Source organism: Staurois parvus, unplaced genomic scaffold (genome assembly GCF_062004578.1).
Source record: "Staurois parvus isolate SC_StPar_1 unplaced genomic scaffold, SC_StPar_1.0 ptg000264l, whole genome shotgun sequence".
NCBI lineage: Eukaryota > Metazoa > Chordata > Amphibia > Anura > Ranidae > Staurois > Staurois parvus.
The window spans coordinates 9,457,462-9,601,640 of NW_028318060.1; the positions used below are offsets into that span (position 1 = coordinate 9,457,462).

Consider the following 144,179-nt stretch of genomic DNA (forward strand, 5'->3'; position numbering starts at 1 on the left):
TTGTACCCTTAGTGGGGAAAAATGTTGGCCGTTTTTCTTAATTTTAAGAGATTTTAAAAATCATCCAAGGTGGAAAATCCTGGGACGATTTATTAGATCGGCCAATTTTCGCGGTAATTTATGGTCAAATCGGCCGTTCTTCTGGCCAATTTGACAATAAATTGACTATGAAGAAAAGAAGAAATAGAAGAAATAGATTTTGCAGGAGAAGAAGGAATAGAATATCAAGAAGAAGAATAGAAAAAAAAGAGAAGATGAAATAGATTTTGCAGAAGAAGACGGAGAAGAAAAAAAGTTGCAACATTGTATCTATTTGTATGCGTTTCGGATACAGATGTTTCTATTCAAGTACAAATAGATACAATGTTGTTTCTCTTCTTCTTCTGCATAATCTATTTCTTCTGTCAAATATAATAGCGGGTCTCTATGCAGGGACACTGCTATTATATTAATTGAAGGCCATAGATGGGACTAAAATCGCCAACTTTTTTTTTTTAATTAGTGGCAACGTCCGCCGTCTGAACGACCGATTTACGACTTTTAAAAAAACAAAACGGCCGATTGTCCCCATGTCTATGGCCTGCTTAAGGCTAGGTTCACACTTGTAGCCTTTTCCATATTACAAGCTCCTTGCATAGGTGTGAACAGGCACCATGCACAATACCTGAGCTCCTTTTGTCATGCAATGACCAAAGAATGACAAGTCACACAGGTGTGAATGGGGATGAAATCATTTGACAGTCACTTCCATTCAATAAAGACAAAGAAACATTGCTCTACTGCTTTTAACCCTAAATGCTTTTTTTCACTGAAACATGGTCACAGGAAAAAGGTATTCTAATTTCTGATATTTTTAACCTGTGTATCTGCGACTTTATTTAGCTAATTATGTACTGCAGTAAATAAGTAAGGAATCCAAATGACCCCTTTTGCTATTTCAGAAAAGAAGTCCCTGCAAATCACCCCCTCCACATTATTTATATGCACCATCATCTCCTGGACAGCGTAGTACAAAGAAGCCTAGCATCCACATGCAGCAAGCTGGTGGTCTCTGAAGGGGGCTCTATTTTCAGGTTCTTTTTAGAGCACCCATTCTCCACTGAAGGGCATACTGTGCAGTAGTACTATTGTAACAGGGACAAATATTACCTACATTTATAGGTAACGTTGATCCAGGGAATATCCGATTGCCTCTCGGGGGATCCGGAAGGATTTTTTTCCCCTGCAGGAACAAATTGGAACATGCTTTCCTGGGTTTTTTTGCTTCCCCTGGATCAACTGTGGGTATAGGATTATAACTTATTTTTTTTAATTGTTGAACTGGATAGACTGTTGTCTTTTTTCAGCCAGACTAACTATGTGACTATATATGCTCATAGCCATAGGGATCCATCTCCAGAGCATGGTGTGCTGGGCTGGTATCTTAAGTGGTGGTTGTATTTTCACATTTAATTTTTTTTTTAATCTTCATCATAAAAAGGCTGCTGTATATTTTGCAAGCAGTTTACATGAAAATATTGCTCAACTGAGATAAGAATTTAAATGTAAAGCATGAATTTTCAGTTTACAGCGCATTACTGTAAACCCTTGTTCACCAAAACCCAAACTACATGCTAAATAGTTTCACTGTTAGATGTACACTAGGCAGCAAACTCTTGTACATCCACTACTCTTTTTAACTACATGTAGAACTATACACACACTGGTCTAAGAAACCCAGGAGCCCAGTGGAATGTCATCAGGTTAATGGTGCACTGTGCATACACCATTACACACAAAACACTGCAGTCACTGTACTCTGCATAGGGCAACAGGATGTAAGTCTACACTGCTTTAGCCCAGGTTTACACAGTAAAACATTTTTTCCACAAGATACGGTCTAGGTGATTTCTGTGTTATCAGGTATCTCTGCAGATTTTAATGAGCATATGTAATGCAATCAATGACAACAGAGAAGTTTGGTACAATGTCATTTGTTCAATTGTCAGCTCAGAGATAGGATGCTGGAAAACATTCTTCAATCAGTGGCTGCCACACTGATCATTTTGTTCTGACAGCGGAGTCTCTCCCAAGGGGATTCCTGTATCCACCTTACTTGTTTGGATACAGGAATCTGTTGGTCTTCTTGTTTTCAGCCAGCAGGCTAAACGGAAAAAAAAACGAACTAACCGTGTGTACCCAGCTTTAGGCTTCTTTCACATTAGCAGTACTGCTTACTGCCTGCAGAAATGCATTACTGTACCTCCTGAACACCTGTTTTTTTTTTTTTTTTTTTAATTGTTAACCACTTGCCCTCCTGAGGATTTACCCCTCTTCCTGACCAGGCCATTTTTTGTGATAAGGCACTGCATTACTTTAACTGACAATTGTGTGGTCATGCAACACTGCACCCAAATTAAATTTAGGTCCTTTTTTTCCCCCCACAAATAGAGCTTTCTTTCAGTGGTATTTGGTTGCCTGTGTGTTTTTTATTTTTTGTGCTATAAACAAAAACGACTGACAATTTTGAAAAAAAAAAAACCCCTATATTTTTTACTTTTTGCTATTAAACATATCGAGTAAAAAAAATTAAAATTATAGCGTTTACAAATGGCGGTATATATATTTTTAATTTTTACTAGTAATGGCAGCAATTGGCGACTTATAGAAGGACTGCGGCGGGGATCCTGACCCTGGGGGGAACTGACTTGGTGTCACTGACATCCTCAGTTACACCAATACAGTGATCAGTGCTAATAAAAAGCACTGACACTGTACTAATGGCACTGGGCAGGAAGGGGTTAATGTGGGGTGATCAAAGGGTTAACTGTGCTGTATTACAGTGTACTGTGTGTGTGCTTTACACTGTAAGCACACTGCTTTGTATGGCTCTGCAGAGCCATACAAAGCAGTGTGCAGGAGCTGACAGGGGAGAGATCTGTGTTGTTTATACACAGGTCTGTCCCCATTGGTAATAATTGGTGACCGCTGGGTGCTGGCGAGGAATCACCGGCTGGGACCTGGTGATTGACAGCCGAGGCCGTGAATGGCGGTGTGTGTGTGTGTGTGTATATATATATATAATGTGCTTTTGCGCACCCGTGCTGTCCTGTAGCAGTATTTCTGCTATGGCACGGAAGAGGTTAAACAGCAATTTTACATTGCAGGACCACACTGCAACTACGAGCCGAACCCTCGGTTCACAGTAGCGTTGCACCTTTAAATGCAAAAGGCAAGTTTGACAGGTGGCTTCTCTCTGTAGCCAAAGCATTTTTAACTCAAAGTGCAAAGAAAATTTTTGATATCATTAATGCATTAAGATTAGTTATTGACACATTAAATTATAAACATAAAAATAAATATTGACACACATGAACACTCACCTTGTAAAACAATCAGTTTTACTACTTCAATACTGGGCACTTTCATCCCCTTTATGCCCAGGCCACTTTGAATGACAGTTGCCCAGTCATGCAATGCTGTACCCATATGACATTTATTATCATTTTGTTGTAGACAGAACTTTCTTTTGGTGGTATTTAACCACCACTGGGTTTTCTAGTTTTTGCTAAACAAATGAGAAAACACAGAACATTTTGAAAAAACAAAACAAAAATGTTTTTCTAGGTTTTGTTATAAAATGTTGCAAATAAGTAATTTTTACATAAACAGGAGTGTTGACAGGCTTCATGAGGCTTTAAAAATGGACATGAAATGTTTGTTCTCGGGACAGGTGTAAATGTAGCCTTAGAGACACTTGGACTTTTTACATGCTGCTATAGAAAAAGAGCCATCTAGAAAGGCTCACTGCTGCTGATCACACTGGTCCATGTACTGCGAAAGAGCAACCTTCATTCATTGGTCTGTACTTTGTTGCACGGAGCAAATAAAGTATAAGCAAAGACAATTGCTAAAATCTCATAACATGTTCATGTAATTTCAAGCAGTTTTCATTATTTTTAAGTCCCTTTCATTATATCACTTTATTATATTACTTGGTAATCCTGCCATGAAGGTCCTTGTGCAGACATTTCCTAATATAGGGTGACAACATTCTTGCCTCTGTCTCTGAACTGTGCTCCTACATTGTCACCCTCTCACATGCGTTTCTGATGGAGACTGAAAAATGGCTGTTTCAACATACAACTATTATTTAAATTCATCCCACAAACTACTGTAGGTACCAAATTTCTCCCATTGAATGTAGTACAGTAGTAGGTACCATTTGGTACCTACTACTGTAGGTACCAAATTTCTCCCATTGAATTTGAAACTACTGATGCTAGTACAGTGAATAATAGTAGCTCACTCGCTCTCCACCTTCCTCCATTTACAACATGTTTTATTTTCTTTTTAAAATGTGTTGTTTTAATTGATGAGGAGAGAGGAGGGACAGATGAACACCACAATCTCTCTTAGTCCATTCACAGAACACCTTGTACTCTATTTGCCATTTACAGTCAGGTCTGGGATGAAGAATGAAACCAAGAGGTTTTTTTTTCACCAACAGGTTGCACCTCAGACTGTCCAAAAGCTCAGTGATGCCCTGGTCCAGATCTGGGAGGAAATACTCCAAGACACCATCCGTTGTCTCATTAGGAGCATGCCCCAATGTTGTCAGGCATGCATACAAGCACATGTGGGCCATACAGACTAATGAGTATCATTCTGAGTTGCTGCAATGAAATTTCAGCAAAATGGACTAGCCTGCTGCATCATTTTTTCACTTTGATTTTCAGGGTACCTTTGAATTCAGTCCTCTGTAGGTTGATAATTTTAATTTCCATCAAACGATGGGGCATCCTTATGTTCCTAACACATTACCCAGTCCATATCAGTACAGATATCCAGTATGGTATTTTCCCTATTGAGATCTGATGTGTTTTCAAAGTGTTCTTTTTTTTATTGAGCAGTGTACTTCAGAGCAAAGTGTAGGTGCGTGTCTGATCAGTGTTATTTTGAACATGCTCCTTTGCACATTTAATGCCCGAGAAAGGGGCCATGCAACATTCCCTTAACTCATTCACACCGCATCCCAGCAGCCATTTAAGTAGGCTTTATCAGTCACATGACTGGGAGCCTGTGTTGCTGGCACCTGATCAGAAGCTGTGACTGAAAGCCCTATATATAGGGCATATATACAATTGTGTTCAAAATAATAGCAGTGTGTTGAAAAAAGTGAATAAAGCTCAAAATCCTTCTAATAGCTTTTATTTCCATACACACAAATGCATTGGGAACACTACACATTCTATTCCAAATCAAAACATGAAGAAAAATATCAAATTTGTGTTGTTCCTCTAAAAGAATTGAAGAAAAGTGAATATTAGACTGTTCAAAAAAAAATAGCAGCGTTTGTATTCTTCTTTACAAACTCAAACATTCACTATATAAACTGAAAAATGTTTGAAGATTTTGCTTTCCTTTGAATCACTTAATGAATATTTAGTTGTATAAGCACTGTTTCTGAGAACTGCTGTACATCTGTGTTGCATGGAGTCAACCAACTTCTAGCACCTGTGAACAGGTATTCCAGCCCAGGATAATTGGACTACATTCCACAGTTCTTCTCTATTTCTTGGTTTTGCCTCAGAAACTGCATTTTTGATGTCACCCCACAAGTTTTCTATTGGATTAGGATCTGGAGATTGGGCTGGCCACTCCATAACGTCAATTTTGTTGGTCTGGAACCAAGATGTTGCACGTTTCCTGGTGTGTTTGGGGTCGTTGTCTTGTTGGAACACCCATTTCAAGGGCATTTCCTCTTCAGCATAAGGCAGCATGACCTCTTCAAGTATTCTGATGTATTCAAACTGATCCATGATCCCTGGTATGAGATAAATAGGCCCAACACCGTAGTATGAGAAACATCCCCATATCATGATGCTTGCACAACCATGCTTCACTGTCTTCACATTGTACTGTGGCTTGAATTCAGTGTTTGGGGGTCGTCTGACAAACTGTCTCTGGCCACTAGACCCAAAAAGAACAATCTTACTTTCATCAGTCCACAAAATGTTGCGCCATTTCTCTTTAGGCCAGTCAATGTGCTCTTTGGCAAATTGTAACCTCTTCAGCACATGTCTTTTTTTCAACAGTGGGACTTTGCGGGGGCTTCTTGCAGATAGCTTGGCTTCACATAGGCATCTTCTAATTGTAACAGTACTCACAGGTAATTTTAGACCTTCTTTGATCTTCCTGGAGCTGATTGTTGGCTGAGTCCTTGCCATTTTGGCTATTCTTCCATCCATTCGAATGGTAGTTTTTTGCTTTCTTCCACCTCTTTCAGGTTTTGGTTGCCATTTTAAAGCATTTGCGATCATTTTAGCTGAGCAGCCTATCATTTTCTACAATTCTTTATATGTTTTCCCCTCTCCAATCAACTTTTTAATCAAGGTACGCTGTTCTTCTGAACAATGTCTGGAACGACCCATGTAACCAGCATGTGCAACATTTGCTGCCTTCCTTCCTTAAATAAGGGCAATAATTGCCACCTGTTTTTCAAAGAATGAATGACCTCACTAATAGAACTCCACACTGCTATTATTTTGAACATGCCCCTTTCAATTAGTGATCCAATTACACAGAATCAGCAGCATGCATGTCTTGACTGTTGGGTCTGCTGGATTTCTATTATTCTACTACACCTGCTAGTAAATTATTTGCCATGTAGAAATATCATTTCTACCAAAAACAGTGATTGATCAGGTTAGTGATGTCCGACTGCTATTATTTTGAACACAACTGTATATCTATATATATATATATATATATATATATATATATATATATATATATATATATATATATATATATATATATATAAACTCCAGGACCTCATGGTGGCTAAATATGTGACACCTAAGTATTTAGTCATGTGAACTTATGTGCTGAAGGTGAGGTCAGAGTTCAGATTGGCTAATACTCTCTTGCACAAGTGATTAAATGACCTAAGGATTTTTTTTTTTTTCTAGACAGGGGATTCCTTTGGTTTATTTGGTATATCTAAGGCAGTGTGGAAACTGGACTTTTATTTTCTCTAGGTCAAATTTTAAAACCATGGTCATTGCATAATTTAGGCAGACTGATAGCATTTAGGTAACTAAATGATTTACCACTAGTATCTTAACTGGATAAGAGATTTCACTACTTGTTGAAAATGATGCAATAAATGATGTGATTATAACAGGTTTGAATCTTACAACCAAATTATACAGATTACTTTCACATGCATGAGCAACATGAATAAAAATTAGCTGTGACTGCGGATTTTCTCATTTGTCATCCAGTAATCTATTGCTAGATAGCTGCCATGTGACATTCAGTGATACGTATGGAATTTATTGAGGCTGACAAAGTTGAGAATCTTCATCTAATCTTCCGGTTTTTACTTTATATACCTAATCGAGTGCAAATGAAATAAATAAAGCAGGAACTTGCTTTACACATGACTAAATATTTGAATCACTGGTAGGCAGTTGGCTATCCTCACAGCTTATGGCCTATTCTATAACCAAACTTTTTTAGTTTTGGATACAGTGGGAAAGTGTTAAAACCTGGCATGTTTTGACAGGGAGGGGCCGGAACATGATGCTGGGCGGATGTTAGGTAGGGGAGCTCCCAATGCCTCCAGCTGAACTTTGGCAGGTGAAGGGAGAAAGGAGGGGAAAGGCCCTTTCTTTCCACTCTTCACTGTTTATTGTTTTCATCTATGAGGGGCATTGGGAGACTTAAATAAGAGATGGGTTAGTTATAGCTTTGAAATACCGGTATAGCTGGCTGTCACGGATCCGAGTCCCACCCTGAATAGGAATCAAAAGTGAAATTAGTCACAACAGATTCTCAAGCTAGAATAAGGGCCAAGGGGTTAAGGGAGGGAGGGCGTAGAGGAAAAGGGTATGGGGGGGGAGAAGAGAGGGGGAGTGGGAAGGTAAAGGTCACCTAGAAGAAAATCTTTCCTGTTCTAATTTGTATATACTTGCTTCTTCTCTGTGTTATGGGTCTCTAGGGAGATCAGTTGAGGAAAGGTGATGAATGTATGTAACTTTATAACATAAATTGTTAAAGGATTGAACACCAGGACTAAAAGATATAAGATCCTTAACTTGGCGCCGGCCGCATGCAAATGTGTGGGCTCTTGGTGTCTGGGCCTTGATGCCAAGCTGCTGCACAGTTGCATGCAATTAAGAAAAACATATGTGATGAGAGCGTGCGCCCTGCACACTCCCAGCACACATGTCCGGTACTCATGGAAAGGTCCCGATCTCCTCTTTTCGCTCAGGACCTTTCTTGATCATGTGACAGCGAATCACGGCAGTCACATGACCCTAAAACCCTGCCCCGCCTCCTGGCTTCTGAAACCCTTGAAGGGCCTGGAGGTGCCGGCGCCAAGGGGTTAAGGAAATTCATCAATACTCGGCAGACATGGTGTTCCTACAGGAAACACATTTATCCCAAGATACAAAGACCCATCTATTTTCTAAATACTATCCTACATGGACATGCAGACATTAAACGAGCAAAAGGGGTGGCAATTGGGATAGCAAAAAATTTCAGTTTTATGGTAGATGATAGAATGGTTGACCCAGAAGGTCGGTATTTGTTTCTGAAAGGGAAATTGCAGGGAGTTGAATGCATTCTTGCCAATATCTATTGTCCTAATAGAAATCTGATGGCCTATTTGGAGGAATTAATGAGAAGGCTTATGGGTTTTAATAGGGTCAATTGATTGTGGCAGATTTAAATTTCTGTATGGATCCGTGGCTGGATACATATTCGTGTGCATGGGAGGGACAGAGGCAATAGTCTAAAATCAATCAAAAAAGGTTGTATTGGTGTCAATTAATGGATACATGTCAAATTAAACATCCAAGGGACAGAGACTATACCTTCTTTTCCCTGGCACATGGGATGTACTCAAGGTTGTATTATATAATATATAATATATAATGATAGAACAGATACTTGGAATCCCTGGTAAATTCTAAGATCGAAATAATGTCGTTATCAGATCATGCACCTGTTATAGTGAAATTAAAATGGAGAAAGAAAGAAAATAGAAGTAATGCGTGGAAATTAAATGAAACACGAATTCAAGACCCAGAGGTGGAGATAAGATTAGGGAGATAGAGCAATTCTTTAAGGTGAACGAAACGGAAGGGATATCTCTACCGACAATCTGGAAAGCTCATAAGGTGTATATCAGTGGCATTTTGATCTTGACAGGAGCTCAAAAAAGAAAGAAAGGGAGAAGAAAATAAAATTGTTCTAAATCATATAATTCTTTAGTTTGCAACTACATAAAAAGAAAATAGATGTAGGGCCGCAACAGAAGATAATTTTGAAGAGAGAGGAAATGAAAGACATCATGAAACAAGATACTAGAAGAGTTTTCAATAGAGTGGGTCAAGAAAGGTATCAGTGGGGAAATAAACCAGGAAAATATCTAATGAGAAGAGTAAGAGAGAGGAAATAAAGGATAGAGAAAATAAAAGATAAATGGTTTATTCAACCACTCATATAGCTAAAACGTTCCAAAAATATTATAGTAAATTATATGATTTAAAACCCAGTAACCCGAAAGAATCAGAGGGGGAAAGAGAAAGAAAGAGGCAATATTTAAAAGAAGCGGGATTTCCCAGGATAGAGGAAGAGAGATTGTTAGCATTAGAAAAATTAATCTCCCATGAAGAAATAAGTAAGGTATTGAGAAGTACAGCAACAGGAAAAAGCTCGGGACCAGATGGTTTTATGCTGAGATATTACTTGAAGTTTCAAAAACAGCTTATGTCCAAATTATGTAGATATATGAATGCATTGGGAGAAGGGATGGATATGAGGGAGGAGTCTCTGCAGGCAAAAATCACAGTTATACCGAAGGAGGGAAAGGACCCCTCCCAATGATCTAGTTATAGGCCAATATCACTCTTAAATATAGATACAAAACAATTTGCAAAGGTTTTAGCAAACAGGATGAAGGATCTGATGGCGGATTGGATACATATGGATCAAGTAGGATTTGTACCAGGGAGGGAGGGAGGGAATTAGATCATTGGATTTAGATCATTGCTCCTTTTGCAAAAAAGTAAGAAAGAGAGGGGTGTGGTGTTGATCGATCCGGAAAAAGCCTTTGCCAGGGTAGATTGGGGGTTCATGATGAGCACACAAGAAGCATTGGGTATTGGATATAAGATGATGCAGTGGATAAATAAATTGTATAACTTTTCTTCAGCCGCAGTGAAGGTTAATGGTTCATTATCACAATTCTTCAAAATGTATAAAGGGGACTAGGCAGGGTTGCCCTTGGTCACCACTACTTTTTGTTATCTCACTGGAACCACTTCTGGTGACCATTCAAAAGTCTTTAGATAAAAAGGAGTTATGATTGGGAAGGAAGAACATAAGGTTGTGGCTTAAGCACATGACATGTTATTCTATGTCAGGAACCTTAGAGTAACGTTACCCAATCTAATGAAAATTTTAAAATACTATGGCGAACTGTCACATTTGAAGATCAATCCCTCAAAATCAGAGATATTGAATATTTCAGTCTCAAAGTTAGAAACACAGAACTTGCAGGAAGCCTGTTTAGAGAGAAAAGAGAAATACATTATTTAGGAGTAAAGCTCACTCCCTCTTGGAAAAAATCTCTACCAAATAAACTATGTCTCACTTGTAAATGAAGTTAAGGAAGAATTGAGGAAACTGACTGTATGGGTACTCTCATGGTTGGGCCGCATAAATATTATAAAAATTAGAGATGAGCGAATTATTCAAAAATTCGATTCGACTGATTCGGCGAATTTGTGAAAAAATTTCGATTCGAGTCGAATATATTCGCTGCGAATTTAACTTATAAAAGGGTGTTTCTAAGCTTCAGAGAGCCTTTATATTAGTGCAGAACACTGTACCTTTAATTTAAATGCCCTTGGAGTCTGCTGGGGAAGAGAAATAATACTGTCAGTCAGTATGACATGCAGATGAGTGCCGTCGATCTTAGAATCACCGCACACTTCACTCATTTGGGCAGTCACGGGGCCAAAACCAGAGTGTGGAGCCACAGTGTGGCGGTGGAGGCAGCAGCAATGGGAGGCCATACAGCACCCTATGACAAAATGGAACCCACCAGCAGTGTGAGGAGACCTGAAAGTGGCACATGGCAGAGTGTGGCGATGGAGACAGCAGCAATGGGAGGCCGTACAGGGACCCATGACACACTGTGGACCTGGCAGCAGCATGAGGAGGCGGTACAGGGGCCCATGACAGATTACGGGCCTGGCAGCAGCATGAGGAGTCGGTACGGGGGCCCATGGCAGATTACGGGCCTGGCAGCAGCAATGGGAGGCCGTACAGGGACCCATGACACACTCTGGACCTGGCAGCAGCATGAGGAGGCGGTAGAGGGGCCCATGACAGATTATGGGCCTGGCAGCAGCATGAGGAGTCGGTACGGGGGCCCATGACACACTCTGGACCTGGCAGCAGCATGAGGAGGCGGTACAGGGGCGCATGACAGATTACGGGCCTGGCAGCAGCATGAGGAGTCGGTACGGGGGCCCATGGCAGATTACGGGCCTGGCAGCAGCAATGGGAGGCCGTACAGCACCCTATGACAAAATGGAACCCACCAGCAGTGTGAGGAGACCTGAAAGTGGCACATGGCAGAGTGTGGCGATGGAGACAGCAGCAATGGGAGGCCGTACAGGGACCCATGACACACTGTGGACCTGGCAGCAGCATGAGGAGGCGGTACAGGGGCCCATGACAGATTACGGGCCTGGCAGCAGCATGAGGAGTTGGTACGGGGGACCATGGCAGATTACGGGCCTGGGAACAGCAATGGGAGGCCGTACAGGGACCCATGACACACTGTGGACCTGGCAGCAGCATGAGGAGGCGGTACAGGGGCCCATGACAGATTACGGGCCTGGCAGCAGCATGAGGAGTCGGTATGGGGGCCCATGACACACTCTGGACCTGGCAGCAGCATGAGGAGGCGGTACAGGGGCGCATGACAGATTACGAGCCTGGCAGCAGCAACTTGGACAGGAGGATGTTCAGCTTCTGCACCGTCGGGTGTGTGCTCGCAAACTGTTGTCTCTTGGAAACGGATTCCAAGAAAGACTGCTGACGGAATCCGTGAAGAGGAGTAGCAGGAGAAGGAGCATCTGAACGAGCGGAATATGCCAACAAGCGACAACAGGGGCCCATGACAGATTACGGGCCTGGCAGCAGCATGAGGAGTCGGTACGGGGGCCCATGGCAGATTACGGGCCTGGCAGCAGCAATGGGAGGCCATACAGCACCCTATGACAAAATGGAACCCAGCAGCAGTGTGAGGAGACCTGAAAGTGGCACATGGCAGAGTGTGGCGATGGAGACAGCAGCAATGGGAGGCCGTACAGGGACCCATGAGACACTGTGGACCTGGCAGCAGCATGAGGAGGCGGTACAGGGGCCCATGGCAGATTAGGGGCCTGGCAGCAGCAATGGGAGGCCCGTAATCTGCCAGCACTCTATGACAAAATGGAACACACCAGCAGTGTGAGGAGACCTGAAAGTGGCACATGGCATGACACACTGTGGACCTGGCAGCAGCATGAGGAGGCGGTACAGGGGCCCATGGCAGATTAGGGGCCTGGCAGCAGCTATGGGAGGCTCGTAATCTGCCAGCATCCTATGACAAAATGGAACCCAGCAGCAGTGTGAGGAGACCTGAAAGTGGCACATGGCAGAGTGTGGCGATGGAGACAGCAGCAATGGGAGGCGGTACAGGGACCCATGAGACACTGTGGACCTGGCAGCAGCATGAGGAGGCGGTACGGGGGCCCATGGCAGATTAGGGGCCTGGCAGCAGCAATGGGAGACGCCCGTAATCTGCCAGCATCCTATGACAAAATGGAACCCAGCAGGAGTGTGAGGAGACCTGAAAGTGGCACATGGCAGAGTGTGGCGATGGAGACAGCAGCAATGGGAGGCCGTACAGGGACCCATGAGACACTGTGGACCTGGCAGCAGCATGAGGAGGCGGTACGGGGGCCCATGGCAGATTACGGGCCTGGCAGCAGCAATGGGAGGCCATACAGCACCCTATGACAAAATGGAACCCAGCAGGAGTGTGAGGAGACCTGAAAGTGGCACATGGCAGAGTGTGGCGATGGAGACAGCAGCAATGGGAGGCGGTACAGGGACCCATGAGACACTGTGGACCTGGCAGAAGCATGAGGAGGCGGTACGGGGGCCCATGGCAGATTAGGGGCCTGGCAGCAGCAATGGGAGACGCCCGTAATCTGCCAGCAACCTATGACAAAATGGAACCCAGCAGGAGTGTGAGGAGACCTGAAAGTGGCACATGGCAGAGTGTGGCGATGGAGACAGCAGCAATGGGAGGCCGTACAGGGACCCATGAGACACTGTGGACCTGGCAGCAGCATGAGGAGGCAGTACAGGGGCCCATGGCAGATTAGGGGCCTGGCAGCAGCTATGGGAGGCCTGTAATCTGCCAGCATCCTATGACAAAATGGAACCCAGCAGGAGTGTGAGGAGACCTGAAAGTGGCACATGGCAGAGTGTGGCGATGGAGACAGCAGCAATGGGAGGCGGTACAGGGACCCATGAGACACTGTGGACCTGGCAGCAGCATGAGGAGGCGGTACGGGGGCCCATGGCAGATAAGGGGCCTGGCAGCAGCTATGGGAGACGCCCGTAATCTGCCAGCAACCTATGACAAAATGGAACCCAGCAGGAGTGTGAGGAGACCTGAAAGTGGCACATGGCAGAGTGTGGCGATGGAGACAGCAGCAATGGGAGGCCGTACAGGGACCCATGAGACACTGTGGACCTGGCAGCAGCATGAGGAGGCGGTACAGGGGCCCATGGCAGAGTAGGGGCCTGGCAGCAGCTATGGGAGGCCCGTAATCTGCCAGCAACCTATGACAAAATGGAACCCAGCAGGAGTGTGAGGAGACCAGAAAGTGGCACATGGCAGAGTGTGGCGATGGAGACAGCAGCAATGGGAGACGGTACAGGGACCCATGAGACACTGTGGACCTGGCAGCAGCATGAGGAGGCGGTACGGGGGCCCATGGCAGATTAGGGGCCTGGCAGCAGCAATGGGAGACGCCCGTAATCTGCCAGCAACCTATGACAAAATGGAACCCAGCAGGAGTGTGAGGAGACCTGAAAGTGGCACATGGCAGAGTGTGGCGATGGAGACAGCAGCAATGGGAGGCCGTACAGGGACCCATGAGACACTGTGGACCTGGCAGCAGCATGAGGAGGCGGTACAGGGGCCCATGGCAGATTAGGGGCCTGGCAGCAGCAATGGGAGACGCCCGTAATCTGCCAGCAACCTATGACAAAATGGAACCCAGCAGGAGTGTGAGGAGACCTGAAAGTGGCACATGGCAGAGTGTGGCGATGGAGACAGCAGCAATGGGAGGCGGTACAGGGACCCATGAGACACTGTGGACCTGGCAGCAGCATGAGGAGGCGGTACGGGGTCCCATGGCAGATTAGGGGCCTGGCAGCAGCTATGGGAGGCCCGTAATCTGCCAGCATCCTATGACAAAATGGAACCCAGCAGGAGTGTGAGGAGACCTGAAAGTGGCACATGGCAGAGTGTGGCGATGGAGACAGCAGCAATGGGAGGCCGTACAGGGACCCATGAGACACTGTGGACCTGGCAGCAGCATGAGGAGGCGGTACAGGGGCCCATGGCAGATTATGGGCCTGGCAGCAGCTATGGGAGGCCCGTAATCTGCCAGCATCCTATGACAAAATGGAACCCAGCAGGAGTGTGAGGAGACCTGAAAGTGGCACATGGCAGAGTGTGGCGATGGAGACAGCAGCAATGGGAGGCCGTACAGGGACCCATGAGACACTGTGGACCTGGCAGCAGCATGAGGAGGCGGTACGGGGGCCCATGGCAGATTACAGGCCTGGCAGCAGCAATGGGAGACGCCCGTAATCTGCCAGCAACCTATGACAAAATGGAACCCAGAAGCAGTGTGAGGAGACCTGAAAGTGGCACATGGCAGAGTGTGGCGATGGAGACAGCAGCAATGGGAGGCGGTACAGGGACCCATGAGACACTGTGGACCTGGCAGCAGCATGAGGAGGCGGTACAGGGGCCCATGGCAGATTAGGGGCCTGGCAGCAGCTATGGGAGGCCCGTAATCTGCCAGCATCCTATGACAAAATGGAACCCAGCAGGAGTGTGAGGAGACCTTAAAGTGGCACATGGCAGAGTGTGGGGATGGAGACAGCAGCAATGGGAGGCCGTACAGGGACCCATGAGACACTGTGGACCTGGCAGCAGCATGAGGAGGCGGTACGGGGGCCCATGGCAGATTAGGGGCCTGGCAGCAGCAATGGGAGACGCCCGTAATCTGCCAGCAACCTATGACAAAATGGATCCCAGCAGGAGTGTGAGGAGACCTGAAAGTGGCACATGGCAGAGTGTGGCGATGGAGACAGCAGCAATGGGAGGCGGTACAGGGACCCATGAGACACTGGACCTGGCAGCAGCATGAGGAGGCGGTACAGGGGCCCATGGCAGATTAGGGGCCTGGCAGCAGCTATGGGAGACGCCCGTAATCTGCCAGCAATCTATGACAAAATGGAACCCAGCAGGAGTGTGAGAAGACCTGAAAGTGGCACATGGCAGAGTGTGGCGATGGAGACAGCAGCAATGGGAGGCCGTACAGGGACCCATGAGACACTGTGGACCTGGCAGCAGCATGAGGAGGCGGTACAGGGGCCCATGGCAGATTAGGGGCCTGGCAGCAGCTATGGGAGGCCCGTAATCTGCCAGCATCCTATGACAAAATGGAACCCAGCAGGAGTATGAGGAGACCTGAAAGTGGCACATGGCAGAGTGTGGCGATGGAGACAGCAGCAATGGGAGGCCGTACAGGGACCCATGAGACACTGTGGACCTGGCAGCAGCATGAGGATGCGGTACAGGGGCCCATGGCAGATTAGGGGCCTGGCAGCAGCTATGGGAGGCCCGTCATCTGCCAGCATCCTATGACAAAATGGAACCCAGCAGGAGTGTGAGGAGACCTGAAAGTGGCACATGGCAGAGTGTGGCGATGGAGACAGCAGCAATGGGAGGCCGTACAGGGACCCATGAGACACTGTGGACCTGGCAGCAGCATGAGGAGGCAGTACGGGGGCCCATGGCAGATTACAGGCCTGGCAGCAGCAATGGGAGGCCCGTAATCTGCCAGCACCCTATGACAAAATGGAACCCAGCAGCAGTGTGAGGAGACCTGAAAGTGGCACATGGCAGGGGCATGATTCATGGCGGATTTAGTCAGTTGTGTCAGGAACTGGTGGTTTGAAATCCAGACTAATCCACGCCTGATTCATTTTCACAAACGTGAGTCTCTCCACACTTTGGGTGGACAGTCGTGTCCTCCGCGGAGTTACAATACCTCCTGCCGCACTAAACACGCGCTCCGATGCCACGCTACTGGCCGGGCATGACAGCCTTTCAAGGGCAAATTCAGCTAGTTGGGGCCAAAGGTCAAGTTTCGTTGCCCAGTAGTCAAGGGGATTGTCTACCTCGGTTGGCAGGGTGCTGTCCAAGTAGGCCCAAGCCTGTTGTTTGAGCTCCTGCTCCAGGTCCACCTGATGCTGCTGCTGCGGCTGGTTAGTAGTTTCCTCACTGCGCTGGTGAAGAAAGCTACTCATCATCGACTGCAGACTGAGGCAGCCGCTGCTGGTGGAGCTGCCACTGCTCCTACCACCCCACCCCTCCCCTGCTGCCATGGCAGCGGAACGCGAGCGCACAGGGCCCACAGTGTCTGAGGATGGACGTTGGCGCAGAAAGGCAAAGACCAACTGACTACATAGGTGGTTTTTATAGTACGTAATTTTGGCCTCCCTCTCAGCAGGTGTGAAAAAGGCCACCATTTTGGAACGGTAGCGAGGGTCCAACAAGGTGGACAGCCAAAAGTCATCCCTCTGTCTGATGGTTATTATTCGGCTGTCGCTACGCAAGCAACCGAGCATGCTATGGGCCATTTGTGCCAAGGAATGCGAGGGACTCCCTGCCTCCATCTCCACAGCATACTGCCACGGTGCGTCTGGGTCCTCTGTCTCCTCCTCCTCTACCAGATGCTCCTGCTCCTCCACTCCTGTCCGCTGAGTGGAAAAACCACCCATTTCACTCAATAATTCCTGAGCACCAATGTCCTCCTCTACCTCCTCCTCTTCTTCCTGTCCTGCCCCCACAGGGGTCATGTGGCGTTGAGATCTGTGCGCCACGTCTACCGCACCCTGACCAGCCATTGTTAACAGCATTTGTTCCAGGACGTGCAACAGAGGAATGACGTCGTTCATCCCATAATCCTGCCGACTCACGAATAGCGTGGCCTCCTCAAAGGGCCTGAGCAAGCGGCAGGTGTCACACATGAGCTGCCAATGGCTGACATCGAAGTTACACAGGGAAGTACCTTTATCCGCTTGTAACATCAGGAAATCGGTGATGGCCTTTCGCTGCTCGTAAAGGCGGTCTAACATGTGTAGGGTTGAATTCCACCTTGTTGCAACGTCGCAGATCAGGCGATGCTGTGGAATTCCGTTCTGCCGCTGCAGCTCAAGGAGGGTGTGCTTTGCGGTGTAGGAATGGCTGAAATGCATGCAAAGTTTACGTGACATTTTAAGGATGTCTTGCAGTGGGATGGTGGATTTTAGGAACCGCTTGACAACCAGATTGAACACGTGAGCCATGCATGGCACAACCTTCCTTGACGCAGAGCAGACACCATGTTCTTTCCGTTGTCGGTCAACATGGTTCCGATTTTCAGTTTGCGCGGAGACAGCCATCTGTCGATTTCTCTGTTCATTACACTCAGAAGTTCCTCCCCTGTGTGACTACGTTCGCCAAGGCATACCAGGTGCAGCACAGCGTGACACCGTTGCGCCCTGCACATGTGATATGCCGGTCGGGTAATGGGACTCTGCACGGGGGTGGCGGCTGAGGACACGGCGGAAGAAGAGGTGGTAGAGGCGGACATGTTTGCTGGACCAAGGACGTGCAAACGTGGAGGCAAAAGCGTCGTGACCTGTCCAAGTTGCTGGTGCGGCTGTGCCGGCACCACGTTCACCCAGTGGGCCGTAAATGACATGTACTGTCCCTGACTGTAGTTACAGCTCCACACGTCGGCGCTGCCGTGCACTTTGGCAGAGACCGACATGCTCAAAGACTGGCCCACCATCTCTTCTACATGTGAATGCAGGGCTGGCACTGCCTTTTTGGCGAAGAAATGCCGGCTTAGCACTCTCCACCGCGGCGCGGCACAAGCCATCATTTCTCGGAAAGGTGCTGAGTCCACCAGTTGGAAAGGGAGGGACTGCAGCACCAGCAACTTGGACAGGAGGACGTTCAGCTTTTGCACCGTCGGGTGCGTGCTCGCAAACTGTTGTCTCTTGGAAACGGATTCCAAGAAAGACTGCTGACGGAATCCGTGAAGAGGAGTAGCAGGAGAAGGAGCATCTGAACGAGCGGAAGATGCCAACGAGCGACAACTCCCCACAGCAGAGGTGTTGGAGCCTTGACTGGCTGATAGAGGGCGATTGACGTCGGGTGACGGAGCAAGTAACGGAGCGGGTGATGGAGCGGGGGCTGGGGCAGGCAGAACCGCCGTATCTTTATAACGGTTTTTCCAGGCCACCAAATGGCGACGCTGCATATGCTGACGCAACGCTGTAGTCCCAACATGGGCCCCCTGGCCACGCTTGACTTTCTGGCCACATAGTCGACATACGGCTACGTTTACTTCCTCGGGCGGCTTGAGGAAAAATTGCCACACCGCCGAGTAGGAAACTTTGCCCCCGCTACTCCTCACTGGCTGACTGCTACTTCCTCCGTGCACACCGGCACCACTACTGGCCGTGGTGGTAGGCTGCAGTGGATCTGGTGCTCTACTCCGTGGCCGTTTGCCTCTACTGACACTGCTGCGACCCTGCTGCCTCCTGGCCAACCCACCGACTGTTTTGCTCGCTGCCAAGCTGGCACCCTCTTCTCCTGATGATGCGGAAGAAATTGCCTGATGATGACGAGGCTGCCAAGTGCGATCAGCCTCCTCATCATCAATTAGGGTCTCCGCCTCACTACTAGCTCCCTCGGCTGCGTGTGGGTCAGGAGACAGACCCGTCTCTAGACCGGCTACCGAGCCACTCTCCTCGCCAGTACTTCTTCGCCTGGCTGCTGAAGAGGCGGATGTCTCCCCCCGTTCCTGACCGCCCTCTGTTAGCTCTTCCTCACTGTACAGTGGGGCTGAGCCCACAGCATGCGATACTTCACTTCGTGAGGGAACACCAAAGGACAGGGGCAGGTAGAGGACACGTGATTTCAGTGGGCTTGCTCCCGGGCCATGCCAACTAACGGTTGTGTCTGACGTACCCACCGACCGTTGGCTGTAGGTGTCAGAGGTGACCTGGGAAGAGGAAGACGACCGAGCCAACCAATCGATGACGGCAGGGTTGTCGGTGGAGACACGACCGCTGGATGACACCGGGAGCAATGGCCTCTGGCTGCGACTAGTGCTGCCTCGACCCCTTCCTCTGCTGCCACGTCTGCTCGCTCCTAAAACATTGCCTCCTCTGCCACTCCTCTGCATGTTGTCTGACATACTCTTTAATTCAACGATTATGTGTCCCTGAGTAACAATTCTGTGTCCCTGAGTAACAATTCTGTGTCTGTCCCTGAGTAACAATTCTGTGTCCCTGAGTAACACTTCTGTGTCCCTGAGTAACACTTCTGTGTCCCTCAGTAACAATTCTGTGTCCCTCAGTAACAATTCTGTGTCTGTCCCTGAGTAACAATTCTGTGTCTGTCCCTGAGTAACAATTCTGTGTCCCTCAGTAACAATTCTGTGTCTGTCCCTGAGTAACGATTCTGTGTCCCTCAGTAACGATTCTGTGTCCCTGAGTAACAATTCTGTGTCCCTCAGTAACAATTCTGTGTCCCTCAGTAACAATTCTGTGTCTGTCCCTGAGTAACAATTCTGTGTCCCTGAGTAACAATTCTGTGTCCCTCAGTAACAATTCTGTGTCCCTCAGTAACAATTCTGTGTCCCTCAGTAACAATTCTGTGTCCCTCAGTAACAATTCTGTGTCCCTCAGTAACAATTCTGTGTCTGTCCCTGAGTAACAATTCTGTGTCTGTCCCTGAGTGACAATTCTGTGTCCCTGAGTGACAATTCTGTGTCCCTCAGTAACAATTATGTGTCCCTCAGTAACAATTCTGTGTCCCTCAGTAACAATTCTGTGTCCCTGAGTAACAATTCTGTGTCCCTCAGTAACAATTATGTGTCTGTCCCTGAGTAACAATTCTGTGTCCCTCAGTAACAATTCTGTGTCCCTCAGTAACAATTATGTGTCTGTCCCTCAGTAACAATTATGTGTCTGTCCCTCAGTAACAATTCTGTGTCCCTCAGTAACAATTCTGTGTCCCTCAGTAACAATTCTGTGTCTGTCCCTCAGTAACAATTCTGTGTCTGTCCCTCAGTAACAATTCTGTGTCCCTCAGTAACAATTCTGTGTCTGTCCCTGAGTAACAGTTCTGTGTCCCTGAGTAACAGTTCTGTGTCCCTGAGTAACAATTCTGTGTCTCTCAGTAACAATTCTGTGTCCCTCAGTAACAATTCTGTGTCTGTCCCTGAGTAACAATTCTGTGTCTGTCCCTGAGTAACAATTATGTGTCCCTCAGTAACAATTCTGTGTCCCTCAGTAACAATTCTGTGTCCCTCAGTAACAATTCTGTGTCCCTCAGTAACAATTCTGTGTCCCTCAGTAACAATTCTGTGTCTGTCCCTGAGTAACAATTCTGTGTCTATCCCTCAGTAACAATTCTGTGTCCCTCAGTAACAATTCTGTGTCTGTCCCTGAGTAACAATTCTGTGTCCCTGAGTAACAATTGTGTCCCTGAGTAACAATTCTGTGTCCATGAGTAACAATTCTGTGTCCATGAGTAACAATTCTGTGTCCCTCAGTAACAATTCTGTGTCCCTCAGTAACAATTCTGTGTCCCTCAGTAACAATTCTGTCTGTCCCTGAGTAACAATTCTGTGTCCCTGAGTAACAATTCTGTGTCCCTCAGTAACAATTCTGTGTCCCTCAGTAACAATTCTGTGTCCCTCAGTAACAATTCTGTGTCTGTCCCTGAGTAACAATTCTGTGTCTGTCCCTCAGTAACAATTCTGTGTCCCTCAGTAACAATTCTGTGTCTGTCCCTGAGTAACAATTCTGTGTCCCTCAGTAACAATTCTGTGTCTGTCCCTGAGTAACAATTCTGTGTCCCTCAGTAACAATTCTGTGTCCCTCAGTAACAATTCTGTGTCTGTCCCTGAGTAACAGTTCTGTGTCCCTGAGTAAGAATTCTGTGTCCCTCAGTAACAATTCTGTGTCCCTCAGTAACAATTCTGTGTCCCTCAGTAACAATTATGTGTCTGTCCCTGAGTAACAATTCTGTGTCCCTCAGTAACAATTCTGTGTCCCTCAGTAACAATTCTGTGTCTGTCCCTGAGTAACAATTCTGTGTCTGTCCCTGAGTAACAATTCTGTGTCCCTCAGTAACAGTTCTGTGTCCCTCAGTAACAATTCTGTGTCTGTCCCTGAGTAACAATTCTGTGTCCCTCAGTAACAATTCTGTGTCCCTCAGTAACAATTCTGTGTCTGTCCCTGAGTAACAGTTCTGTGTCCCTGAGTAACAATTCTGTGTCCCTCAGTAACAATTCTGTGTCCCTGAGTAACAATTCTGTGTCCCTCAGTAACAATTCTGTGTCCCTCAGTAACAATTCTGTGTCTGTCCCTGAGTAACAATTCTGTGTCCCTGAGTAACAATTCTGTGTCCCTGAGTAACAATTCTGTGTCTGTCCCTGAGTAACAATTCTGTGTCTGTCCCTGAGTAACAATTCTGTGTCCCTCAGTAACAATTCTGTGTCTGTCCCTGAGTAACAATTCTGTGTCTGTCCCTGAGTAACAATTCTGTGTCTGTCCCTGAGTAACAATTCTGTGTCTGTCCCTGAGTAACAATTCTGTGTCTGTCCCTGAGTAACAATTCTGTGTCCCTCAGTAACAATTCTGTGTCTGTCCCTGAGTAACAATTCTGTGTCTCTCCCTGAGTAACAATTCTGTGTCCCTGAGTAACAATTCTGTGTCCCTGAGTAACAATTCTGTGTCTGTCCCTGAGTAACAATTCTGTGTCTGTCCCTCAGTAACAATTCTGTGTCCCTCAGTAACAATTCTGTGTCTGTCCCTGAGTAACAATTCAGTGTCTGTCCCTGAGTAACGTTTCTGTGTCCCTAAGTAACGTTTCTGTGGCCCTAAGTAACGTTTCTGTGGCCCTAACTCTCTCCCTCAATACAGCCAGGTCTGCCTCTCTTGAATGACTGGAGGCAAATGGAGAATTCTAAAATGGCCGCCATTTATAGCTCGACCATTACACAGTGCTGGCTGGCTGCTGATTGGCTAATGCGATCACATGTCATGAATGAATGCATTATGGGTCAGCGTGCCTTGTCTGCGCGCCTTCCCAGACATCCCCGCTCCGTCGCCGCACATGTCGCCGCCATTTTAGGATAAATTTTGATTTGCGCATCCGAAGTATGCTAATTTTTCTAATATTTTTCTAATATTCAAAACGAATTCCACTTCGCCTACTTCGATTCGCTCATCTCTAATAAAAATGGTTATAGTTCCAAAAATCCTGTATAGGTTTCATATGCTTCCAATATATTTACCAGAGTCCTTTTTTAAGACCATAAGAAAAATAAGTAAATTAATTTGGTCAAATAAAAAAACCAAGGGTTAGTTTTGAAGTATTATGTAGAGATAAGGTTAATGGTGGTTTAGGCATGCAGGATTTTAAGAGGTGTTATCTCGCTGTACTGCTTTCACAAATGATTGAGTGGATTTACAATACACCAGAGAAGATATGGGTAAAAATAGAAAATACACTAAGTGGGTCACAGTTAGATAAGATAATATGGCTTCCACAACAATACCAAACTTTTTCGGAAAACATAACTATTTTAACATGGAATGTTTTAAGAGAATGGGATGGGAATATAATTCGCTATTAATTCCACTGGAGGGAACACATCTTTTTCCCGCGAGGGAAGGAAGATGTTGCAGGTAACTGGATAAAAAAATAAAAATGCATGTTTAAAGGATATCACGGAAAAGGGGGAGTTGCTTTCTTTTTTAGAATTAAAAGATAAGAGGGATTTGTTTTTTAGGTTAGATGTGTGGCGGTACCACCAATGGAGGCATTTTGTATCAGCTCTTCTGCAACCATTAAAGGACTGTGGACAGTATGTATCCTCTGGAACGATTGTTTAGTCAGGAGATGAAATGTAAACATATAACCTTGTATTTATAAGATTCTTACTAATATTGCAGGAGCTGTCTGTCTGCTGTACCTTGAGAAATGGGAAAAACAGCGTGGAGCAAAACTAGAGGAGCATATGATAAGAAAATATTTAGATTGGCCCACAGTGCTATAAATCTGAATATAGTAAAGATGAACTACAAGGCTAGGTTCACATCTGTGTGGGTGGTGCCGCTGCGGATCCGCACGAAAATCCGTGCTGCCGCACCACCTGCAGAGAAATGCGGACCTGTAGGAGGGTGCCATTAATTCTAATGGCACGCCGCCCGCACTGGAAAACTCAACCGTAATGGGAACAGAGGTTCCCGTGCGGGCTGCATTTTTTAGAAGTTCAGGGACTTCTTGTCTGCATGTCACGGGAGTGCATTCAAACGAAAGGGCTCTTGTGCCCACGCAAAACGTGGCCCGCACGGCTGCATATATGTGAACCAGGGATAAATGTCTAGTAAGATGGTACTGTACACTGAATGTAGCACAAACAATGATCACAAAATTCACTGCTATGTTGGAGGGGATGTGGGTTTGAAGGAACCATGGCACATATATGGTGAGATTGCCCTAATAGCCAAGAGTTTTGGAAAGGAATAATTCAACAAATTCAGGTGATAACAGGAACAAGAATACCAAATAACCATTGGATGTGTATATTTCATAAAGGAGACTTCATGGTGAAACAATATAAGAATACATTAATATTTCACTTAATAAATGCAGCTAAAGGGTTGATTCCAAAATTTTGGCATATTTTGGCAATTTTGAGTAGGGAAACCCCTAAAATAAAAGATTGGTTTAGCAGAGTGAAATATGTGTATAGGATGGAGGAACTTTATCATATTGGAGAAGATAAAACCAAAGAATTTAGAAAAACGTGGGAGGAATGGAAAATTTATAAAACTAAGAATTATGCAGAACTGAAAGGAATGTGAATGAAAGAGAAAGGAGAAGGGGAAGAAGTTAGATGAAAGAGAAGAGGAAGTCTGCGGTAAAGGAAGGAATGAGGTTAATTGAGGGTTGTGGTGGTTGTATTGTTGCTGTATTGTTGAATAATGTATGTTAATTAAAACTAATAAAAGCTATAACAATAAAAAAAGAAACCTGGCATGTTTTACTGATCCTACTGTTTAGCTAGCTGGCCATACATGGCTCAGTTTTTGTTTGTTCAGCCAGCTATTGAACCGATGCCCCCACCCACACATTCAATGCTGTGACACTGTATTCTGACAGTTGGGGGAGGATTCCACCTCTGTCAGAATACATAGTTCAATGTTTTTTCAACAGGTCCATTCAACAGAAGTCGATCGATTGTCTGTTGAATGGCAGTGGCCACACATGGATCGAAATTCATCACGTCCCTGTTCAACAGGCCAAATTTTGATCCAAATATGGTCATCTTTAGAGAGATTTTTTTCTATCTGTTCTGGGGCAGCGATAAAAATGGTGACGGGGTTCTAGCAGTCCCTCTACTTAAATAAAAATAAAAGCAGCCTGTTATGATCCGCCAGGTGGTGCCTCTGACAGCCCACTGGACAGACCTACCCAAAGCGTGGAATCTAAGTCCCGGTCTGTGCTTTCACCATGGCCCCTGATGGGTGGGATGGACTTGTAACAGACCAGGGCCAGGTCACGACCTCCGAGCAGGCCTACCAGTGGCAGAGGCAACCTCCGGGGATATATAGGTACCGGGAGAGCCAGATGTGAGGACGACGGCGGGACCTAGCAGGATGGGTCACGAGCAGAGGTCCCGTGGGGTAAGCGAGGTACAGAATCGGCAAGCAAGAGTAGTCAGGTCACACGCAGGGTCAGCAGGATAAGTCAGTCCGCAGATAGGTCAAACAAGCAGAGGATCAGGAGAGGAGAAGGCAGAGTAGTCAGGGCAATCCAAGTCAATTGCAGGAGAAGGCAGCGTAGTCAGGACAATCCGGGTCAAAGCACAGGAGAAGGCAGCGTAGTCAGGGTCAATCAGGGTCAAAATGCAGGTACAGGAACTCAGGATCACAGATAGACCTTGCGGCAATTAGTGACAGTGCAGGGCATCTTTAAATATTGCGCCCTGCACTGTCATTGGCCGTCCAGGACGGGCCCCTGGGCTGTCATTGGCCGCCCGAGGTGCGCCTGCGGCTCCTACTGCGCATGCGCGGCGTCCTGTCATCCGCGGCCCGCCGGGACCTGGTGCTTGTGTCCCGGCGTGAGCCGTCGCCAGTGCGCGTGCGCCGGACGAGGAGGCGCCACGATCCCTGACACAGCCCTTTACTTTGTCTGGTAAAAAGTTTGCCCTCGGGACAGGAAAGGAGCGGAAATCTATCCAATGGAGTCCCGAAAAGCAGTAAAACTTGACAGTTCTACCCTACTCTAACCAAAGCTAAGAAAATAAATTATAAAAATTAAAAAGAAATGTTGGCTATACTTGAAAACCCATCTTCAGGATTCAAATAAAAAAAAAAAAATACCCTCTCAGTGGGACCTCCTACACTAGAGGGGTTAATTCAGTGATCTCCTTTGCTCTGGCTTGCAGATGGGCCCCTCAGTGTAAGATGCAGGGCTACTGATATCATTGTGGTCCAGAGAGCTTTATAGAAAAGATGGAGGGAGTCTAACAGGGTGGGCAGTAAGGTAAGTATTACATTTTCTTCATCATCTCTCAGCGGTTTAGGCCTAAAGCTGGGTACACATGATTGAAAATTGGATGGTTCAGCATGGACTGGCTGATTTTCAATCTGTGTGTAGCTCTCCTGTTTTGAACAAAGCTGATCATTTAGACTGGCTTCTGCCGAATGGTCCTGCTGGAAAAAATTTCTTTGATCAGTGGCTTGATGCCAATCAGCTGCAGAGCTGATCAGTGTATTGATTTTGGGGAGTGCCCACTGTCAGAATACAATAGCACAGTGGGGAGGATTCCTGCATCCGCCTCACTTATGTAGATGAAGGAATCTGTGGAGTTTTTTTTTTTTTTCTTTTAGCCTGATAGTTGAACCAAAAGTAAAAAAAAAAAAACCACAAATTCTGTGTGTACCAGACATTACTGCTACAAGAAACCTGCTATGTAGTCCAGGGTGATATGTACAAACACTACACTATACATTATTATTAAATCACTGTCTTGTTTTGCCAGGTTTTTTTTTTCCAATTAAATTAAAATTCTTCCGAACACCATGAAAAATGAATCCACCATTTATCTTAGAGATTTTTATTATATTTTGGTATCATTCTGCATCTTTCTGAAAACATTCAAGCAAAAATAATTTGCAACTGTACAAATGAATGTGGAGATTTTTAATGAACAAAATGACACCATTACAGAGCAGAACAGAAAGGTACACTATAATGTACTGTAGGATTACACTGCCACCTCGTGGTACAATTGCAGACCAAGGCTTGGTTAGAAAAGAATTCAGAACTTGCTCTTATTACTCAATTAGACAAGGAGCAAGTTCACAATAAGCATTTAGTATTAGTTTAGTCAGAAAAGTATTCTGCAGATAAATGTCATTCGACACACAGCAAAATACACACTTTGGTTCACTCATACAATGACAATAGTATGTGATAACCTTATTGTGATTTTAAATATAAATTGAACAAAATGCTCTTTATTAATATTTTACTAGTGCATTGTGTTTGTTCCATGTTATGGTATTAGTGTATGTTAGTAAAGAAGGTATTTATATGATTGTTTGCTAAGTCAACAAATATGAAGAAATTCTTTGGAATTCTGACGTGCCTCCACAAAACAAATGTCAGTATGTGCCCCAGATTCATGTACCGGTCTACAGGTACATGAATATGTCACTTGCACTATGTGTGGAGGTGCATAGAGACTGGAGTGTCCATACAGGGACTCCGGCCTCTGCACAGACAGCACAGCAGCAGGGAGTTTTGTATTTAAGGTTGGAATGGGGATTCAGAGACACTAGTTCCTTAGAAGGTCTGCTCCCCCTGTGATTGACATCAATCCTTAGTGAATAGACAGCCTGCTATTGGCTAGATAATCCTCCCACTGCCTGCTTTCAATTACAAGAAAAGAAGGGATCAGATGGGGAACTATTGTCTCAGCTTCCCCATCAGGCTCTATCCACTGCAGCATTGCTGGCTGCTAGAAGGCTGTCAGCTGTGAAGCTGACAGTTTCCTTAACAACCAGTAACAGACTGGCTAGCAATGGCAAACATAATGTGTACAGGGACAGGCACTCTGCCAGTCTCTGAACGCCAACTTAGAGCAAGTCTTAACTACCTCCACTTTTGTCATCTACAAAACGAATTAATTATTATTGAATTTGGTGCATTAATAGTACCACTTTGTAAAAGTGAGGCGATTAGGAACTACCTATATTTGTCACGTCGGTAAAGTCACTGAAAGGGTTTTTTTTCCTTGATTTGGTGCAGGCCATTTTAAAAAGGGCCATTGAACCAGAAAATTGTTAAGATTTACTGAATTTCCCTGAATTTCTGGTTACTGCTAGCCCCCTACCTCCTAAATAAACAAAAACACACTTTGAAAAAAAACCTCACCTAGGCAGGGGTGAGGTCATTAGGTCTTTTTCTAGAAAGGATGAGAATCCCACATTTGCAATAAAGCTGCCATTTTGTCATCAAATAAAGCTGCCATGTTCACCAAGACTGCACACAACTTGGCCCAGCTAGGGTATCTATTATGTTAGAGACACTCCACCTGCTTACAAGGTATTTTCCCATAGCCTTCATTGTCTGTTAAAATTAAACGTATGTTTCAAGTTATGTATATAGGCTGTATATCTGGTATTATTCAACCTCCTGAAAGAAATATATATAATATTTGCATACAAATTTGCTTATATGGATGTAAACCAAAGTGTGCATTTCTTTCTTACTATGTCCCATAACGTTTAGCCACACACAATTGTTTGACATGGCTGGTTTTATGGACACACAACCGTGTGTGGATTATAAATAAAGTTTCAATACATGAATAACTTATGAGATCAGGTTGCTTTTTATATATGGTTATGGACTTTAACTGCATAACTAACAACAGATAACATTCCCTTTTACACCACATAATAATGAATCATTCAACAAGTCTGTCATACTGGATGGATTGCACATGAAATACGTCTAAGGCACTTAAGATATAAGCAAGGATGGCACACTTGGAGTTGCTGTGCTTTGTAACAGAAAACTGAACCTTCCTGTACACATAAATAAATCTGAAAATGCTGAGACACACAAAGACTAGAGTGGAATGCTGAAGTCCAGCAGAAATGCTGACATAACACATGTTCACGTTACGTAAATGTTTCCACACCTTTCATTGAAACCATGTCTTCCTGAGATAGTTGCATTGCACAAAGGATTATTAAAAGGGAATGTATAGCAATTTCAAGGCTTTTCTAGAGAAACATGTAGATTCTGATTATCATTAACTGGTAATTATGAATCAATACATGTTAATGTTTATTTTCCTTACTCTCTCCATATATATATATATATATATATATATATATATATATACACACACACATACATACATGTATACATGAGGCAGCCATATTTGCTTATGACATACAAAGGCCCTGCTTCACAGTGTAATATAATGGCTTTGTTTTACTGTTCGTTTTGTAAATGTCAGATCTCTACATGTAATACAGCAACATGAATATAAAAAAGAAAAACAATGTCATAGGAAAAACTACTCTAAAGTGACACTAAACAATATAGTGTCACTTTAAGGTAAACCATATGCTTACCGAAAATACACTATACCTTCCCTTTAACGTCATAAGGCTGCATCCTGAATTTCAAATGTAATACAAATATTGAGTATAAAGTACTAATGTCCATATGAATGACATTTCAAGGCATCTTGTGTATGTAAAGTGTCAGTGCTGGTTTTCAGCTTCCCTGGGCTTTATTAGTCCTCACAGCCCAGTCTTGTATTGTCCCACTAGCAAATGTTGCGAAGAACAATGCTCCAAATAGGTTAATGGCAGCAGCAATGTAGAAGACGATCTGCCACTGTTCCACAGTGTTCTATAGATGAAAAGGAAAAATGACAAGTGATTACAATCATAGAACAATACTAATGCTGAGAATACATACACCAGTTTACAGGCATTTTCAAGCAGCTTTCAATCAAAAAAACCAAATGGGTCAAGGCAGTCTACAACATTTTCAGTGTGTTGATAGACTTTTAGTAGTAGGTTGATTTTGGTCAGTTGTATAGAGTAGATCGGGAAATATAAGCCACTACACTATATTTTTTGGCTTCTTTCCTGTTCTGGATCTTGTTTGCAGAAGGGGTGATGCTACACTGCATGTTACCTCCTACATAATGCATGGAGAAATGCTGGAACTACATTTCCCAGCACCCTTTCCTCCTGCCTTATGTGTTTTTTGCATAAAAGGGCATGTATGCAGGACAGCATTGCTGTGTATTGCTGTGGTCAGTGCAGGCATGAAAAATGGAACGGTAATACTATCACTATTCCCAGAGGGAGGTGATCATCTTCATTCAAATAAAGGATGTAACAGGACTGACTGGTCTAGCAGGATCACCAGGAATTCTGAAAGCTTTGCAGGAAGAAAAAAAAAAAAAAACCCCAAAAAAACAAAACATGGACAGAAATATTTTACTTTTGATGCTGCAGTTCATATTGACAGATTTTTCTAGTCTATAGATCTGCTTCTATGAATAAATGTGAATGAGCTGAATATCTGATCTTACTATACAACCTAGAGATATTTACATTTGAAGTTTAATCTGCTTATATTCTGCATTCACTGGTTCCATTTTCATTACATATCTGTGCTTCTCTATACAAAACAGGCTGATCATGGATGGTGGATGTCAGTGTGTGGTCATTAACGGGTAAACTGCATTCAAATACAGCCTTGTCTAGGTAATGCCCACATATGATACGGAGTCTCCATTAATGAGAGAACTGAAATTCACTGAATGAATGAATGCATGAAAGGATGGAACAAGGAGGCTGGGGAGGAAAGCGATAGATGATACTGGATGTCCTCTGTACAGCATGCAATGACATCATAGTAAGTAATTTCATTACAGAAGAGGAACCTGTACAGCTGAGCAAGACAGAAGGTAAGACTGGAGTTTAGCTTTAAATGATCATTGTCCAGTCCAGCTGAAAGCATCTGGATAAGATGCATAGGATGTCTATGACCTCCGCATGCTCTTCAGAGAACATTGAGGCTGGAGTCAGTAAGTAGTTAACACACATTATATGTACTTGTTTTTCATTTCCTTTTTATAAGCAGTACCAGTCTAATGTTTAAGCTTACAATTTAGCAAACAGATACATGCAGTCTGATAATGTTCAGAACTGTGATGATAGAGGGTCTACAGCTGGAATTGTCCTTGAGGGAGGCTTCCTTTCCCATTTCATCCCTCCTCAAAATGTGTTAAACCTTTTTTTTTTCTCCATTTAACATATGCAGTAAAAAAAAAAAAAAAAAAAAAAAGGGTAAATATCGATTTATAATCACTGTTCAGTTATTGTAGAAAAAGTATAATATGGAGGATAGCCTTGAGCCCAGGGGTAGGCAACCTCTGAGAGGTGGAGATCTATCTCTCTACCACTACTGATTACTCACCATGTTCATTCAGAAAGGGAAGGGGCCAGCAAATTACTTATTTACCAGCCACTTCCCCTGCTCCCCATCCTGAAATGATCCCCCACAGCAGCCAGCGGGAGAGGAGGGGAAGCCAGCAGAACTGCGAGGGGGGCATTAGGGGCCCGGGCAGTAGAAGGAAAGGGAACCTAGAGAGGATGAGTGGCACTGGAAGCAGGTCGATCCTCCTGCAGCAGCTGAAATCCAAGGGAAGGGAGAGAAGGAGAAGCCAGCTTTCAGCTGTTGCAAGAGGAAAACACTGGGGATCAATTCCAGTAAATGCTACCCCTCCTGTGCAGGTTTCGGGAATCGCTATAGCCTACATATAAAAAGTCCCTTTATCCATTTCCCCAGCCCAGATTAATCACTTGCCCCAAATGGACGTCCTCTGGTTTAAGTGGTTCTAGGTTCTATTAGAGCAGCTGCAGTCATAGCCCTGGTATCTTTTTTTCAGCAGGGGATTCTCTGTAACGTAAAAGTGATCTAAGCAGCTATATAGCCTCTGGATCACTCTTACATGTGGTGGTTAGTTGTCCCCCTTCCCCAGTTCCACAAGGGAGCCTGGGATTGCAGCTGGCGGTTCCACTGGCTGACCATAAATATGAGGAATGAACGAAAGTTCCACAATCATTTCTATGGTCTATAAAGCCAAAAGCAATGAGTATTTTGTCACTACTGGTTTCGGTTTGTTGTTTACAGGCCGCTACCAGCTTGTGAACGCATCTGATAAAACCTCTCTCGATTTAATCTGATAATTTTGAGGGCAAAGGAGAGATATGGGGTCTAAGTGACCCCAGATCTGTTGGTAAAGAGGACCTGTCACTGCGCCAGCTATTACATGGGATTTTGTTCATGTGATAGCAATAAAGTTGATAAAAAAAATAGACACAGTATAAACAAACTAACAAAACATTGGTCCCGCACAGATATGTAAGCGGCGATTGCACACCACATGTGAGGTATCGCCGTGAATGTCAGAGTGAGTGCAATAATTCTAGCACCAGACCTCATGTGCAACTCTAAACTGGTAAACTGTGCTGACTTTTCAAGTGTCACCTATGGAGATTTTAAGGTACCTTAGTTGATAGCCATTCCATGGGTGTGTGCAATTTTAAAACGAGTGACAGGTTAGGTATCAAACTGCTTAGTGTAACGTCATCTTTTATATTTTACCAAACAATAGGGTATTAAATTGTCTTTGTTTGCACTAAAATTCATTAAAGCGTAAATTTTTCCAAATGTTTTGCCTTTCAAAAACCACTGCACCAATATCGCATGACATTTTATTCTCTAGGGCCTCTGCATAAAAAAAAAAATTAAATAAATAAAAAAATATAAGGTTTGGGGGTGTATGTGAAGGTTTTATTTGCTGTTGGCTGAATTTTTTTATTTTTCTTAACCCTCACATCAAACAAAATTAAGACAGATGACACAGTAACATTAGAACATCTCACAAATGTGCTCTGGGCAAAGGCTTTGAAGTATCTCTACTGCCAATAGCAGAGATATCTGTTCAAATATTGTAATGTACTGTCTAACATACACTGATGTGTCAGCAGCCTGTATTTAATCACCAGGCTTCTCCAGGCACACCTGAATGAAGACACCCTTTGATATAAGCTCCTAAATATGTGTCATGTCATTATTATAATGACAACTAAAGCTAGAATGAGCCATTTGCTGTTTGCTTCATATGGGGAGCTAATTTTCACTTTTACAGACCAAGAAATAAGAGAAAGGATAAGCAAAATTCCTCACTCATACAGAGCTATTTGGCATCTCTTAAAGTGATGCCAAAGTGGTATTAAAGACTTTTTTTTTTTTTTATAACCATGTCATACTTACCTGTTCTGTGCAGTGGTTTTGCACAGAGCAGCCCCTATCGTCCTCTTCTCGGGTCCCCTGCAGGCACTTCTGGCTCCTCCCCCATGAGCAGAGCCCCCACAGCAAGCCATTTGCTACGGGGGCACTAGTGCGTGCTCGTCCCGAACCCTGCTCTCCGAGTTCATAAGGCTAGGTTCACATATGTGCGGGTAGTGCCGCTGTGGATCCGCACAAAAATCTGAGCAGCTGCACCACCCACACAGAAGAATGCAGACCCGCAGGCGGTTGCCATTAAACTTAATGGCATGCTGCCCGCACTGGAAATCGCAACTGTACTGGGAACCGAGGTTCCCGTGCGGGCTGCGGTTTCAGAAGCGCAGGGACTTCTTCCTTGTGTGTCCCAGGGCACGGGAGTCCATTCAAATGAATGGGCTCTTGTGCCCGCACAAAACTCAGCCCACAGGAACACAGATATGTGAACCAGGGATAAGACACAGCAGAGAGACTTAGCCACACCCCTGCTCTGTCCTCACAGGATGTGATTGACAGCAACGGGAGCCAATGGCTCCCACTGCTGTGTCTCAGCCAATGAAGGAGGGGAGACCCAAGAAAGCCATTGCTGGACTGAGATTGGGCTCAGGTGAGTATTAGGGGGACTTGAAGGGCCACTGCACACAGGTGTGTTTTTTTTTTTTACCTTAAGCCTTTACAATCACTTTAAAGTGGTTCTAAATGCCAAAAGATTTTTTTTACCTTTATGTATTACCTGCATTAAAGGTAAAAAAAAAAAAAAAAAAACCCTTCTCACCCCCTCCCTAAATACTTGCCTAAGTCTTGTATCAATCCAGTGCTGCGCACATCAGCAGAGCTGATTCGCTCTCCCCCTTCTCCTAGGAGACTGCAGCAGCGGAAGCCATTGGGTGCTGCTGTTAATCAAATACTGTGAAGAGGGAGTATGAGGCAGGGCTGTGAGCGTCAATGGATGCACACAGCCCAGGGCGGGAGTGAGCCTGCAAGTGCACCACTATAGGAAGCAGTTTCCTAGGGGGGTGCACAGAGAAGAGGAGTGGCGGCAGGGTACCCCAGAAGAGGAGCAGAGAGCAGTGGTAGGGTACCCCAGAAGAGAAGGCAAGGGGCAGCACTGTGCAAAACCACTGCACAAAGCAGGTAAGTAGAACATGTTTGTTATTAAAAAAATAGCCTTTAGAAAACACTTTCACATCTCTTGTAGCCCTCCTCTCCCCTAAAGTTCTTTTGCAGGAATTACCCATAAATAGCCATAGATGAATAGAAGAAATAAAACACAGTATGTAATCTGTGATGCTTGGTGCAGCCCCATCTAACCCCATTGCCCTAGGTAGTTGCTTAATGGTAAATACAGCCATGTGTCTCAGAAATGTATTCAAACCGGAAAAGTGAGAAATTTGTACATTTATTGTAGAAGGAATTGTTAGAACATGAACATTTCAGCGAATTTAAACTTTCAAGGCTCCTAACAGCAGACATCACAAAGTGTTTATTACCCAACAACCTCCTAGGTTCCTCTGTGAATTTACTTGGTTGCTGAGGGCACAGTTTTATTTATCTCCCTGTACAGCCTGCATTATGTCCAGCTAACCTAGGGGATGGCAGCTGGCCAGGATTTACTCAGAAATCAGGACGAAAAAGCCACTAGTGACATGTGAAGTTACATGAGGGGTGTACAGAGGAGGCATGTCTGGAGACCATAGATCATGGCAGGTGCTTTGGGGTGGGTAAATATATCTCATTTGCACAAACCAGGAAAAAACCAAGCTAGTATAAGGGTGCAGGAAGCTGTTGGAAGTGGTGTGTACCACATCACCTAAAGCAGATACACCTGTTTCAGGTCTATTTGCACCAGTTTCTATTTCAGCACCTAACAGAGGGAATGCTGCAGATTTCAAAAAGACGACTGCTGCAGATTCAAACCTGGTCTGTCCTGACAAATTGGAAGTCAACTGTTAGTTGAAAGCTGTCGGAACTATGCTGTGCTCACAGAATGAAACTGTAAGGCCTGAACTTTGCTCTACATAACGTAACATGGGCATGCTAAAAGCCATTTTGTTCTTTATATTCTATTTTCATGGTTTCAAAATAAAGACTTTAACATCAGACATTCTCAGTTTTTTACAGCATACTTTCCTAGGTTGTAAATTTGAGGGATATGGTTGTACCAGACAGCCACGACACAAGGACTGACCATGGTACCATTTTGCAAGATTAATTGAGGAGTCCATATCTGGGATTTAACATAGGACAAAGAACTGTTCACGATGATTTTCCCCCCCCCATCAACATTTGGAAAAGAGTTTATTATTTGACAGGATTATTTTAATCAAAAATGTCAATTGCTTTATCATTATTATATGAAGTGAATACTTGCCTAATTAAGTAATTTAGGTTTTATATTACTATGTTCAATCTCTTGAATATCTTATATAGCAATAGGTATTAATTGCTAAAACCAATTAATATAGATATCATGGATACATATCGGTGTATATTTTGGATATCATATTTTCAACATTACAAATAATTATTTTGAGTTTAATATATTACGTCTGTATGCAAACGGAAGAATTTAGATAATTAAGAAATCTCAGTACAAATGACCTCAGAGAATGTCTGTAAGATGTTTAGATAGAAATTTTTTTTCATAATCACTTAGGTAATACATTATGTAAAGTGACACTGGTCCCAGTTTCTCTAACCAGTTCTCTCAAAAGAGCAACTACGTTTTAAAATGTATAACCTTCTAACAAGCTGGATGTCAGAGGTCAACTCTTGACATGGCACAGGAGTTTGTAGGAAAAATCCAACATTATTCTTAACGCTATTCTGCCTCCTTAAGGTAATTGGGATCAATTCTTAAAGAAAATGACACCTAGTCATAATTAGGTGAGATAAGCTTTGCTTGCCTAGGTTTTTGGGTGATAAAAGTTAGGAGTTGGAGGAGAAAGAAGGACAAAGGAAAAAGAGGGACAGGGGACAACAGATGGACACACACACAGAGGCAGCGGTCCTAAAGCTGACATCACTATACCACAGAGTCTATATTGATAATGCATAACTTTCATTTTTCTGCAGGCAATTTGTGCTCGCCTTATATCTCCAGCTAAGACATTTAGTCTCATATGGTTAACACCGGAGTTGATTTGAAATGATTTTAACTGCAGTAAAAATTATCTTCATTTCAATAATTCTCGGGAGGGGGGATTCTCATTGGAATATTCCCAAAACTGACCTCAGCTTCTAGTCAATAGTTTAGCTGGTTATATATAACAGAATAGACAACTTACTGGAAATTAGTACTTACTGGACATCAGATAGATTCTAAGCTTATTGGATAGTCCTGTGCATGGTATTCTAAATTAGTTCATGCAGTGTAAACTTTGAGCTTTGAATATCTGGGTGCAGGGAAAGATCACATGGTCAATTTGCATATCCTTTGTCATATTCCGCTGAGTTACTGAGAGTTTCCTATGCTGCAATTTTTAGACAGTTCATCTTATTTCATTAATATTAGATAATATTTGCTGGTTTGAATTTGTAATCATTATTTTTGATTATATAAATGATTTGCTATTTTGATTTGATTATTATTTACCATCACCAATTATATTTTAATTACCATTTTGCACTGATTTTATTAATAAAATAAATATTTTTGCATATTATTGCTTTTTATTTCATCTTCAAATTAGCGCAAATAAAGAACTTGGGTTGTCAGTTGATTTAAGAAAATTAGTAGGAAATCTCCTAAATTCCAGATCCCTGCCTGTTTTCATAAATTATATACGGATTTTTTTTTTTTCTTTCTCCAGAGCTAAAGTTCTGACAAAGTTTACAACCCTCTCTCTGCTTGTGCAATGATTACACTACATGAGCAGAGCCTACAGGGATAACATCCCTCCTCCTCCCTCCCACAGGGAACGGATTGCTCCTAATAAAAGGATCTGATCGACTTTCCATGTTTAAGAGTGGTGCAAGCATTATGCCACCACCCTAAGTATCTACACAGTATTTCCCAATGGCACTTACATCATGTGTTAAACTCTTGGCAATGACTGGCCCAACCATGCCAGGAATTGTGGCAAAACTGTTTGTGATTCCAATTAGCAGTCCTGCAAATCTGTAACAGAGAGCATACATTAGATCAAATTGTTTCAGCTGAACAGATATCACATACTGTAACTTCACAAATACCAAATAAAAGATCATTGTAAGCCATGCAAAAGAGGCTCAGACAGCATCTATGGCTCTCCATAATCTATAGGTTACTCATACTGGGCAGCAAGTTATAGAACCAAATGATACATGCTTACAATAACATAACTTTCCTATACACATATATTACACTTACGAAGGTGCAATATCCAAATGATTTATATTGTATCCTGCAATACTCAATCCCCCAAGTGTGGTTGATAGTGTAAGGAATACCACTGCCAGAGTGTAATTACAACCAGTGTAACCAGCTGCTAATAGAAAGCCCGCAGGTCCAATCATTCCTGGAAAACAAAAACAGATATATACATATATAAAAAGGCATGCCTGTACAGTAAATATAACCAAAAAACCACTCTAGGTAAAAGCTGTAAAAAAATGTGCATAGATGAGCAGAAACCTAAGGGCTCATGCACACTGGGACTTATGTCCCAAACACAGAAAGTTCACATTCGTGGCATCCGCCCACGCAGTTGCCCTGTATTTTAGCAATCATTGATTTTATCAGATGGCTGGCAGCAGACTGTATGCCTCCCTGGTGCCCAAAAAGATTTGTATGAGACAAACTGCCAATGTGCATGAGGTCTAAACATTAAAGAGGAACTCCAGTAAGCACTTTTTAATTCAAAATGGCTACCTAACAATCTTTTTACAATTCCGGAAGAAATAAACAAAAACAAAACATTTAGTACATTTTATAGTAATATATGTCTCCTATAACCAGGAATGTTGTATATACTTGGGGTTATTTTTTCTGGGTGTGTGACCACTTTTGAACCAAGAATAAATACAATGCAATCCTTTTCTCCATGTAAGCTTACTGTCAGTCAACATGACAGGGTGCGCCTTGAGTGGAACACAGACCAAATTATCTTCCATCACATGAGACTCTCATATTTGCCAAATCCTCCACCACCACAAGATTTGAATCAAAGGCTTACCAGAGGGATGGACCCTAGAGTATAGTGGTCAGTATGGTACACTCCCTATACGGGATTCAGGAATGAACAGCAGCCATTACTTTTACCTCTGGTACTGTATCAAACCATAGATATCCGCAAAGTAGAAAAAAATTCTCATAGTGCAGATCAAGGTTGGATAATTAAAAGTGCTTCAAAAAATTTAAATTTAGGGGTCACCTGCATTACTTGTGGCGTGGGAGATGACCTCAGTGTCCAGAAGCTCCTCCCTCTGCAATTTGTCATTACAGGATGTGCGAAGATAGCCTAGCAAAATGCTAGACACAAGCACTGTGCCAGAATTGAGAGAGCAAAGTCACGGTTCCCTCTGGTTGCTGCAGACACCAGTGATTTTAGTGCCTGCTGCGATTAGGGAAAAAGCATCAAGGAAGTGCAAAGTTTTTATAAGAAAGCTGGATGTGTGAAGAGGTGCCTTTGCAAACACACTGCCACATTGGGCTGCATAAGTAAAGTGACAGTGTCTCTTTTAGGGCTTGTTTAGACTTGTGGTTGGGATGGGGGGGGCGTTAAAAATGTGCTGTTGAGCTATGTTTTTAGCACTCACCCTTAAGCTGCAAAGGCAGAAGATGGGGATGATCACATGCCGCAGTTGTGAGGCTTCGCAAAAATTATCGCTCCTGTTACGTTCAGTGGCCAGTACTACTGGTAAACATGAGCCATTCACGTAAATAGGGCTGCGTCACAAACAACCCACAACCGTGTGCAATGCAAGTAGATGCGGTACAATGGTGTGGCAATTATAGGGTTAAAACAGGAGGTAAGAAGGCTTCCTATTGCCTCCTCACCGCCTGCTGAAGTCTTCTGAACAGTAATCTGAATATGGATCATTTTTCAGAAACGCAGCAGTTTAGACGCGAGTCTAAACTTAAAGTGGAGTTCCATCTGATTTTTAAAGTTTGTCTCCATCTCTTTCTTCCTGCTGCCCCATCAATTTTTGGCACTTTTTTTTTCTTTCAACGTTTTGGGCTGAAGTACTTTACTTCATATGTACCTTACCGCAGCGAGGTATGTCATATCCGCCCACCCATTGGTTCCTGGGATATACTGTATATCTCATCAATACCAGGAATCAATGGGCAGCATGGAAGGCTGGCTTGCTTCCGTTCTGGGTTGCTGCATTGATTGACGGTTGTCATAGCAACAGGGTGGGAACTTCCTCTGGTACTGCCATTGCTATGGCAACCTTCAATACAAGGACGGCGCCACACCTTCTTCACACTGTGCAGGTGTGAGATCAGAAGGTGCATTGCTGGGTAGTCAGCAGCACCATTTCCCGGAAGAATGTCCGAGTGGGCTTCAGATGCCCACACTAAAAAGATGGAACCTTGCAGTAAGTAACTTTTTAAAAAAATAGGAACACAAACAATTACAGGTGCAGTTTATGCCAAATTGCATAGCATAAGCTGCCACTATCACAGGGTGCTTTAAAAAAAACAAAACAAAACAAAAAAAAAAAAACATCTGGAAATCCACTTTAACCAAAGGCAAAATTTGTAAATATCAGGACTGCAACAGCCATTTGCAACTGCACACACAGAATATGTTCCTGTTGTAGTTATTCATGACTTTTTAAACCACACCCACTATTCGGTGCAATGTGGGCAGCCTTTCCACTTCCAGTGTTACTAAACCCACAACTGTAAAATCAGTCTGTATATGCAGTAAAGCATACTTGTTATACTCACTGTGGAACCTAAGAGGTTAATCCTGCGCATTGTGTAAAAAGTCTGTGTGATCCTGTCTTCTCTGATCCTCCCGTTCTTCTACTGTCCCCAATCCATCTGATGATAGAACAGAGCTTTGGGAGCAAGCTGCACATGCTCAGTTTGGTGTGTATTGCTAGAGATTTTTTTTTTTTCCTTGCGATTAGCACAGGGCCAGTCAGCGCTGTTCAGACAGAGGGTCAGGGGTTATGCAGCCTCATAGGACAATCAGGGGAGAATGAGAACTCCTCCTGCAAGTTTTAATAACTTTACAACTGCAGTATAGCTGAATGACGGCTACAGCGCGGTTGTCCAGTTCTGGGAGGGCGTCATATGTTGTCCTCCCAGGATGCACCCTCTTGTCACAGCAAGAGGAAAGTACAGCCAATAACTTGCAAGTGTCACATCTGCACTGATAATCAGTACAGCCCCAAAAGTGCCCAGCAGTGGAGCCCATCAGTGCCACCCATCAGGGCCGCCAGTTGCCGTCAGTCAGTGCCTATCAGTGTTGCCTATCATAAACGATAAAAATATGCAGCGCTATAAGATTAAACATAAATGAGTAGATAACAAATACTAAAAAGTCAGATAAGATATGAAGCTTCTAGGTTAACATAACGTATTAACGTGACTTCTGTGATATATCGGCGTCTGGAAGACTGGAATGCTCGTGACTCTTGTGGTAATAAACTGAGAGTAGATTGCACTAACTGGATGCATATGCAAATGAAGCATGGAGTAATTAAGACCTACTCCTAGTACTCTGGAAGTAGGTCACTGGATAGGTAGTTGTCATCTCAAAACTTGCCACTAGGTGTCATATTCCCTTTTGAGAACGTGCACAGTGCACGAAACGCGTCAGGGAGGTGCCCCCCAGATATCTTCACTCATTGCATGGCCATTGCTGGACGGCCGTGTACATATTCTTACTTTGTAAGTGGTTTTCTACATATGTTTTCTATTATACCAATAAAACCCTGCTACACTATCAAAGCTTCTGGCCTGTGGCTCCTTTTCTTATACTGAGGGAGCCCGGGCCTTTTTTGAAGGTGGCTATATATATCCTGTCCGTCTGCTGGCTGATATCCTGGCTAATACCTGGCTGCTGCTGTTGTCTGTGGATTGCCTGCCTTTGCCTGTCCTGGGAGATGACACCTAGTGGCAAGTTTTGAGATGACAACTACCTATCCAGTGACCTACTTCCAGAGTACTAGGAGTAGGTCTTAATTACTCCATGCTTCATTTGCATATGCATCCGGTTAGTGCAATCTACTCTCCGTTTATTACCACAAGAGTCACGAGCATTCCAGTCTTCCAGACGCCAATATATCACAGAAGTCACGTTAATACGTTATGTTAACCTAGAAGCTTCGTATCTTATCTGACTTTTTAGTATTTGTTATCTACTCATTTATGTTTAATCTCATAGCGCTGCATATTTTTATCGTTTATGTACCACTTGAAGTTTTAGAGGTTTACTTCCTATGTCAGCTGCTAGCCATCCCTTCCTTCACTGACACCTAGTGCTTGGTTTATTTATCTTTCTATCCCAGTGTTGCCTATCAGTACAGCATCATCAGTGCCTCCTCATCAATGCCCACTAGTGCCACCACATCAACGCACAGCAGTGAAGGAGAAAAATGACCTGTTTGGGGAAAAAAAAAAAGCTTTTCATTGTTTCTATTATAAAATTCTCCAAATTCTTTGCGTTTTTTCATTTATAGTGCAAAAAATAAAAAAAATAGTGAAAATTAAATACCACTAAAAGAAAGCTCTACTTTTCTGAAAACAATGATAAAAATGTCATATGGGTACAGTGTTGCATGACTGCGCAATTGTCAAAGTGCAACAGTGCTGAAAGCTGAAAATTGGCCTGGGCAGGAAGGGAGTAAAAGTGCCTGGTAGGCAAGTGGTTAATCAATGCTTGGCTGAACACTGATAGAAGTCACAAGACTGCTCTAACTGCTGATGAGAAAAGTTATTTAGCAGTTTATATTTCCTTAAATAATTGCATTTCCATGTTCTGTGTACTGTGGGAGACCAGATATAGTGAATGCAGGGACTTGGGTAAAATTTTAATACTACACTAAGATGGAAATATTTAATTTTCTCCTAAGCTCCATGTAACCGTTAGTGGAGATCTTGGAGCAAAATGCAGAAAGGATTTTTTTTTTGTCTGTGTCCTTTTCTGTGGTGCTTCCCTAAATTTTGGTTCAGGGAGTGCCCTCTATACACATCAGACATTAGATATATGTGATATCATGTGTGCATAGCTATGTGGGCTGATTCCACAGAACAGAATTGCTGGTAATCAAAGCCCTTGCAGAAGGAGCTTGTCATGGTGACTATGTTGGGCCTCCAGCCGACCCTGCAAGGCAGCATAGCTACCCTAAAGGTACAATAGAACATACTGATCAATCAATGGCTCATTAATTTGAAAAGACAAAGTTACATACAAAAGGGAGACAGAAACAAGCAATGACATACAGTGTGCTGTTACAGACATTTTTTTTCACTTCAAAAGTTTTAAAGAATATGTAAACCCAACATTTCATATTTCTGATATACTTTACCATATACTTGTATGGAAAAAAGTATCCTGTTCTCTTTGCATTGCTTTGAAATCCCTGGTGTTCTGGTCAGTCCCTCTGCTTTCCTATTGAAAACCGACCACACCAGGCATGAGAGCACAGAGTGGTCAGTTCTCTAGCTGTTCTGGGAACTCAGTCTGCTCTCCTCCAATGATCAGACTAGTCCTGAATGCTCCCCTCCCCCCCACACAGCTCTTTACTGGGAAGTTCAGTGTACTGCTGTTTCTCCTACCCTAGCTCTTTGTGTTCCTTGTGTAGCTGAGAACAGAAGATATGTGATAATTTCTAAAATGTTTTGTCTTTCATTTCTATTTTAAACTGAATGGTTTGCTTTACAAAATGAGGGTTTAACCTCCTCCCGTCTTCAGTATATAGTCACATAGTTACATAGCTAGCCTGGCTGAAAAAAGACAAAAGTCCATCCAGTTCAACCATTAAAATAAATAAATAATAATCCTACACACTCAGTTGATCCAGAGGAAGGCAAAAAACCCAGCAAAGCATGATCCAATTTGCTCCTGCAGGGAAAACATTCTTTCCTGATCACCCCGAGAGGCAATCGGATATTCCCTTGATCAACTTTACCTATAAATGTTAGTATCCAGTTATATTGTGTGTGTCCAGAACCAACTCTTGAGGGAGTCTATACCGCATTTTCACAGCTCTTACTGTGAAGAAACTTTTCTGTGTTTGGAGATTAAAGATGTAAAGAGTGCCCCCACAATGTTCTTTTTGTGAATTGGTGCCCAAAACTGAACTGCATATTCCAGATGAGGTATTACTAATGATTTGTACCGGGGTAATATGATATCTCTCTCTCTGGAGTCTATACCTCTTAATACAAGAGAGGATTTTGCTCGCTTTAGAAAACTGCAGCTTGGCATTGCATGCCATTATTAAGCTTGTGATCTACCAGAACTCCCAGATCCTTCTCCAGCATTGATTCCCCCATTGTACTCCCCCTAGTATGTATGATGCATGCATATTCTTAGACCCCCAAGTGTATAACCTTACATTTATCAACATTAAACCTCATTTGCCACAAAGTTGCCCAATTAAACAGTGCATTGAGGTCGGCTTGTAAGCTGAAGACATCCTGTAAGGACTTATTCCACTACACAGCTTGGTATCATCTGCAAAGACTGAAATGGTGTATTTAATCCCAGACCCTATATCATTTATAAATATATTAGAAAGTAAGGGTCCTAACACTGAACCTTGGGGTACACCACTGACAACACTAGACCATTCAGAGTATGGATCATTAACCACTACTCTGTGAATACGATCTTTTAGCCAGTTTTCTATCCATTTATATACGGATTTTTCCCAAGCCTGTAGACTTTACCTTACACGTTGAGTGTTCCCCACACACAGCTAAATGCTTTTGCAAAATCCAAGTATACCACGTCCACTGCCACCCCTTTGTCCAAGGTTTTGCTCGCCTCCTCATAAAAAGAAATCAGATTTGTTTGACAATTTCTGTGTTTCATGAATCCATGCTGTCTGTTGCTTAAAATATTTTTTTCCAGCAAGAACACTGAATCTATGTGGTCTTTTATTAAACTCTCCAGTATCTTCCCAACTATAGAAGTTAACTAACAGGTCTATAATTACTTGGTAAAGATTTTGACCCCTTTTTAAATATTGGCACTACATTTGCCTTACGGCATTTCAGTGATACTATGCCAGTCATTAAAGAGTCCATAAAAATGAGAAACAATGGCTTTGAAATGACAGAGCTCAATTTTTTAAGGACCCGTGGGTGTATGCCATCCGGTCCAGGTGCTTTAGTCACCTTTATTCTGTCTAAATATTTTTGGATCATATCAATTGTGAGCCAATGTGGATCATCTGGAGCTGTGTCAATACCATGCCGATTATGTCTCCAGTCACCCACTCTAGATTATTTTGTAAAGGGCCTACATGCTCGGACCTGACCTTTTTACTATTAATATATTTGAAGAATTTTTTGGGGTTGGTCCTGTAATCTTTTGCAATCTGTTGTTAGTTTTCAATTTTTGCGGCCTTTATTTCTTTTTTGCATATTCTGTTATATTCTTTGCAATGTTTAAACAATGATGGTGTACCTTCATTTTTATATTTAATAAAAGCTCTTCTCTTATGATCTATAACTTTTTTTAACTTTGGCCATAAGCCTCATAAGTTTGATTTTTAGCCTTTTAAACTTGTTGCCCATGGGAATATATTACAGTAGTATAGGCAAATGACAGATGGACGTGAGTTCTTTCATTCTAGGAGGACATCGTATGACGTTCTCCCACTCTAACCGAGCATGCGCACCCCTGGAGGTTCAGCGATTGCTGGTGAAATGTGTCCCTTGGACACAGCCCATCATTGATCGAGGTAAAGAGCCATTGGCCAAAGCTCTTTACCACATGATTGGCTGTATCCAATCACAGCCAGTCACAAATGTAAACACAGAGCACTAACTCGCCGTTACCAGCTTACTCTCCTCACACATAGAAGATTCCTCTCCTCACACATACAGTAGATCTTGTGTGAAGAGAGGACGCTTCTAACAATGAGTTATCAGTTCTGTAAACATCACAGTGCACATACACAAATCACAGTGCCCGCCATCAGTGTACCTGTCGCCCATCCGTGCTCGCCAGTAGTGTACCTAGTGCCCATCAGCAGTGCACCTGTCGCACATAGTCCATCAGTGCCACCATCAGCAGTGTACCCATCACACAGCCACCATTAGCAGTGTACCCATCACACAGCCACCATCAGCAGGGTACCCGTCCTACAGCCAAAATCAGCAGTTTACCTGTCCCAGTGCCACCAGAGCCAAACATGTAAAACAAATTTACACTAGTGAGGAGGAGTTCAAAATCCTCAGTATGACAGATGAGAGCAGCAGGGAGCTCTCACTGTCCAATTCTGATTCAGTGTATGAACCCATCAAAAGTAATGGATTAGTGACTGAATCAGAGAAAGAATGGGTCTCTCCTATAAGGATATGGCACTCTGAAAACCAGGCAGCCACCAGCAGTGCCATGCACCCCAATGGTCAATTGGCAACCGGCAATGGCGCTAGACCCATGGATGAAAGGCCCAGTACCAGCACTGGAATATCCCATCAAACCCAAGAATCAGGGCCCAAACATAGCTCCCAGATACTCTTGCCAACCCAATATGGCTGCTCTCCAACTCAGGATCTGCAAGCATTCCCCTTTCACCACACATGCAGGTGTGCAGGCCAACACGGAAAATGTTTCAGAAATTGATTTTTTAAAATGTATTTTTGCCCAACAGTTTACTTCATTTTTTTGTGGACCAGAAACCTTTCTGCACAACATTTAATTTCTAACAACCCCAGTTCATCCTATGCCTGTCCATCTGAATGGAGAACTCTTACATTATAGGAATTTAACATGGGGCTTAAAAAAAAAAAAAAAAAAAAAAAAAAAAAAAAAAAAAAAAAAAGGGACATGCTTACTGATCCACGCACCCACTCCACCACATGCCCGTTTATTTTACTGTAATGCCCAGGTCACGTTATGAAATGATCATGCAATTCCTTCATTTCAGTGACAATACCCAGTGCTCTCCCCCAGATCAAACCCAACTATGACAAATGAATTATACAAAATTCGCCCACTTCTTAATTTTTTTCCCCAAAAATTTGCTGAACTTTACGTCCCTGAACAAAAACGTATGTGTGGATAAATCCCTTGTTCACTTCACTGGCCAACTGGGAATCAAGCAATATATTCCAAGCAAAAAAGGGCCAGATATGGAGTAAAGCTCTACAAGCTCTGTGAAAGCCACTGGATATTTGTATATTTTTCCGCATGTAAGAAGGCAAAAAAAGATTCCCAGCTGCAGTCCCGAGTGCTCAACCTACATCGGCACAAGTAGAAAAGTTGTCAGGGATCTGGCTTTTCCACTTTTCTAAAAAGGCTATCATATCTACCTTGACATTTTCTATACCAGTCTGCCCCTTTTCTGACACCTGTACCGTGAGAAAACCTTGGCCTATGGTACCTCCTGAAAAAAACAGGAAGGGCTTCCCACAAGCGCTAGTGAACACCAGGCTACAAAAGGGGGGAAATCAGCAAGTCTAAGAAAACCACAAAGTGCTGGCCCTGAAGTGGAAGGATAAAAGATATGTTTACATCCTGTCCACCATTTACAATGACACCTCAGTGGAAATTACTGGAAGACATGGTCCCATTCAAAAGCCTGCGTGCATCCACGATTATAATCTCTACCTGGGGGGGTGGATTTCAAAGATCAGATGCTATAGCCCTATTCAGCAACAAGAAGGTCCCGTTTTTGGTATAAAAAGTTGCAATTTATCTATTCATTTGGCTATTTAGAACGCCTGTCACCTACACCAAATCTACAGATAGACATACTGCCTTCCTCAAATGTATAGAAGACATTGTCACGTCCATTATTTACCAGCAAGGATCCCCCCCAGAAAGCATTCATTTCAATTCTGTGAGCAGTCTTCATGAGCGCCATTTCCCTGAGAGCAGGCCAAAGACACCAAAAAAGATGTTGGATATGCAGCAGAAGGGAAGATAGAAGAGACACCAGTTTTCAATGTCCCCAATGTCCATCCCAACCAGGCCTGTGCATCAAAGACTGCTTCCAATGTTTTCACACGTCACTAAAATATTAGCACATATTTCTAACAGCCTGTAATGTCCCCATTTTCAATCTCTGCGCTGATCCTTTGCCTGCTGCCTCAAATCAACCATGCCACTGCCTTCTATCTTAACTGACCCTGGCTCTGTTTATCAACTGCCTCTGCCTGCATTGTATATCTACCACGTTTCTGCCTTTCACCTCAACTGACTCTGGCCAATTCACTGACTATACTTCTGCCTGCCGTCTGGATTATCAACCACATTTATGCCCTCTTCCTGGACTGACCTCGGCCTGTTAATTGACCATGTTTTTTGCCTGCCGCTTGGATTGATCTTTTGCCTTGTTACTGTAGTAGTGGTATTGAAGATAACACAGGGGTCTCACATATGTGTGGGGCTTCAGGAGAAGAGAAAACCAGTTTATGGTTTTCTCTTGGTTTTGTAATTCCTGGAACAGGGTCAGTTTGTCTGGAGGCTGTGAAGAGATAGGGTTGGCCAAAGCCTCTACCCCTGTGCCCCGCTCCTACATGACCAAAAGCCCTCAGCCTGATGTTCCTGCGTGCTGCCTGGATATCAGCCTACTGCCTGTACTGATGCAAAACCTTTTATGGGCCATGTTGCTGCCTGCTGTCTGGACAAATACTTTGGCTGTGCTGACCATATCTCTGCCTGCTACCTGTAATGACCCAGGACTTTTTATGGACCATGTTCCTGCTTGGACGACTACTTTGGCTGTGCTGACCATATCTCTGCCTGCTGCCTGTACTGACCCAGGACACTTTATGGACCCTGTTTCTGCCTGCTGCCTGTATTGACCCTGGCATGTTTATGGAGCATATTCCTGCCTGTTCCCTGGATGATTCCTTTGGCTGTTGCTGACCACATCTCTGCTGCTTCCTGGACCAATGCGCTTCTCAAACCACAGGTAATCTTTTGTTTTCATTGTTTTCTATACAGTGTTTATGTTTGTGTTGCAATGTTGGGTACACAATATGTACAGACATTCAAAACTTAAAGGAAATTTGTAAATTCTGTACAAAATTGTATTCTTTTTGTATGCTTTGCCTCTGTATTGTACACTGCACTCCTTGTGCAGACAGCACCAATAATGTTTTACTTACGTTTGCATTCCTTCAAGCCCTGATTAGAAATTAGCCTGCCTATGTAACGCTCCTTGTTACCATAAAAGTAAAATTGTAATATTAATGTCATACCTATGTAATCATGTGTATTAAAAACTTCAAAAGGCACCGAATAAACAGAACAGTGATTTGGAAAGAGGCTGAGTGTATCTTTTTGTGTCTGTTCCCTACTGCAGTAGTTATTAATTTGGAACCACTAATCAATATGAGGATAGGAGTTGCCCATCTATAAAAATATTCAGTATTAATGTCCAGTACAAGAAAGGCTTACATATGTGGTATCCCCATAACCAGAAGCAGTAGCAGAATGTATTTTGGGGTGTTTGTTAGAAATATCTTATAGATTGACAACTTTGGGTTAACAAATACATTTTCATTTTCTTTCCACATTTTCCAAAAACGTGTGGAAAAAAAATAAAATTGTTCAAAAGACTCATTATGCCTTTTAAAAAATACATTGTAGTTTTTGCTTTTTAAAATATGGTCATTTTGTGGGTGTTTCCACTGTCCTGGTGCTCCAGGGCCTTCATAAACATGAGAGGTTGTCAGGAAATTAGATGTGTGATTTTTGCCCCTAGAATGCCTAAAGGTGCTACTTGGATGTTGGGCCTCTCTATGTGGCTAGGCTGTGGAAGTTTCTCACATGTGGTGTCCCCATACTCAAGAGGAAAATCAGAATGTATTTTGGGGTGTCATTTTTGGTATGTATGTGCTGTGTGTCAGAAAAGTCTTATAAATGGACAACAGGCATGTCAGCCTGCTGCCTGTACTGACCTGGACCAATGCTCTCCTCAAACTACAGGTAATCTTTTGTTTACATTGTTTCCTATACAGTGTTTGTTGATTTTTGTGTTACACTTTTTGCAATGTTGGGCACATAATCTGTTCAGACATTGAAAAGGGCTTACAAATGTGGTATCCCCATAATCAGGAGGAGTAGCAGAATGTATTTTGGGGTGCAATTATTGCTATGTACATGCTGTTTGTTAGAAATATCTTATAGATTGACAACTTTGTGTTAAAAAAATACATTTTCATTTTCTTTCCACATTTTCTGAAAAGTTGAGGAAAAAAGATGAAATGTTCAAAAGACTCCTTATGCGTTTTAGAAAATATGTTGTGGTGTTTGCTTTCCAAAATGGGGTCATTTTTTGTGGGTGTTTCCACTTTCCAGGGCCCTCACAAAGGTGATAGGTTGTCAGGAAATTAGAGGTGTAATTTATGTTACTTGGATGCTGGGGCTATGTGGCCAAGCTGTGGAAAACTCGCACGTGGTATCCCCATACTTAGGAGAAACAGCAGAATATATTTTGGGGTGTCATTTTTGGTATGTACATGCTATGTGTTGGAAATATCTTATAAATAGACAACATTGTGTAAAAACAAAAATAAAAAAAAAATGTTTTCCCATTTTCTTTCCACATTTTCTGGAAACTTGTGGGAAAAAAAAAATTACATGTTCAAAAGACTCATTATGCCTCGTAAAATATAGATTGGGGTGTTTGCTTCTTAAAATGGGGTCATTTTGTGGGTAATTTCATTGTCCTGGTGCTCCAGGGCTTTCAAAAGTGTAATAGGTAGCAGGAAATTAATTGTGCAATTTATACACCTAGGACACCTGACAGTGCTTCTTGCATTTTGGGCCTCTCTATGTGGCTAGGCGATGAAAAAGTCTCACATATGGTATCCTCATACTCAGGAGTAGTGGAATGTGTTTTTGGGGTGTAGTTGCAAGTATGCATATGCCGTGTGAGAGAAATAACCTGTTACGATTACAATTTTGTGGGAAAAAAAAAAAAAAAAAAAATCTTACTTTTCAATAGAACTGTGGGAAACAAAAATTACAGCTTCAAAAAACTCACTATGCCTGTTACTAAATACCTTGCACTGTCTACTTGTCTACTTTCCATTTGGGTGGTATTTGTACTGTCCTGGCTTGTTAGTGTTTCAAGAAATGAGAGGTCAGTGATCAATTTGCAATGATTGGTACCATAGCTTGCAGACTAACTTTCACACAGACCAAATATTATAGACAGATATAGGTTATTTTTACCAAAGATTTTGGCAAAAATTTATGAAGAAAAATTCCTTATTTGCAAAATATTACAACAGAAATGAAGAAAAATGCATTTTTTTGCCAAGTTTTTTGGTCTTTTTTCATTTATAGTGGAAAAAGTAAAAAACCCAGTGCTGATTAAATACCACCAAAAGAAAGCTCTATTTGTGTGGAAAAAAATTCAAAGTATAACAGTGCTGAAAGCTGAATATTGGTTTGGGCAGGAAGGGGGTATATGTGCCCAGTAGGCAAGTGGTTAAATATACTTTAATAACATTAACAAATTCTGTTTACCTAATGTATTAAATGTTTTTCGCACTGCCACAGTTGAAAAGTTCAACCTCTCTCTCATAAAGTCTGCAATATAGCCGGTAATGACCATACAAAGCCAACATCCCAAGTAAGGAAGCGCAGAGAGGAATCCATTCTGTAAATAGACAGGTGTACCATAATTAATGATAGAAACGCTGGGGTCATTTACATAGCAAGCACAACCATAAAATCCATGTATTTTGTGTCACAAAGTATATCCTATGTGGAAGCAAAACTTCACTTGGCACTGGGGAAGCATTAGGCATCCATCTAGTTCATACCTGTAAAGAACACTAATTACATTTGCCCATAGTGTTCATTTATAAATACAGTGTTAGGGAGCTTCTCTAGCATTCCTCCTCCTTCCACACTCATATCATTACTGTCTGTCCACAATATACTGTATATTGTAAGCCCCAAAGGGTTAAATGATCCTCTGATACACACCTACAGGCATAGCCATGTTAAAAGGAAATGGCCAGTAAGAGACAGCATTAGACCTTCAAACCAGGACATTACACACAAAATGGACTCATCGCCTCTTATTATACGTAAATCAGTAGATTTGGGTGGATATTATCATTTACAGGACCTTTCTGCAATGACATTCCAGAGAGTTAAAAACTCATGGCTAGTAAATAGGTCTCAAAATAAAAGATAATCCCTTTGCTTTTTGGCCTCATTACATTTTTAATAACCACATTACGAAAACAGACGCACAAACTTCTGATTTAAACCAAATGGAATTATGCATAGGTAAAACAGGCGCTGAACTAACCTGAATAATCATTTTTAAAAACTGTATTTGGGATATGTGATAACCATGAAGATTATAACTGAAATTGGATGCCTAATAAACTTTTATACCTTGAAGCCTTGCATATGAACAACACTGAAATGGTGTTTGGTGGTTCAGTCCTCTGAAAATCATGATTATTTTATAAACAGATGTTCTCAAATACATATTCTAAAAAGTTAAAGGTTACTGTCTAACAAAATATTCGACTCTTACTTACTTCCTGTGCATTAAAACGCAGGATCTCCTTCATATATGTAGGTAATAAAGTGAGCAAAGTGTAAAAGGTCCAGTTATAAGAAAAATGAGCAACAACTATAGCCCACAGGGGTAACGACTTCAGCATTGCACAGACAGGAATATCTTTGTTCTTAGAAAGCTGGAAGAAAAACAAAACAAAAACCGGGAGAGATTAAGCAAAGCAAAAACTGTCCATATATGTGCAATACGTGCACTGCAATCACTATACCACCTTTAAAGCGGACACTATGCTCTGTAGTTAAAACTGTTCTAAAGGCTCAAAGTTTTTTTACTGTCATGCATTCTATGCATTAAGGTAAATAAACCTGTGTGCAGCAGTCCCCTCAGCCCCTCAAAACTTACCTGAGCCCCATCGCGACCCAACGATGTGCATGACAGCCTTGGCTGTCCCGAGTCTCTGCCTCTTCATTGGCTGAGGCAAAAAGTGTGAGCCATTGGCTCCCACTGCTATCACAGCCAGTCAGTCAATGAATGAGCGGGGGCAGGGCCAAGCGCGGCTTAATGTGTGAATGGGCACACGGAGCAGCGGGTGCCCCCATAGCAAGCTGCTTGCTATGGGGACACCCGACAGAAAGGAGGAGCCAGGAAAGCCTGTGTGGGGACCCGAGAAGGAGGAGGATCCAGGCTGCTCTGTACAAAACCACTGCACACAGCAGGTAAGTATAGACATGTTCGTTATTTTAAAGAAAGAAAATATGAACCTTTAGTATTGCTTTAAGAATTCAGTCAGTCAATATGAGTGGCTGCAGAGGTCTCCCCAAAAGTTACAGATGGTACGACATATGTAAAACAACCAAATAATCAACCACACAAATCAAAGCATCCTGGAAGGATCAGATCATTTATGGCTAATTCTAAGATCTTGTTCACACTTGCTCAAAATACTGAAGCTTAAATACGCCTATAGCATTATTGCAGAGCACTGTGTGCTGTCCATATATTATCAATTGCAGACTGCTTTACTTGGAGTCTGAAGAGAGTTAAAAAAAAAAAAAAAAACGTGCCTCAATATGCCCGCTTTTAATGATAGTGTAAACAGGGCCTAATAGCAGAGCTTGTGTGTTTACAAACCCTCCATTCACCCCCAGAGTGACCACAACATGATAGTAATGGTGTAGAACCTGATATTGCTAAAAGTTTCAAACTGGCTGGAGTAACTTCCCAGCCACCATACTATTGGGCAAGACCCGGAAAAGAAGTCAGATCTCATTTAACATAAGGAAGGTGGAAAAAAATGATTAACTCACATATATAAATATAACATTAGGGTGGGAGTTTGGTTAAAGATGACTGCTGCTGAGGATACACAGAGTGTAAAAACTGTGGCTTAGAATAGCTGCACTTTTGGCCACACACCTGTATACTCTTATGGACCCAAGCAATTTTTATATTTCTTCTTTGAGCCCAATGATATTGTACCAAAATGGTAATTCTGGAAAATTAAGTAATCCATGTAATTTTTTTGGGACAAACATACTTTGTTGGTAATAATGTCTTGTCCGAACTCAAAAAATGTATTCTTTTTTCCTACTTTGACCAGTGTTAGTTGTAAAACCATAAGTTTTACGCTAGATATGTTTCTCAACCAGGGTTCCATGGAACCCCAGGGATCCTCCAGAGGTTGCTAGGGGTTTCATTGTGCAATGAGCAATTTCTGCCTCTCAGATAAGTTCCCTATGACATCAACAGAGCTTTCTTCCCACTGACCATCTCACTAATGTGTAATGAGTTGTGAATACAGTCATTTTTAGCAGGGGGTTCCCTGAGACTGGAAAGTTATTTCAAGGGTTCCTCTGTGTTGAAAAGGTTAAGAAAGGCTGCTCTAGATAACAAAAAATAAATTTTACTCCCAAAATGTACAGGCTTTTAATTACACTAAAACTATGACTCTGGTACAAAGTATTACAATACAATTTACAATTGAAATATGGGCATTTGTTACATTATATTTCTTAGATAAGCTGCTAAACGCTGTTCAGAACATAGCAGTGGTTGCAGTTGCTGCTGTTGTAAACAGCCAGTCCTGGAAAGAATGGCCAGGCAGCAGCAGCAGAAAAAGATTTGTTGCGTGTCTAAGGCTTGTAGGAAGTTCAGTAAGTCTTTCAGACCACATGAGACAAGCTGAAATCATCGATGTGCAAGATTTACTTAATGCTACAATAAATCAATGCCACAAATATTACAAAATTACCTACGTAAACAAAAAAAAAACAAACAAACAAATTAAAAAAAGGTTAAATAGACTAAAGGAATGTGATTCCAGGAAAATAAAGTCTGGTAATTTGCATAAACCTTACATCCAATTTTATCAATGTTATAGGTGAAATACAATTCTCTTTACATCCATAAAGACTGTTTGGACAGAAGAACAACTCTTCATTATATTTATTCCCCATTTTTGGTTTTTGTTTGCAGACTTGTGTTACTCATCACCAACCTGACCAGCATATAGCACACCTGCTTGCATTATGTTTAAATATTGTCATATCTCTTACCTGGTAGCATTAAAATGGCATTTGACTGGATTTGTTAATTTCACAGTAAGAATTGGTTTTAAAAATTGATGTAGCAGCTTGCCTTCTGAATTCAATTAAAGTGGTTGTAAAGGCTCAAGGTTTTTTTTTTTTACCTTCATCCATTCTATGCATAAATGTAAAAAACCTTCTGTGTGCAGCAGCCCCTTCAGCCCACCAATACTTACCTGAGCCCCATCACGATCTACAATGCGTGTGAGAGCCTCAGCTCTCCAGTGACTCTCCCTCCTCATTGGCTGAGGCAGCAGAGGGAGCCATTGGCTCCCGCTGCTGTCAATCACTGCCAGTGAGCCAATGAGGAGAGCGAGGGTCGGGGCCGAGCCACAGCTGTGTGCGTGAATGGACACGCAGAGCAGCAGCAAGGGAACGAGCCTGCTTGGATGCCCCCATAACAAGTGGCTTGCTTTGGGAGCACTTGGCAGTAGGATTGGGGCTGCTGTGTCCAAAACCACTGCACAGAGCAGGTAAGTTTGATATTAAAAGGCAAATTTTTTCTTAGTAAAAATAAAAAGCTTAGGAGAAAATATTAAATCACATAAAAGTGAAGCTGCTAACATTATAGCTTGATACAAAAAATGTAGGAATTGTAGTGCTTGAATTATATCCAAAAATTTGAAAAATGCAAATGCAACAAATAATATCATTAACATATACAATGCATGAGAAATAAAATAAAATTCAAACTGTGCATATAATGTCCACGCAAGACAAGAGTAACAGATATCCACGTGACCAGATCTTCTTTCTTATAATTAGTGAACCACCAAGTGTGAATGCTTTTAACATCATAAAGTGGGATAGTATGCTTACCAGAAAAAAAATGACCATCTAGAAAAGATAGATCAAAGCACGCTTAATTGTATAGGCAGCCTCATCCAGCAACCAGTTTAAAGTTTTTTTTTTTTCCTGCACACATTGTATAAGTTAATGCACAGAAGATCTGGTCAAGTGGATATATTACGCTTTTCTTCTGTGGACTTTATATGCACAGTTTGAATTCTAATTTTATTTCTCATGCATGTATGTTAATGATATTATTTGTTGCATTTTCTAATTTTTGGATATAATTCAAAAACACTTTCTAAATTTCTGAATTCAATGTACATATCCATTTACAAAAAAGGCTTCCTGTTCTCCAAAACAGGAAATCCTGAGTTTATAATGTATTGACAAAGCAGGAAGACCCTCAGAAATCTGAGTGCAAACACTGCTGACATTTCATAAAAGTTTTTCTTTTCTGACAATTGTAATAAAAGAATGTTCAGTAGTTGATGGTTAAACTAAAGTAAAATTTTAGGTTACAAAAACTTTAGATTTGTGAAATTGCCTATTATCTCCAATTTTAATGAGAGGGTGGCCTTGACATTCCTGTAAAAAATAGAAGCAGGGCAATTCTCATTATCTGTACTATTCAGCTTTACACCCTTATTGAGCATGCTCCCCTCCTCAGATTTCTACTCACCCCTATTAGAACAGCGTTACTGGAAGTTTCTTGCAAATATTCGGTCATAAAACCTCAGGACTCATGCATAACCTACGTTTGCACCCTCTTAAACCCCCCTCCGTTCATTAAAATATAGGAAAGCTCAGATGGCTGGAGAGCTTGGTCCCATGCACACCAGAATGGGGTGTGGGAAACCTGCTTTCTATGTGTGTTTTCCGCATTGTGTTTAAAACGCAATGGGTGTGCGATCTGCTGCGGGTGTCAATATAATGTGATGTGCACTACTTTTGGTCCAATCCAGTGTAATTTCAGCTCATTCAAATGAATGAGCATAGCATCGCATTGCATCACACTGAATCATACAGGAGCACAAAAGCACATTCACATTGTCTGTTGAAATGCATTTCAGCGCATTATTTTGAATAGACCGTTTACCACAGAGCACTGTAATGCACATCAAAGCCTAGTTACTTACTTACTAAAACTGGAGAGTGCAAAATCCAGTGCAACTCTGCATAGAAACCAAATCAGCTTCCAGGTTTTATTGCCAAATCTTAATTGAACAAGCTGAAGTTAGAAAAGAACAAACAGAGGGCGCACGGGCCTAGTGCATTACCACAAAAAATGTTTAATAAGAAATAAAGTAGGTGTTTACTCACAAACAACAATAAAGTCAAGGCACGTCATAAATAAACAGCTGGGTCAACACCACGCTGAGTAACAGTCCGCAATAGGGAGTGTAGACATCCAATAGGTTGACGCGTTTCGAGGACTTGAGTAAACACCTACTTTATTTCTTATTAAACACTTTTTGTGGTAATGCACTAGGCCTGTGCGCCCTCTGTTTGTTCTTTCCTCATTCAGTATATTTGGATTCCCCCAGACTATTGAGGGCAGCAAGGTGTGCATGTTCCAGGACATTCTTAATGTGGTTGTAGCCTGCATAGAGTCCATCCCCAAGCGCAGGAGCATTTGTGTTTGCAAGCTGAAGTTAGAACCTGATTGACTACCATGCATTCTTTGGTTTTAGTAAATTTGCCCCATAAAGCGTGTACTGCAGTGCAATCTAGGCTGGCTTGAATGGGCCCTTAGTGCCCATTGAAATTGCATCTAATGAATGTGAATGTCAGTGTCTTAACACTTGCGATTTACTGCGGTGCAATTTCTAAAGTAGTTCTTGCATTACTTTTTTTGCTGTTTTGTTGAGATTTCACATACATGGAAATAGCACTGAAAATTGCAAGAAATCGTTGAAAATCTTCACAATTAGCAATAAAGTCTTCAGAAATTGCACCTGAAATCGCGCTAAAATTGCACACAAATTACGTAATTTTAAAATCGCAGTGGTGTGACCGGTGGCTTGCACCTCTAGTAAATCAATCCCATTGTCTTACTCTTAACAGTATGTTTACCATTCCACAAAAACCTAAAGTGAAAGGTACGTTTTTTAAACAAAGTGTTCAAATATGAAAGGAGAAAGTACAAATTTAATTTAAATCTAAACTAAAGCCTTTTAGCAGACACCTGAAGAAATTTTAATATTAGTTCAATATGAGTACAATTCTACCTGCAATTCACATGTTCAATACATGGTTATATACATTTTATGATTGTTTTAGATAACCCAACACATATATCTTCATACATACTTCATTTCTGAGTGAAGAAAGGATATATTCTCTCTCGGTATCTGAGATTGTGCGATGTGTTTGTGGATTATCGCTAGCTATTAGGTACCAAATTATAAACCAAACAACACCCAGTGACCCTACATGAAAAAAAAAAAAAAAAAAAGTACCAAAAATGAATAAAAGCATGGAAATATTAGCAGAAATTGTAAATTAAAAATATACATTTCCAACATATACGAAACATACAATACCTACCAAAAATATAGAACACATAAACCCAATCCAGATAGTAACAGATCAACCCAGATAGGGGAAGAGAGACAACTGTCCCAAGTTGTGCCCCTGAAAATCAAAGGATCAAACATAATAAAAAATGTTGTTAGTACTGTAGATTACGTCAATGCAGTTTAAAATGATAAAAACAAATCAATAAATATATTATAGATGTTAAAAATGGGCATAACCGCTAAAACCTTGACAAACAGACAACACCAGACGTCTCAAAAGACATAGCGGCACTCTTGAGCATCTATGGCTTAAGCCACAGCTCAGCAAGAATTCCCCCAGTATAAATCTGCCCTCCAAAAATACAACTCCTGCCTCCACCCTGCCAAACCTATTTTATCATTCTCAATAACACCCTCTTATGCAGTCCATATAATCTCTCATCTACCTTTAACTCTACAATGTCATCCACTGCCTACACCCACTAACGCAATTACTGCCTAGGAGATCGCCAATCACAGCCGAAATTAGATTGATGCAATTCATGATGAGATCTCAACTGTACAGATATCTCCCCCAGCTAACATTCCATGTTCACTTGCACACTCAATACTTTCTTCTTTTGACCCCGTTACCATAGAGGAGGTTGCTAAAAGTCTAACAACCCCCCACTCCAACCACTTGACCCTGTTCTCCCGCAACTGTTTTGGTCACGCTCTTGCTCTATCCTGCACTCTCTAACTCACACCTTCAATCTGTCTCTCTACTGGCATCTTCCCCAGCCCTGTAAAACATGCATTAGTAACCCTCATACTTAAAGCCCTTGCTAGACCCCTCCAATCTTAAAAACCTAAGGTCCAACTCCTTGCTCCCCTTTACCTCAACTCCGTCTCAAAGTTTATCAATGTGCAAGTTCCCTACAGTCCCTTCCCAAAGCAGGACAAAACTATACCGCTCCCTGGCTAATAACAAAAGATTCTATTATCCAGTTCGCAATGTAAAAATACTTTTTTTTTTTTTACAGTCCAACAGGTCTGTATGAATTTGTCCACTTGTATATTTAAGACTTTGGACTCTTACCAGATTATATGGCCCTTGATGAATGTGGGTCAAATAAAGCTTTATTTCCAAATAACTACCTTTTCTTTTTACATGCAAATTTTTCATCTTATTGTGGGGAACATCGTATTTGGAGCATCTGAAGAAAGCGTTGATGAGGAATAAGCTTACTTACACCTTCTAGCCCTGTGTTATATGGAGTAAAGTATATTCAGCATTGGGGTTGGTTTACAAATGATGTGAAAGAACATGAAATATCAGGTTTTGCGCAATTTTGCACAGCTGATTGTGAGCAACATTTATGAAGGTTGATTAAATCCGTATTGTGTTCAGATTACACTACTCTGATAGTTATAAAGCTTTTAATATTAGTTTGAAGATACTATACTATATAGTTTGTCTTTTTTGCAGCGACTACGGGCTGGTGAATGATTGAGAGAAAAGAGGAGACACAGTGGTTGTTTGGAGATAAAGCTTTACTTGACCCACATTCATCAAAAGGTCACAGAATCTGTTAAGAGCCTGGAGTATGAAATATACAGGTGGATGTATTTATACAGACCTGCTGGACTGTGTAAAAGGCTTCTTTACTTAGCGCAGGAGTAATATAATCTTTCAACTCCTAGAATGCCTAATCTACAGCCTCCTGAGCAACCACCTCACCAGCAAAAACCTTCTGAACCCCTCTCAGTCTGGATTTTGCCTGCAACATTCCACAGAAACTACTTTCCTAAAACTCATTAATGACTTCCTAACTGCTAAAATGGCCACTACTCTCATGCTGGCTTTAGATGGATCAAAATGTGGCCAGTTCAATAGGGACAAGCTGAATTTTGATCCATGTGTGGCCACTCTCGTGCGATGTAAGTCAAAGTAACAATTGACTTCTGTTGAATGGGAATGCTGAAAAGGTTTTCAGTGGGACCATACCATGTCTTCCTCCTCCTCCATCCCATGCCCTCCGTACCATGTTTTCCTCCACTCCCATGTCCTCCTCCTCCAGTCCCATCTCTTCCATCCCATGCCCTCCTCCTCCAGTCCCAACCCCCCATGCCAAGTCCTCCTCCTCCAGTCTCATCTTCTCCATCACATGTCCTCCAGTCCCAGGTCTCCCCCATCCCATGTCCTCCTCCTCCATCCCATGTCCTCCTCCTCCATCCCATGTCCTCCTCCTCCATCCCATGTCCTCCTCCTCCATCCCATGTCCTCCTCCATTCCATGTCCTCCTCCATTCCATGTCCTCCTCCATTCCATGTCCTCCTCCATTCTCATTTCCCCACTAGGTCGGTCCTCTCTTGTAGTGTCATCCCTCTGTAGTCCTATCCCTCCTGCACCCTCAGTACAGCCTGATCCAGGTGATATACCTCAGTGTACATTCCCCTTTTCGGTCCTGGGGCTCACCTCACTCTCTCAGGACACACAGCTCCGATAGATCACGCTTCCATACACAAACTTCCCACTGCAAATCTCTCACCCCGCTGGGGACTATTGGCCTGACTCATCAAAGGGGACGGGTCCGGATTGGAACACTACGAGCATGCGATTGGACAGATTGCTGCAAGGGCAGAGAATTGTGGTGGTGGGGGAAGGAAATGTTGGAGAGGGCCAGGAGAGAGACAGAGAGGTGAGTGAACATACAGCAGCTGGAAGAGAGAGCAGACAGGGCTGCTGTTGTACCTGCAACTATTATTTCCATGACTCATCAATCTCGGGACAGCTTAATGAAAATCATGGTAACTGTGCGGGCAGCGTAGGCTCAAGGGGCAGCTGTTTTGGGCCCCACAACAATGACTAGGCCTGGGGCAGCTGCCCCTTTTGCACACATTAAAGATGGCCCTTTTTGGAGCCTGGTTTCCCTACATGTATATGGGCTGTCGCCCTCCCCCATCCCCCAACATGGATGACAGCCCTGCTCCCCTGTGAACTCCCCTGACTTCGAGATCAATGGTACAACTATCAGTTCGTCCCCGCATGCCAGGGTACTGTGTGTAATCCTGGACTCTGTTAATAAGGGGAATATTATGGGGATTTTACAGACACCACAAAGCTACAATTTCAGTCCCTGGTTATCTCTTGTCTTGACTATTCCAACTCTCACCTTTTTGGTCTACCTTTACATAGGCTATCCCTCCTTAAGTCCATTATGAATGCTGCGGTCATCCACCTTACTAACCGTTCAGTGTCCAGCACCCCTCTCTGACAATTCCTCTATTGGCACACTCACAGCCACACCAATTTTAAATGCGACAGCAGCTGTAGTGGAAAGTATCCCCGCTCACTGTCACAGGGAAAGGGTATTAGCGGGAAAGGGAGGCAAGAGCTGTAACATGTTCTTTAAGGTGAATTTATCCTTTAACCACCTTCCCCCTGCCTTATAGTACGACGGGCGCAAGGTGGTTCTCTTGTTCTGATATGACGTCATATGGCGTCCTTCCATTCTCACCGCGCATGTGCGGCTCAGGGAGCACGCAGCGCAGCAATCGCCGATGCGCGGTGTCCCTTGGACACAGCGGATCACGGAAAGAGCCAAAGATGTCGGCTCGGTCATGTGATCAGCTTTGTCCAATCACAGCTGATCACATGTAAACACGGAAATGCCGGTTATCGGAATTTCTCTCCTCTCGAGCGGTCACACTGACCGCTCGAGAGGAGAGGAGGTAATCGGCTTTCTGCGCAGGGGACATGTACACTGATCATCAGGGCACCGATGATCAGTGTGCCCTGATGATCAGTGTGGCCCCAGAAGTGCCACTTGTCAGTGTCCATCAGTGCCACGTGCCAGTGCCCATCAGTGCCACATCAATGCCACATATCAGTGCCCATCTGAGCTGCCTTTCAATGTCACCCACCAGTGCCACCTATCAATGCCAAGCAGTGCCGCCTATCAGTGCCAGTCAGTGTCGCCTATCAGTGCCGCCTATCAGTACCAGTCAGTGCCGCCTATCAGTACCAGTCAGTGCCGCCTATCAGTGTCATGTATCAGTGCTGCCTTTCAGTGCCCATCAGTGATGCCTGTCAATGCCCATCAGTGCAACCTACCAGTGCCTCATCAGTGCCACCTATCAGTGCCCATCACTGCAGCCTCACTAGCGCACATCAGTGAAGGAGAAAAATCACTTATTTACAAAATTGTATAACAAAAATTAAGAAAAAACATTTTTTTTTTCAAAATTTTCAGTGGTTTTTGGTTTAAGAAAAAATAAAAATCCCAGAGGTGATTAAATACCACCAAAAGAAAGCTCTGTCTCAAAAAAATGATAAAAATTTCATACGGATACAGTGTTGCATGACCGCACAATTGTCATTCAAAGTGCGACAGTGCTGAAAGCTGGAAATTGGCCTGGGCAGGAAGCGGGTGCCCTGTAGTCTAGTGGTTAAGAAAGTGCCCTGTAGGCTAGTGGTTAACAAAGAATTCTGGCTGAAAAATGTATACACTGACCTGCATAGGAAAGACTTAACAGTCTGCTGCGCTCAAGAGGTGGTGCCCAGGAGGACCACATGGTATGCATGGCAGGAAAAGTCACACCCTGTAGAGACAGGTTTGCATCAATGGTTTACAAATAATACAAGACATCCCAACACTTTTTGCACTGTGAGGTACTGTATCTGGCTCATTTGCTTCAGATTTTGCATCATTCTCTCTTGAGTGACAATACTTTAAAAGCTGAACTCTTGGAAAAGTAAAAATCCCGCTGCAAGGGTAAACCCCCCATTTATGTCTAGGGGGACTGGGCAGAGAAGTTTTACTTACTTCATCCTCTGCTCCTGCAGGATTCATCATGCTATCAGACTAATCCCCGCAGCCTCTCCACTGCACTCCAGCAATTAGATGCCCCCAACATCTTCAAGACTGACAGGGGTCATAGTGTTTCAGGGGTTGTACTGTGTAAAAAAGCAGCTTGTTTGCATTTTTACACAACAGCCTACAAATCACCTCAATGCAGCATTGCGATGTGTTCAGAGCAAATGGTTTTGTTTGTGCCCTTGTGTTAATCAATGCATTTAAAACAGAGATGGTGTTAACAACCCTTAAAACAGAAGTTTACAAATAATTTCTAGAGAATAGGGCTTTCCTGAGTACTACAGGAAGACTGGGGGGATTTCTTTAGTAAGCATACACTGGATTCTCCCTAACCCTAAATCTTAGGCGCTAGTTGGAGATATCTATTGCTGTGTGGTGGTTTATTTGCTATCCAAATGTCAAACTGCACCAACAATAGGGTAGGTTATTCCAAAATCCCAATATCCTTACAAAATCGTTTTATTAGACCTCTCCTGGGTATGGCCAATATTATGAGCAAACTAGTCCTTTTTCTATTTTTTTATTTAGTTCGTAGTGGCAGTCACAATAAAAAAAAAACCCAAAAAACAAAAAAAACACAAACAAACCCCAAAACAACATTCTGATAATAAACTCAAAATTACCTCTCCCAGTCCTTCAAGTACTCGAACCGCTATAAGGTAACCTGCTCCTAAATCGGCAGCCAGTGGTGTTAACAGAGTAAATACTGCAGTGCCTAGTATGCCAAATCCCAGCAGAAGCTTGCCACCAAATTTTCCAGCTATGTATCCACCAGGGATCTGAGTAACGATGTATCCATAGAAGAAAGAGCCAAGTATCCAGCCTTGGGTATCTGCATCCCAGTTATACTTCTTGCCCTTGAAAAGGGAAAAACATATGTAAAGAATAGACAGCTTATCAACGAATCATTAATTTTTCATTCATTGTAGTCTGCAGACCTCCCTTATCAAATACTATTCACAACACTGCAGGGATGTCCAATTCCTATTGCCCGACGCCCGGGACATGTAGTTCCGGGTGCCAGGCAGGCAGGTTTTTTTTTTGCCCTGTTTTTTTACATCTGTCAGGTGAAAGCAATCAGGCAGCAGCACTGCTGCCGAATGCTTCCACACAGCCCACAGTGTCAGCCTCTCCCCGCTATGTCCGGGCTCTGCTTGCCCATCTGCGGGCCCGAGACTGGTTCGGTAAGTGCCACGGAATGTGGTATAGGGGAGGGAGAAGGAGAAGGAGAGCGGACACATCCGCACCCCTCCCCTTCTTCTGATCCGGAAGTGATGTGATGTCACTTCCGGGTTCCCAGTCAACAGATTGCTGGTCATGGAGGCCAGGAAAAAATGTAATGCAGTGCGATGTGCACTGCATTACATTCAATGTAGTACAGGGGAGACATGCAGGATCTTTTAGACCCTGCATGTCTCAAAAAAGAGAACCTGTCACCAGGTTTTTTTTTTACATTTTTTTTCATTTAAATGGAAGTTACACCCAAACATGTAACGCCACCAAATTTTTCAAGGCCCCCCACATATGTACGCATGCACAAATGTAAAAGCACATACTTGGGCACCTACACATGAAAACGATGATTGCAATACATGTTACATATCGCCATGCATGCCAGAGTGAGAGCAGTAATTCTAGCACCAGACCTCCTCCGTACACTATATGTATGACCTATAAAGGGGCTTTGAAAGTGTCGCCTATAGAAAATATAGGTTATTGAAGTTCGCCGCCATTTCACGAACGTGCACAAATTTAAGGTTTGACAAGTTGGATATCCATTTACTCGCTGCAACCTCGTCTTTTATATTTTACAAAGAAATTGGATAATTTATTGCTTTTTGTGCCCTAAAATTAACTTAAGTGTATTTTTTACTGAAATTTTGTGAGAATATCATGTGACTTAAAAAATTGGAACTACCGCTATTTTATTCTCTAGGGTTTGTGCTTTCACAAAATATATCATGTTTAGGGGGTTTGTGTAATCTTCAGGCCTAAAACGATTTTTTAAATGTGTGCAAATAACGCAAAAACAGCTCTGGCAGCGAAAGGGATAAAAGGATAACCCGGACACTCCTGTTTCCTGAGGAGCAGCCAATCAGTGCTCATTACACTGCAAGGTCTCTCCCCTCCCTGCTAGTCCCCGGGTGCAGTGCTGGAGACAGGCATGGAGGGGAGGAGGAGATAAACAGCGCAATGTTAAAAATATTAAACATTTAAGCTGCCATAAAGCCCCTTTTGTTTTTAAAAGCCCCAGACATTACTTAAAGCAGATTTAAATACAGTTTTGGTTAAAATGTATTTTTTTTTATCAGGACAAGTAGATTGTCATGAGGAACAAGTAGATTGGGACACGGATTTAGTCACTGGACAAGTAGTTTTAAAAAAAAAGAAAAAGTTCACACCCCTGCACTGGTATCCATGTTTCACTAGGTTTCCCTGGGAGCGAGCAGCACAGCGATCCGGCGCCCGCTGTGTCCTCCAGACACAGTGGAACACCAATCATCGGACGGGACCTCTCTGCGAGGTCCCAATAATGTATCACCGATTGGCCAATCAGTGATCACATGCAGAGTAGTAAGCAAGAGGTCACTTCTGACATCATTGCTTACTACGTGTGAAATCTGTGAATGATTACAGAGATCACATGGTACAAGGCTATTCACAACAGCCTTGTACCATGTGACAAGCTGTGACCAATCACAGCTCACACAGTAGTTCTCAATGGCTGCAAGAATGCAGCACCAAACCTCCTATGTAACTCTAATCTGGTAACCTGTAAAGGCTTTTTAAGCATCAACTATGTAGATTTTAGGAACGATAGTTTGGTGCAGTTCCACGGGCGTACGCAACATTAAAGCATGTTAGGTATCATTTTGCTCAGCGTAAAATAATCCTTTGTTTTGACGTGTGTGTCAGAATTGGCCCTGTAGCCAAGTAGTTAAGGACACTTGGACAGCAGATTCTATTTATGCCACACAATAGCTTTATGTGCTCTGCAGCTGTTAAGATCCACTGCTGTAGCACCAATGGTGTTATGCAAATACTGACTTTTCTGAAAAGTGATATTTGCGTATTGCTTGGCACCACCCCCTCCATAACACTTTGACAGTGATCAAGTATGGGTATAAAGAACACTTCATGGTGGAATAAGAAGGAAATGTGCACATCTGCCCTATACCCAGAGGGTTACTGTGGGGCTTTTGAAATATATTCCTGGGCAGGTACAGTAAAAGGTAATGTGTGGCACTGGAGGGTCTCTGCTATCTGGCTACAAAGTCACTTTGCTTTGTGTGACCCTAAATTACTACTTTAATAGTAACACAAAAAGGAATCATGCAATGATTTGCAACCACAATATTATATTAGCAGTTCATTTTGTTAAGTCATGATATTGGATTGGTCACTGCACCACTTCCTTTTTGTATTAAGATGATAAATTAGATGAGCGCAAATAATTTAATGGAAAACTCCTTGGAGAAAATATGAAATAAATAAAAGTAGAAGTCTGAAATAGGTTTTTTTAAATGTAGCATTGTGGGATCATCAAGACGTAGTACAGTCACTGTAGCTGTGATCCTTGCCTTTAGTTCTCCCTTTTAGCAGAAGGCTGTCCAGGCAGATTGAATCCGGGCAAGGAATTATAAAAATACCTACATTTTTACATACAGCTAGCAGAAATGCCTTCTCTCTTAATATCATCCACCTGTCACATCTGCACAACAGCAACTAGAACTTGGAAAGGGAGGCACAGCAATAGGTGAGGTTCTACTGATGGGATAGGAAACCTTGGTGTTCCAGCTGTAATGAAACTACAAATCCCATCATGCCTTTGGGGATTCATACCCATGGCTATCAGGGTCTTGCAATGTCTTATGGTATTCGTCGTATCCACACAGCTGGAGTCCCAAGGTTGCCTACTCCTGCTCTAATACATTGCACCACCAACCCTGGACACTTTTCGTGATAGAAGGGAATACAAGGGATGACTTCATCAATGTACTATTGCTCCCTCATTTAATCAGCCTTTGCCTGGTTGTGTCCTAAACCACACTGTATAGCTAAACTGCAGAGACATTTTTAGGGAGGGATCATCAATAGAGCAGGACATAACAGTACTGTCTGGTAGAAGGTATCTGGATCAAAGATTTGCTGAACTGAATTACAAATTATTTGGCAGGTTCACATATACTGTATGTATGCACATTTACTTTAACCTCCCTAGTGGTCTGATTATGTCAGTATTTCTGTGCTCAAAGCGGTACATTTATTTGCATGGAAATATGTTTTTTTTTTTTTTATTGTAGGCCTGTAATTCTTAGGAATAACTCACTGAAATCTGTCTGAACAAGAGTCTAGTAAACATCCCGGGTATGTTAAAATTTGAAACACGAAATCATAAATTATAATTGAATAAATAATCATAAAACATAATATAATAATAATAATAAATTTAATTCAATAATATATTCAAACCAAAAACACTGAAATTTGAAATATAGCGCCAAGTTCGCACATCAGTGAGCAAAGTCGCAAAATCGTTTTCAGTGTCTGATGACGAATTTCCCCACAAATCATTATCACTCAATTCTGCAAGTGGTTCTAATTTACTATCGCTGTTCTCTAGCTGGTCTAAAACTGCTTTTGACATAAAGGGATGTTTTTTGGACGCCATGGACATTTCTGTTTCCAGGTAGAAAGAACAGTAAAAATGCAGGCAGGGTACAGGACAAAGCAGTAGGGATAACATGTATGTGAAATGGTTTGGTATATTAATGTTCTACTATGTGATTTTAGTGAATGTCACTTTTTATCATTTTCAAATTTCCCGCCGTTCCATCCCCTGTACGTCCCCGACGCTCGCAGGGTACAGAACCCAGATGACAGATGCCGGCATCCGCCGGATTACATTGCCGGGGACACTGCAGGAGGGACATCGCGGGAGCGAAGGGCAAGGTAAGTGATTGAGGGATCGCGGAGCAGTGCCGCATGGTAAGCCAGAGTGTAGCTCGGGGTTACCGCTTGTGGTACTGAAACTTTACCCCGAGCTACACTCGGGAATACCACCAGGGAGGTTAAAATGCTGAACTGCTGTCAGATTGTTAAAGTACAACTAAAAGGCAAAACCTTTTTTCTTTTTCTTAGTTTTGGATGGAGTGGAGAGGGATTAGAACACTTGTCTGTTTGTATTGCTGTCTGTGCCCCCGCTCTATTTGTCCTGTTTACGGTTATCATTGAAAGTGAAAGAGAAAGAAAATCAAAAATTTTGGGTTGTCCCCAGAAAAGTAATAGAGGGGAAATCTTCATAAATGAGGACACTGGTTCTGGTGACCTAGGGGTCCCCAAGGATTTCCTCTTACCTCCTGTTTGACTACGGGACAGGAAGTGAAGGGAAATCTCCATAATGGGATACAGATAGTTAAAAAACAAAACTGACAGGAGGTTATAACCCTCCCTTACTTTAGCCAAAATGAAAAAAGAAAGGTTTTGCCTATAGTTCTACTTTAATATCATGCAATTGTAAATAGGACTTGAGGAGCCAACCTTCTCGCTGCTTTCCTAGTGCTCATGGATTCCTAATAAGCATAAAATAGCTCAGTATGCCAAATTGCACACTAAGGTGAATCAACATGAGCACAAACTACAGTGTCAGCAGAGCCAAAACCATTTTGTTCACGGGTATTATTGTAGAACACGTACTAAAACCTTACTGAAGAACTGTAAAAAGCCCTCACAAAAACATGAGTATAGAAAAAAAATGAATTTGGCAGTATAAGTAATATTGTTTTTACATACAAATGTTTACATACTTTACAGAATAAAGAAGAAATGCAAGAAGTAAATTGTTTTCCTCCAGGATCTCTATCCATTTGTAAAACAAATTCTCAACCTTGTGATGAAGTATCAGCTGTATCCCTGCCTGGGGCTGTTTACAGTGTCACTTGCTGCAAGTACATGGGAGTCAATTATGTGACACAGTGGCAAAGCGCATACAGGATATTTAATAGGACAGAAGGTGAGTACTTAAAATCAAAAGTGATAGCGAGGACCCAATTTCATTTTTTGAAATAAAAATCCTGCAGTTACCATTTAATAAGCACCACAGAAAAGGAATGTTGTCATGTACATACTGTAATAAAGCCTGACACATTTATGCCTACAATTCACTAGTGAAGACTGCAGAAAGACTTGCAGTTTTATTTACGGAGGCCTGGTTCACACCAATGCAGTGTGTGCTTTGTCCATTTTGCAGTGAGTTTCACGTTTTTTGCACGCACGTTTTTGTGTCATTTTTTTCAGAGTTTTTTCATTAAAAAGGGGAAATGTTTTTGTTGCTGGGCAGAATAAAAAGGCAAAAATGCAACAAAAAAAAAAAACACTACATGCGTTTCAGCCGCATCTTCATTAAACTCTATTGCAGAAAAAAGCTGCTATTGTGCTTAAAAAAGTCCCTGATCCTTTCCAAAAATGCAGCTTCCCAAAAAAGCATAGATGTGAACAAGTCCCATAGGAAACCATGTTAAATGGACTGTAGTGCGTTTCTGCAAAAAGTACTAAAAAACGCATTGGTTTGAACCAGGCCTAAAATTGGAGAGTGTGAAATCTGGTGCAGCTGAGCATGGTAGCCAATTAGCTTCTAACTTCAACTTGTTGAATTGAGCTTTGACAATAATTCCTCATGCACACTGGATGTTTTTACAGCAGCTGATTTTGGCTTTTGACATTTTTTTTCTACAGCCAGTAAACCCCCAGCATGTTATCCTATGTGTCCAAGCACACAGACAGTAATCAACGTTTTTTGGTTGGGACATTTTTGGCTGGAAAAAAACCCAGGACTAGAGGGTTTCTAGAGGAGTTTTTTTTAGCTGTAAAAACAGTCTAATGCTAAAAAATGCAGTAAAACGCTGCAAACCTGCGTTTTTGGACTTTTTTTTTACCCCCCCCCCAAAAAAATGGGGGGGGGGGACCGTTAAAACCCGCAAATGCGGAAAAACGCAGCTAAACACAGAAAAACGCAGCTAAACACTAATGCAAAAACACTGAAAAACTCCTGTTTTTAATGTGACTTTACACAGCTAGCGTTACCAGCAATATCAAAACGTCCAGTGTGCATGAGGGCTAAAACCTGGAAGCTGATTGCACCAGATTTTGCACTGCACTCCCCAGTTTGAACAAATCAACCCCTAGGTGTATTATACAGGCCTATCAAACTTACCGTAGAATTGTGCGGCACACCTGTGTGAGCTGTATGGTCAGGACACACCTTGGCACTTCTGTTTTCTTGTTGATGAGAAGTTGAATTTATCATGTCCACCAACGCCACACTCAGATTAACCCGTAGTGCATACACCATGAAGAATCCAAGTAATGCCAACGCTGCCAGGTTGTAACGAGCAGAGCAACAAATGGGCACTGAAATACAGAGGGACATCTTTCATGTGCACTGCCTCCAGAAGACAATAGGCTGAGCATTATGAATACATAGTGTGAGAAGAGTGTAATTTCCACCTTTGCCAGTCCTGACCTTTTTGTTGTGTTTGCTTAGTACACGGATTGCTTGTTGTGTTTGCATAGAGCTCTGTACTCCTCTCTGCAGCAACACGGATGTAGCTGAACATGGTATCACAGCTAAGGGACATTACTGTGCTTGAGCACCAGGTTATAGTTATAAAGCCTTTATATATTTGATTGATTACAACAAAGCGGACTATATAGCGAAGATAAATGCCCAAAGATTACAACATTTAAGATTACATTTTGCACTTTCCGCAGTTTCTTATGCCAGGCATTGTTATTTCTCTATGTAACCCATAATAATCTTGTCTGTGTCTGAAGCTAGGCATTATTCTTACATAGAGTTGACAAAACGTACCTTGATCTTTCTTTATATCAGCCTCTTATAATTCCCTACACAGCACAACAGACTAAAACAGGGAGGGGCCAACCCAAGTTCTACTGCAGTACATGCATTCTGAAAAGAAACACACTGATAGAAGGAAACAGCAGAGAGAAGATCTTATCAGCATGCCTCTGGTCCTTCACTGTTCTGCCACTAGGCGGGGCAAGTCCAAGAATAGGCTGTGCTGTCTAGCTGCAGTACTGACTGCATAGGAGCCCCAACAAGTGCAGGACCTGACTGTGTTGTCACATAGTGGTGTCTGGATCACAAGACTGACCGAACAGAATAAAAATATTTTGACAGTTATAACTGTATATGTATTTCAATGGAGTGGCAGTCTGTCTGGAGTTCAGCTTTTCTGAAAATATGTACTGTAAATCAAGTTGTAGTGCAATATTTCTTTTATGAAAAAATTAAGGGGAATTTCATTTTACATATTACGCTTTATTACAGAACAGCCCAAATAAAAACTGGATTTTTTCTTACTCACTATAGAATCCCCTTTTGAGTTAATTGCCAGACAAAGCCCTTCACATTCTTGACTGCAGGGTTATAGTGCCACCTTCAGGAATAGGACACTAGGCAGAGAAAAAAAACCCCTAATCACAGCACTGTCTGTGGGCAGTCCTGATTGGTAGTAAACCCCCTATCTGCCCTAGACAGCTCAGTTTGTCACAGCGGGTGCTGTGTCCTCCAATGAACTCCGAGAAAGGGATTTGTGAGTAACAAAAAAATCCAGCTCTCTCTTATGCTCATAGACACAGCCCTTCAAATTCTTGACCGTAGGGATGTCCAAAACGGTGCCACATTGAGGGGTGGGTAAAAAAACAAAGCGACACCCAAAAAGAACCTCCCGTAAGAGGGACCAGAAACCTCAGACAGCAACATGCAAAACTTTGCGGTAGAAACAAGCACTCAAAGATGCCAGAACATCAACTTTGTAAAACTTGGTAAAAAAAAGTGTGCACAGATGACCAAGTAGCCACCGTACAAGCTTGAGACACAGACGCCTGATGTTGGAACGCCCAGGAAGCACTAATAGCCCTGGCAGTGTGTGCCGTGGCAGGGAAGAAGGGCGCCCAACCCCTAATGGCGTAAGCTTAGACAACTGACAGCCTATAGCAGAGAGAGGGTTCACTAACAACTAGGACTGCCCATAGGCGGTGCTGTGCTTGTTTTTTCCTGCCTAGTATCCTACTCCTGAAGGTGGCGCTATAACCCTACAGTCAAGTATGTGAAGGGCCGTGTCTGTCAATGAATAAAGGAGAAATATATTTTCCCATATAGTAGTGCACTGTAATTATTCGCTGCAAACCATACATTGATTGTATACAAGTCCCACAGATAAAGTATTCCAGAAGACTAGGGAAAGGAGCACAAATTATCAAGTGACTTGACAGGTTTGATACACTCATAAAAACCCTATAACAGGAACAAAAAGTACACACACACAAAAAAAAAAAAAAAAAAGTATAAATTCATGCTCAGATTCTTATTTCCATAGTTTACTAAACAAAAAGCAAGCTACATTCTGCATACATAACCAACCTAGACAAATATGTGTATATCCACACAGCCAGACAAGTCAACATCTGACTACAAACACACAGAACCTGTTAAAGAGTATGGACACACTCAACAGAACATCACAACTGCATAAACATACAAATGTACACACAGTACATGTAAAGGAGGTTAAAATAAAATGATACTTGGTGAAGATTACTGATCTTACAATAGATCTGTCTCTGATTTTTGATGGTACAATATGGAAAGCATATAGTGTTTATGTTGATATTTTTCCAGAATGTCATTGATACCTGCAGTGTCATCTCGTTTGCAAGAGAGTGCTACAAGACTGTAGTTGCTAGGAGAGGAACACAAATGCGATTCAGCGGCACACCTTAACTACTAGCTTTTGGTGTGTCTGTAAGGAGTAGTGGCCAATATTAGATATCTATAAGAGAGATATGACAGCCAATAGTAGCTGACACCACAGGGGCCTGTACAGAGACCAGAAGAGGGCTGGGTAGTGCCCCAGTGTTGGCAAACATTTAAGCAAGCCCTGCAGTAGGACTCTTCTGTTAGAAAGTCCAGGCCTAGGGAGGTGGGGAGTGGAGGAGCTGGGCCAGCTCACACAGTAATTAGACACCCCCAGAAGAGAAGAGGACTTTGACATGCATGGAGGGAGGGGATTATGCTAGACTAGTCACATTTTCTAGCTGTTCAAAACGATACATTTTGAGTGAATAACAAATATTTATGGAATACAAAAGCTGCAAGCAAGCATTTAAAATACTTGATTTTTTTGTGATTTTATCAAAAAGGTCTCTTTAAATGTCTGAAAAGCCTGCTGGCAACATAAAAGACAGATACACAGAGAAAAACCTACATGCACTTACAGGCTCCATGCACCCTAGCATTTTTATAAGCTCCTAGAAGCTATTATCAGCATATTTTTTTCTGCTCCTAGAAGCTAAATAGTGTTATCCAATGTGGAGCTTTTTCTCTAGCAGAAAAAAACCCCAAAACCTCTAAACGCTCCTAAACCCTACTAAAAACGCTCCTAATAGCTTTTTTTCCTAGCTTTTTTTTCCTCTACATGTACTGAAAACACTAATAAAAAGCCAACGCTCCTAAATGCTTCTGACGCTACTAAAAATACTATTACCAGTGTTTTTGATCCAGCGTTTTTTGAGCTTAACACTAGAGCCACAATCAGACAGACATACACACAAACCAATCCCCATATATACTGCCTATACAAAGCTGCAGGGACCTGCATATGTATGCTTACATAGGGAGGCAGATCATCATGCACCCAAAGACAGACCAATATACTGTACTAAACAAACACATTACACACACAATAGCTGCCATTTACCAGTCTATAACCATATTTACCTAATCACTAAACAAACACTGTCTCACCCGCTAACTGCTGTGTGCACACTACCATACTAGCCTGAAAATGAACACATGTAACTAGTACATACCATACCAGCCATATGACCACATAGTACCACACCGGTCTATGCCCGCACAATGTACAGGACGGTGAAATCATCAACCACTGCTGCTGAAAAGACGGTCTGCACTGGATGGTTTTAGCTTGGATAGTTGTATTGTAACAGGCAATAATACAATTATGGTGGGCTGGATAGAACAGTGAACAGGAACAAGATACTAAATTAGATAGCAGGCAGATCTGGTCCAGCAGTATAACAGAATGGCTATTTCAGGTTTATACATTCCACAACATGAAAACATGCTCATGCCAATTTAGACACAATTTTACATGCTTACAAAAGCACTATGCTACAGGTTATACCATATACAGAGTGAAAATCATATTTCCCATTATGAGGATGTGGCAGGATCTCTCTCTCTATCTATTTATATACAGTCAGGTCCATAAATATTGGGACATCGACACAATTCTAACATTTTTGGCTCTATACACCACCACAATGGATTTGAAATGAAACGAACAAGATGTGCTTCAACTGCAGACTGTCTGCTTTAATTTGAGGGTATTTACATCCAAATCAGGTGAACGGTGTAGGAATTACAACAGTTTGCATATGTGCCTCCCACTTATTAAGGGACCAAAAGTAATGGGACAATTGGCTTCTCAGCTGTTCCATGGCCAGGTGTGTGTTATTTCCTCATTATCCCAATTACAATGAGCAGATAAAAGGTCCAGAGTTCATTTCAAGTGTGCCATTTGCATTTGGAATCTGTTGCTGTCAACTCTCAAGATGAGATCCAAAGAGCTGTCACTATCAGTGAAGCAAGCCATCATTAGGCTGAAAAAACAAAACAAACCCATCAGAGAGATAGCAAAAACATTAGGCGTGGCCAAAACAACTGTTTGGAACATTCTTAAAAAGAAGGAATGCACCGGTGAGCTCAGCAACACCAAAAGACCCGGAAGACCACGGAAAACAACTGTGGTGGATGAGCGAAGAATTCTTTCCCTGGTGAAGAAAACACCCTTCACAACAGTTGGCCAGATCAAGAACACTCTCCAGGAGGTAGGTGTATGTGTGTCAAAGTCAATAATCAAGAGAAGACTTCACCAGAGTGAATACAGAAGGTTCACCACAAGATGTAAACCATTGGTGAGCCTCAAAAACAGGAAGGCCAGATTAGAGTTTGCCAAACGACATCTAAAAAAGCCTTCACAGTTCTGGAACAACATCCTATGGACAGATGAGACCAAGATCAACTTGTACCAGAGTGATGGGAAGAGAAGAGTATGGAGAAGGAAAGGAACTGCTCTTGATCCTAAGCATACCACCTCATCAGTGAAGCATGGTGGTGGTAGTGTCATGGCGTGGGCATGTATGGCTGCCAATGGAACTGGTTCTCTTGTATTTATTGATGATGTGACTGCTGACAAAAGCAGCAGGATGAATTCTGAAGTGTTTCGGGCAATATTATCTGCTCATATTCAGCCAAATGCTTCAGAAATCATTGGACGCCGCTTCACAGTGCAGATGGACAATGACCCAAAGCATACTGCAAAAGCAACCAAAGAGTTTTTTAAGGGAAAGAAATGGAATGTTATGCAATGGCCAAGTCAATCACCTGACCTGAATCCGATTGAGCATGCCTTTCACTTGCTGAAGACAAAACTGAAGGGAAAATGCCCCAAGAACAAGCAGGAACTGAAGACAGTTGCAGTAGAGGCCTGGCAGAGCATCACCAGGGATGAAACCCAGCGTCTGGTGATGTCTATGCGTTCCAGACTTCAGGCTGTAATTGACTGCAAAGGATTTGCAACCAAGTATTAAAAAGTGAAAGTTTGATTTAGGATTATTATTCTGTCCCATTACTTTTGGTCCCTTAACAAGTGGGAGGCACATATGCAAACGGTTGTAATTCCTACACCGTTCACCTGATTTGGATGTAAATACCCTCAAATTAAAGCGGACACTCTGCAGTTAAAGCACATCTTGTTTGTTTAATTTCAAATCCATTGTGGTGGTGTATAGAGCCAAAAATGTTAGAATTGTGTCAATGTCCCAATATTTATGGACCTGACTGTACATACATACACAATTCTTCATTAAAAAGTAAAATGTTTCAACGACTTATGGAGGCCATAGACGGGTTCAAAACCGCCAGTTTTTAAAAGAAAATAAAAAAAAATGAAAAATCGGTCGTTCAATAAGCCGGCGTTACCACCAACGGTGAAAAAAAAAAAAAAAAGCGGATGATTTTTGTCCCGTCTACGGCCGGCATTTAATTACTTCTGGCCCTTGCAGAGAGCTCCGCTATTATATCTGACATGAAAAAGTATTGTGGTTGCAACAATGTATCTATTTGTATCCATTTCGGATACAGATGTTTTTATTCAGATACAAATAGATACTTTGTTGCAACCGCAATCTTCTTCTCCTTCATGGCTTATGCGCAGATTTTTTTATCGGTAAAACGATCGGCCGATTTGCCCATCATTGTCGAGAAAATTGGCCAATCGGCAAAATCGGCCAATTTTTTTCCCAACTTTACCGATAAAAAAGAAAAAAAAAATTATATGTGCCAAAACCCCAAAAAATGGCCAACCAATTAACCGTGCGAAAATCGGCCGATTTTCAACCCGTCTATGCCCTGCATTAGGATCATGATTCAAGAGTGTATCATTCACCAAAATGTTTTTTCTGTAACTACAATATCTTAAATTATATCCAATATCGAATAATGTTTTTTTTGGTTTACATAGCATGGGAAAGCATTAGAACCTCCTCTGGGTTTTTACTGCTATCTGGCACACCACGAGGCTAGGTTCACATCTAGCATTTTATGAACTCGCCTTTTTTTGGTGATTTGTGGTGCTACATGCATAGGACTGCCAATAATTCCAAAGGGCTGCCCATCACACACAAAAGTAGCTCATGTATCTTTTTAGGCATTGAGCTTTGTGCATTTGTAACGTGCATGTGCTTGCTACTTTTGGGGCACCATTAACAATGAATGGCACAAGTGCAACATGTGTTTTGCACGCGTTCAAAAACTGCTCAGGTGTGATTCTATTTACTCTCGCTTCTAGTTCTGCTAGCAATGGTTCCACCAGACATTCATTTATTGAAGATCTACAACATGGACACCAGCAGAAAACCAGAAAAACATCAGAACCAGAAGTGAGGAGAAATCTCTCCCAGATAGCTGTAGGCATTTATATGAATAGATGGGTTAGGCAGGATAGGTAGGAGGAGGGGGGGAGGAAACATTTTTTTAAGCAAGTGTTAAGCTTTCATTCAACTTTAGGCCTCGTCCACATATCGTGTAGCGGGAATGCGCGTCCCTGCTCAAGATTTGTTTGCATGATTTTCACAAGATTCTGCGTGTCAGCATAGGACAGCCCATTCACTTCAATGGACTGGCTTATGCATACAGTCAGGTCCATAAATATTGGGACATCAACACAATTCTAACATTTTTGGCTCTATACACCACCACAATGGATTTGAAATGAAACAAACAAGATGTGCTTTAACTGCAGACTGTCTGCTTTAATTTGAGGGTATTTACATCCAAATCAGGTGAACGGTGTAGGAATTACAACAGTTTGCATATGTGCCTCCCACTTGTTAAGGGACCAAAAGTAATGGGACAATTGGCTTCTCAGCTGTTCCATGGCCAGGTGTGTGTTATTCCCTCATTATCCCAATTACAATGAGCAGATAAAAGGTCCAGAGTTCATTTCAAGTGTGCTATTTGCATTTGGAATCTGTTGCTGTTAACTCTCAAGATGAGATCCAAAGAGCTGTCACTATCAGTGAAGCAAGCCATCATTAGGCTGAAAAAACAAAAACAAACCCATCAGAGAGATAGCAAAAACATTAGGCGTGGCCAAAACAACTGTTTGGAACATTCTTAAAAAGAAGGAACGCATCGGTGAGCTCAGCAACACCAAAGACTCGGAATACCACGGAAAACAACTGTGGCGGATGACCGAAGAATTCTTTCCCTGGTGAAGAAAACACCCTTCACAACAGTTGGCCAGATCAAGAACACTCTCCAGGAGGTAGGTGTATGTGTGTAAAAGTCAACAATCAAGAGAAGACTTCACCAGAGTGAATACAGAGGGTTCACCACAAGATGTAAACCATTGGTGAGCCTCAAAAACAGGAAGGCCATATCAGAGTTTGCCAAACGACATCTAAAAAAGCCTTCACAGTTCTGGAACAACATCCTATGGACAGATGAGACCAAGATCAACTTGTAGCAGAGTGATGGGAAGAGAAGAGTATGGAGAAGGAAAGGAACTGCTCATGATCCTAAGCATACCACCTCATCAGTGAAGCATGGTGGTGGTAGTGTCATGGCGTGGGCATGTATGGCTGCCAATGGAACTGGTTCTCTTGTATTTATTGATGATGTGACTGCTGACAAAAGCAGCAGGATGAATTCTGAAGTGTTTCGGGCAATATTATCTGCTCATATTCAGCCAAATGCTTCAGAACTCATTGGACGCCGCTTCACAGTGCAGATGGACAATGACCCAAAGCATACTGCAAAAGCAACCAAAGAGTTTAAGGGAAAGAAGTGGAATGTTATGCAATGGCCAAGTCAATCACCCGACCTGAATCCGATTGAGCATGCATTTCGCTTGCTGAAGACAAAACTGAAGGGAAAATGCCCCAAGAACAAGCAAGAACTGAAGACAGTTGCAGTAGAGGCCTGGCAGAGCATCACCAGGGATGAAACCCAGCGTCTGGTGATGTCTATGCGTTCCAGACTTCAGGCTGTAATTGACTGCAAAGAATTTGCAACCAAGTATTAAAAAGTGAAAGTTTGATTTATGATTATCATTCTGTCCCATTACTTTTGGTCCCTTAACAAGTGGGAGGCACATATGCAAACTGTTGTAATTCCTACACCATTCACCTGATTTGGATGTAAATTAAAGCTGACAGTCTACAGTTAAAGCACATCTTGTTTGTTTCATTCAAATCCATTGTGGTGGTGTATAGAGCCAAAAATGTTACAATTGTGTCGATGTCCCAATATTTATGGACCTGACTGTATATATTGCCCAAAAGAAGCCCCTACTCCTTTTTGGGTGAGAAGCTTAGCACGACTTTTAAACACACGTTTTGCAGGAGTTCAGCTTTATATCTTTTTCATTGTGACACTAAGTGAGGAGAAACTTTTCTTATGAAGCCCCAGACAGCTGTAAAAACCCACCACATGTTCTCATCTTTTCTTAGTCTATCCAAAATGTGGATGTGGTTAGACTTACAGTACATCACAGCGGAGCCAATATATCGCTGGAGAGAAAGGACTTCCTAGGATGGCAAGGACATAGATTCAACACATAAATGAATAAAATAAATTCCAGATTTATTAAGCCCCCTTACATATAAAAAGTTTAAAAAGAATTACATCTGGTGCACAATACAATATTCTTTGACATACTACAAAGACCACTTGAGTGCTCTGATTCACAGGTAACAGATTCTGGTCAAACACAATTAGGGGATTACTTTATTTTATAGGATTAATAAAGCCTGAAACTTTAAAAATTAATGTCCTAGAAGTCCTAGTCCCTAGTTTTTTTTCCTACTGTAATAATTTGCTTGTCTGGGATAAAGACACTCCACGATTTTAGTTCAGCGTCATCCTGCTTCTCTCCCTTTTTTAAACCATCTTATGGAAAAGGTTAAGAGAAAAACAGACGACCCAATTCTATTTATGACGCATTAGCCAAGGACATCACCACAGTACATCTGACAGTTTCCTAATGCAATTATGAGCACACGCATGAACTGACTCATTCATAGAAAATACAAATACTTACCAGCTGGCAGTGAACACACACACACACACACACACACACACACACACACACACTTATTATACAAGATTTATATAGCACCAACAGTTTGCTCAGCGCTTTACAATGTAACGGGAAACAAATACAGCAACAATACAGTTCAAGACAAGAGGGTTAGGAGGGCCCTGCTCCTTGGAGCTTACAATCTAGGAGGGAGGGGCTAGTGGTACAAAAAGGCAGTAACTGTGGGGGATGGACTGGTAGGAAGAGTAGAAGAATCCATTATTAGCTGAGGGTAGGATAGGCGTCCCTGAAGAGATAGGTTTTCAGAGATCGTCTAAAAGTGAGCAGAGTAGGCGATAGTCTGATAAATTGGGGTAGAGAGTTCCAGAGGATGGGGGAAGCTCCAGAGAAGTCCTGGAGATGAGCATGGGAGGAGGAGACAAGGGAGTTAGAGAGCAGGAGGTCGTGCGAGGAGCGGAGAGTACGGTTTGGGTGATATTTGGAGACAAGATTGGTGATGTAATTTGGGGCAGTTATAAATGGCTTTATAGGTTATTGTTAATGTTTTGAATTGTATCCGTTGGGCAACGGGAAGCCAGTGGAGGGATTAGCAGAGAGGGGTGGCTGATACAGAACGGTTAGTAAGATGGATGAGTCTGGCAGCAGAATTCATGATCGATTGAAGAAGAGGGGATAGCCTGCGATGAGGTAGGCCAATGAGGAAGGAGTTACAATAGTCAAGGCGAGAGATAACAACAAGGGAGTGAATTGCTTAGTAGTAGAATCACTCCCTTTACATTTTATTGCTTTGCAGCCTGAAATGAAGACAGACAGTTTTTTGCTTTATCCAACTGTATTTACTCAGTGCAACTAATAACATCCAAGTGAAAGATATAACACCAATGTCAGAAAAAAAAAAAAAAAATTAAAAAAAACCCACAAAAACAGATTCACCAAGTTGGAAAAAGGATCACGCCCCTCCAAAAAATCAGGTTACTCAATCAGGTGTTGCCAATCACCTTCTCAATGGCACACAGAGCCATCTGACTTTCAACTATGATCGGCTGTGGTCATTTTAATTAGCTCAGAATGAAAAGAGTGTTACTGGATCATTGCAGTCCTTGGTAGTGCAACTGAAACAGTCAACTATGGATGGCAAGGCACTGTCAAAAGACCTCTGGGATAAAGTTGGACAGGAACAAGACAGGAGATGGATACAAAAAAATGTCAAAGGTCTTATCAATGCCTAGAAGCACAGTGAAGTCTATTATTAGGCAGTGGAAGGTATTTGGTACAATACAGACCCTCCCTGTATCAGAACATCACTCCAAACTGGATGAAAGAGTCAGGAGGAAACTGGTCAGAGAGGCTATCAAGAGGCCTACAATAATTCTGAAGCAGTTGCAGGAATTTATGACAAAGAGTGGTCATTGTGTGCATGTGACGATATCACAAATGCTCCACAAATGTATGTACTGTATGGGAGGGTTGCAAGAAAAAGGCCACTCCTCAAGAAAGGCCACATGCAGGTCACGACTAAAAACTTTGCAAAAAAAAAAAAAAAAAAGCAAGTTGAAGATTTTGATGACACATGGAAATAGTATTCATAAATCATGTGCAAAACCTTGGCAACAGTAGATCAAACAGAAGCCAAGATGACATCTTCTTTAAAAGGATAGGAGGGTTTAGTTCTACATTAAAACCCAGCTACAAGCAAAAATGAGACAAGGGGCTGCAATACTCACTTTCTTTACAGCACTGTTCCTTGCAGTAATTCCTTTCTGCCAAAAATTGTCCTTGGTTCTTCTTGTCCTGGTTGAATGATGGCCAGCAACATCCTTCACTCCAAGAGAGCATGATCATAGCATTTTGCACCCACATACAATACTGCAGAGAGTGGCGCTCATGTCATTGTGCTAGCGCCAATCCCTGCATCATTTAGGGCCACCCACCGTTTCAGAAGAACCAAATAAGATTATGATTCTTCTACATGTCACGCGACCAGCCTGAATTCATCTGGAAAAGTGAAGTATGAAGAAGAAAAAAAAACAGAAAAAAACACCCAAAAAACTAAAAACTTCCTGGGGGTGGGTAGAGCCTTAAGTTTGGTTACTTTTCTACACTCAACATCATGCACAGACCTTTAGGATCATGAAACATTAGATACTCTACTAGGATGTCTTTACACATAAACGTTTATTGGCCATTTTACAAAGTACAATTTATAAAATAAAAAAAACTCCATGTACCAACTGCCCACCCCACCCCAATTTCTAGAGGGTCCTGAAGCACCTGCACAAATTGTTTGTGTGCCTCTAGATGGATGTTTTTAACCATTAAAAGTTTGTCATGTGGATGCAATAATCCCAACGGAGAAACGTTATTGCATAATAACCAGAATTACAAGAAGTTCAGCAGGAAAACTGCAGCACAATGTTCTCTTATATAGGCCGACTTAATTTTCTTTAAGTAAACAACCAGAAGAAATATTCATGTTCCACAGAAAAGGAAGTTGATTAAAAAGGATATGCTCTCACCGGCAAAAGGTATACTGTATATACATACAGGACACAAAAAAGTGAAGAAACAGATAATGCACCAGAAAATTGTTACAAATGTTTAGGCATTTTCATGTTAAATTTTTTGTTTTGTATTGGTATGACACAAAAAAGTGGAGAAACAAAAATCCAAATCTGACACATTTCACGCAAAATTACAAAAAAAAAAAAAAAAAGACTGGACAAAATTAATGGCACCCTCAATGTAATATTTGGTAGCACATCCCTTGGAAAAAAATAACTGAAATCAATTGCTTCCTATAACCATCAATTAGTTTCTTACACCTCTTTACTGGAATTTTGGACCTCTCTTTCGCCAACTGCTTCGGGTCTCTCAGATTGGAAGGGTTCCTTTTCCAAACTGATGTTTGGAGACCTCTCCACAGGTGCTCTATGGGATTGAGATCTGGACTCATTGCTGGCCAGTTAAGTACTCTCCAGTGCTTTGTCTTAAACCATTTCTGGGTGCCTTTTGAAGTGTGCTTTGGGTCATTGTCCTACTGTAAGACCCATGACCTCTGATGGAGACCCAACTTTCTGACACAGGGCCCTACATTGCACCCCAGAATACTTTGGCACTCTTCAAATTTCATAATGCCATGCACACAGTCAAGACATCCAGTGCCTGAAGCAGGAGAGCAACCCCAAAACATCAGTAAACTCCCTCCCATGTTTGACTGTAGGGATGGTATTATTTCTTTAAAAGGCCTCATTTATTTTTCAGAAAACGGTAGAATGTTGGGCTTTACTAAAAAGCTGTAATTTTGTTTTGTCTGTCTACAGCACATTCTCCCAAAAGAATTTTGGCTTCCTCAGATAACATTTTGGCAAACTCCAATCTGGCTTTTTTATGTTTCTGTGTCAGCAGTGGGGTCTTCCTGGGTCTCCTACCATTGTATCCCTTTTCAATCATATTGCGACATATAGTTCGAGCTGACACAGTTCTACCCTGTGCCTGAAGGTCCGCTTGAATTTGTCTGGAAGTAATCAAAGTCCTTTATCCATCATTTGAACAATCCTTTGTTGCAATCGTTGATCAAGTTTTTCTCTTTTGTCCATATCCAGGAAGATTAGCTACAGTGCATTGGGCTGTAAACCTCTTGTCAATGTTGTGCACAGTGGACACAGGAACATTAAGATCTGTTCATTGATACAGGTGAGTTTAAATTGCAAACTACAGAAGCATCACAAACTTGGAATACAATTATTTGTTACAATTTTGAGAAGGTACCAATAATTTTGTCCAGTCAATTTTTGGAGTTTTGCGTGGAATGTGTCAGATTTGGCTTTTTGCTTCTCCTCTTTTTTGTGTCAGATCAATACAAAAAACAAAAAATTAACATGAGAATGCCTAAACATTTGTAACAATTTTCTAGGCGAAGTGGTACATTATCTGACAGAAATGCGGGGGTGCCAATGTTTTTGGCCAGGACTGTACACACACAGTGTATGTTTATTATAGATTTTAATACACAGGTTGGATGCTTCAAGGGAGGGGCCAAACTATGATAGTGACCCCTAAAACACTATCCTTCTGCTGATCTACAACCATTGCAGATATGTTCAAATCCTATCGGCCGAAGCCCAGGACATGTAGTTCCGGGTGCTGGTCAGGAGTTTTTTGTGACATTTAGCCATGCTGTGGGCAAGCAGCAGGACTTACTGAGCCAACTGTCGGCTCCCTGTTAAAATCAATCCGAGCAGCTACTAGTCAAGCTGACCTCCCACCACCTCCTCCTCCTCCACACCAGGATAGTCCTGCCTTCCCAGGTGTCATTGGCGATTCAAGCTCAGGCCGCATCCCCCCCCCCCAGTCGCTGCCTTCTCTACAGTCATTGCTGGATTTAGCGGAGGGTGCTCCTGTCGCCTCCTCCTCCTCACCAGGATAGTCTTGCCCTCCCAGGCGTCACTGAGGTGTCGAGCTCAGGCCACAACTCCACCTCTTCTACACAGTCATCGTCCGCTCTAGCGGAGGGTGCTCCCACCGCCTCCGCCACACCAGGACAGTCCTCTCCCCACTCGAGAGATCGAGCTCAGGGTGGCACTTACACTGACCATAAATGTAAATTGTTACAGGTCACCCTACATATAAAAACAGTGTCAGTCACTGTGAGTATAAACCAAAATGTTCAATAAATGTTGCTTTTCAGTGTAAGTCCATGCACCCTATAAGATCTTCATATACAGTGGGGCAAAAAAGTATTTAGTCAGCCACCAATTGTGCAAGCTCTCCCACTTAAAAAGATGAGAGAGGCCTGTAATTGGCATCATAGGTAGACCTCAACTATGACAGACAAAATGAGAAAAAAAAAATCCTGACAATCACATTGGCTGATTTGGAAAGAATTTATTTGAAAATTATGGTGGAAAATCAGTAATTTGGTCAATATCAAAAAGTTCATCTCAATACTTTGACCTCTGTCATTGCCAACAAAGGATATATAACAAACGTTTCCTGTAAGTCTTAACAAGGTTGGCACACACTGTTGCTGGTATGTTGGCCCATTCCTCCATGCAGATCTCCTCTAGGGCAGTGATGTTTTGGGGCTGTCGCTAGGCAACACAGACTTTCAACTCCCTCCAAAGGTTTTCTATGGGGTTGAGATCTGGAGACTGGCTAGGCCACTCCAGGACCTTGAAATGCTTCTTACAAAGCCACTTCTTCATTGCCCGGGTGGTATGTTTGGGATCATTGTCATGTTGGAAGACCCAGCCACGTTTCATCTTCAATGCCCTTGCTGATGGAAGGAGGTTTGCACTCAAAATCTCACGATACATGGCCCCATTCATTCTGTCCTGTACATGGATCAGTCGTCCTGGTCCCTTTGCGGAGAAACAGCCCCAAAGCATGATGTTGCCACCCCCATGCTTCACAGTAGGTATGGTGTTCTTTGTATGCAACTCAGCATTCTCTCTCCTCCAAACACGACGAGTTGTGTTTCTATCAAACAGTTCTATTTTGGTTTCATCGGACCATATGACATTCTCCCAATCCTCTTCTGGATCATCCAAATGCTCTCTAGCAAACTTCAGATGGGCCCGGACATGTACTGGCTTAAGCAGGGGGACAAGTCTGGCACTGCAGGATCTGAGTCCCTGGTAGCGTAGTGTGTTACTGATGGTAGCCTGTGTTACGTTGGTTCCAGCTCTCTGCAGGTCATTCACTAGGTCCCCCCGTGTGGTCCTGGGATTTTTGCTCACCGTTCTTGTGATCATTTTGACCCCACGGGGTGAGATCTTGCGTGGAGCCCCAGATTGAGGGAGATTATCAGTGGTCTTGTATGTCTTCCATTTTCTAATTATTGCTCCCACAGTTGATTTGTTCACACCAAGCTGCTTGCCTATTGCAGATTCAGTCTTCCCAGCCTGGTGCAGGTCTACAATTTTGTTTCTGGTGTCCTTCGACAGCTCTTTGGTCTTCACCATAGTGGCGTTTGGAGTGTGACTGTTTGAGGTTGTGGACAGGTGTCTTTTATACTGATAACAAGTTCAAACAGGTGCCATTGATACAGGTAATGAGTGCAGGACAGAGGAGCCTCTTAAAGAAGAAGGTACAGGTCTGTGAGAGCCAGAAATCTTGCTTGTTTGTAGGTGACCAAATACTTATTTTCCACCATAATTTGCAAATAAATTCTTTCCAAATCAGCCAATGTGATTGTCTGGATTTTGTTTCTCAATTTGTCTCTCATAGTTGAGGTCTACCTATGATGCCAATTACAGGCCTCTCTCATCTTTTTAAGTGGGAGAACTTGCACAATTGGTGGCTGACTAAATACTTTTTTACCCCACTGTAGTCCCCCAGTACTTTGTGCAAAACCTTTTTAAAAGTGTTGTGAAACTTTATTAAAAGCACTTTACATCAATGCAGAGTATATGCCGCTTTAAAAAGCAGCCTAATAGCTCACTATCTCCTCTATTTTCTGTAAGTCTAATTTCTTGCAGAAGTCATTGAGATCTTCTGGGAACCTCAGCCTTGCCGATTTTCCAGCTTTCCATCCGAGTATACATGCTGAAAAGCCCCAGTTATATTTAACTTTTTTCTCTCTCATGTGCTTTAACAACGGTTTCAAAATTCTTCTAGCCAGTGTCTCTGGAGCAATGTCCACAAAAATGTGTAAGTTTGTTTCCTCATATTTTATTTTGGTAGTCATGTAAACTTTTCCATATTCTCTGTCTTCGAAATGATGAAATCGAACTATCACATCTGAGGTTTTCCACCGGTATTCCTTTTGGCCGCCTAATCCTATGTACTCTCTCAATTTTTAACATTTCTGTCGCTGATCTTCCCATTATTGGATTACACATGCTCTCTATTTTCTAACATAGATCCTCTTCCTGTTCCTTTTCTTCTGGTAGACCTCTGATCCTTATGTTAGTTCTTCTATTGTGATTCTCCTGGTCTTCCATTTTAAATGAGAGCTTTCTCTGTTCTTTACGCATCACTTCCACTTGAGTTTCTAATTTATTGATTAATTGCATGTATGCCTCCATTCTCCCCTCTACTTCTTCAACTCAAGTTAGTATCCGACCCAAATCATTGCATAAAGTCCCCATCTCACTTTTCATGGACATTTTTAGTTTCGTGAACATTTCTGCCATCTCAGTTTTTGTAGGTATTTATGAAACGGCTCCTTGCTGTTCCATACTGCCGTGTTCTCTTACACTTTCCATGTTTATAAATTCTTTATTCGGATTCTCTTCCAGTATCCCAATCTGGCTTGATCTCCATCATAGTTTTTAATTCCTTCATGCGGTTTCTCCATAGTTTGGGTCTCTGGGCTTTTCTCCTGCAGAGACATGTATTTTCTTATTGTACTTGAATTTGCATTTGATTGGGGTTTTTTGATTACACCCCCCCCCCCCTTTAACAGATCTATTCTTCATTCTCGTTTAAGGATTTACCGTTAGAAGGAAAGACTTCCCTCCCCCCCTTTATTCTGATGGTTTTTACTGCCTCTAATGTGTTACTTTGGAAATTGTAATAATCTAGAAAGTTCCGCCAACCCTAAAACACCCCGGCTCATGTAATCCTCACACATAGTTCTCTGTTCCCCCCAGTGCAGAGGTTAATTTTAGATTACAACAATTAGATCAGGAACAACAAAGGATTAAATGTCCTGCCATTAGCTACGGCAACTCATCACTACCTTTCATGCCAACTGTATAGGATTGTTCAATCCCACCTGATGTCTCCAAGTCCGTTTCCAGGAGGGTCCAGGTGGATCAAGGGGGGGGAACTATACAGTTGCAAGAAAAAGTATGTGAACCCCTTGGGATTACGTGGAGTTTTACATGAATCGGGCATAAAATGTGCTCTGAACGTCATCTAAGTCACAACAATAGAAGAACACAGTCCGCTGAACATAATACTACACAAACATTAGATGTTGCCATAGAAAATATAGGGTACTAAAGTTTGTTGCCGTTTCACGAGCGTGCACAAATTTAAGGTTTGACATGTTGGATATCTATTTACTCGATGCAACCTTGTCTTTTATATTTAAAAAAAAAAAAATGGATACTTTATTGCTTTTTGTGCCCTAAAATTAACATAAGTATTTTTTACTGAAATTTTGCGTTTTCTAAACCTTTGATATCGTGTGACATAAAAAATTGGAACCATTTACTTTTATTCTCTAGGGTCTCTGCTTTCAGAAAATATATCATGTTTAGGGGGTTAGTGTAATCTTCAGGCCTAAAACAATTTAACCGTGTGCAAATAACACAAAAACAGCTCTGGCAGTGAAAGAGATAAAAGATAAGCCGGACACTCCGCTTTACAGACGAGCAGCCAATCGGTGCTTATTACACTGCAATAACTGTCTCCTCCCTGCTAGTCCCCGGGTGCAGGACTGGAGACAGGCATGGAGGGGAGGAGGAGATAAACAGCGCATTGTTAAAAATATTAAACGTTTAAGTCGCCATAAAGCCCCTTTTGTTTTTAAAAGCCCCAGACATTACTTAAAGCAGATTTAAATACGGTTTTGGTTCAAATTTATGTTTTTTTTTTTTTTATCAGGACAAGTAGATTGTCATGAGGGACAAGTAGATTGGGACACTGATTTAGTCCCCGGACAAGTAGTTTTTTTTCAGAAATTTCCACACCACTGGGCAGGCAGGGATGTGAGTAGGACATATACAGTGCAATGTTAAAATCTTATTTAAATACGGATTTGGTTAAAATTATTATTTTTCAATCAAGACAAATAGATTGGGACCTTGATTTAGTCCCTAGGACAAGTAGTTTTTTTTTTGTTTATAATTTCCATACCCCTGCACTCTGTTTTTACTAAAAACAGGAAACAATCCATACATTGCAAAGGATTTCCAGAGCACCATGGGTCGGCTAAAGAGCTGCCTGCATAGATGTCCAGTTGTCAGTCTCACTGAAATTTTGGACTGAGATGTCCAATAAGGGATAAGTCACCGTTTCAGCATAAGCTACAGGGGCCTGTAAAAACAGGCTTGTTCCTGTAGGCTGTAAAAAGATAGAGGAAAAAATTTTAAAAAAGTTTTGGGGTCCACCTGCTGGCTACCAAATAAAGCAAATCCATGTTAGACTGGAAAAGCATGACATTCAAAAGATTCACAAAACTATTTTACATTATCAGCATAACATCTAATACATGCCAAAGCATTCCTTTAAAATACATTTAAAGCTTCTCAAAGCATAGCTACATGGTTACAATGGGGATATTCAACAAAAAACAAACAAACAAAAAAAAACAAAAAAAAACACAGGTTAAATGCGGCATTTCCTGCACGTTCAACTATAAAAAATAATGTTTGTAAATAACAGCTTCCATTTTAGAACTTACTGAGTGACATATTGTACATACCAGTCATGGCAGATTTCAAGTGTTCAAAGGAACAGTCACAGCCCAATTTATGAACTGAAGCAGTGTCTGTTGGTACTCTTATCACACTGGGATAACATCCTTCTTTGTGAGCATGTGATATCCTATCAAGAGCTTTTTCAGGTGACTTTACTGATTTTTCAGTAAATATTTACTGGTGCTGGGATCTGAGCCTGGCTAGGACCACCATACCATGAGCAGCGCATACCTCTGATGTCAGCCCATCAGAGGGAAGACCACAAGTGACCCATTGTGTAGCCCAGTGTTTCTCAACCTTTTTTCAGTCAAGGCACCCTTAAAAATTCTGCACAATCTCGATTCACCCCATTCTAAAATTCCCCATTCTAGTCGTTTTACGTAAAAGCAGCATTCAGTGGTATCTACACAAATAGGACACTAGAAGAGATTTATTCTTAAAAAGCAATGTACCTTTCCACACTGGTACTAACTAATATTCCAGCATATCTCTTCTACCTCAGCTAACATGACCCCAGTGTTGATGAAGGGCAGCCAAGGATGTCCTCAGTGCCCAACAATCTTATTAACCTATGACATTGCAGGGCTGTTGAATGCCTATTGCCCGACGCCCAGGACATGTAGTTCCGGGCACCAGGCAGGTAGTTTTTTTTTTACCTTCGGCCCTGCTGCGGGCAAGCAGCAGGGCTCACCTGTCAGGTGGAAGCATTAGGGAAGCAGCGCTGCCGCTGATTGCTTCCGCACAGTGCCAGCCTCCGCTCCCCCCCCCGTGTGAAGCTCCGCCCACTGTCTCCTGGGCTCCACTTTACCATCTGTGGGTCCGGGAGCGGCTCACAGCCAGCAGCGAGAGGGGAGGGAGGAGAGCGGACACGTCCACTCCCCTTCTTTTCCTGACACGGAAGTGACGTTATGATGTCACTTTTGGGTCCCTGTTGAGAGATTCCCGGCAATTGAGGCTGGGAAAGAATGTAATGCAGTGTGATGTGCACTGCAGTACATTCAGAGGAGCAGAGCGGAACCATCCAGGGTCTGTTAGACTTTGGATGTCTCAATAAAGAGAACCTGTCACCCAAAAACCATCACATAGAAGACATTGTCCCCTATGTGATGAAAAAAAGTAGTGTTTTTAAATTGTAAAAAATTAAGTCACACCCAAGCACATAACATCCCCCCCCCCCCCAAGAAAAAAAACCAGAGGCCCCTCCCACCCCCAAATATACACACACGTACAAACGGAAAAGCACACGCCGGGGCGCCTACACATGAAATCATTGATTACTGTACACGTTACATATCGCCACCCACGCCAGCCAGAATGAGAGCAATAATTCTAGCACCAGACTTCCTCCGTAACACTATACTAGATGGGGCTTTAAAAGCGTCACCTATAGAGAATATAGGGTACTGAAGTTCCTCGCCATTTCACGAGTGCATGCAAATTTAAGGTTTGACAAGTTGGATATCTATTTACTTGCTGCAGCATCATCTTTTATATTTTACAAAGAAATAGGGTAGTTTATTGCTTTTTTTTTGTGCCCTAAAATTAACGAATTTGTATTTTTTTGCTGAAATTTTCCAGTCATATCATGTAACATACAAAATTGGAACTACCACTTTTTTATTCTCTAGGTTCTCTGATTTCAGAAAATAGATCATGTTTGGGGGTTGTGTGTAATTTTCAGACCTAAAATGATTTTTTTTAATCTTGTGCAACAGAAAAAAAAAAAAAAAACACAAAAAAGCTCTGGCAGTGACAGGGATAAAGGATAAGCTGGACACTCCCCTTTCCTGACAAGCAGCCAGTCAGTGCTCACTACACTACAAGGTCTCTCTGCTCCAAGCTAGTCCCCGGGTGCAGTGCTGGAGACAGGCAGGGAGGGGAGGAGATAACCAGCACAATGTTAAAAATATTACACATTTAAGTCACCATAAAACCCCTTTTGTTTTTAAAACATTCCTAATATCACCTCCGATTAAAATACGCTTTTGGTTACTTTTTTTTTTTTTATCTGGACAAGTAGATTGTCATGAGGAACAAGTAGATTGGGGCACTGATTTAGTCCCTGGACAAGCAGTTTTTAAAAAAAAATGTACACACCCCTGGGACGTCATTGGTTGTTGAACACCAGCAGCTGGCTAATACGATACCCAAGCATGTAATGCTGCATATTAAAACTCTGTGGCTTTGTGTAACAAAAAAAAAAAGAAACACACACACACACACACACACACACACACACACACACACACTTGATCCACCTGTTGGCTTGCTGACAACGTTTGGGCAAATCTGGGCAATTTTTAGGCCAAGGCACCCCTGAAGAACCCAGAAGGCACCCTGGTAAGAAAAAAAAAAAGGCTGCTCTAACTTTTAAGTCACAAGTAGCCTGTATAAAGGAAATTCTCCACCAAACACTAGTATGAACAAAATGCAAAAGGGAACACTATCCTAAGAACTCTTCACACTGGTCAGTTGCGTTTTTGGCTACTTTCACACTGCTCTGTTGCAAAAACGCAGTAAGGCTACATTCACACTAATCTGTAGAAATTATGTGGCAATAACACATGCATTTTTGCCGCGGTTTTTTCAGGGCATGCAACTCAAAAACTGCACCAAAACCGCAACACTGCTGTGTTTTTGACGCATTTTCCATTGATTTCATTAGGGAGGTGCTTTTTGGTGCATTTTTTTTTATCACAGCAAATCTGCACCAAGCAGGATTTTAGAACCTACAACAAACCCACAACGGATCAGTGTGATCCATAGGATTACATGTTCAAATGTTTTTCTTCCACTTTTTATGGCGAAAGTAGAAGAAAAACAGATCCATGTGAAAGTAGCCTAAAAACACAATCTTCTGTTTTTTCAATGAACAATTGATCAAGAACTCATCAGTGTGAAAGGGCCCTAACATGCACCAAAAATACTGCAAGCAGGACTTTAAAAATGCAACTGACCATGTGAAGCGTTCCATAGAATTTAAAGGGATGCATTTTTCATCTACTTTTTTTAACTGACAAAGTGAGCAGTGTGAAATGACCCAAATGCACCCTAGGGATGAGCTCAGGTTTGTTAAGATCCTAGTCCAAACCCACCCGAGTGAGCCCACCAGGAAGATGTCACTATATTATTATTATACAGGATTTATATAGCGCCAACAGTTTGCTCAGTGCTTTATAATATAAAAAGGGAGACAAGACAGTTCAATACAAGAGGGTTAGGAGGGCCCTGCTCCTTGGAGCTTACAATCTAGGAGGGAGGGGCTAGTGGTACAAAAGGTAATAACTGTAAGGGATGAACTGATAGAAGGAATAGAAGATTCTGTTATTAGCTGAAGGCGGGATAGGCTTCCCTGAAGAGATAGGGTTTCAGAGATCGCCTAAAAGTGAGCAGAGTAGGCGATAGTTCCAGAGGATGGGGGAAGCTCTGGAGAAGTCCTGGAGACTAGCATGGGAGGAGGAGACAAGGGAGCTAGAGAGAAGGAGGAGCGGAGAGGACGGTTTGGGTGATATCTGAAGACAAGATTGGTGATGTAATTAGGGGCAGAGTTATAACTGGCTTTATACGTTATTGTTAATGTTTTGAATTTTATTCGTTGGGCAATGGGAAGCCAGTGGAGGGATTGCAGATATGGAATGGTTAATAAAAAGGTGGATGAGTCTGGCAGCAGCATTCATGATAGACTGAAGAGGGGATAGCCAGCGATGAGGTAGGCCAATGAGGAGGGAGTTACATTAGTCAAGGCGAGATATAACAAGGGAGTGAATAAGTTGCTTAGTGGTTTCAGAGGTTAAGAACGGCCGTATCTTGGAGATGTCGCGGAGGTGAAGTCTACAAAATTTTGACAGTGATTTGGGGCTGAAAGAACAGATGGGAGTCCAGGATTACACCTAGTACCGTGGCATGAGGGGAGAGACTGATGGTTGTTTTATTGATCTTGATGGAGAAGTCAGGGGAAGGGGCACAGGCTGGAGGGAATAGTACAAGCTCTGTTTTGGAAAGATTGAGTTTGAGGAAGTGGAGTGACATCCATGCCGATATGTCACTTAGTAGGTTAGTAATGCAAGAGGAGACTGAAGGGGCGAGGTGTGGAGTAAAAAGATAGATTTGTGTCATCAGCATAGAGATGGTACTTAAAGCCATGGGAGTTTATCAAGTGACCATGGGAGGAGATGTAGATGGAGAAGAGAAGGGGTCCAAGGACAGAACCTTGAGGGACCCCTACAGAAAGAGGAAATGGAGAGGAGGAGACAGAGTAAAGCTGGCAATACATTATACAATCTTCTTGACAATTTTGCTTTAGATTTACCAAAAACCATATAAATATGGAGGTCAAACCTAAACCACACTTTAGATTGTATCCAATTAGGCAGGCCCTTGCACTACATAGTTGAAGGTAAATCTAAAGGAAATTGGGCAGAAAATTTTATAGAGTATGGCCAGCCTCATAGGTAAAACTGAAGGAGCGCTGTGATAGGTAGGAGGAGAACCAGGAGAGAGCAGAGTCTCGGAGACCAAGAGAGTGGAGTTTTTTTTTTTGAGGGGATGGTGAACAGTATCAAAGCTGCAGAGAGGTCAAGTAGTAAGAGGACGGAGTAGTGGCCATTGGTTTTAGCAGTTAGAAGATCATTAGTGAGTTTTAGTTGGGCAGTTTCAGTGGAGTGTAGTGAGCGAAAGCCAGACTGTAAAGGTTCAAGAAGGTTGTTGTCTGTGAGGTAGGAGCTCAGGCGATTGTAGACTACGCGTTCTAAGAGTTTAGTGGTAAATGGCAGCAGGGAGAGGAGTCTTAAGTTGTTCAGGTTGGTGGGGTCCAGGGAGGGCTTTTTAAGTATGGGAGTGATGTGTGCATGTTTTAGAGGGGAGGGGAAGGCACCATTAGAGAGGGAAAGATTGAAGATGTGAGTGAGGGAGCATAGGATGGAAGAAGAGGGTGACCGTATTAGTTGTGAGGGGACAGGCTCCAGGGGGCAGGTAGTTAGATGGGCTTCTGAGAAAAACCTTAGAGACCTCTTCAGTAGTAGCAAGGTCAAAAGAGGAAAGTGTTGAGGGAGGTTTAGTATAAGGTATGCTAAGTGGGATGGATGTCTGGTTAGCGGAGATGCCCCTACGAATTGCATCAATCTTGTTTTTGAAATGATTTGCAATCTCGTAAGCAGTAAGTGAGTTACTGGGTAGAGGTGGAGAAAGTGGAGTTAAAAGTAGAGAAGAGACGATGAGGACTGGATGACAAGGTATTATTAAGAGTGAAAAAGTAGGCTTGTTTGGCAGCATGGAGGGAGGAATTGTATGTTAAGAAAGCAGATTTATATAGGGTGAATGCTTGCTGAGATTTGGTTTTACGGCACAATTGCTCCAGCGCACGACTATGACGCTTATGTTTACTGGTGTCGTCAGTCTGCCAAGGTTGTAAGGGTCAGGGCCTGATACTTTGTGTAGTTAGAGGAGAAAGTGAGTCTAATGTGGATGAAAGCGAACTGTTGTAGACAGCAGTGGCCAGGTCAGGGCAGGACAGGGGAGAGGTTCTGTCAGAGGCGGTAAGTTTCAGAGTGGAAAGGAGCAGGGTTCAAGTTGTGAAGGTTTCTGCAGGTAATTGTTTGCTGCTTGGAGGGATAAGTGTTTGAAGACGAGGACACTGTGAAGGTGATGAGATTGTGATCAGAGAGAGGGAAGGGGGTGTTTGGGGGGCTGTAGAGAGTGCAAAGGTGAGAGAAAACAAGGCCTAATGTATTCCCATCACAGTGGAGGACTGTATCCAATGTGTTAAGGCAAAAGATGAGTTGGGATGTAGCCGGGTTGTTCACATTAATTTGGATGTTAAAATCTCCAAGAATGATAGTGGGTATATCAGAGGAGAGAAAGTAGGGTAGCCATTGGTAGATTTATAAACAACTAAGCCCTTGTTCATATATGTGAATTGGATGCATTTTGAACTGCGTCTGATTTGCATGACATGTGAACCTGCAGCCTATTCTCTGGAGCCAGTTCACATACAGTTGTGTTCAAAATAATAGTCAGACATCACTAACCTGATCAATCGCCGTTTTTGGTAGAAATGATATTTCTACATGGCAAATAATTTACTAGCAGGTGTAGTAGAGTAATAGAAATCCAACAGACCCAACAGTCATGACATGCATGCTGCTGATTCTGTGTAATTGAATCACTAATTGAAAGGGGCATGTTCAACATAATAGCAGTGTGGAGTTCTATTAGTGAGCTCATTCATTCTCTGAAAAACAGGTGGCAATTATTGCCCTTATTTAAGGAAGGAAGGCAGCAAATGTTGTACATGCTGGTTACAGTGCATTTCTCCCTGAAATTCTGAGGAAAATGGGTCGTTCCAGACATTGTTCAGAAGAACAGCGTACCTTGATTAAAAAGTTGATTGGAGAGGGGAAAACATAAAGTGCAAAAAATGATAGGCTGCTCAGGTAAATGATCGCAAATGCTTTAAAATGGCAACCAAAACCTGAAAGTCGTGGAAGAAAGCGAAAAACTACCATTCAAATGGATAGAAGAATAGCCAAAATGGCAAGCACTCAGCCAACAATCAGCTCCAGGAAGATGAAAGAAGGTGTAAAGTTACCTGTGAATACTGTTACAATTAGAAGACGCCTATGTGAAGCCAAGCTATCTGCAAGAAGCCCCCGCAAAGTCCCACTGTTGAAAAAAAAAAAAAATGATGTGTGCTGAAGAGGTTACAATTTGCCAAAGAGCACATTGACTGGCCTAAAGAGAAATGGCGCAACATTCTGTGGACTGATGAAAGTAAGATTGTTCTTTTTGGGTCTAGTGGCCGGAGACAGTTTGTCAGACGACCCCCAAACACTGAATTCAAGCCACAGTACACTGTGAAGACAGTGAAGCATGGTTGCACAAGCATCATGATATGGAGATGTTTCTCATACTACGGTGTTGGGGCCTATTTATCACATACCAGGGATCATGGATCAGTTTGAATACATCAGAATACTTGAAGAGGTCATGCTGCCTTACGCTGAAGAGGAAATGCCCTTGAAATGGGTGTTCCAACAAGACAGCGACCCCAAACACACCAGTAAACGTGTAACATCTTGGTTCCAGACCAACAAGATTGACGTTATGGAGTGGCCAGCCCAATCCCCAGATCTTAATCCAATAGAAAACTTGTGGGGTGACATCAAAAATGCAGTTTCTGAGGCAAAACCAAGAAACCGAGAAGAACTGTGGAATGTAGTCCAATCATCCTGGGCTGGAATACCTGTTCACAGGTGCCAGAAGTTGGTTGACTCCATGCAACACAGATGTACAGCAGTTCTCAGAAACAGTGCTTATACAACTAAATATTAATTAAGTGATTCAAAGGAAAGCAAAATCTTCAAACATTTTTCAGTTTATATAGTGAATGTTTGAGTTTGTAAAGAAGAATACAAACACTGCTATTTTTTTAACAGTCTAATATTCACTTTTCTTCAATTTTTTTTTAGAGGAACAACACAAATTTGATATATTTTTCTTCATGTTTTGATTTGGAATAGAATGTGTAGTGTTCCCAATGCATTTGTGTGTATGGAAATAAAAACTATTAGAAGGATTTTGAGCTTTATTCACTTTTTTCAACACACTGCTATTATTTTGAACACCACTGTATGTGCAGGCAGGCTGCAGTGTGATTTCCAAAAGGGTCAGGTATGATTACCAATGTCATACGCTTTAAGAATTTGCATTGGATTTGCACCTGGACTGCTGAACAAAGTAGAGAGGGCTCAAATCATGCTATCAAAACTGGCCTGCACATATGTGAACCCGGGCTGAGGCATTCCCTGTCCAGCATGTTTACATGGCCATTGTAGTGGCTGTAGGGCTGGGAATGCCCTTGGCACAGATGATTGGCCAGTACAGTGACATCTTCCTCGTGGGTTTGGACTAGGATCTGAACACACCTGAACTCATCCCTAATACAAACTCCAATGCAGGACACCGCCTGCATGGAGTTTGCATGCTCTCCCAGTGCCTGAACAGGTACTATGCTTCAAAGACATGCTGGAAGGTTAAGGGACTCATACACACCCTAGTATAGGTGTGAGCTAGGGACCAGATTGGAAGCAGGGACTGATGTCAATGTTGTTGGTGCTATGTAAATACCTGTAAAAAATATATTTGTTTGATCACACACACTATGTTTACTCTTAGATTGTAAGCTCCCAGGATCAGGCCCTCCTAACCCTCTTGTATTGAACTGTAATGTCTCCCGTTATATTGTAAATTGCTGAGCAAACTGTTGGTGCTATATAAATCCTGTATAATAATGTATTACATACACAGAGAACGTATGATGAAGTACACATTAGACATCACCAGGGTCGCACTGACCATTTGGAAACTCGGGCACTGCCTGAGGGCCCGAGGTCAGTAGGGGGCCCCATGAGATGCCCATGGTACCTTTTTCATAGGCTTTTTTGAGTTTGGGCAAGGACACAGGGGCCCCATGATCCCCTATTGCCCGGGGGCCACGAGTTGTCAGTCCGTCCCTGGACATCACATGTATAATATAATTACATTCTCCACTGTGCAGTCAGTGTGAAAATTGGTGAAAGTAGTAAACATCTACAAGGCCACAGAGAAGTGACATCCTATGTGTGTTGTGTATACAGGAGGCTCTGCTCTAGGTGTAGGTGAGATAGAAGGTAGTGTCACATGATCGGACAGTCGGCCCCTCCCACTATGTCTGTATACATGGCCGCCCGTAGTGCCCGGTACAGCTGTCTTCTATAGGCCGGTACCTTTATCAGGGGGATAGTTCTGGATATTTCCCCGGGCCGCATCGTTATCAGTCAGCAGGGGGCTCCGGTCCTCCTCCTCGCTGTCACTTCCCCAGCTCCTCATAGTGCAGTGTGGACGCGGTGTACATCCAACGATCAGCCGGGTCCCGTGCTAGGAAACCGCATCCTGAGTCACACAACGCAGACTCCTCCCACTGTGTGCCGAGCCCGCCTCTCATGTGTGCGCCTCCTTCCGGGTACACTTCCTCGCCGAGCACCGCTCTTCATGCTATAGACACAGGGTGACCGCTTCTATAGAACCGAACTGCAGAGAAGACCCCGCCGTGGTATTCTCCAGGATAGGGATGGGCAACTGTGGCCCTCCAGCTGTTGTAGAACTACAAGTCCCATGAGGCATTGCAAAACTGACAGTTACAAGTATGACTCCCAAAGGCAGAGGCATAATGGGACTTGTAGTTCACCAACAGCTGGAGGGCCACAGTTGCCCACCCCTCCTCCAGGATGTAGACTGCGTCTGCTGTGCAGCGGATACCCTGCGCCAACACTTCAGGCTGCTTCTATACAGCGGTGCCCTCTAGTGGAGACACGACGTTAATACTACTTTCTGCTGCTTCTGTACAGTGGTGACCTCTAGTGGACACACTGCTCTAAAACTACTTTCTGCTGCTTTTATACAAACGTGCCCTCTAGTGGAGACACTACGCTAAAACGACTTTCTGCTGCTTTTATACAGACGTGCCCTCTAGTGGACGCACTGCTCTAAAACGACTTTCTGCTGCTTTTATATACAGCGGTGCCCTCTAGTGGACACATTCCACTAATACTAATTTCTGCTGCTTTTATATACAGCGGTGCCCTCTAGTGGAGACACTCCACTAATACTAATTTCTGCTGCTTTTATATACAGCGGTGCCCTCTAGTGGACACATTCCACTAATACTAATTTCTGCTGCTTTTATATACAGCGGTGCCCTCTAGTGGACACATTCCACTAATACTAATTTCTGCTGCTTTTATATACAGCGGTGCCCTCTAGTGGACACACTCCACTAATACTACTTTCTGCTGCTTTTATATACAGCGGTGCCCTCTAGTGGGCACACTCCACTAATACTACTTTCTGCTGCTTTTATACAACCCTGCCCTCTAGTGGAGATACTGCACAGAAATTGCATGTGATTTGCACAGAAATGCGGTGCAGTTCCTGTGCGAATCACGAGATATCTGTGCGGTGCAATTTGAGCCATACATTTTGTATGGCTTAAATTGCACCGTATCTGCACCAAAAAAGTGCAGGACCCTTTTTTGTCCACACCAGAATTGGATCACATGGGAGTTCACATCCATGTGCTCTGATTCTGCACATCACTCCGCATTTTGCAAACTGTTTTTGGAGTGTTAACTTAAAATTGACACCCACAGCAGTTTGTATGAACGGGGTGCAATTATGATGCGGTGTGGAAATCGCACAGAAATTAATGCAAATTCTGCACCTCATCAGTGAGAATTGGGCTAATATTGATTTCTGCTGCTTTTGTACAGTGATAAGCTTTAGTGTTCAAACTATGCGAATACTATTTTCTGCTACTTTTGTACAGCAGTGTCCTCTAGTGGACAAACTACACCAATACTATTTTTATACAACCATGCCCTCTAGTGGAGATACTGTGTTAATACAGCTTTCTGCTGCTGTAATACAGCCATGCCCTCTACTGGAGACATTGCGCTAATACTACTTTCTGCTGCTTCTGTACAGCTGTGCCCTCTAGTGGACACACTGTGCTAATACTACTTTCTGCTGCATTTATAAAGCTGTGCCCTCTAGCGGACTCACTGCACTAATGCTACTTGCTGCTGGTTCCATACAGCTGTGCTTTCTAGTGGTGACACTACAGATATAATACTTGCTTCAGTGTCTATACCTCAGTGCCCTAGTGCAGGGGTAGGTAACCTGAGAGCCGCAAGACTACAAGTTCCATCATGCCTCTGCAAGTCATAGCTGAAACTGTCAGTTTTGTCATCTTTGCAATGCCTCATGGAAAATGTAGTTCCACAACAGCTAGAGAACAGCAGGTTGCCTACCCTGCGCAAGTGGAATCACTTGCTCTTCAAACAGCGATTCCCTCTATTGGGGACACTGCACCAACATTGCTTGCTATTCCTTCTATACAGTGGTGCCCTCTAGTGGCGACACACTTTTCTAATGCTACCTGCTGCTTCTATACAGCACTGCCCTCAGGTGGAAACACCACTGGATAGCAGCAAAGAGATCTACAGCTAAAATCTAATTCCATGTGTGAATAATGGTCTCTGTAGCTCTGAAGTATTTTTTTCTACAGTCAGTGATCAGTTCTTTCACTTCTCTATGTGTTAAATAGCTGCCTTGGGGTCCTTTCACATGGGCAGACCCGTTTAGCGGATCTGCTTGCTAAGCAGGGGATCTCTTTGCTGATTCCCGCTGAGCAAGCGGATGACAGGTCCGTGTCCACGCCGCTGCTGCAGAATGGACACACAGCAGCTCACTCTCCTCAATGGGCGGTCAGATGGAAATAGACCGCCTGTCTGTTTCCATCCGACCCGATCAGACAGACAGAAGGGGAATTGGATCCCCATCCATACCTTTTTTGTGGGTCGGATTGGATGTCAGCAGGTCCGTTATACACCCGCCACTCCATAGAGGAGCATGGAGGCTCCAATCAGATCTGCCTGAAAAACGGGCAGGTGGACCTGATCGGAATGTCCATGTCAAAGAGGCATTGCTTGAAAAGTGTGACTCCTGTTTCTAACCCTGCTACTGCCCCTTTGTAAAGTCTCAGCATTTCTTCTGGTGGCATGTCTGAAGTCATCATTGCTGGACATCTGTGTAGGGTGAGGTGTGCCGACTGCCACACAGCCAGAAGATGTAACAGAGAAGCAGCACTACACGATATTGCCAAAAGTATTGGGATACCCCTCCAAATCATTGGATTCAGGTGTTCCAATCACCTCCATGGCCACAGGTATATAAAATCAAGCACGTAGGCATGCAGACTGCTTCTACAAACATTTGTGAAAGAATGGGTCGCTCTCAGTGAATTAAAGCGTGGTTGTCAAGGTTGTCACCTGTGCAATAAGTCCAGCCATGAAATGTCCTTGCTACTAAACAAAAAGATGACAGAGCGGGGTCAGCGAATGCTTAAGCGCACTGTGTGCAGAACTCACCAACTGTCTGCAGAGTCAATAACCAAAGACCTCCAAACTTCACGTGACCTTCAGATTAGCAGAAAAGTGCATAGAGAACTTCATGGAATAGGTTTCCATGGCCAAGCAGCTGCATCCAGGCCTTACATCACCAAATGCAATACAAAGCGTTGGATGCAGTGGTGTAAGGCACGCCACCACTGGACTCTAGAACAGTGGAGACGTGTTCTTTGGAGTGATGATGAATCACGCTTCTCTGTCTCGAAATCTCATGGATGTGTCTGGGTTTGGAGGTTGCCAGGAGAACAGTACTTGCCTGACTGCATTGTACCAAGTGTAAAGTTTGGGGGAAGGGGGATTATGGTGTGAGGTTGAATTTTCGGGGCTTTGGGCTTGGCCCCTTAATTCCAGTGAAAGGAACTCTTAAGGTGTCAGCATACCAAGACATTTTGGACAATTTCATGCTCCCAACTTTTTGGGAACAGTTCGGGAATGGCCCCTTCCTGTTCCAACATAACTGCGCACCAGTGCACAAAGCAAGGCCCATAAAGACATGGATGAGCAAGTTTGGGCTAGAGGAACTTGACTGGCCTGCACAGAGTCCTGACCTCAACCTGATAAAACACCTTTGGGATGAATTAGAGTACAGACTGTGAGCCAGGCCTTCTTGTCTGACATCAGTGCCTGACCTCACAAATGCACTTCTGGAAGAAGCGTCAAACATTCCCATAGACACACTCCTAAACCTTGTGGACAGCCTTCCTGGAAGAGTTGAAGTGGTTATAGCTGCAAAGGGTGGGCCAACTCAATATTGAACCCTCCAGACTAAGACTGGGATGGCATTAAAGTTCATGTGCGTGTAAAGGCAGGCGTCCCAATAGTTTTGGCAATATAGTGTAAGTAAAGCATACTTGAAGAGCAGGAAAATAAAATCTATTTTTCCCCCCTAAACCTTTTAAGATTCGTAGTTGGTAGCAATCAGATTTATGTAATGAACTGTGTACTAGAAATGATCCTGACCACCATATACTACATGCTGTACTGTATATTACATACCCCTTACTGCCATATTAGGTACACTGTGCTGTGTTATATATTTCTGGCCCTGCACACTGAACATTACATACTCCAGACCCCTACACTCTGTAAGTTACATATTCCTGATTGCTGGGCAATACGTCACATACTTATGCCCCTACACAATGTTTGCTGGTTTGCATGTTACATATTCCAGACCCCTGCACACTGTAGACTGAGCTGCCAATTAAAAGGCGTAGAAATAAAAGATAACACCAAAATAATCATTTGTAAAACTTTGGTGTAATCCCTTGCTGAGCCTCTGCTAAACAAAGGATCACTGTGATGTGATCACATCTGCCAGTGAAACTGTACTTAGCTCCTATTAAAGTGGAACGTAACTGTATCTGAGCACTAAAAACTGAAAGTGCTATTTAAAAGTATAACGTCAAGGCAAAACTTTTTGTTTAGTTTTGGACAGAGTGGAGATGGATTAGAACACGGGTTTTTATTACTGTCTGGGCCCTCGTAATGAAGATTCACCCTCTCGATTTGTTCGGCTTACCATTATCATTGAAAATGAAAGTAAAAGAAAATCCCAAATTTTGGGTTGTCCCCAGAAAATAGAGGGGAAATCTTCCAATGGGGGACACTGGTTCTGGGTAGCTGGGGCATCCCAAGGGATTCTTTTACTTTGTAGGGATTTTTTCTCACTCCCTGTTTTGGCTGTGGGACAGGAAATAAAGGTATATCCCCCCCAATGGGACACAGATGGCAAAAAAATAAAATAAAAAAATAATATGACAAGGGTTATAACCGTCCCTTACTTTATCCAAAATGACAAAAACAAGGTTTTGCCTATAGTTCTACTTTCACTTATTTTTAATATTCAAAGCAAATGGAATGGGTGTTCCATCATGACAATGACCCAAAACACACATCCAAAGCAACAAAAGAGGGTCTCAAGAAGAAGCACATTAATGTCTTGGAGTGGCCTAGCCAGTCCCCAGACCTTAATCCAATTGAAAATCTGTGGAGGGAGCTGAAAGCTTGAGTTGCCAAACGTCAGCCACCAAACCTTAATGACTTGGAGAGGATCTGCCAAGAGGAGTGGGCCAAAATCCTTCCTGAGATGTGCGCAAACCTGCTGGCCAACTACAGGAAACGTCTGACCTCTGTGATTGCCAACAAGGGATTTGCCACCAAGTACTAAATCATGTTTTGTGAAAGGGATCAAATACTTAATTTCCCTCATGAACATGCAAATCAGTGCATAATTTGTTAGACATGCATTTCTTTTGAATTTTTTTGTTGCGATTCTGTCACTCAGTGTTACAATACATCTACCATTAGATTTTTAGACTGATTATTTCTTTGTGAGTGGGCAAACGTTCAAAATTAGCAGGGGATCAAATACTTATTTCCTTCACTGTACCTTAAATAATATACCCTATTTACTAATGCCAGCAGCATGGCTCCAAAATTATAAATAGAAAACTCTTGGAATGCCAAAAGCTTTATGCAAGGCTGCTTTCCAGCAGTTTGTAACTTGTTTTAGCAGTGATATGTGTTAAATCAAACATATATGGAGCTGATGTTGTTCTCATTGCTCTCAGTCCTTGTCTGCAGTCATGCTTTGTACAATGCAAGCTGCAGGCAGGCTGATTTTAAACAAAGCACCTGTCCCTTTGCTGAGCCATACCCGCTGTCATTCATCTGTCAAATACCAGAGCCTCTACTGCCTCCTGAATACTCAGTGAATCAGTTATATGAGAGGGGATGGAGCTTAATCTTGATATATGCAGAAAATAATGCTCTATGTATACCCTGGGTCCAGAATCCAACAGGGCTCAAAAGGGACCAAATATGAAAACAAACCCATTTACAATCTGTTCCCATAGGGTACCTGCACTTCAGCAATATTATTACCTTAGAAACATTTTGGGCAAGGTTAGATTCACTTTAAACCTAAACAAAACACAAAAGTTTACAATTTAATGCAGTTGAAAAATGTTTTTTTTTTTTAAACATAAAAACCAAAAGTATCAATAAAATGCATTTCAAAATACATCTGGTACCCAAATCTATTTTATATTAGCTTCCTGTATTCCCCTGCACAGCAGCACACAAATGCTAACAGATGTAGGACCAGCAATGTCAGCCAGCCAGGCTTTAACTGTAAAGCTGGTTATGTATGGATTGAAATTTGGCCAGTTCAGCAGGTACTAGCTAAATTTTGATCCATGGATAGACAGGCTGGTTGTACCCAAGTTGATCTATTAACTCAAAAAGCCTGTTGGGTTTTTCCTAAATTCCCAGTGCCAGCACTATAGCAGGCAACATGGATTCTCATTACAGTATGGTGACAAATTTTCTACTCGCTTGATTAGACCCTACTTGGTGCACATTAAGGTTCGGATCCCTTCTTGTAAAAAAGCAAGGTTTCCTAAGGACGGTACAGCCACAGGAAGATTCCTCCTTTGAGTGGTGTTGAAACTGGGTAAGGTCTCTAACAAAAAGGATGAAAGCAAGGCAAAGATTGGCTAAAATGGAAAAAAAAGGGGTGGAAGCAGACTTCAGCAGAGGTTGAACCCCTAAGGATGGTGAATTGGAAGAGGCTTGAAAAAATGAAATACTGGTGTAATCCTGTCTGTGGGGTTGGCATCACATAGTGTAGTCAGAGTCCTGCGGTTTCAGGAGAACAGTGAGACATTAAAGCAGTAGGCCGTAGTTCTGAAAGGGCTTGGCAGTCTGGGTCTCAATGTGATAATCTGTGGTGTGAAGTGTACTGAACAAATTGAGGTGAACACAGTCATTGCAACTTGTGATGATCAGGGTTATGGAACCCTCTCATCTGGTTTGTAGTACTCTCTCCGTTGTGGGGCCCCTGTGTTCTCTTGGTTCCTCTGTTAAAAAGAGATGCTGATGGCAGTGCTACAATCTGCCTGTCTGCAGAATTGACTGTCCTGCTTGTCAGTGAGGCCAGCATTCTTTGTGTTGTCTATCACATAAAATTCCAATAAAATACATTTACATTTTTAGTTGTAACATGACAAAATGTAGAAAATTTCAAGGGGTATGAACAGGAGTGGACTAACAACTCATGGGGCCCCCGGGCATTAGGGGATCATGGGGCCCCTGTATCCTCACCCACACCCAAAAAAGCCTATGAAAGGTTCCAGGGGCATCTCATGGGGCCCCCTACTGACCCCAGGCAGTGCCCGACTGCCTGAATGGTCAGTCCGCCCCTGGGTATGAATACTTTCAATGCACTGTACATGTAGATGAGGGAATCAGCTCATTTTTTTTTGTTCAACCCACTTGCTCAAGTTGATAATAGAGAAGATAATCATGGTAAAATGTGTAAGGAAGAACTCTTTCTTCTCTTATTGCCTAAAATTACTCTTTACAGGATGTGTTATAGGTTTTGATGAACTCCAGTATAAGATGCAATAGAGATAATAGCTTTTGGTGGCTTTTGTAAAAAGTCTTTAATAAGTTACAAGAACACAAAATATGCTAGCAATAACAACCTATCCAGTTTCACTAACTGTATCTACTTCGGCAAGGGTGTACCATCCAGCATACTTAAAATGTCACTGAAGAAGGCCATACACTTGTAGATTTTTGCACAAAATGTCCGTAAAAAAAAAAAAAAAAAAAAAAAAAAAAAAAAAGGGCTACAGTACATTCGATAATGCCAAAAGAGACTTGAATACCATTTGAAACGGCTTCACAATTTTGTTTTCTTTTAACATTCGATTTTGGAATAAATGCAATTTCCCAAAATAAAAACCAAATCCACGGTTAGAAATTAGTTTGAGAAAACATTTTGCCACCTGCTCCTTCAAGTTTTCTCATCACTACGGTTGAAAAGGTCATTTTGATCCCACCAACAAAATTAGAAAATTGAAAGAACGTTCCAAAAAAAAAGTTTTCATGTGAGGTTCTGTAAGCCGTGTACCGGGGTGGGCTCCCCAGGATACAGTGAAGTCACAAACGAGGAAAGCAACCCCAACACCAGTGTTTGGCACAACAGAATTTTACTTAGATGTGGCAAATAAACAACCACAAATGCTGGAAACATACAATAAATTTACATACACCCAGCCCAAAGGCTGAGACCCTTGTGCTGCACAGCACGGCGCCTTCTGATGGATGAAGGTAAAAGGTGGAGTAATTTACCTACTGGCGGGCACAACTAAGCTGCCACACCTTACCTGTTATTACCCTAAAAGAGCAAGAATCAGTGTATGGTATGGGCTAGCCTGCAGTGCAGCACAACAGCTTACAATCTTACACAAATCTACAGTATTCCCCCTCCCATAACTGGTCTTGTAGCACGTGCCTGAGTATTCCTTCTGAGCAAAACGCCAGTCTGGCTTGAGTTTGTAGGATTGTATCAGTTCTCCAATGTGAAATGTCACTTTAAGTGGTGGAGTCCTTCCAATAATCAGTAACACTTGCGGCCTGACACAAACAGAGACCCTAACTAACTATCGGCCTGGACTCAGTCTCTGGACGCCAACACTGAAATGAGGTGCGTGCACGATCTTACCGACTCGGGTCTGCTTTGCATCCGCTGGTGACTCTAACAGAACAAATGTTGCTTAGTTCCTCTGCTCTCATCAGCCTTCCTGGCAGCAATCTCTGGTTAGTGAGGGACGCTTTCACACCTGGATGTCATCGGATTCTCAGCTCACGGCCCCTGCATTCAGCATCGTCCAAAACATGGCTGCAGTCTCCTCTTCCTGTTCACTAAAAACCCCAACTCTGTGTGAAAACCCCACCTCTTCATGAATATACAAATATCTATGCAGTCTGAGGCTGTGTTAGAAAAACAGCGACATCTTTTGGCTAAACCACAGAATGTCAGTCAAAACATCAATTTACTCCACACCATAAAATTTACTGCACACAAACAGTGTTCAAACAATGAGAGCTGTTTCCCCATCTCACAGTTCTACTACTGGATGGCTAGCTTTAGCAATAACAAAGACGTGTACAGTAAAAAAAATAGAAAACACTTTGGCCTAGATGATACAAACAATATTTAGTTAATAACTGGGAGGTGTTGTAATTAGTATTGGTGTTTGTTTTCAAACATAATAACCAGCACAATTCCCAATTATTATCAAACTGGATTTGGAATAAGTATGCATACCTGGTCTCTGAAATAACCTTCACCTCCAGCCTTGAACCTAGAATTCTCCAATACATAAGATTAAGAGCTTAGTCACACATGTGCGCTGCAGAACGAAGCTCAGGTTTCACAACTAATTGACACAATAGTTGTTCAGCAGTTTCTGTCAGGTTTATATCAGTTCCAAGACAGGACTGGGTCAGGATTTTATCCTGCTCACACATCTGTGGTTTAGAAACAGTTCCCATAGTGGTCAATGGCCTGAAATTCACACCTGAACCTGAAGGCACAGCTCAGACATCATACATGACTCTTTCAAACCGCACAGAATCCACACCTCCAGTGCAATGGACATATGTGAACAGGCACCATAGGAAGCAATGCTATTTCACATGTCATGTGGATTGGATACGGTTCAGACCGGATCCAATCCGCATATACACTAGATTGCCAAAAGTATTGGATTCATGTGCTCCAATCACCTCCATGGCCTCAGGTGTATAAAATCAAGCAGAGAGAAGAAGAAGCGCCTCTAAGTGCAGCAGACCACTTTAATTCAGCATAAAAGTGGTAACACTCACATGTTAGTTGAGTAATACAGGCATGTTAGTATACAGTGTGGAAACTGTGTGGAACGGCTGTCACAGGTGCCTATACGTCTGCGTTTCACTGGACAAGCGTGGTAGCAGGAGGGAGACAGATGTGGAGCCGGCCGGCATGCACTTACTCAAGATGGTGGCTGGAGCACACGCTTAAGCGCAACGTCGGCGTGATGACATCAGTGACCAGAATTCAAAGCAATGCGTTTCGGAGCATGCATTGGCCTCTAGTGGTGGAAGTGCACTCCTTTGTCATGGCTTGACAAATGAGCGCACTTCCGCCACTAGAGGCCAGCACATGCTCCGAAACGCGTCGCACTGAATTCTGGTCACTGACGTCATCACGCGTAGGATGCGCTTCAGAGTGCATTCCAGCCTCCATCTTGAGGAGTACGTGCATGCCTGTCAGGCATCCAGGTATGACCAGAGATGTGTGGACTGACACAGGGAACAGCAGGCTTCAGAAATTATGAAATAATAATAAAATGTACAAAATGTAAATAAAATGTAAATAATATAAATGTTGCACATATATACAAACGCAGGGCAAACAAAAACCAAACCTTAAAAACAAATAATATGTACAAGTGTAGTCAGGGCTGGAAGGGGTGGAGTGGTCAGGCAGACTGGGTCAGGAACAATCGGGCAGATAAGGTACAACAGGAGCAGGCAGGAGAATGGTCAGAAATAGCCGGGGTCGGTGCAGGCGGAGTTCTAGCAGAGTCAGAGTCAAGCAGGAGAGTCAAGCAGGCAGAAGACAGGATACAGGAAACAGGATCAGGACAACAGGGCACATGGGAAAACAACAAGGCACTGATTGCAGGCCTGGTACTGCTTAAATACACCTCCTGCAATCAGCCTCAGGTGATGGCTTGATTGCAGGCAAGAGATCCTGGCTGCTGAAAGCACCCGCTGGCAAGCAGTGGTACCCCAGCACCACCAATGGTGAGTCCTTTGCTGACAGTACCCCCCCTCCTTCAAGGAGCGGCCTCAGGACGCTCCAAACAGTCCTTAATGGCAAAAATGTTCCACCACCCGGATCAGGTAACTGGCTGGATATCCCACTGCCAGAGTCTAGCGACTGGCTGGGTTTCCTGCTGGTAGACCTATCTTTTTGCAGTAGACCACAGGAAGGCAGGTTGCTGGACACAGGATTTCCAGAAGCAGGCTGGGAATCAGGGGCTGGCACATCAGGCTGGGCAGCAGGCGTCGGGTCGTCAAGCTGGGCAGCAGGCGTCGGGTCGTCAAGCAGGATAACAGAAGGTGGGTTCTCAGACAGCAGGCTGACCGGTTTGGATACTGGCAGGATGGTACTGGTTGGAAAGAATTTTCGCTTCTTCTTGGGTTTAGTTACTGAAGCACTGCAAGCAAATGCAGGGCTGTAAACGGAGGGAGCAGCTAAAGACAGAGAAGATCTGGAGGATGGAACAGAGAAGGGAGCAGTTTCTACAGAGGACTTCTTTACAGAGTTAAAGGCAGGGTAGGTGCAGCGAGTGGGAACAGGGGACTGATATGTGGTTGATAGCAGGGTATACTGGGCTGTAACTGGGGATGCTGTGGGAAATGGAGGAAGAGAGCTTTGAGCAGAGGAATGATTAGAAGCAGGACTGGGTTGTTGCAAGCTGACTGAGGCTGGGTGTAACAAATCTGACCATGTCTGTAGTACTGGTTGAACAAAGCTCAGCTTACACATAGCCTGCCGCACCAAAGACTGCACTGCGTTTATACAATCCACTAGCACATGTTGTGAACATGCTGAATAATGCTCTAAGAAACAATCTGGATCATCCTCCAACAACCATACCAGTGATTCTACTTGATCCGTACTGAATGGCGGCGAAAAGTCATCCCTGCTTTCAGGGGTACTGGACAAAGCCAATTCAGCACAAGCCTGGATCAATGGCTGCACCTCAGAAAACAACCTGCCCTGATCTACTAGGGAATGAGCAACCCGCATGCACTCTAGCAGCTGATCCCTGGCATACTCCTTCAGAATCTGATAGCCGTATTCTCTGTCTTCTAAGACTAGCAGAGACAAGTACTCAACCTCCTTAGGATGCATCCTTCACAAATAACAAGCCAAGATGGCTTCCCTGTGCAGCCACTTCTGGTCAGGACTGGCCTTGGTGTTATGTCAGGGATCAAGATATGACCAGAGATATGTGGACTGACACAGGGAACAGCAGGCTTCAGAAACGATGAAATAACATTTATTAAGAGCTGCACATATATACAAATTGTCAGGGACTGCCGCGGTGCCTTCCCCAGCGCACGCGCACTAGTGGCGGTTCGCGCCGGGATGCAAGCACCAGGTCCCAGCGGGCCGCGGCTGACAGGAATCCGCGCATGCGCAGTAGGAGCCGTGGGCGCGCCCTGGGCGGCCAATGACAGCCAGGGGCGCGTCCTGGGCGGCCAATGACAGTGCAGGGCATGATATTTAAAGATGCCCTGCACTGTCACAGGTTGCCGCAAAGTCTGATCTGCAACCTGAGTTCCTGTGCCCTGTGATTATTGACCCGGATTGTTTGACCTCTCTACCTGCTCCAGCTCTGACCCAGATTGCTCCTGACTACGCTGCCTTCTCCTGAGTTTGACCTTGATTGCCCCTGACTACGCTGCCTTCTCCCATCCTGACCCCCGGCTTGTTTGATCATTCTGCGGACTGACTACATTACTGACCCTGCGTGTGACCTGACTACTCTCTGCCTGCCGTCTCTGTACCTCGCCGTCCCCCACGGTGACAACCGCCTGTTTACCCTGCCTGGTCCTGCCGGCCTCCTCACATCTGGCTCTCTTCTGGAATACATACATCCCTGGAGGTTCCCTCTGCCACTGGTGGGATTGCTCGGAGGTCGTGACCTGGTCCTGGTTCTGCTCCAAGTCCATCCCCACCATCAGGGGCCCTGGTGAAAATGCAGACCGGGACTTAGACTCCACGCTTCGGGTAATCCTGTCAAGTGGGCTGCCAGAGGCACCACCTGGCGGATCCGTAACACAAATGCAGTGCAAACAAAAACCAAACCTTAAATGAATATTAATATGTACAATTGTGGTCAGGGTTGGAGACATGGAGTGGTCAGGCAGGCTGGGTCAGGAACAATCGGGCAGATAAGGTACAACAGGAGCAGGCAGGAGAATGGTCAGAAATAGCCGGGGTCGGTGCAGGCGGAGTTCTAGCAGAGTCAGAGTCAAGCAGGCAGAAGACAGGATACAGGATCAGGGCACATGGGAAAACACCAAGGCACTGATTGCAGGCCTGGTACTGCTTAAATACACCTCCTGCAATCAGCCTCAGGTGATGGCTTGATTGCAGGAGTGAGATCCTGGCTGCTGAAAGCACTCGCTGGCAAGCACCGGTACTGCAGCCCACACAGCAGGTGAGCCCCAGCACCACCAGTGGCGAGTCCTTTCCCGACAATGCCGGCCAGCTCCACATCTGTCTCCCTTCTGCTACCATGCTTGTCCAGCGAGACGCGGACGTATAGGCACCTGTGACAGCCGTTCCACACTGTATACTAACATGCCTGTATTACGCAACTTACATGTGAGTGTTCCTACTTTTATGCTGAAATAAAGTGCTCTGCTGCACTTAGAGGCGCTTCTTCTTCTCTCCTTTTACTACACAGAGTTCTGCTACACTACTGCATGAAGCTTGCTCTTAGTGCCTTACGAACCCCCCTAATCCAAGTCACTCACACTATTTCCACTAACTATTGTACTTTTTGGACTTGGTTCCAGTATTTACGCCGATTACCATTTCTTTCTACTCTTACTTATGTTTAAAATCAAGCACCTAGGCATGCAGACTGCTTCTACAAACATTTGTGAAAGAATGGGTCGCTGTCAGGAGCTCAGTGAAATTTCTTCGCTACTAAATATTCCACGGTCAACTGTTAGTGGTATTATAACAAAGTGGAAGCAACTGGGAACAACATCAACTCAGCCACAAAGTGATAGGTCACGTAAAAGGACAGAGTGGGGTCAGCGCACACAGTGTGCAGAAGTTGTCAACTGTCTGCAGAGTCAATAGCTAAAGACCTCCAAACTTTATGTGGCCTTCAGATTAACACAACAATACATAGAGAGTTTCATGGAATGGGTTTCTATGGCTGAGCAGCTGCATCCAAGCCTTACATCACCAAGTGCAATGCAAAGCATCGGATGTAGTGGTGTAAGCACGTCACCACTGGACTCTAGAGGAGTGACAAATCATGGTTCTGTCGTGTAATCCAATGAAAGTGTCTGGGTTTGGCAGTTGCCAGGAGAAGGGTACTTGCCCAACTGCATTGTGCCAAGTTTGGTGGAGAGGGGATGATGATGTGGGGTTGTTCTTTAGGGGTTGGGCTTGGCCCCTTAGTTCCAGTGAAGGGAACTCTTAAGGTGTCAGCATACCAGACATTTTGGACAATTTCATGCTCCCAACTTTGTGGGAACAGTTTGGGGATGGCCCCTTCCTGTTCCAACATAACTGCGCACCCGTGCACAAATCAAGGTCCATAAAGACATGGATGAGTGAGTTTGTGGTGGAGGAACCTGAATTGCCTTCACAGAGTCCTAACCTCAACCCGATAGAACACCTTCGGGATGAATTAGACCAGAGACTGCGAGCCAGGCCTTCCCGTCCAAAATCTGTGCCTGACCTCACAGATGTGCTTCTGAAAGAATGGTCAAACAGTCCCATAGACACACTCCTAAACCTTGTGGACAGCTTTCCCAGAAGATTCAAACTGTTATAGCTGCAAAAGAGAGGGCCAACTCAATATTGAACCCTACGAACTAAGACTGGGATGCCATTAAAGTTCATGTGCATGTGAAGGCAGGCATCCCAATACATTTTTAGCAATATAATATACGTGAACCTGCACTTATGCTTTCTCTTCGCCCAGTGATAACAATCACTGTAGTATGACAAATCACTGTGGTAAAAGTAAAAATGGTTTATTACCTTCTTTTTTCTCTCTTATTTTATTTCCTGTATTCTTCCTTATGCCTCTCCTTTGGCAACGTCTCACTTTTCTATCCCATTATCTAGCTTGATAAAATATTCATTTGAATATGTATGCTTATCTGACATGATCATGTGTCCATGTCTAGTGTGCTTTTATAAATAAAGAATTTAAAAATACTGAGTTTGTTTTTTTTTTTACTTATAAGTTAGCGAAAAATACTTTTATCCCAGTGTCTTCCAGGACAGCCCCTTGAGACGTAGAGCTCCTCCCTCTGGGACAGGAAACACATAATCCCAACGCCTTAAAGGCTGGCCTCCTTCCTCAGTTTTTATTGTTTCCTGATCTGGAAGGAGTACACGTTTAGGAACCTGAAGGGTCTCTACACTCTAGGGGCAGCATGAGTTCTCAGGCAGGTTCAGAGGAGGATGAGGAAGAAACTAGCTCCTCCAGAGGTTCCAGGTACAAGTTGGCCCTGGATGATGTGGACGACCTCCTGAAGGCTATCTATGAAACCTTAGAGATTGAAGAGGAGGAAGTTTGTTTATCTAAGCATGACCTCATGTATCAGGGTCTTCATACCAAGAAGAATATGGTCTTTCCGGTCCATAGCTCCCTGGCTGATACCATTAAGCAGGAGTGGGAAAACCCTGAAAGGAAGCCCTTTTTTCCTCAGGTAATCTAAAAAGAAGATTTCCTTTCAAGGAAGATGGGTTCTAGCCTTGGAACAAAGTTCCAAAATTGGACGCCCCCTTATCCAGAGTTTCCAAGAAGATGGACTTGGCATTTGAGGATATGGGGGCCCTACAGGACTCCATGGATAAAAGAGAGGAGATCTTGCTGCACAGAGCATGTGAGTCCTCCTCTATTAGCCTTAAGCCAGCTCTATCGGCCACCTGTGTTGCCAGAAACCTCAGGTGCTGGCTTACCCAGTTTCAGATACACTTGGCGGCAGGAACCACTAGGCAGCAGAACTTAAAATCTTTGCCTTTACTGTTTAAAGAGGTAGATATTCTCGCGGATGCCACTGCAGAATCAGTTAAACTAGCAACAAAAAGACTTCGGACCTGGTAAACTCAGCCAGGTGGGCTTTATAGTTAAAAACCTGGGCAGGGGATTCAGCATCTAAGCTGCACCTCTGTGCCTTGCCCTATACAGGTGACAACCTATTTGGTCCTGGTCTAGAGGAAGCCTTGGAGCGTACAGCCGACAAAAAGAGCGTTTCCGGAGAGTAAAAAGAAATCTTATTCCAGGAAGGTTTTTCGTCCAAAATCGCAGGTACAACAGATCAAGGTTGTTCAGCCCAAAAAAAAAATGGACGGGACACAAAAATAGAGGAAAAAGGGGGGGAATCTATTCAATCCTCCTCAAGGCCCCTCCAAGCCGTAATGACTTAGGTCCCCAGTCGTCCTCCCACTGGGACACCCATCTCCCCAAACCCCTATATTCTGGACATGATAGAAAAGGGTGGGGAGGGTACAGGTTAGAGTTAGACCCCTTTCCCCCTGCCAGATTCCTGGTAACCAACCTTCCCAAGGACTGAAACAGGGCACAAGCTGTGTGGCCTAATTGGAGACTTAGTGGACCAGCAGGTCCTAGTTCAAGTCCCTCAGAGCACTGACATACTCACTTCCTGCTAATATAGAGTTACTGACTGCCTTTGGTATGTCTCTGTATTTAGCGCCCTCCTAGTTAGCTAGGGGGAGCTAGAGTCCTAATTGATAGGAGGTAGCAGCCTGGGTGTAATTACCAGAAGGTCAAATTGTGGTCAAGAGCTGAGAGGCTCTACAGGTCAGCTGCTCTGGTATTTTTCCACTGCTCTAGAGCTTCGGAGGAAGGCCTAGAGGCAGTGGGTGGATCTAAGCAGTGGCTGGCTTGCACTCTTGAGGGATCCTAGCCAATCTCCAACAGAAGACTTTGCAAGGCACTGGGACACCCTTAACCACTTGCCTATCGGGCACTTTTATCCCCTTCCTTCCCAGGTCAATTTTCAGCTTTCAGCACTGTCGCAATTTGAATGACAATTGTGTGGTCATGCAACACTGTACCCAAACAAAATTTCTATCATTTTTTTTTTTTAAGATAGATAGATCTTTCTTTTGGTGGTATTTAATCACCACTGGGTTTATTTTTTTGCTAAACAAACTAAAAAAACTGAACATTTTGAAAAAAATGTTTTCTTAGTTTTTGTTATAACATTTTGTAAATAAGTAATTTTTTTCCTTCACTAATGTGTGCTAATGAAGCTGCAGTAATGGGCAGTGATAGGCTGCACTGATGGTCACTGACAGGTAGCACTGATGGGGAGGCACTGATGTGCATTGAGAGGCATCACTTGTGGGCATTAACAGGCTTCACGCATATATGTCACTGTTAAGCAGCACTGACAGGCACCGATAGGTGGCACTGATTGTCACTGATAGTTGGCACTGAAAGGCAGCTCTGATGGGCACTGATATGTGGCATTGATGTGCACTGGTATGTGGCACTGATGGGCACTTACAGGTGGCATTGACAGGTGGCACTGATGGGGCTACACTGATCATCAGTGCCCTGGTGTTTAGTGTAGATGTCCCCTCTGAGGAATGCTGATTACTGGCTCTCCTCTCGCGCGTTCAGCATGAGGGGTCTGCCGATAACCGACATTTCCCTTGTTTACATGCGGGCAGCTGTGATTGGACACAGCTGATCACATGTCAGAGCCAACATCATCGGCTCTTTACTCTGGTGATCTGCTATGTCTCAGGAACACAGCACACCACCGATTGCTGCGCTGCATGCCCCCTGGGATGCGCATGCACAGTTAGAGTGGGAGGACGCCATATGACATTCTCCCAGAACGAGAGAACTGCCACCCGCCCATCATTTCTTTATATGGTGGGTGGGAGGCAGTTTAAAGTGTTGGAGCCTGGTCAGTTGCAGGAGAGTTCAGGTGGAAGATAATGAGGCTGAAGGCAGGAGGCTGCGAAGAGGCCTACCTTCAGGCCTGGATCTGGAAAGGAGGAAAGCCCAGAGCTCACTGGCCCCCAGATCGAGGACCACCTGTACGGCAGTGAAGGAGCGGCTTAGCTGATAAGCCTTGTAGCAGCCACCAATGGTACAGGAGAGAATCTGAGTTCCCCTGCACCCCCTGGGTGGATAGGGGAAGGAGCACACTGGTGGGAAACCAGATTCGCTACCTACCAGTGACTGTTCATCTCTTAAAGTGACAGGAACTGGATCCCCTGTTGAGGGGTACCTCCAGATTTCTGGGTGAAGGAGTTAAACTAGGGTCTCGGGTGGTACATTGCAAGATGCTGGCTGGCTCTCGATCAGAGATTGTGTTGCAATGAACGCTTGTAAATAGTTTCAGGAAGTTGTCCTCAGTTCATCAGGTCCCTTGCTGTAATGCACCGCCTGGCAGTACTTCTAGCAACCCACGGGATAGGGTTCCCCAGAGCGTGGAGTCCAAGTCCCAGTCTGCTTGTTCACCAGGGCCCCTGATGGTGGGGATGGACTTGGAGCAGACAGAGACCAGGTTGCGGCCCCTGAGTACACCCACCCGTGGTAGAGGGATCCGCCAGAGGTATATACTGGAGAAGAGCCTGACGTGAAGAGGCGGATAGGTCCATGCAGGACGGATGGATGGATGGCAGAGTAGAAGCGTGGTCAGGCCGAGTCGGTAACGGTGGGGACAGCGCGGTACAAGGCAGCAGGCACAGAGTAGTCAGTTTACTCGCCGGGTCAGTAACAGGAGGTCAGATCCAATGAGGGTATCCAAAAGAGAAGTCAAAACAGGCCAGGGATCAGAGCAGGAGAAGTCAGCAAGGTCAGGATCAAGCAGGGTCGGCAGCAATCAATAACGGGTACACAGAAGCAGGAACAGGGAGATTAGACCATACGGCAACCAGTGTCAGTGTAGAGCGGATTTAAATAGCGCGCTCTGCACTGTCATTGGTGCTAGGCGCGCGCCCGCGATCCCGAGTGCGCATACACGAGTGCCACCGTCGTCGCGGTCGCCCATGACCTAGTGCCCGCACGCTAGTGTGAATCGGTACACTGTGCCGAGCCGCGCGCCACGATGGTTGCTGACACTTGTGCACCTTGTACACCTCTAACACCTCTAACCCTATCTTAGTTCAAAACCCCTAAATAAAAAGCAAAACCAAAAGCTCAAGGACTGATTTATTACTCTGGATGCAAGTCATTGCATTATTACCAGTGTACCCGGAAATCTTCATGCCAGAGATCACACTGGTAGACACGTGCGTCCACCTGGGAATCATGGATGTTTTGCTCAAATTAAGGCCAGGGGCTGAGAGACTCCGCAGAGCAGCCCCTCTGGATATTTCCCCTGCTCTACAGCTTTGGAGGAAGCCCTAGAGACAGTGGGCAGATCTGAGGAGTGACTGACTTGCACTCTTGAGGGATCCTAGCCAATCACCAACAGAAGGCTTGGCAAGAGGTTGGGGCTTGGCAAGCTCAAGGATGAATTTCTGGATGCACGTCTTGGTGAAGATGCATGTTGCCTTGATGTACAGGACTATAGGGGGACCCAAATCTCTAGAGACTCCTAAGGGGGTAGTGCCTGGCAAGATATTACATACATATCTAAGTAGAGGGAAATGATGAAGCCAAGATTGTTTTTGTCATCCTGAAGGGGTTGTACAAGTATTGGAGAAGGCCATTGAGTTGTACATATGCTCCTGCTCAGAGGCGGACTGACAACTCATGGGGCCCCTGGGCAATAGGGGATCATGGGGCCCCTGTGTCCTTGCCCAAACTCAAAAAAGCTTATGAAAAAAGGTACCAGGGGCATCTCATGGGGCCCCCTACTGACCCCGGGCAGTGCTTGAATGGTCAGTCCGCCCCTGCTATAAAAGTGCACCAACTGTCCTGGAGTTGCTTGGACAGTTCCACATCTTGGAACCCAGTCCTGATGATGCTGTGCCCTGGGCATGCACAGTAATGCATTCATACAGTGATTGGGGGCTGTGAGTGGGCAGTCCCTACATCATTAGTGGCAGAATTTGGAAAGACACCTCAAGTAATTTGGTGGGGTCTGGGTGGGACCACCTGGCCATTGGACAGGCCTGAAGCAGACTGTGGGCAGGGTTAACCCTGTCCCAGGAATCAGGAAAAGAAATGTTGATAAGCATGTAATTTATTTGGATAAAACTAAAACAATCTAAAAAGTTATGTGAGCTCATAGACTCACCAGCCACTTTAGTAGGTACACCATGCTAGTGCCAAGAAAATATCTCCCACACCATTACACCAACACAACCAGCCTGAACCATTGATACAAGGCAGGATGGATCCATGCTTCCATGTTGTTTATGCCAATTTCTGACCATACCATCTGAATGTTGCAGCAACTAGTCTGCCCATTCTCCTCTGACATCAACAAGGCATTTTTGTCCACACAACTGCCGCTCACTGGAAATTTTATCTTTTTTGGACTATTCTCTGTAAACCCTAGAGATAGTTGTGTGTGAAAATCCTAGTAGATCAGCAGTTTTTGAAATACTCAGACCAGCCCATCTGGAAACAACAACCATGCCACGTTCAAAAGTTAGTTAAATTCCCTTTCTTTCCCATTCTGATGCTCGGTTTGAACTTCAGCAAATAGTCTTCGCCACATCTACATGCCTAAATGTATTGAGCTGTTGCCATGTGATTGGCTGATCAGGAATTTGTGTTACCAAGCAATTGAACAGGTGAACCTAATAAAGTGGCCGGTGAGTGCATACGATCCAATAAATTCTCAAAAACGTCGCTAGGTTGCATGAAATAGTGTTTGGATATTTGTTTTATTAGATCTAACTAGATTGTAGAGCTCAGCATACATTTTACAATCTTTTCTTTTATTAGTTTTTTTCTTATGTTTTGAGTATGAAATTTATTTTGATGGAAAATCAGCCTAAAAACTTAGTAAGTCATGTGATCAGATTGTAATATGTTGGACCAGCTTTTTGTGTAGTAGTATACTACAAGGTTTCACCTAACACATTGCCTTTCTCAAGAACCAAAATACAATTCCCGAAAACGCATAGCTCAGGCATCTTTTACATCCATACTACAAAAAGTACGTAAAATTGAATGCTCACATAAACGATCTATGGCCATAAACTCTGCGACCGAACTTGATCAGGCACGCAAACAACTTCGAGACGTAGTGGAAAAGAAAACCAAGCGCAACTTTACTCTGTCTCAGAAACTCTTTTATGAACATGGAAATAAGAGCGGTAAGTTTTTAGCCAGGGCCTTACAGTCTAAAAAAGCGGCTTGCACCATTCATCAACTTAATTCCAATCAAGGTAATTTACTTAAAACTTCAGCGGATATTGCAGCCGAATTTGAGCAATATTATACTACCCTTTACAATCTACCCTTACCATCAAAACCGACAGGGGATACTAGACTACGTGAGGTCATTATCCAGACTTTTCTCGCCCAATATCTTCCTAAACCCATTCCCCACTCACAAGCAAGAGAACTAGATGGAACTCTGACAGTGGCAGAACTACAACAGGCCATGTCACAATTAAAACCAGGTAAGAGCCCGGGCCCAGATGGACTTACAACCATGTATTACAAATCTTTCATTGACGTCCTAGCACACCCATTCTTAAAGGCCTTCAATTCACTTGATACAGTTGCAAGAAAAAGTATGTGAACCCCTTGGGATTACGTGGAGTTTTGTATGAATTGGGCATAAAATGTGCTCTGAACGTCATCTAAGTCACAACAATAGAAGAACACAGTCTGCTGAACATAATAATACACAAACATTAGATGTTGCCATGGTTTAATTGCACATAACATGTAAACATTCACAGTGCAGGGAGGAAAAGGTATGTGAGGCCCTAGCTTAATGACTTCTTCCAGAGCTAATTGGAGCCAGGAGTGAGCCAACCTTGACTCCAATCAGTGTGATGATATCGGATGTGTTGCCGACAGCTGTCCTGCCCTAAAAAAAAAAAAAAAAACCACCACCATACAACACACACCTGTTTTGGGTTTACTGGTTTCAGGAAGCACTGTCCGATGTGAACAATGCCTCGCAGAAAAGAGCTCTCAGAAGACCTACGATCAAGAATTGTTGACTTGCATGAAGCTGGAAAGGGTTACAAAAGTATCTCCAAAAGCCTTGATGTTCATGTGTCCACGGTAAGACAGACTGTCTACAAATGGAGAAAGTTTAGCACTGTTGCTACTCTCCCTAGGCATGGTCGTCCTGTAAAAATGACTGCAAGAGCACAGCGCAGAATGCTGCATGAGGTAAAGAAGAATCCCAGAGTGTCAGCTAAAGACCTACAGAAATCTCTGGCACATGCTAACATTTTTGTTGACACATCTACAATAAGGAAAACAAACAAGAATGGAGTACATGGGAGGACACCACGGAGGAAGCCATTGCTGTCCAAAAAGAATATTGCAGCACGTTTGAAGTTTGCAAAAGAGCACCTGGATGCTCCACAGCACTACTGGCAAAATATACTGTGGACAGATGAAACCAAGATTGAGTTGTTTGGGAAGAACACTCACACTATGTGTGGAGAAAAAAAAAGGCACAGCACACCAACATCAAAACTTCATCCCCACTGTAAAACATGGCGGAGGGAGCATCATAGTTTGGGGCTGCTTTGCTGCCTCAGGACCTGGATGGATTGTTGTCATTGATGGGAAAATAAATTCCAGAGTTTATCAAGACATTTTGCAGGAAAAACGTACAACCATCTGTCCGCCAACTGAAGCTCCGCAGAGGATGGGTGATGCAACAGGACAATGACCCAAAGCATACAAGTAATTCAACAAAACAATGGCTGCAACAGCACAGAATACGCCTTCTGGAGTGGCCCGGTCAGAGTCCTGACCTCAACCCGATTGAAATGCTGTGGCATGACCTTAAGAGAGCGATTCACACCAGACATCCCAAGAATATTGCTACACTGAAACAGTTCTGTGAAGAGGAGTGGTCCAAAATTACTCCAGATCATTGTGCAGGTCTGATCTGCAACTACAGGAAATGTTTGGTTGAGGTTATTGCTGCCAAAGGAGGGTCAACCAGTTATTAAGTCCAAAGGTTCACATACTTTTTCCTCCCTGCACTGTGAATGTTTACATGTTATGTGCAATTAAACCATGGCAACATCTAATGTTTGTGTAGTATTATGTTCAGCAGACTGTGTTCTTCTATTGTTGTGACTAAGATGACATTCAGAGCACATTTTATGCCCAATTCATGCAAAACTCCACGTAATCCCAATGGGTTCACATATCTTTTTCTTGCAACTGTACTCCAGGACAGTCTATGCACCACCTTTCTGAAGCCCATATTAGGCTTATACCGAAAGAAAACAAAGACCTGACTTTGCCAACAAACTACCGTCCCATATCTCTCCTGAACGTGGAGTTAAAGATTTTTGCCAAAATACTGGCCAATTGTTTGCTTCGCATCATAGACCCTATTATCTCTACTGATCAGGTGGGGTTTGTACCCGGTAGAGAGGCTAAAGACAATACGATCAGGGCAATAAATATACATCACTGGTTGACACAGAAGAAACAAACAAACAATCTGGTTTCTTTCTTTCTCTAGACGCTGAGAAGGCCTTCGACAGATTAGCCTGCGATTACATGGAGGCTGTGTTGACTGGCCTTGGGCTTCCTCCACGTCTTTTGACCTTTATCATATCCTTATATACAACACCTACGGCTAAAGTGAGAGTCAATGGCCTCCTTTCAGACACCTTTTCAATAAGTAATGGGACCAGACAAGGTTGTCCATTATCCCCCCTCCTATTCATTCTCACGTTGGATCCTTTTTTGAACTGCATTAGACAGAATGATAACATCAAAAGAATTTTAATCAATGGCAAAATCCACAAAATAGTGGCCTTTGCTGACGATATCTTACATTTCCTGACAAACCCACATATTACACTACCTAACTTACTAAACGATTTCCAATTATTTCAGTACGTGGCCAATCTTAAAATCAACTTCAATAAATCCCAAGCCCTCAATGTCTCCCTAACCCAAGATACTGTCAGGCAGGCAAGAACGAACTTTCCTTTCGCATGGCAGTCCGAGGCCATCATTTACTTAAGAATTCAATTACCAGCTCACCTCTCGGAACTCTATGCAAAAAACCTTTTACCCATCCTACGTAACATCACCAAAGATCTGCAGAAATGGGACAAACCATTTTTCTCTTGGTTTTGCAGAGCAGTGATCCTCAAGATGAACGTGCTTCCTAGACTACTATACCTGATGCAAACGATTCCCATCAAACTGCCTAATTCTTTATTTAAGTCATATAAAACATTGTGTACCTTGTTTTTATGGAGTAACAAACGCCCCAGAATCAGTTTTGAACAACTTACCATGCCTAAGACGAGCAGAGGTATTGGACGGCTTGATATCACCCGATACTATAGAGCCTGTCACATGGCACGAATAGTAGATTGGTCTACAAACCGCAACCGTAAGGCTTGGGTTAATTTGGAAGCTGCATTTTCGGGAACCCCACTCGCCACTTCCCCTTGGCTGAAAAACTCCCACATTCCATCTGAATTCAGGGAACACCTTCTTATAGGCCCCACTCTATCGTGTTATTATCAGTTAAGTCACAAAACAGGTTTCTCTTCTACCCCTGGCCCACTCACTCCTATCAAAATGAACCCAGACTTCCCCCCTGGTATGTCTCGTTCCTTACTCGCCGGGTCTGACCCCACAGATAACTTGAAGTTGCATCAACTCTTCAAGATGAGAGACCTCCTTCTAATCAAATGGCCATCCTTAACCTTGACACCATGGATGTACAGACAGCTCCATCACTTTATACATAGCTCCTCACATTTTAAAAGTTATACTAGGCCACTCACCCCATTTGAAAAAACTTTGCTCCACAGACTCGCCCCAGAGACATGTTATATCTAAGCTCTACACATGCCTCGAAAACACCAATCGACCTTCCGTCCAAGAAAGCTTGCAAGGCCTGGTGTTCTGACTTGCAACTCCAACTTTCACCAGAAGACTGGGAGCACATTTACGAACATATACACAAAGGGTCCATATATCTTTCTACACAAGAAAACAATTTTAAACTATACTCTAGATGGTACAGAGTTCCTTCCTTGCTTCACAAATTTGACCCTAACATCTCAGATTCATGTTGGAGATGTCACCAGGCGATGGGCACACGCCTGCATATTTGGTGGGACTGCCCACTGCTGCAACATTTCTGGGAGAAAATCCAATCCATAATCACTCAAGTAACTACATATTCATTAGACCTCTCCCCTTGCTCAATTCTTACTCCACCACTCCACGCTTCCATTTAGCTCGCCATGGCACATGGTCAACGCGGCAAAACAGTGTATTCCAGTCCACTGGTGCTCAACATGTTCCTACTATTCGGGAATGGTTTGCTAGGATCAACAAAATAGCGGAAATGGAGGAACTGATTTCTGTAGCTAAAGAACATCCCGAGTGATTCAGGAAGACTTGGGCTTGTTGGAGCCATTTCAAAACCACCAATACCTATCGCCTATTAATGCATGCTCAGCCTATATCCCCTGACTGAATGGTTAGACACACTGTTGTACTAGAGAACACCCTGTCCAGCGTAGACACATTTGGTGCACATGTGGATGGATTGACACTTGACATCGTAGCCTGCATTTCAGCTTCTGGACCCACGTGTTGCCCTTTTGATTGATCTTGCATCTTAATCCATATGACAAAATGATGTGCACTATTTTATCCAAAAAAACTTGGTTGCTACCTACCCATTCTCCTCCCTCCCTCTTTTTTTTTTTTGTGTCTCTTTTACCCCTTCTCCCCCCCCCCCCCCCACACTACCTCACTCTATATCTTTATCTTCTTCTCTAACCATTCTTCTTTCTGACTTTTCTTTCTCTCACACCTGTTACACGCCTTCATTGTTTATATATTCTATACAAATATTGCATTTAATCTCCGATATAGGCGTGACTGATTTCACATGGCTCACACGTCCCTGCAATGGCCGCACATATCATATCATATAAATCATCCTTTGCTAGCATTACCCAACACATCACACCCCCTTAACTTAATGGCTCACAAATACATAGGTCATTAAGCAGTATACCCACTGCGATTTATCTATTATACTCTTGGTATATACTGGTCTGCTATATACATGTGCAATAAGGATACATTTCATACCGATGTGTATTCTGGTTTAAACTCATGGCCCCTCTGCGGAACGGGATGCTACATGTTGTGTCTATGTTCGGACTGTGATCCGTTTTTGTATGTACACTGTTATACCCTGCTTTCTTCTAATAAAAATATTTTTTGAAAAAAAAAAAAAAATAGAAGACCTTTAAAATTCAAAAAAAATTCTGAAATATTTCTCCAAACAAAATCTATCACCTATGTATGCCTTATTAACTTGGAAAAACAGCTTTATCTTTTCACACGACTTTTACTTTACTGCAGTTCCAGTAGCTGTTCTCAGTTTAAGTATGCAGATATACCCAGGGTTTTTTTTCAGCGGAAATGTGGGGGAACCCAGTTCTGGCACCTCCAGCACTGGATGTATGTAATGGCAAGGGGTGCTGGGGTGTGCTGGAGGGTCTCTTGATGCTAGGAGGATCTATTTTTTGAGTGGCGGGTCTATTGTTGCTGGGGGGATCCATTGTTGCTAGGGGGGTCTTATGTTTCTGGGGAGTCAATTGTTGCTGGGAAATTACTACTGTTGAGGGAGGAGGTCTATTATTGCTGGCTGCTGGACAGTTTAGAGAGTTGTGGCTGGGCGATCTATTGTTGCTGGGGGGAGTCTATTGTTGCTGGGTTGATCTATTGTTTCCAGTGAGGGTCTATTGTTTTTGGGGATCTATTTTTCCTGGGAGGATCTATTGTTGCCAGGCAGTTTATTGTTGCTGGCTGCAGGGGATCTATTTTACTGCTTTTCTTGTTATTAACAAATGAAAAAGGGGCAGTACTGGGAGGTGGGTAGGAAGTGGAACCAAGGGTGCTTGGAGGTGGGTAGGGGGCGAAGACAGGGGTGACTCAGAAGGGGGGAGTTCCTGCACCTATTCTCTGAGAAAGAAAGCCCTGGATATACCGAATTAATAATTAATCACAGAGCTCTCTATCTTGGAGAAACATGTCAATGCTCAAAATGTTACTAAACCCATGACCCTGCATTCACTATATCTTGTCTCCCACAGTACATGAAAATGCAATTATTTTAGTAAATTTAAACTGTTAAATACCTCAGCAGTATATAACAGTCTTGTGACTTCTCTCAGTGTCCAGCCAAACACTGGTTAATCTTATAGGAGGAGTTTTCATATTCCTCTGACTGTCCTTTGACCCCAGACCCTCTTTCTGGACAGCACTGATTGGCCTTGTGCTGATCATATGCACCCTCATGAAAAAAGAAAAAAAAAAAAAAAAAAAAAAGATCAATACACACCAAACAGAACATGTGCAGACTTGCCACTGCCAGTGGCATCACCAGAGTTGGTGTCAGCTAGTGTCACCTGTGACACCCTCCAATAATTTTTTTTTCCCCATGGGAGACAGGTTCTGGCTAAACACATTGCTGCCACTGTCAGGTGTATGTTTGAGCTTTCACCATAATCACCTATCCTAGGAATGGATGCCACTGGAAGGGTAAGGGAGGGGAGCAGTGATTTTAAAGGGAGGGCGACACCCTAAAGTGTAAAGAATCCACTTGGAACCCCCAAGTGTGGGGGTGATGGTGAAAATGGCATTTCAGCAGACACAGGGTTAAAAAGCAAAGGTTAGGTGGGGATGGGCAGCACAGGCGATCCAGGAGGTGGGTAGCTACTTGGTGACCCCAGATTTCAGCCTCCCGCATGATGAGCCCCATGGAGCAGGGTGCTAAGGGATCAGGGAGCAGGTGGGGGTGCACCAAGGAGCTGGGTTCTGTAAGTCATAGGAAAAGTTTGGGGCAGCATGGTCTCTACTGCAAACAGCCTATGCCTGAGTCTACCCTCCTCTCCTTCCATCTTGGGCCCTGATCATCAGCAAGCTAGCACTCTACTTCAGAAGAGTCCCAGCCTCAGCCTGTCCCAGGTCCTCCCCACCGCAAGCCCTGCCTCTTCGAATCCATTCTTCCCCACTCAGCATTGTGTCCCAGCGGGCGGCACTTAGCTGCTGGAGTCCCTATGCTATGCTTTGCCATGCCAAATGCAAAACCCTCCAGACATGCCCAGGATGCTAGGGATGCCGTGTTTGTATAGCACTGGTAGTGATGGCATCAGCAGAGCTCATGCTGGCATCAGCCCTTATGATGTCACCCCTGTAGGAGGCTGTTACCTCCCATAGTGACGCAACTGGCCACTGCTGCTTTGTACTATATCAGATGGATTTGGGACTGTTGAAGGGGAGGATCAGAGAAGACAAGAGCAAACATCCTTTTTACACAATGCAGAGAATTAACTCTTTAGGTTACTCATTGAGTGTAACAAGCATTTTTTAAATGAATGTGGCTGGGCTCTATAATATATGCCCAAATCTCTTCTTACACTAAAAGAAATAGTGTTATATTGAATGTGTTATTATAAATAAAAATAAATAAAATGATAAATATGACTGGCCGGTGCTCCATATAGGATTCTAAACCCTTACAGATAAAAAATAATTGATATATACATATAAATTATGTATATAAAACACAATATCAGTTAATTCAAATCCACGTGCTGACTCATGCAAAGAATTGGTGCAGTCTCTTATTTGTGCCAGTGCACTATTTCTTTAAATAAAGTGCAAACTTGAATGCTGTGCTGCCTACCAGTGATCCCACTCACTCACTGACTTCTGTGGACTCTTAAGGTACAGTATATGAGAGTTTAAATCGCTTGTACAAGAATCCTGGTTTCTTGTAGTTTTCCCTCAATGGTTGTATCTTGACTTGGTAGCACTATATCTCCAATCAGTGTCATTAGTCACAGGGGCATATGGCTCTCATACATGTAGAAAGTAACAGAGGGGGCCCACATAGTGTAATTCCACTTATTGATTAAAACAAACAAAATTGGTTGCACTTACATTAAAATTAACGGTTTTGAGCAGAATCACCAGACCAAAAAGTGATGCACCATCGTGCGTTCCACCGGCCAGATATGATGTCACCAATAGCTTCCACCTAAGGCATTTCACCCCTCCCACTGGGCATCCTCTGAAGACTGAGCCCTGGTTCACACTGCTGCGGTGTGGAATTCACAGCATTTTCTGTGCGAATTCCATACCGCATCAGAATCACACCCAGTTCATGCGAACAAATGTGGGTTTGTATGTTAAGTTAAATCAGATGCAGAATCGGATCGCATAGGTGTGAATACCCATGCGATCTGATTCTAGTGCGGACCCAAAAAAGGTCCTGCACCTTTTGCTGCAGGTTTGATGCGATGCGATTAGAACCATACAAAATGTATGGTTCCAATCTCATACAAATCACATGTGATATGTACAAGAATGCGGTATATACATATGTGAACCCAGGCTAAAATCACCACAGTGAGGCTTGAACATTAAACAATTGCCATAATCAGCTTCTGAAAAAGAAGGCTATGATGTACATACACAAGTCCTAAAATTGCTAAAAATTGTAATCCCAGCAAATACATACTTTACAAACTGAACCACTGGTTGAGTATGATCAGTTTACGTTTGCCTGGAATCTATTGTCCTTTTCAAATACATCACCAAACCAGCCATAAATGCTTAGAGATGAACTTTTAACAAAATTACTCAGTCGTAGATAACCTACAATTTTTAGCCACCTCTGTCTAATACTGACTAGAGTGACCACCACTGCTATTCATAACTAGATTCTTCTACAACCCTATCACCACTATGCTTTCCACAGACTCCCACAGTATAACACAATCCAAAATAAAAGGGATTTGTAAAACATTACTCATTTAGCAATACCCTTTGATACTAAATGGTGAAATATAGCAACTTTTCTATGCTTTTCTTTGAACAAAAAAACAAACAAAAAAAATACTGTAGGGAAATCTGTTACTTACAGGGGATATCTACAATGCTGCAGACTAAAATGTGGAGGACTCTCAGGGTGAAGAGTTGAAATGGATTATTAGAAATTGTTTTACCTAGTCCATGGAGAGGCAGGGGACAGGGATCGCAGGTGGAGATGCAGAAGACAGGGATTACCGCTGGAGAGGCAGAGGAGAAAGGATCAGCCCTGGAGAGGCAGAGGACAGGGGGTCACCGCTGGAGAGGCAGAGGGCAGGGGGTCACCGCTGGAGAGGCAGAGGGCAGGGGGTCACCGCTGGAGAGGCAGAGGGCAGGGGGTCACCGCTGGAGAGGCAGAGGGCAGGGGGTCACCGCTGGAGAGGCAGAGGGCAGGGGGTCACCGCTGGAGAGGGCAGGGATCACCACTGCAGAGGAAAGAGAACAGGGGATGGTTCAAGGATTTTTGTCTACAGAGGCCAAAAAGGCATTTTGCTGCCGCCACCTCCCACCACACTTGCCATTTTGACAGGAGGGCATTGTGACATGAGGGCAGTGTCACAGGAGGGAGGCAGTGTCACAGGAGGAGTAGCAGTGTGACAAGAAGGAGCAGTGAGATAGGAGGGGGACAGCGAAACAGGAGGGGGCAGTGTGACAGAAGAGGGGGCAGCATCACAGGAGGGGATCTGTGTCACGGGGGAAGGGGGGGGAAGCGTGATAAGAGGGGGCAGTGTCATTCTGATTACACCTAGCTTGGGAATGACCAATCCTCCACCAGCTCTCCCTGGCCTGATCCCTGACCCACTCCACACACCCGGGAGCATGCACACCAACAGTATGCCTGCTGGGGGTAATGGAGGACAGGAATTATAAAAGTCTGAATCCACACCAAGTGGCTGGGGATTTGGATTTTACTGCTCCCCCATTCCTGGAACCCTAAGGCAGCTGCTTAAGCTGCCTTTTGCTGGCGTCACTCTGGACAGCGATCACGGCAGGAGAGGCAGAGCACAGGGATCATGGCGGGAGAGGCAGAGCACAGGGATCATGGCGGGAGAGTCAAAAGACAAAGGATCACTGCTGGAGAGTCAGGACAAGGATCCCCACTCGCAGGACACTTGGCAAAGCTCCTTTCTCATCCCAGTACTGTACATAGAGCTTCTCCTCCCCACAGTACACAGAGTGTAAGTCACTTTCCTTCAAACACAGCCACTATCTTCACAAGGTGTATCTGGCTGCTGCCATTCTGACATGTGAAAATCCCTGGTCGGAACACAAGTGTGGCTGCAGTAGCCAGATACACACTATGAAGATCAGTGCGGTAAGTAAAGGAAAGGAATGTGATTTCAGCTTTGTGTAGTGTGGGGACGAGAAGCTGTACATAGTGCTGGAATGGGAAAGGAGCTCAGTGGCTGGGCAGAGCATCCAGGGTGGAGGGGGGTCAGGAGGCTTTGGGGTGGGGGGGGGGGTACAACTGAGATCTGGGGGGGGGGGGGGGGGAGGCACAGCCCACCCCAGCCCCCTCCCCCTAGATCTAGCCATGCAGCAAAATGGCAGCCACCAGCAAGAAGAAACAGAAACATTGCTGAAGGCAATTTACTGCACACACTAATTTTGGTAGCATAGTTGTTAGTGTGGAATATACAGGTGGTTGGACAAAAATATAGAAAAACTACATAATTTGCAGGTGTGAAAGTGACAAGATGTTTCGTGTTGAAAGCAGGAGTGATGTAACATTCTTTTGCTTCTGCTGTATGATGAGACACCTAGTTGACAGGTGGGAAGCCTCACTTTCGTCATTCACTGCATGTGCTGCTAGTAATACGCAGTCATGTTAGAGCTTACTGAACTGGAAAGAGGACAAATTGCTGGTGCCTGCTCAACTGGTGCCTCTGTGACTGAAGATGGCAATTTATTTACTTTGCCGTGAGGTTAAGTACCAAAAGGCTATGACGGCATATACAGTTTCTGGGTAAACATTGTCTGATAAGCATAAACGCGGTCGACATGGTCAACTGGCCAATAGAGACAGAAGGACATTGCGCAGGATTGTGACTCAGAACAAGAAAACAACTGCTGGCAAAGTAACTTCAGAGCTTAATCTCAGTTTTCCAAAGCCTGTGACCTCAAAAACTATGCGGAGGGAACTGCAGAAGCAAAACATTCACGGGTGAGCTGCAATTGCCAAACCACTAGTGACGGACATTAATACTCAGAAGAGGAGAGAGTGGTGCAACACCCATACATCGTGGGCTATTGATTAATGGAAGACTGTAATATGGTCCAATGAATCGAGCTTCACACTGTTCCCAACAACCTGACGTGTTTACATGTGGCAAACACCGTCCCGAGCTTACGACCAGGACTGTCTTGTGCCAACAGTAAAGCATGGTGGCAGCGCAATCATGGTTTGGGCAGCCATATCCTGGTATTCTGCAAGCACCATCATCACCTTGAAAAAGGTACAAATTTTGTCCAACCATGTTCACCCCATGCACAGACATTGTTTCCCGAAGACAGCACCATTTATCAAGATGACCATGCTCCATTTCACACAGCTGGTGTTGTCAAATCGTGGTTAGACGAGCATGCAGATGAAGTTTCGCACCTTCCCTGGGTGCCGCAGTCGCCGGACCTCAATATCATAGAGCCACTATGGTCAATTTTGGGAAACAAGATTTGGGCTCGTTTTCTGCCTCTGCCATCTCTGTGAACTGGCATGAAGAGTGGCATCAGATTCCATTATCCTCCATTCAAGACTTATATTTGTCAATTCCTAGGAGATTTCAGGCCACGTTGAATAATATTGGAGGGCCAACAAATATTAGGTAATAATGTTGCTCTTTTACCTGGTGTTTCCATAATATTATCCATCCCCTTCCTTGCTAAAGAACATAATTTTATCAAGTTATTATGGGTAAAGTTCCACTTTAATGCCTGAAATGCATTAAGGAAAAAAAAAAAGACTGATAGCCATTTGAACCATTTTAACAACCTGTCCTTGATGGAATGTGTAAAATCATTAGGGGACAGAGTTCAAATCAGAATGATTTGTTTGTATCAAGCAATCCATAGATTATACAATTTTCTTCCCTTCCACCACAGTCAGTGTTGATGGGTTATTGTGGTCTGGGAGGGAGCCTTCCTTGCCGACGGAACACAGTGATCACCATTAGCACCTATAGCCACTGGAAGTGATCACATGCAAAATATCCAACAGGCTGGTTGTACTGAAGTCATTCATTGGATCGACTTCAGTAAAACCAACTTGCCTATAGATGGAGTTGAATTTTGCTTGGTCCCTGCTGAAGCAGCAGAGATGCGACCCATCAGGCTTTAGTAATTTCATTCAAGCCCTAATTATGAAGATGCGCTCTTCCTGCAGTTTGGTAATTGTTAGATTCATGACCTCAGTTGTTTCTCACCCGCCCAAAAGTGTGAAACAATCAACTTTGTTGTTTGTGATTCAGGCATTCATCTGTGACTGATCTTAGTTTTCATTCGACATGACTGAAAAATTATTGCTCTCTGCTTTGGATGTTATTTCCTAACCACAATTTAGGTGGCTGATTCACAAAAAAGTACAATAGAATGAAACATAGAAACTAAAAAAGAACAAAGGCAGCCTATCAGCTGTTACATTTGAGTGACTCCATACAGCCTATTAAAAAGTGATTGATCTTTACATAACCAGTTGGCCTGAGAGGACTTCCGAAACTGCAGTTAGACACCCCTGCTTGAAATTCTCACTAAGGAGTTCCCAGGCTGACTGCATTTGTATAATTGCAGTTACACTGGAAAGTAAAGTCCAATACCAGTTTGGGCATTTGAACAAAAACTGGATCACTTGGGAGCTTTTGAACACAGAAAAAGAAAACCACAAAACCTCAGGCACTGCCCTTCAAACTCAGCAATCCTCCTCTTCCAGGTTGAATGATGTCCAGTGTCATTTAAATCACTTTCTGCGAGCTGTCATCAAAGCTATACCCCCCCTCACCTTATGTTCGATCAGATCACCAGGTGAAAACAGGGAAAAAGCTTAATGTGATTGTAAACCCTAACCTTTTCAAAGCCCTGCTTGCTGCATTGTTAGCGCAGGTTTGGTGCGTTTAAAGAAACAAAAAAAAAAAAAAAAAAGCACACCTCCCCATTGAAACCAATGAAAAACAAGGCAAAATTAAATTTAAAAAAATGCACTTGCATTGTGTTTTTTGTGCAATTTTGAGGCACTTTGCCCTTTAAAAAACACACCACAAGTGTGGTAAAAATGCAGCATATGCATTATGTTGTGGATCAGCATGAAAGTAGCCTTAGTGTAGTCAGTTAATAGGAAAGCAGAGGGATTGGCAGAAACACCAAGGATTTCACAGAAAGGAAGGACAAAGAGAACAGGATACTTTTTCATACAAGTACATGGTACAGCAGACACATACCAGGAATATGAAATGTTGGGTCTACGGATTCTTTAAAAAAAGAAAACTATTGCAGCCACCATATCTAATGATTGGTAAGCTGCAATATATTACATTTTTTGGTTTAATACCACTCAAAATATAATTCTTTTGAATTGTATTTATTGACAAGAAAAATGAGAAATAACATTATGTGAAGCCTTTAGAAATATCAGATCTACAGCCCACCCCACCTTCTGTGAGAAACAAAGAATTTTAAGTGCAAGTGTTCTCTTGCTGGAAAAACATTTTAACAAGCCTTATTGCAGACTCCTACCTTTTTCTGTTTTGAAACAAAAAGCCATTTGTTTCGCCATGTCCTCTGCAGATTGGAAGAGTCTGGTTCAGGGTAGCCGACCACCTGTAAATGTATGGACTTTTTGTAATATCCATTAGGGACATTGGCTGCCTGTAAAAAATATGGCCTCAAGCAGGCTCAGGACGGGCTTGGGCAAGGCTTAGGTGGGCTTTAGCAGGTGGACAGTGACATCATGGTTCCACTGGCTGCCTTTTATGAAATCCTGGACTGGAGAGGGAGCCGGGAGTGGAAGCGCTGCCAAGACTGGAGGATTGGTCTGGAGAGGAGAAGTGTTGAGGATCAAACCAGAAGATCCCTGAGCCACCTGGAGGACCATGTCTGACTGAGCCTGCCATGCATCCGAGCGAGCATTATGGATGAGGTCAGTGACAGCTCTAGCAAGGCCACACAATCTGTGTGTGTGTGGTGTCACTGAAGTAAGGGGGAGTGAATACACTAAGGTAAGGAGGACACTGATATAAATATTCCCCCTTATATCAGTAACCCCCTTACATTTGTGTAAAAACTCTACAGAAGTCCCTAGAGTTCCCCTTTACAATTGAATCTGCAAGATACGCCCTTACAGTGCATGGGGGAACTCTGAAGTAAAGGCAATTTTACAGACCCTGATGTAGGTGGCAGCTCTTATGTAAAGGGGAACGTAAGTTGGGGGCTCCGGTGACCAGAAACTACCTTACATCATAGTTCCCCTTAACACCAGAGTCCTCAGCATTCCCCCTTACATCATGGTTTGCAGTATTCCCCTTTAAATCAGAGTTTCACCCTTTACTGCACTGTCCGCAGACTTATGCCTTGCACTGTGGGGGGGAATCCTGCAGACTCTGATGTAAGGGGAAGTCTGTGGACTCTTGTGTGGGGGGGGCTCTGGTAACCAGATACCCCCTTACATCAGAGTTTTCCTTTACATCCAGCTGCAGCTTTCCCTTTTACATCAGAGTCCTCAGAGTTCTCCTTTTCATCAGACTCTACAGAGTTCTACTCTACATCAGTGCAGCCAACAGAAAAAAATCAGCACAAGGAACACATTTTACAGTTGATAGAATGTGTATCCTGTGCTATTCCTCCTTCTGCCAAGCTTCCCTCCAACTCCATCTGCCGTACACTTCTGGGTCAGTGGGGGTTAACAGAACTAAGGGACTGTCAGGGGCTGTCATCTAGAGCCTATGCCCACCCTTCCGCCCAGCTGCTCCATTCATAGAAGTTATACTACACAGTGGCATTATTAATGTGTCCACTTACATCAATGCTGGGGTTATTAATGCATCCACTGACACCAATGTTGGGAGTTATTATAGCATCCCCTGACAGCAATGCTGGGAGTTACTATGGTGTCCACTGACACCAATGCTGGGAGTTATTATGGCGCCCACTGATACCTGTTTTGGGGGTTATTAATGTGTTCTCTGATATCTATGTTGGGGTTTCTTAATGAGTCCACTGATATCTGTGGTGGGGGTTATTAATGCATCCTATGATACCTGTGCTGAATGTTATTATGGTATCCATTGACACCAATGCTGGGGTGTTATTAATGTGTCTACTGGCACCAATGATGGGAGTTATTATGAAGTCCACTGACGCCAATGCTGGGGATTATTAATGTGTCCACTGACATCAATAATGGGGGTAATTCTTGCATCCGGGAAGGGGGGGTTGAATTTGGCCATGTCGGTACACTAGCCCGCTCAGTGCCCTACAATGGGGCAAACATATATGTGAAAACAATTATTGGGGGGTGACACCATGTTTTACCAAACCAGGTGACATCAACCCTAGTGACACAACTGGTACTACATCTTTTATCAGTGACTCAAGGTCTATAAATGGAGAACAGATGGATGATTGAATGGAAGAGCTGGACAGAAAAGGAGAACATAGTCAGACATTCTTGAAGAGTTAGTTATAACCCCAGCTGCACCGGAGGAGGGTGTGGGGGTCCTGGACAGAGGAGTATTTTACCTAAGAAGAGGCAGCAGCACAAATTTTTTTTTTTGACTGCATGTAGGCTTTAGTGAGGACTCCATTTTCATTAAAAAGAAACTATCAAAGCATGTAAAATTTCTACACAAGCGATTTTGTAATTCAAAGTGATACTGAAGGAATAAAAAAACAAAAACAAACAAGTTATACCTAACTCCTCCAATGATTTTGCACAGAACAGCTCCAATCCTCCTCTTCTAGAGTATCTGGCAGTGCTCCTGGCTCCTCCACCCTGCTGAATTTCCCCAAAGCAAGCCGCTTGCTATAGGGGGCACGTGTGCATGCTCCCTCCTGAACCCCACACTGTGTGTCCATTTTCTACTTTCTACTCACTGGCTGCTTTCTCTGAGACAATGAGGAGAGAGAGACTCTGGAGAACAGCTGCTCCTGAGCACATCGCTGGATCGAGATCGGGCTCATGTAAGTATTAGGGGGGCTGCACAGAATGCATAAAGGTAAAAAACCTCCAGCCTTTAGAGCCACTTTAAAGTTACTAAAATTATCTTTCCATTTCAGTCTGTAGCCACTGTCAGTTTTTCAAACCGTCAAAATATGATTCAATGTCCTATGGCAATCTGGAATATTATGACAGCGGGAGTTAATAGAACTACGGAACCGTCACAGGTTCTCTTCAAGAGTTCCCAACTATGCCCACCCTTTCCATCCAGCTCCTCCATTCATAGAATCTGTATTACAGCTGTTTTGAATGAAACGTTGTCTATGAATGGAGCGGGCGGACATTTCAATCATCCACCGATCCTCCGTTTATAGGTCCTGTTTCATTCAAAGAAGCTGTACTATGGCTTCTGTGTCCGGGACAGCTGGCCGGAAAGGCTCTCAAGATGAGAGTCTGTGACAGTCCCTTAGTTCTATTAACCCCCGCTGAACCAGATTACAGTAGTGCTGGTTGGGGGGGCATAGACGAAGGAGGATTATACCTATTCGCACAAGGGATACATCCTACTGATCGTATGTTATATCCCTTGTCCTGGGTTCTCTGTGTTTTAGTTTGGCTCACTTATGTAGGCCATAGACGGGTCGAAAATCAGCCGATTTTTTGGCCGAAAAAAAAAAATCAGCTGATTTTCGCACCGTTAGTGGGTTATTTGGTCGGCTGTTTTTCGGGGTTTTGCCACTTTTTTTTTAATTGGTAAAGTTGGAAAAAAATCGGCCGATTTTGCCGGCAAGGATGGGCAAATCGGCCGATCGTTTTACCGATAAAAAATCTGCGCATGAGCCGTGACCTGCAAGAAGAAGAAAAAGAAGAAGAAGAAAAAGAAGAAGAAGAAAAAGAAGTATTCCAGTCCGCTATTTTATTTAATATGAAAAGTATTGCCGTTGCAACAATGTATCTATTTGTATCCGAATAAAAACATCTGTATCCGAAATGGATACAAATGGATACATTGTTGCAACTACAATACTTTTTCAAGTCAAATATAGTAGCGGAGCTCTCTGCAAGGGACAGAAGTAATTAAATGCCGGCCGTAGACGGGATGTAAATCGGCCGATTTTTTTTTTACCATTGGTGGTAACGTCGACCTATTGAACGACCGATTTTTGTTTGTTTTTTTGTTTTTGTTAAAAACGGCCTGTTTTCGACCCATCTATGGCCTGCATTAGGTTTTACAAAAAAACTGAATATTGAGCAACATTTACAGAAATTAAATTCTTAGGTCCATAACTGAACACAAAGCTATGGCAAGATACAGCTTGCAAAATCCTCATAAATATTTTACAACATACTCTAGCAGGTCAGTTGTGCAATGTTTCCTGGAAAGTGAAGAAATGTCTAAATGCAGGTGTTGAACAAAGATGGCAATTGTAACAAAGGTTCTGCTGAGAACCAGCTCAAGTCCCCAATGCTATGGGAGTAACTTTGTTCCTGCCACGCCAATAAGTCTTACACAAGAACATGAGTGTTCCTGCTGTATTGTAAATAATGTCTGTGGTGTATAGAATGTACAAACTGTTGGCGCTATATACAACCTGTATAGTAATATTAATAATAATGTTAACATTGCCCACAAAACCAAAAACATGATCTAAACCCCACACTGCTTCCCATTCCAGATTGTGTACTTACAAAAAAAGAAAACAAGGATATGTGAAATAAATCTCTCTAGGTAAAGGGTATGTCCAGGAATTACCCAGATTCAGCCCCACATCTGCATCTCTCTTTCTAGCTGCTAGGTGGTCAGTTCCTATTGACGTTAGCTTGCAGCCAGAACGACATCGACCCAAATTTCCCTCCCTACACACAGTGTGTGGGCAGTCTCTTGGGAGTCAAGGCAGCAGCACATGAAATGGGACAGAAAGGGGTGAGGGATAAGTGGAATTAGTTCCAGTAGTTGTAGGCAAAATAATAGTCAAGTAGTTGGGGCTGACAACACTGCTTTGGATCTCAGGATAGGCACTCATGTTGTCAAAAAACATGTAGGCGCACACTGGATTTCTGGTAGATCAACAGGTATTTCTCTGCACTTGCAGCATTTTTAAAGTTATAAATGGGTAAATATACATGTATGGCAGGGATGTACTGAATATGTTTTTTTAAGTAGCACTGTTCAGGGCTCTTTAAATCCTGCCCAGTAGTGCTGAGAATAAACAGCAGCAGGACACTATTTTCACTCCTTCCTGCTAAGTGGCAGCTGCAGAGAGGAAGAGGGAGGACTGAGCACTGATTGGTGCAGGCAAGGATCATCCCACCCCTAGCAAGCAGCCATGAGAATTTTGACTAGCTGCTGGCCATTCCTAGCCTTGGCCACCACCCTAAGTTGCAGAGGACACTGTGAATGGCTGTTGTGCAGCATGGGAAGGAAAAACAGTCTGCTTGTAGCTGTATGGAATTATGGGGGATGTAGTCCACAGTAGACAGCTTCTATCAAGCCAAATGTTGGATAGGACACTCTCACTGTGGTATCAGAGGTCGACTGAGCTGCCATATCTGCATGGAGGGCACAGCTGTTGGAGAGACCCAGTGAGCTGGACAAATGGGTCATCACTGGTTCTGTGAGAGATCGCCAACATCATCGGTTCTGTATGCCAGAGAAGGTGAATTACAGAATGCATAGTGGTGAAAGGGCAGAGGCTATAACTTCATTACACATTTTATAAACTGCATAGTAATGAGAGGCCACAGGCCACAGGCCACAACTTCTTTACTCACTTCTTAAAGGGATACTATCACCTTGCTTTGGGAAAAAATTTAGGTATCTACGTCCTGTACTATGTGTGGGAACTAGCACCAAGGGAAGAACTGTTGAAGCACACAGTCACTCACTCCCTTCTTTTTAAAGACTGTTTTTGTCCAATTTTATTAAAAAGAAATATGTATACAACATTGGTTTCCCACGCAGGGGTATCCACCATCCATGCAAACAAAAACAAAGATTCAGCCTCCTGGCTCTCTTTAGCAGCACCGCTGCTCAGGCTTCATGCCTCTGTCCTCTTGACCACCATTCACATGCAACACACTGCACCTGGATTAGCACCCTTTCCCAGCACTCCTGCCTCTCCAGCCCACAGGCTTGGGCCCTCTGTCTGCTCTGTCAGACTTCTCTGTGCCACCATGCACACTTGTGGCTGCTCAATTGCACCCACATGGACTCCTCAGGAAGGTGGAGCCCAGAACCCTGGTCCTAACTCTAGAAGAAGCCCACACACACCTGACCAATCAGTCTCATGGCCATTCCTAAAACTTGGTCCGAGGATTGGAGATTTCATCCCAGGTCCCAAAATGGACTTTACAAACAAATGAGGAAAGTGAAAAGCCAGTTTCCTCTGTATTAAACAAGTACCCTGGAGCCCCTCAACCTGCCTTGTTGAAATTCCCGTGAAATACCCTTTCTACACTGTGACAGGTCACCACACTGTCACATATGGGATCCACTTAAATCTGAGCACTCCAACGCAGGAACTTTGGGCCCCAACATTTAATAGCACACTGGCCAGTGAGAAGAACCTGAGAGATGGAAGGACCTTTTAGCTTCCAGTACCACCCATTTAGTTAAGACCTCCTTAGATTCAGCGTTCAGACACTTAAAGAGGTCTTTTCATTGTTTCTAATGTGCAAAATTGGTATCTGTCATTGCTTATTGCTATTGCCTGCTGTATGTTACTCAGTGGGGCATATTTTCCCAAAAATACCTCTTTCTTTAGCCTTGGTGTCTGAGAGTGCTGCCTTGCTGGAAGGGTCATTGTCATCCAGAATTAGGGACCATACATCAGTGGTTCCTTTGGGGGTAAGTGTTACATTTATTTTGCCCTAAAGCAAAACTAAAGATGCTCTCTGTGTCCCTGTTGGGGAGATTTCCTCTCACTTCTTGTACAGAAACCTACACAGGAAGAGAGCCATCAGTTAAAGAATTATAGTGTATCTATGGTCAAAATATAAAATGAAATATTAAATTCCATGGTAAATTTCAATTGTTTCTAGACAACTCCTATCAATCTAAATAAACATAAAGTTTGAAATCATACTTTTTAAAGAATCCCACACATTTATTTTCATCAGTGCAGTGGCACATATTCCCTGTGCTCTAGGAATATATACTAATGTGTCACACATTTCATAGTCAGTACAGGTATCACTACTTGCAGGCACCAAGATACTATAGGATATATAGTCCTTAGAATTTGAAAGTAGAGGTAATGTCCTCTAGTGTAAGACAGGTTTTTTTGTGCATAGTTAGAGACTTGCTAGAAGCCTGGGTATGAGTCAGCTTGGGAGTGAGTCAGCAAGGTTACTTAAGGTTAAAGCTGGAGGGCTCTACAGGTCAGTTCCCTGATACCTCCCCATGCCCTAGAAACTTGGAGAAGTTTCTAAAAGCCAGTAGGCAGGGGTGAGGAGGGGCTCATCTGCATACTTAGGGGAATCTGGCCAATCCCCAGGCAGGAGGCCTGGCATGGTGGCTAGGTCAGCCCTTAAATATGAGAGAGCGAGCCTGGTTAGCAGGGGAGTCAGGTGGAAGATGGAGTGAGGAAGTGTTGCTGGTGTGGATCCTGGGAGGGGGCCCCAGAGGCCTGGGGGTCTGCCTACAGGTTGGAAACAGGAAAGAAGGACCGCCACTGTCCCACAGTCTACCGGGGAAAGACAGTCTGTCTGCAGGAAAAGAGCCAGCCCAGTGTAAGGCCTGAAAGCAGCTTCAGCCTTTAAAGATACAGGAACAGGACAGTGTGGGTACTTCTACACCCCCTGAGCCAAAGAAGAGAAAGGGCGCTTAGGTGCAATACCCAACTAGTTCTCCCTGGGACTACATTATTTGTGTGTCTCGGAATCCCTTGCCCTGGGATAATCTCAAGCCAGGTGGATGAGGAGATTTTCATTTGGGGTGTGAGGAGGTTTATTTAAGGGGACCAAGTGCTCCTTGCAAAGACGGTGTGTCGATTTATCAAAAGGGAAGAGCTGCTCCTGAGAAGCCTCAGGATTTAGTCTTTTGTGCTTTTTGCTGAATTGTTTACTTTATTGTGCAGAAGTTGTCCTCCAGGTTGTTTCAGTTCTATTGGGCATCCCATATACCCCTAGACCCCTTTCAAGTTATTAAACCCTAATAAAACAACAAAAACCAAGCTCTTGGACGATTTACTGACTGTGGATGCAGGTGTGAAAAATGTGTGTTGCCTGGCTGTGCAGAGCTTAGGGGGACCCAAAAGCTCAGCGGCCCTCAAGACGGTAGCACTACATAAACAAAAGGAATGAAGCAGCCACAAAGCATGCAGGGAATCCAGAAATTTGTGGAAAGAGATGGCCAGCAGACAGACAGCAGTCACATCATGAAACAAGATGTGTTCATGTAACCTGGACTGTAGCTGATAACTGTTGTGGTATTTTTTCCTTTGTTGCTGCTGTATTATCCTTCTGCAGTGTGGACAGGGTTAAACTGAATATTAATTAATGCAGAAGTGCAGCACCCATCTTTAAGGAGACCACTTTGTAATGCTTGGCTATGGAGTGTTTCCAGTGCAGGGGACAGCCATCTTGGCTGGGTCTGGAGGATAGTGATTGGCTGATGCAACAGAGCAAAGAGAGCGTGAACTGGGCTGTTGGAGAAAGGGAGCTCTGTTGTGCCACCAGTCCGCAGAATGTAGGGAGGAAGCAATAGTAGCGACAATGTGCTGCTACAACCATTTAGCTGTTCTGAGCTTCTGAGAGAGAGAAGCACAAGGTTGCAATGAAGGGGGAACAGTGGTGTATGGCCAGAATTTGCTGGAGCTATCTGATACTGTGCTGCCAAGGAGAAGAGGGCTGATCAGAGACTGCTGCTGCCATCATACTCTGTGCAATACTACATGTGAGGGGGCCGGTCCTACTGCTGGATGAACGCATCCCTGCATTAGCTGACCACAATTGTATATGAACTCAGAGAAGCAAAGACACTGAGAACCTTCTCCCTAAGAGGGCATGATTTGGATGCCTGGTAAGGTCAGACTGTACTAGAGACCACTCCCACCATTTGTCAGGACAGAAAAGAGGAACTGTCTCAGAGGGACTGAAAGATAGGGATCATCAGCAATTTCTATTCCTGTCTGACTTGAACTGGACTATTACTAAATCAGAGCACATGTCCAGAGACCCAGAAGAGGGTGCCCTGGGACTGGTAAGAGACTAACATCATACAAGTTAATCTGTTTTCTGCTGGGAACTGTGCAAACGTTAACTTTTGCCATTTAACGTTTTTTTTTTCCATGAGTCACTGATCAGTGGGATAAAACTGGGACTGTTAAAGCAAGTTAGAATTGTCTTTATATGCTGTTGCCAGGTAAATGCAATTCAGTTCTGTTAATTATTGCTAGTCAAAATACTAAAGGTGTTTAACCATATATTTTAGAGCAATATTGCTGTCTTATTGATGGTTTGTATAAGTACACTAGCTAAACCTTTCTTCTTATAGGCTTTGCTTGACCTAATAAAATCTATGAAATACCTCAAGGTGTGTTGGTATGTGCTTGGTGAGTTAGGTGTGTCATATTCAGGTGTGCAGAGAAATCACAAATTCAGCAGCTTCTCTGGGGGTAGCACTTCATTTATATTGGATTGCCAAAATAGTTATGGGGTTTTTTTTGCTATTAATTGCTGAGGTTATAAAGATTTTAGTGTGATTTTAGATCGTCTTCTAACCATACCCCACAGAAATACAAAAGTGCCTTTACTACTGTCTCTATACGAAGAAATTGCCATCTCCACCTGCCTATGTGACAAGATATGAGGGGAAATCTGTCTAACAGTGCCACAGACAACAGTAAAAATCTTACAGAGATTTTAATACTTCTTCACATGATACAAAACTAAAACAAAATTCTGGCTCAAGCTTTACTAACTATAAGAAAAATTTGCCAATTGCCTTTGGTTGCAGTAGTGTGTACATAGCAGTGCTTTGATTATATAGAATAAAATAGTTTTGTGAGCCTCATATGAAGGGGACATGGTTAGGTGCCTTATGGTGCCAGGATAGGTGCCAAATCCCCTAACACTTGGGATTGGGGGGTGGGAAGCAGTACCAGCACTTAGAGGCTGGAAGACAAGGGGGTGGGTGGGCAGCAGGACTCCCTGTCCTCCCACGCTGCTTTGTGGTCTCACATTCCTCACCCTGTGTCCTTGGCCGGCACCTCTCTCCTGCCCCATAGGGCAGAGCTGAGTCTAGTGTCTCCCCAGCCAGAGTTCTGGGCTCCCTAGAGTCACCTTCATCTCTCCCTGTGTACAGAGCCCAGGCAGAGCTTCCCAGAACTTCCAGCACACTTGTGCAGCCCTATGAAAGCCAACTCCCTGAAGGACACAACAGGCATACTGTATCTCACAACCCCCCTCCCCACCACACAGAGATCTTTCCCAGAGAGTCCATGGATCTAAGGATGTGGCCTCCTGTGCTGATTGCCCTGACCATGCTGCTGCTGTTGGTGGGAGCCTGGGCAGCCATGGACAAGTGCTTAGAGGGCGGCTGGCTACAGAGCTGCATGCTGGAGTTCATCAATTTGGCTTTCAAGGTGACCATGGCGGCCACTAATACATGCGACTCCCTGCTGGAGGAGTACTGTGTGCAAACTGGAGACATCTAAGGAAAGATTATTACTGTATCTGCATACAGAATGCGAGAAGAATAGAAGAAGGAACCTCTCTGAATACAGAGAGGTACTGAACACGCAGGCTCTCTAAGGAGTCCAGCACATGGATGCAGTTGTTAGGAATGGACTGGCCAGCAATGGTGGGACTCACCTGCCTTTTGATCTGCAGTACCAGGGCTGGCCAGCGGGTGCTCCCAGCAATCAGAGACTCAACCTTTCAGCCAGCTAACACCTGGAACTGATGATACTGGGGTATTTAAGGGATGGCCAGACTTGCAGACTCTGCCTTGGTGTTGTGTTTGTCCTGGGCCCTGTATCTGTCCTGCATCCTGTTTCTGGTCCTTTGCTGACTTCTGCTCTGATCCTGGCTTGTGACCCTGACCATCCCTCTGTCTGACCCTCTGTACTACGCTGCTTGCTACCTGTTCTGATCCCTGGCTTGTGACCCGGACCATCCCTCTGCCTGACCCTCTGTACTACGCTGCTTGCTACCTGTTCTGATCCCTGGCTTGTGACCCGGACCATCCCTCTGCCTGACCCTCTGTACTATGCTGCTTGCTACCTGCTGAACCTGGCCTGTGACCCCCGACCATTCTCCGCTTGCTCCCCCTGTACCTACCTGCCCAATTGATATTGACCCGGCCTGCCTGACGACGCTTGCTTGTATGTACTGTTATCTGTGGGTGGTTGGTTTGGTTTGGTTGCACTGTATTGTGTTTTAGTATTGCACTGCTTTTATGTTTGTACTGTTAGTGTTAATAAATTATATTGTTTATAATATATCTGAGGTCTGCGTTTCCCTGCTTCAGTCACACACCTCTGGTCATACCTGGGAGCCCTGACATTACACCAAGGCCAATCCTGACCAGAAGTGGCTGCACAGGGAAGCCATCTTGGCTTGTTGATGGGAAGGATGGATCTTGAGGAGGTTGAGTATTTATATCTGCTAGTGTTTGATGACAGGGAGTATGCTTATCAAACTCTGAAGGAGTATACCCGGGATGAATTGCTAGAATGTATACGGCTCGCTCATGTTCTAGTAGATCAGGGCACAGTGTTCTCTGAGGTGCAGCCATTGATTGAGGTTTGTGCAGAGTTGGTTTCATCTGGTTCCCCCGAATGCAGGGATGAATTTTTGCCACCATTTAGTGCAGACCAGGTAGAGTCCCTGGTGTGGTTATTAGAGGATGATGTGGGTTACTTTCTGGAGCGTTATTCCACATGTTCACCACAGACACTGAGAGATTGTATAAACGCAGTGCAGTCATTGACCAGACAGACTTTGTGTAAGCTCAGCTTTGTTCAACCCATACTGCAGACATGGACAGATTTGTTGCACCCAGCCTCAGTCAGCTTACAAAGACCCAGTCCTGCTTCTAACTCTACTCCTGTATTCCCACCAGCTCCTCCAGTTACAGCCCAGTATACTTGGCTATCTACCGCATGTCAGTACCCTGTTCCCACTCGCTGCACCTATCCTGCCTTTAACCCTGTAAAAAAGCCCTCTGTAGCAACTGCTCCCTCTCCTGTTCCATCCTCCAGTTCTTCTCTGTCTCCAGCTGCTCCATTCGTTTGCAGACCTGCGTTTACTTGCAGTGCTCCAGTAGTTAAAACCAGAAAAAAGCAAAAATTCTTTCCAACCAATACCATCCTGCCAGTATCCAAACCGGTGAGCCTGCCTTCCGTGGTTCAGACTGATGCCTGTACGCAGCCTGATGCCTCTACTCGGCCTGAAGCCTCTACTCGGCCTGAAGCCTCTACTCGGCCTGATGCCTGTACTCGGCCTGATGCCTCTACGCGGCCTGAAGCCTCTCCTCAGCCTGAAGCCTCTACGCGGCCTGATGCCTCTACGCGGCCTGAAGCCTCTACGCGGCCTGATGCCTCTACTCGGCCTGATGCCTGTACTCGGCCTGATGCCTGTACTCGGCCTGATGCCTCTACTCGGCCTGATGCCTCTACTCGGCCTAATGCCTCTACCCAGCATGATGAACTGATCCAGCCTGACGATCCTATTAGGCCAGTTGACTCGATGCCCGCTGTTGATCCAGATGATCCGGTACCTGATCCGGTGCCCGCTGTCGTGCCAATTGACTCAGAGCCCGCTGTCGTACCTGGTGACTCGGTGCCCACTGCCTTGCCAGATGACGCGGTGCCCGCTGGCAAGCCAAATGACCTGATGCCTGGTGACCTAGTGTCCGCTGTCATACCTGATGACCCGATGCCCGCTGTCGAGCCAGACAATCCGGTACCTGATGACCCGGTGCCCACTGTCGTGCCTGTTGACTCGGAGACCACTGCCTTGCCAGATGACGCGGTGCCCGCTGTTGAGCCAAATGACCTGATGCCTGGTGACCCGATGCCCGCTGTCCAGTCAGACGATCCAATGTCTGACCCAGTGCCCGCGGTCATACCAGTTGACTCGGAGCCCACTGCCT

General features: G+C 43.5%; 1 protein-coding gene across 1 annotated transcript; it reads right to left on the bottom strand.

Moving 5' to 3' along the window:
• Positions 1-26,551: 26,551 nt before the first annotated feature.
• On the bottom strand, positions 26,552-97,598 carry SLC17A5 (solute carrier family 17 member 5). The gene is made up of 11 exons (XM_089681382.1): positions 97,064-97,598; positions 69,435-69,631; positions 62,845-63,078; positions 61,859-61,946; positions 57,391-57,477; positions 57,154-57,272; positions 51,486-51,644; positions 50,452-50,584; positions 37,197-37,344; positions 36,875-36,965; positions 26,552-29,386 (listed from the first exon to the last, which is right to left on the bottom strand). Exons 1-11 carry the CDS (start codon positions 97,164-97,166, stop codon positions 29,249-29,251), a joined length of 1,497 nt encoding a protein of 498 aa, XP_089537508.1. The 5' UTR covers positions 97,167-97,598; the 3' UTR covers positions 26,552-29,248.
• Positions 97,599-144,179: the final 46,581 nt, after the last annotated feature.

Bases quoted from the DNA above. Each gene is read 5' to 3' on its own strand.
- SLC17A5 (XM_089681382.1), bottom strand. From the start codon at position 97,166: ATGAGGAGCTGGGGAAGTGACAGCGAGGAGGAGGACCGGAGCCCCCTG. The intron at 57,478-61,858 runs GTCAGTGTATAC...TTTGATTTTCAG, and splicing joins GTTAAGTCTTTCCTATGCAG to GGGCACAACTTGGGACAGTT. The intron at 37,345-50,451 runs GTAAACAGAATT...TTTGTTTTCCAG, and splicing joins AAAAACATTTAATACATTAG to GAATGATTGGACCTGCGGGC.